The 137137-nt window shown below is 48.8% G+C and overlaps 11 protein-coding genes and 3 long non-coding RNA genes across 19 annotated transcripts in view; 4 read left to right on the top strand and 10 right to left on the bottom strand.

The window, feature by feature from the left end:
* Positions 1-17061, bottom strand: part of CABP1 (calcium binding protein 1) — a 26698-nt gene extending 9637 nt beyond the window's left edge. For 2 of the 4 annotated variants that reach the window (XM_035340333.1, XM_035340334.1), the window contains exons 1-2: positions 16203-16341; positions 4004-4252 (exon numbers count right to left, since the gene is read on the bottom strand). In XM_035340333.1, coding sequence (XP_035196224.1) covers positions 4004-4048 — 45 coding nt within the window. In that variant the 5' untranslated portion in view covers positions 4049-4252; positions 16203-16341. Of the gene's footprint in view, positions 1-4003; positions 4253-16202 lie in introns of all 4 variants that reach the window. The other 2 variants (XM_035340331.1, XM_035340332.1) reach the window with 2 other exon arrangements.
* An 11009-nt stretch (positions 17062-28070) lies between these two features.
* On the bottom strand, positions 28071-43705 carry LOC118174752. Its single transcript, XR_004754766.1, has 3 exons — positions 41902-43705; positions 33585-33671; positions 28071-28626 (listed from the first exon to the last, which is right to left on the bottom strand). It is a non-coding gene; the product is annotated as an uncharacterized LOC118174752 (long non-coding RNA).
* A 671-nt stretch (positions 43706-44376) lies between these two features.
* POP5 (POP5 homolog, ribonuclease P/MRP subunit) lies at positions 44377-46357 on the top strand. Its single transcript, XM_035340341.1, has 5 exons — positions 44377-44524; positions 44594-44736; positions 45253-45402; positions 45819-45902; positions 46079-46357. The coding sequence occupies exons 1-5, from the start codon at positions 44505-44507 to the stop codon at positions 46180-46182; spliced, it is 501 nt and encodes a 166-aa protein (XP_035196232.1). The 5' UTR covers positions 44377-44504; the 3' UTR covers positions 46183-46357.
* A 306-nt stretch (positions 46358-46663) lies between these two features.
* On the bottom strand, positions 46664-66736 carry RNF10 (ring finger protein 10). The gene is made up of 17 exons (XM_035340330.1): positions 66155-66736; positions 60429-60631; positions 59209-59408; positions 58063-58153; positions 56869-57053; positions 56645-56781; positions 54922-55082; positions 54253-54381; positions 53837-54095; positions 53478-53611; positions 52324-52441; positions 51901-52002; positions 51279-51410; positions 50454-50551; positions 50154-50214; positions 49847-50005; positions 46664-48998 (listed from the first exon to the last, which is right to left on the bottom strand). Exons 1-17 carry the CDS (start codon positions 66315-66317, stop codon positions 48922-48924), a joined length of 2409 nt encoding a protein of 802 aa, XP_035196221.1. The 5' UTR covers positions 66318-66736; the 3' UTR covers positions 46664-48921.
* A 742-nt stretch (positions 66737-67478) lies between these two features.
* LOC118174747 (dynein light chain 1, cytoplasmic-like) lies at positions 67479-68275 on the bottom strand. The gene is made up of 2 exons (XM_035340345.1): positions 68099-68275; positions 67479-67852 (listed from the first exon to the last, which is right to left on the bottom strand). Exons 1-2 carry the CDS (start codon positions 68228-68230, stop codon positions 67715-67717), a joined length of 270 nt encoding a protein of 89 aa, XP_035196236.1. The 5' UTR covers positions 68231-68275; the 3' UTR covers positions 67479-67714.
* Positions 68276-68989: 714 nt separating this feature from the next.
* Positions 68990-70374, bottom strand: LOC118174748 (dynein 8 kDa light chain, flagellar outer arm-like). Its single transcript, XM_035340346.1, has 2 exons — positions 70243-70374; positions 68990-69145 (listed from the first exon to the last, which is right to left on the bottom strand). Exons 1-2 carry the CDS (start codon positions 70372-70374, stop codon positions 69008-69010), a joined length of 270 nt encoding a protein of 89 aa, XP_035196237.1. The 3' UTR covers positions 68990-69007.
* Positions 70375-70699: 325 nt separating this feature from the next.
* Positions 70700-74048, bottom strand: LOC118174746 (dynein light chain 1, cytoplasmic-like). Of its 2 annotated transcripts, none has more exons than XM_035340344.1 (3): positions 73933-74048; positions 72591-72728; positions 70700-71309 (listed from the first exon to the last, which is right to left on the bottom strand). In XM_035340344.1, exons 2-3 carry the CDS (start codon positions 72720-72722, stop codon positions 71172-71174), a joined length of 270 nt encoding a protein of 89 aa, XP_035196235.1. In that variant the 5' UTR covers positions 72723-72728; positions 73933-74048; the 3' UTR covers positions 70700-71171. The 2 variants fall into 2 exon arrangements, with proteins under 2 accessions (XP_035196235.1, XP_035196234.1); XM_035340343.1 differs by lacking the exon at positions 73933-74048 and adding an exon at positions 73165-73316.
* Positions 74049-74149: 101 nt separating this feature from the next.
* On the top strand, positions 74150-81591 carry COQ5 (coenzyme Q5, methyltransferase). The gene is made up of 7 exons (XM_035340335.1): positions 74150-74439; positions 74828-74977; positions 75427-75651; positions 78460-78566; positions 80217-80305; positions 80513-80624; positions 80742-81591. The coding sequence occupies exons 1-7, from the start codon at positions 74286-74288 to the stop codon at positions 80841-80843; spliced, it is 939 nt and encodes a 312-aa protein (XP_035196226.1). The 5' UTR covers positions 74150-74285; the 3' UTR covers positions 80844-81591.
* A 442-nt stretch (positions 81592-82033) lies between these two features.
* On the bottom strand, positions 82034-83738 carry LOC118174743 (dynein light chain 1, cytoplasmic). 2 transcript variants are annotated; one of them, XM_035340339.1, is made up of 2 exons: positions 83473-83702; positions 82034-82420 (listed from the first exon to the last, which is right to left on the bottom strand). In XM_035340339.1, the coding sequence occupies exons 1-2, from the start codon at positions 83602-83604 to the stop codon at positions 82283-82285; spliced, it is 270 nt and encodes an 89-aa protein (XP_035196230.1). In that variant the 5' UTR covers positions 83605-83702; the 3' UTR covers positions 82034-82282. The 2 variants fall into 2 exon arrangements, with proteins under 2 accessions (XP_035196230.1, XP_035196229.1); XM_035340338.1 differs by lacking the exon at positions 82034-82420 and adding an exon at positions 82436-83235 and having other exon boundaries at positions 83408-83738.
* Positions 83739-88650: 4912 nt separating this feature from the next.
* Positions 88651-90664, bottom strand: GATC (glutamyl-tRNA amidotransferase subunit C). Its single transcript, XM_035340900.1, has 3 exons — positions 90267-90664; positions 89772-89875; positions 88651-89362 (listed from the first exon to the last, which is right to left on the bottom strand). The coding sequence occupies exons 1-3, from the start codon at positions 90662-90664 to the stop codon at positions 89307-89309; spliced, it is 558 nt and encodes a 185-aa protein (XP_035196791.1). The 3' UTR covers positions 88651-89306.
* A 44-nt stretch (positions 90665-90708) lies between these two features.
* TRIAP1 (TP53 regulated inhibitor of apoptosis 1) lies at positions 90709-91889 on the top strand. The gene is made up of 2 exons (XM_035340347.1): positions 90709-90898; positions 91259-91889. Exons 1-2 carry the CDS (start codon positions 90752-90754, stop codon positions 91340-91342), a joined length of 231 nt encoding a protein of 76 aa, XP_035196238.1. The 5' UTR covers positions 90709-90751; the 3' UTR covers positions 91343-91889.
* A 2511-nt stretch (positions 91890-94400) lies between these two features.
* LOC118174745 (cytochrome c oxidase subunit 6A1, mitochondrial) lies at positions 94401-95677 on the bottom strand. The gene is made up of 3 exons (XM_035340342.1): positions 95537-95677; positions 95272-95411; positions 94401-94657 (listed from the first exon to the last, which is right to left on the bottom strand). Exons 1-3 carry the CDS (start codon positions 95634-95636, stop codon positions 94571-94573), a joined length of 327 nt encoding a protein of 108 aa, XP_035196233.1. The 5' UTR covers positions 95637-95677; the 3' UTR covers positions 94401-94570.
* Positions 95678-100702: 5025 nt separating this feature from the next.
* Positions 100703-134220, top strand: LOC118174750. Its single transcript, XR_004754765.1, has 7 exons — positions 100703-100959; positions 101752-101918; positions 102231-102356; positions 105005-105135; positions 110764-111656; positions 116455-116574; positions 133998-134220. It is a non-coding gene; the product is annotated as an uncharacterized LOC118174750 (long non-coding RNA).
* LOC118174753 lies at positions 118697-119466 on the bottom strand. The gene is made up of 2 exons (XR_004754767.1): positions 119326-119466; positions 118697-119146 (listed from the first exon to the last, which is right to left on the bottom strand). It is a non-coding gene; the product is annotated as an uncharacterized LOC118174753 (long non-coding RNA).
* Positions 134221-137137: the final 2917 nt, after the last annotated feature.

The raw sequence follows: 137137 nt of genomic DNA, 5'->3' as shown, positions 1-137137 counted from the left end.
GCACTGGATTTTATAAGGAGGCACTGCTTTCCTTTTATAGAAATGCATTTCCCTGGCTCTGCAAGAAAAGACTTATCCTGATATTCCCATGCAGCTATAAAAAGCCAGCACAACCCACAGGACCCTTGGTTTTATAGAATAAACATTAATCATGCATCAGATTCCTCTTCAGGAACGATTCTACTTTTACAGCCGGTGTTCCCAGGGGTGATCAGAGAAGCTCTGTCAATTGTCATTGTCTCCTCTATTAACTCTTTCCTTAAAGCCTCAGGTGCTTTTTCAGGCTAAAGCACCAGATACGCAGGCACACCCCAGGCACACTTGTCCAAACCTATCGCGTCTCCTTGCTGTGTCTGCCATGTGCTATTATATTGTGCACACAGTTTGCAGTTTGCATTTTGTACAGCCTTACACCAATCTGCTCGTGTATAATGTCATGTGAATATCAAGCTCCAAAACAAAAACAACTCAAAAGGCAAGCCACGAAGAAAGAAAATGATGAAGCAGAAAAGCGCTTTTGTCGCAGTCATAGATGAGGAGGAAATCTGTCTCTGATTAAGTGTGACACATCGGTCACTTGTCCTTAAAAACCTGAGAGATGAGCATCCGTCCACAAATGGCATATTCCTAGCTCAGCTAAATGTCAGGGCATCTGTGTTGAACTGCATAGCTTCATGACATCAGTGCAAAGTATTTGCAAAAATCACCAGCTTTTTTTTTTTTCTTGGCACATTTTTGAGTTTAATATACCAAATAATGTGACTCACTTAAAATAGCCCACATCAGTTCTGCATTTAATTCCAGCGAAGACACATGAAAGCTTAAAGGTCCCATAGCCTCCACCTAATCCTTGTCTGCTGACCCTTCCAGGCAATTTCTTACCTAGCCACACAGCAGCACCAAAGCACGGCCATCCCGTTATTTTCCTGTGTGGATAAAGATCCCCAGTTTGATTAAACAGTTGCCCACAGCCACTGAAGGTGGCTGCCTTACTGAGAGCCCGACGGGGGCTCCCTGCCCTGCAGCTCCAGGTGGGATTTACGGCAGGCGATGCTCCCTCTGCCCAGCAGCCTCCCAGGTTTCTCCTGCAAGCACCCTCAGAAATGTCCTCCACACATTCCTCCTTTATCCAGACAGAGCTGGGAAGGGAGCTGTGGTAAAGGTACAGGGCAGAGCAACGTCAGGTGCCTGTTACGGGGGAAACAGCGGCATGCACAAGGCAGAAACGCAAGGGAAGGACAGGGGAGCTCAGGCTTTCTCTGTCTCTTGCATGAGCAAAGGAGCACTACCGTGCCTGGCTGGGTCAGGCCAGCAGATCTCGGAGGGCCTCTCTGAGGGAAAAGCACCCAGGCTGGCTGCCAGGGTCGCCGGGGGAAAGCAAAGCTGCCAGCAGCCAGCACTGGGGAAAAAGGACTGAACGTTGTCACCTGGATGGGCAAGGAACCAGCCCCTGGCCGGGTCAGCCAGTGCCTGGAAGTGGTTCCCAACCTCCCTGTTGCAATCACACATTCGAGGGATCACCTCCCATCACCCAGGCTCAGCTTTCACCCACGCGTAGCCTACAGCCCCTCCTCACCACTTCAGCAAAACTGAAGAAAAACATCAGCAGGTACCGTCCGTCCCTCAGGCTTCCCGGGGCATGGGAATCACGTGCAAAAGGCCTTCACGTTCCTAAGCCGTGCCCCTGATCATCTTAACTCTGCTTCCGCTCGCTGCGGCAGGGCCACATGGCGGAGATCGGGGCGGGAGGAAAGCTGTGCCTGCCGGTTCTGGCTCAGCAGCGCTCAGATGCGGGCAGCTCCTCAGTCCCAGGACATTCACACTCAAAGGAGCTTTAGGGAGGCAGGGGTGGGGTGAGGACAGGGACCAGCAGCAGGCAGAGAACGAGTGCTTCCTCCCACTGTAACTTAGTACCACCCAGGGCCCAGCTCCTCGTCCTCCTCACTGAGTTTCCTCTGAGCTTGCCCCAGGTAACGTCTGGGAAAAGAAGAGCAGGGTCACAAAGCAGCCAAGTGAAGCTGTGTGGTGTAAGGCTGACCTGCGAAGTACCCCCCATAACCACATGCTGTGATCCAGAGGTCAGCACAGCCCCACAGGAGCGGTGCCCGAAGCTAGAGCAAAGCCAGAGAAATCCTCTAGTTCAGCTCCGCAGCTTCCTCTCCTTAGCCCTGCCAGCCCAGGCCTTCTAACTAGGCACAAAGAGCATCTTGTGAAGCAGTTTTTAGGAATGAAAGCATAAATTACCTAAAAAGACTGATCACACAGAGTTTATAACTTCTTCAGCCCATTGTGATTCAAGAAGCCTGGCCGCATTTCAGACTTTAATTGCAATCTCCTTGATCATGTCGAGCACAGCTGCAGCCAACTCGTTTTATTGCAAGTTGGAGGCGACCTAGGAACACCCAAATTGCTTTTTTCACCTGTGTGATGTTTGGGTACACCTCAGCTACTCCTGCCTCTTCCTGGGGGTCACCCTGACACAGGGCTGGTCTCAGCACTCTCAAACTGCTCCATGATGAATTCCCTCCTTACCTATCCCAGCACTCCTGCAGCGGCACCGAGCCATTACTGGCCCTGCTTACAGCAGCCAAGATAACAACAAACTGTTTTTACACAAAAGAGGCAAATCTGAGGCCAGAAGAGACTCCCTGCTAGGGAGACCCTCTCCACAGCAGCTTTCCCTGATGGTAAAGCCTCCTGGCGTTTACCGCCAGCAAGGTCTCCCCAGAGCTAGCTCCTCATTGCTCGGGATGCTTAGCGAAACTTTTTCATTCACGAGGAGAGAATCGAACGGCTTTTTGCTGAGTTATTAGATTTTCTGCAATGCCAAGTGAGATCCGCGTGGCTGACAGGTACACGGTGCTGCAACACCTCCCTCAGCAAGGCAGGAAACATTACTGGGGCAAATCGTTCCCACTTCTCTCGTCCCTAACAGAGGAACAGTTCCTGAATCTAATCAGTCCTGGGACTGTTTTATAAACCTCAGCAGCCTGGGGACCGCAGCCTCTAGACACGCAGAGCAGCTTGCACACGGAGCAGGGCTGGGCCCAGGACCCTATGCACATGGGTGGTGCTGCCGGGCACACGCTGGATGCACACGGGATGGATGGCACGCGATGGATGCACACACGCCGGATGGCACACACGATGGATGCACATAGGGATTAGTCCCAGCATGTCCCCTCACAGGGGCACGGCCAAACGTGTCACAGAAAAACATGCTGCTGTGCCCAGTGCACACACCCAAAGGAGATGTGTGCGTACGGAAGGATGGACGTCCACAAAAGCACATGCAGACTGCTGCGGAGACGCACCCCAGCACACGTAGCGTGCGCGTGCAAGCAGGGAGAAGTGTGTGACACACACAGCTCCCCACGGACACGCACAGCGAGCACCGCACGCCTGCTCACACCCCTCTGGGTGGACGTGCAGAGACACAAACAGCTGCGGACATACCACAGATACGCTCCTGAAGGGTGCGTTCCCTCACACCCCGGCAGGAACACACACAAACACACGGCCACTCACGTGCACAGGAATGTGTCCCTGTAGAAATGTCACACGCGACTGGGCTCGTGCAGACAGCCTCGACTGAAGCACATGCACGCACGGACACACAGGGACACACAGGGACACACAGGGACACAAGCTCACGCGTACACACATACCTTAAGCTGCCTGCACAGACGGCGTGTGCCAGTGCCGTGCACATTAACGAGCACAAGCGTGCATGGACGCAGTGGGCACACGCACACGGAGCAGGACACACGCCTGCTGAGGTATACGCACGTTTATTTACACACACGTGGTGGCATCCAGCATCCCGGGCTCTAGTGGCTGCCCTTGCACGAGCAGCTCTTACAAAAAAAGACTTGTGGAGAGCTGAGCCCCTCGCACACACCTCTGCGGCTCTCCCACCTCCCTTCCCCATCTGCCCACGACGTCACCCGTCCCAAGAAGCAGGGCTGGAAAAGCACAATTCACTTTGATTTAGGGAACATACCTTTTTTGAGAGGTTTCTCAGTGGAGACTTCACACAGTTGCCCATAATATGTTGAGTCTGCCTTTCCGGTGAACTCGGTTATAAAGGAACTGAAGCAAATGATCCCATTAAAGGTATTCCTTGGGAGCAAAGCAAGAAAGGCAGCGCCAGGCAAATCCAAACAGCTACTGGCTGCTGGGGCTTCCCTCTTCGGGGAGCTTTTTCTCTCTCTGCCTCTCTCTCTCCGTGTTTTTACTTTATGTTCACTTTCTTGAAGAGATGAAGCAGGAAGGAGAGGGAGGGGAGAGAAACAGACAGAAAGAGGGAGAGAGAGGGAGTGAGAAGGGGAGAGAGAGGGAGGCGGATGTATAATCTACATCAGATTAATGTTCAAATCCCTCCCACCCCCCTCAATCTGCAGGCAAGATTGTTTCACTCATGGGAGAGAGCTGATTCAGGGAGAATTAAAACAGAGAGGCACCGCAAGAAGTGATCTTAGTGATGAGTTCAGTGAATCCAGCTAGTTTGGGTCCATCCAGCCTCTGAACACTGCAACCCTGCCCACCCCCCTCCTACCTCCTCTCAGCTTTTCAATCACCAGAGAGCAAGGCTGGCCAGAAGGCAATCCACTTAGGGGCTTGGGGCAGAGTCCAGAGCTCGTTTTGGAGCAGAGAGGGACCATTTAGCTGGGTGGGACCTGCTTCAGCTTATAAGGACTGGCAGACCTGCAAGTCCCTCATTCTTTTCCTGCCACAGTGGAAGCAAGCCTGGAGGCAGCAGTGCAGGGTCCCTACAATGCTCTCAACCCCGGGACAGAAATTTTTTAACCACAAGGGAGAGACCTTGAGCCAGTCTTAAAGTTTTTTTTTCCAGCTTTCTGCAAGTAGAAACCAACCGGAGGTTTTCCTGTACAAGTCTGCCAAAGACAGGCTGACCTGAATCACACCTGAATCCTAAATCCAAACAGCCCCAGGCTGGGTAATGTGAAACCAGGAATTTGGGCATCAGATCCATCCATTCTGCTTCCAAACGCCTGAGTCCTGGGATAAATAAGGGGCTCCTAAACCCAGACCCAGCTCTGAATTCCGAGCTTCAGGCCTGTTGAATCATTTCTGAAAGAAAGGGGATGAGTCCCCAGCACTTCTCCCTCTGTTCTCGGGCTGCGCGTAAGAGCATTCAGTCTGAAAGGAGATTTAAATCGCACAGAAACTCTCCGTCAGCCCAGGCAACAGGACCTGAGCAGGACACTGAATGCATCCCCAGCCACGAAGCCACCACCGTGGCAGCAGCTCACGGAGGTAAGAAGCCACAGCATGAAGAGCTGCAAAGGCCAAGCTGACCCTGATCCTACACCTGTCCATGCAGCAGGCGGCCTGGACACTCTGATGTTCAGCTCAAAGATCTCACAACTGTTTTTGCAAGCACAGTCCTAAACAGAAGGTTCTGCAAAGACCAGCCCACGGCCTCAGCACTCGAACCCCAGGACTTCTTCATGCAGGAGCCAAACTCACTGTCCTGGCAGCTGAAAGGCAGGGAAGGATGAGCTGCCAACATCACAACAGAGCAGGGCTTTCTTTGCTTCCACCCAGATGGTGCTGTGGCAAACTAAATATGGTTGTAAGGTGAACCAACAGCTGCTTTAGAGCCCAGAGGCTTCTTCCACCTGAGGAGATTGGTTTAGGAGTCCAACCATGACAAGAGTCATCAGCTTCTCCAGTTCCAGACACAGCCAGAAGCGCACAGCGGTGTGGGATAGTGTTTCTTGCTCTTCCTCATAGTAGCCACTTTCCAAGAGTGAAAGCAGTGGAACAGCCTCCTCTCCTCTCAGATCTCCTCGGTGCCTTCCCCACCGCACGGCCTGTGAGGAGCTGCCTGAAGCCCCACAGTTCCTCCAAAGTAGGAAGCTGCAGTAGCAGACGCCCGTTGTACCCAGAGCAAACAGACCAAGGGACAGAGGGGATGGGGAAATGCTCTGGAAGGTCTCTGCATTAGAGCACACTAATGGGGCTGGGAAACAAAACCTTTCTGAAGCTGGCCCTACCACCTCTTGCCATGGTTTGAGGATCCCTGACAGAGGGGAAATACACAGTCACCCCTTGGGGGCTGGCACAGCCCAGGGCTCTGCAGCCGGAGGCATCGCAGGAGGATGCCAAAACCCCCAGCTCCTCTCGAGGCTGCCATCTTTGGCTCTATTTCTCTTTTTCCCTTCTTAAAGCAGCTCATGGGAGGCTGATCTACCCTTGGCCGAAGTGCTGGTCGTTAATAACGTCCTCTGTCAGCTGGAGCCGTTCCCCAGGCTCCTTGTTTATTGACAAAGTGCTTGTCTCCCTTGAGCAGAAGCTGCCATACAGCGAGCGAGGCGCCTGGGCTCCCTCCCGAGACAAACGACTCCAATTCCGGAGCAGAGAGGAGAGAGAGCATCACCTCCCCGCCGAGAATAAATCTCCCCTTGGCAGGCAGCGCGGAGGCCAGGAACGCCCCGCAACTGAGAAGTGCCCGTCTCGAAAATCCATCACAGCCCCCAAACCGCCGGGGGGCTGTAAAAGAGGCAGTGAGCTGCTGTAAAGGAGGCAGTGAGCACGTCTTGCAGAGCTCTCAGTGCCCCTCAGCAAAGGTTGAGGTGCTCACCCCTAAAGAGTAGCTTGCACACGGCATCAGGAGCCAGCTAGCATGGCAGACTGCTGCATTTCCCTGCTCTCCTACTTCTCTTCCCTGCAGTCGCAGCAGTTACCAAAAACGCGCAGGGCAGAGAGAGAGCACTGAAATCGGCTGCCAGGTTGGGAAGGGAGTTCACAACCCAAGAAGAGAAGGAAAGAGGCAATGGGTGGGAGCCCACTCGCACCAGGTTTGCAGCACAGTTAGTCCTCAGACTCTGCAGGAGCGCTGGCAGAGCCGCAGCAGGCCTCAGAGATGTGGTGGTAAACAATTTCTTTATCCCCTTACTTACCCTGAATCCCTTAAGAGCAATTGGGCAGCACATCACGATCTAGCAGACAGCCCCTGCTGACCTCTGAGGAGGAAAATCACTTCGACATTGGGATCCTGTTCATCGCCACCAAGGGCAGCTTAGAGAGATGCAGGGGAGTGGGGTTGGTGGGGAGGTCATCAGAAGATTAGGTTAGAAGGAACATATTTTCTCCCTTCCTCCAAACGAGGCTGCTGTAAGAGAACAGGATGCTGAGAATAAGTGTGTCAAAAGCATTTGTGTGTAGGTGCTGATCTGTGGGTATGCCTATATCTGGGGTAGTCAGGGTGCGTGTGGGAGGGCTGCACATGCATGTATACTGGCTTTCCCACACTGTTCTTTGTGGCAATCACACTGTTCTTTTAAGGCCTGGGGCTCTGTTGTAAACTTTCTAAAAATCAGGAGGAACTTGGCGAAATGCACGCCTTGCCGTAGTGCCTGCACCCCCCCTTTTCCCTGAAACCCACAGAGGAGAGCAGAGACCTTCGGGGATGCAGTTGGGCACAGGGTGAGCTCTCAGCTCCCAGGCAAGGAGCTCGGCGCATTGACTGACCTGGGCAAGGAGCAGGGAGGAGGCTGGATGACTTGGCATCGCCAGGGAGTGATTTAGGTTTAATGCACTTGGATTCTTTAAAAAGCAGCAGTGCTTTACTTCGGGCTGGCACCATTGGTACGAATATTTATTCCATAGGAAAGGGTTGGACCCCACCAGGGCTAATCACTTGGTAGCTGCAAGGGACTTTGTCCAGTGACAGCAAATATCCGACCGCTCCAACAGAAAGAACAAAAGGCAATCCAAAAGGTGGGACTGCAGCTTTGCTTGGCAAAAATTTCCATTGGAAGTACAGAGTTGTACAGGAAGACTGCTCGGATGCCAGGCCCGTTTCAGTACACGGACCTTCACCTGCTGGAACGCCAGATCAGGTCGTTGCTTGTATCACAACGCTGCAAAGGGCACCCTCGGTACCTGGGGGTGGGGGTAATCTCCGAGGAGAGTACATAGTACAGCATTCCTGGCATCTTTTCATTGAAATCCAGAGTTTTATGTAAGAACTCATTGCATGCTTGGAAGATTTAGTATCTTAAAATATGCCACCTTATTTATTTTCTCCTACCAGGCTAAGAATTTTTCATGTTTCCTCTATGCTGGAGCAGAGAGTGCACAGACTGATCATTAGCTTTCAAATCTGCTCCCAGCCACCCTTTAGCTGATGGCCATAGATCTGTATTTTACACAAACCAGCCCAGTCTTGTTTACTGGATGACCTCAGACGAGCCTTAGCATTTGGATTTATTATCATCCTTCCTTTGCCAGTGCTGTCAAGGGCCTTGCTTCAAAGCTCCCAGCCACTGGAACACGCACCGGCACTGCAAACCTCTGTGACTGGCTTCCCCTTCGTCTGCGTCAGGCTCCCCAGTGCTTTTACTGCATACTGAGTTGTGTCGTCTAACCTCGAATGAACCTGGGATGGCTCCCCGTTCCCACCAGGCAAGGTCAGGTCCGTCTCAAGCAGAGGCACCAGCAAGCCCTGGCAGATGCAGCCCATCCCCTCAGCTGGGAGGAGGAATATTTCTGCAGAGAGTTTGGGAACTTTCTTTGCTGTCAGCTGTTCCAGAAAGAAAGTGTTGCTGACTCATGCTGTGCATAATATTCTCCTCCATTAGAGCAATTGGATCATATTCAATCACAAACAACAGAAAGGTTATTAAAAACCAAGGATGCTTTCCGTCCCTCTCAAGGTAACAAACCCTGAAGAGCCAACTTCTGTTTCGCACGGCTTTGTCTGTAATTAGCTAGCTTTATTCCGCGCTAGATGAAAAGAGATGGGGACGTGCCACCTCCTGACACCTTCACGCAGATCTGGTACTCGCATTTTGCACTAACCCAACAGAAGATGTGCTGGCCAGAGCACTACGTGCTGTGGGTATGTTCTGCTTTTAAAGACCAGCGATGGCTACAAGAAGACAAGCAGAAGCTTGTCAGCTAGAGCAGTTTGCCAGGTACATGCAGCATGAAGAGGGTTTAAAACAAACCCCAGAGGGTCCCTTCCTTTTGTTCAGAAGTACGAGAACTGTGAATTGCTCCCTGTCTGGGAATCCTGCAAAAGCAGCCGGTGCTGCCCTGGGTCTCTCACCTCTTTCAAATGAAAAAGGGGCAGGGGCTCAGCATCCGGCCGGCACGCCGCGGTGCTGCAGCAGGTGTGGCTGGTTAGCGGATGAGCAGAGCCCTAGGAACCATCCTAACATGCTCCAATCCAGTCCTGCAGCAATACATGACATACAGCACCACAAAACTGAGGTCTGCCTCCTTTCTGTTCTGAGGGACCTGACAGCACCTTCAGAAGGACCAATCTGCCTGCCCCAGGATGGGCTCTCTGGCTAGATCTCAAAGCAGCTGGTCACGAACTACCTAAACTCTTTTTTTGTTATTTCAGCAGAATACAGGGGGGTCGTTGATGGTTTTCTGCTTCCTTCCCTCAGCTGCTGTGACACGATGCCTCACAAAGGTACACGGTTGCTTGTTTCCTTCCAAGAGCAGAGAGTGTATTTCATCTGAGTGGGATGAAGCAATGCTATGTATTCTTCCCAAAGTTGGTTGCAAGGTGCAAAGTACTCTAAAGGAGGAATGGATAGAAGAGAGATTAGAATATTGCAAATGACTTCATTTATATATAGTACTGAGCTCATGGTCTTATGCCAGTGCTGAGGGCTACTGAAAAACTCCATGTGACCGTATGAGCTATGACAGCTGTTTGTCTTTATTTCGAAGAGGGGCATTTGACTGAAACTGAAGGATTGCTCAAGCTCACGGGCACTGCTGCTGCTCTCTAAGGTCACAGGAATGTCAGAGGATTATTGAAAGGGAGCCCAAAGTTAGCTAAGCGCCTTTTACTGGCTGCACACCATATAGCTGCTTGTTATTGGAAATCAATACCACTCACGGACTCATCAGGAAAAACCATCTCCTGAAGCTGCAATGCTAGAAAGAGCCACAACAAATTCAGCTGCCAAACCTGCAGCCCATCCGCTACATCTCCAGCTAAACTCCTCCCTGACACTTTGTTCAAAGCCAACGTCGCATCAAACAAAAATCAAGGCAGTATAGGTTGGTGGAACACACAGAGGGCTAATTTAAACGATGGTTAATTCATTATTGAAAGATTTTATTCTCTCACAAGATAAGCTGAACCCAACCACAAGGGCTGCGCGTTTCAGTGCATTAGCTCATGTTGCTGTACTTTTCACGAACTGAATATTTAATGAATGTTCCTTTAGCTTGGTTTTATTTTGATGTCTTTCCATATCCTTTTAAAACAGATTTGGTTAAAAGTAAATCACTGACAAAGATTAATGCTTGCTGGCAGAGCCACTGCAGGCAGCAAGCTTATCCACTGCCCCTCAGTGATTCTGTATGTCTGGCTCCCATCCCTCAAGCTTTTTAGAAGCAATAAATGTGATTTTTTTTTTCTCCAAGCTGAGCAACGGGGAAGCTGGGTGGATGTGCTCGAGTGGAACGCTGTTCCTCTGTATCCGTGCCCGTTACATACAGAAAACACAAGAGCTGCACCTCGTATGGTGGTCTCAGCAGGCAGGGACGTCCCTGTCCACCGAGTATTTAAGCACAGGAACGCGTGTATGCACAGAGGTGCTTGCACAGCCACACCAAGGATCTAGCAGAGGCTGCCCAAAACAGGCTGTAGGTCTGCAGGCACGGCGTTTACGTGAAGGCTCTTTACGTCAGGCTGCATGCATGGACGTGGGCTGTGCCAACACACGCAGGCCAGGAAGTGTGGAGGCCGTACGAGATGCACGCATGTACCCGGACCGCTGCGAGTAGGTGCCCGGCCATCAGCAGGACGTGCGGTTCTCTGCTCGGACCACGCTCCTGGCACCAGTACACCCACAGGCTCCCCGGGCACAGCCAGACCCAGGGCCCCAAGGGCGCACAGGGTCCCTGCTGGGCCGGGGAAGGGGCTTTTGGGGACAGGAGCCAGGCCCTCGGACTGGTTACTCCCTGCCCCATGCAGGGCCATGCAGAGGCGAAGGAGGATTTGTGAGCGAAGCCAAAGATCTGCAGCCATGGGGCCGTGTGTCCTGAGCAACCCTGCAGGGCCCGGCAGCAGTTTGCGCCTGCCCTCCCTTGCTGGGCACCTTGAGGATGCTCCTGGGGGTCAGAGCAAGCTCTCAGACGTGTACTGAAAAGAGGAAGCAAAGTAGGAAGAGGGAATGCAGAGTTTCTTTGGATTTTGTCCCGTCTAACCTGTGTGCCTTCAGTAGCAGTAAGCTAGGGCTACGCAGCAGGGTCAGCATCCTTGTGACACTGGTTGTGAGCCACAGGAAAAGTCTGGTTGCTCCAAGTTACTCCGTCCATTTAACACCATAAAAGAATAGCTGAGAAACTGCCCTTGGTTCGCCACGACCCTGACTCATCAGCGCTGCCTCTGCCTTACAGCACGGGGCAGCACGGCACACGAGACCCTGCAAGCGCATTTCACCTTCACCTCCACTCCCCCCAGCGCTGCATCCGAAAGCTTCCACCAGCAGCCGGGCGCACAGCAGCCTCCCTCGCTGGCACACAGGGGCAGCCGAAAGCTTCCAGCACGGGGCCATTAGCGGTGCCCCCTCGGCTGTGCAGGACTGCCGGGCTCTCTGCTGGCAGAGCTCCACGTGTGGTCCTGCCGCAGCATCTGCTCTGAGGCAAAATCCCATTAGAAACAGCCGGAGTCGAAGGCGCTCGAGGGAACAAGGTCGTCCTGCGGGTGAGACCAGCCAGGCTGAGCGGCTGGGCAGGGCACCGTATCCTTACCAAAAGGATGCGTTTTGCACCTGCTCCCCACACAGGCAGCCTGGGGACGCGTTCTGCCCCAGAACAGGGCCACTTCTGACATCCTGGTTTGCTCCAAGGTCCATTAAGACCTGTTAATATTAACTGAAGCCTGTGAGTAAAGGAAGATCAAGCAGTACCAGAAAAGGAAAATGGGAGATGCAGAAGGACTCCTTCCCTATTTTAATGGTAATTTGGATACTGACATGGAAATGGGACTGGGAGATGGTGCACACAGGAGTGCCTTTTAACTGCCTGTACAAATAGAAATACAAAAGCCCCTTTGGCCACGGTGCTAACAGCAGAAGCCCGTAAATATTTAATGATTCCCTGTGGCATTATTTGACCCCCCTGATCCCCACGCTACCAGAGGCAATTGACAGAAAACTGTTGGGGAATCACTTCACTGAAAAATTTAACAGGCAGGCAGGGTGTGAAAGCTAAACAGCTCTGAAAACGGTCAGGTCTCACATGGCAGGATCGCTTGCAAATTAATATTGCATAGCAAAGGCCACAAAAAGCTCTCTTTGAAGTGCCAGCCAGGCTGACCCCGGGGCACGGGAGTGAAGTGCAGAGAACCGGCGGGCTGCGTGCCGCAGTACCTGCGCTGCGAGCCCAGGGCCAAGCTGCTGTGCTGTAGGTGCTGCTGTCCCATCACCGCTGCCCCGGGAATCCTGCTGCCACACAACTTGCATCGCGGTCCCCGCTGCCGCCGCGCTGCTGTCCCAGCCTCTGAGCTGCTCTTGCTGCTGTTGTCACATTAATAACGCTCCTGCTGCCACTGCACTGCTATCCTGGTGGCCGAGGTAGCGCTGCGCCTCTGCTCTTAGGGGTGTGCTCCTGCTTGAGACAGCACTGCTGCTGCCCTGCGTCCTGGAGCCACCCCACAGGACACTCCAAGGGGTGGCAGCATGCTCCTTTTTGCTACACCACACTCCTTCGCTTCTTGGCCCCTCCAGCACTCCCCTGCTACAGGCCAGAACGACACCATCGCCCTCCCCACGCTCCCTCTCTGCGCCACTTTCCCACGTTGCTGCACGATCCCACGTTACCCTTGCCAGCTCCACGGTGAGTCAGTGCCCAGCTCTCGCTGCTGGATGGAGCTGCCCTGCTGCAGCGCCGCCTGCAAACACGGCTGCCCGCTGCCCCACGCGTGGCACAGCCGGCCGTGCTCCCGCGGCACGCCGTCACCGCGCCGCTCAGTGGCACTGCCTTCGTGCCAAGTCCCGGTTGTGCGACCGAAATTGCGGCACGGCGATAACACCTCGCTCGCTGCCTTCTGCGCGGCGGGGTGGTGCTGTCACGCCGGCACAGCCCCTTGCTAATAGCACGCCCAAGTAATCGCCGCTGTGTGGAACAGCTCCCACCTGGAATATTGTATCACCGCACCGTCAGACTGCTCAACTCTTCTGTCTAGCTACAACGCTCCCCTGTTCCCGCACCCGCACGCTGCCAAACTGCCGCCGCATGGCACCGGTGTCACAGCCCTGCTCTGCCACGGGACCGCGTTCCCACGCCGCTGCTCTGTCTGGGCCGTGATCTCCAGCTCGGGGCTGCGTGGCACTGCAGAACTCCCCCGACCAACAGGGTGCTTTCCTGCAGCTGCCTCCGCGACCCGCTGTGCGGACGGGTCATTACCCCGGGATGACGCCCTGGCTCCCACCAAGGCATCGTTACGCTCCCCTGCATTTCATAATTCGCGTAACGCTCAGTTACAAAACGGCCCGATGACCTCAGCAGAGTAGTATGGTGGGTTTTATATCGCGGCATCACTGCACCAATATAGCATGAGGCTAATTAATAAAATATCACTGCATCCTGTATCCCGGCAGTATCTTAGCATTCTCCCGGAGTACACACGCAGAGCGCGCTACATCGCTGTGCCAGTTATATAAACGCGGCACTTCTGCCTTCGCTCTTTTTTCCTGCACAGCTACGAATCTGTCTGCCTCAGACACAATCCTCCAGTCCTGGACTGCTCCTTTTGCTCTGACTGCAGAAACGACAACCTCTGTGAAGTCAGCCCTGCAATGTTTTCGGTGCGTCTGACCGGCCCGCGGTGGTGTCTGCATCTGTGGCCACACGCCGCGAAGGGAGCAGGATGGTGCTCGCCGGGCGCGCAGCCGGGACAGGACGTACCGGTGCTGCCGGATCACGGGGCGCTGCTGCTGCAGACACGCATCGCCGGGCTCCCCTCCTTGCACGCGCTGCAAAATTACTGTTTTAACCGTTTCGCAGTGGGCTGTGTGGGCTGGAAAGAAGTTCTCGGATTAAATAAATTGTCTGCTGAGCTGTTGTTGGCTTCTAATTACGAGGTGCAGACTGGTGTTACAGCACCCGCAGCTTTATGCTGCAGTCCTGGACACTTCTGCGCCTGCGACCACGACTCAGCCCAGGCTGCAACTTGCACTCCCGCAGGTTTAAGTCCTTCTCTGTCTCAAGATATTTTTACACAACGCTTAGCATCTATGTCTTCACTCACAGAAACAGAATTTCCATCATTCCTTTCCATGCCAGAATTTCCTGGTTCTTATCCTAAGACCTGTATCCATCCCAGGATTTTGAGATCGTACAAAAAATCCCCACATCTCCCTTCCTGCATACAGCCCTTTGCATATCCCCTGTTGTAGTTCCCCTTTTATATCCACGAATCCCTGTACTGCCCGGCTCCTAAAACCTCCACTAGATGGGCGTTTTCTCATAGTTACTTCAGAGAAAGCAAGTCAGAGCTGAGTACAGAGAGAAACGGGAATAAATAATATTATGCTTCTAGAGAGAGACGCTGCTGGTTGCTGTTTCTAAGCCCTGGTGCTATGCACTGAGCGAAAAGGAAAAGCAGAATTGTGTCTGTCCCTTTTCTGTAAGCAGCACTGTTCGGCACTGGAATTCAACGTTGACAAGTCTGTGGCATTTGGGAGCGGGTCACGGCACTGGGATGCAGCACACCGGGTGGAACGAAGGTGCTGCTGGGGTAAGGACCGAGCTCAAAACCAGAGAGGTCTCTGTGAGCAGGAGCCCTGGCACAGGTTTGTTTGTACTTCAGCACTGGGGACACAGCTCCACAGACTTAAAATCCATTCTCAGATGTGTCTTCATCTTCCTCATAACCATGGGGACAGCACCGGTCAGAGCTGAGCCCGTGGATTTCAGTCTGCAGGTTTTCCAAGAGCACTGATTTTGTGACCTAGCTGAGCACCCCACCACTTGCTAGGCCCTTCCTTAGTGCTGCTACTAAATTTTAATCTAGGCTCCTGGTCCCTCGTGGGCACGGGGAGGGTGATCTTTGTCCTGAGTTCAACACAACGGTAACGCTCATAAGTAACGGACTGGTAGCGAGGATGCAGAACTGGTGAGGAGAGCAGAGGAGGTTTGATTTTTCTCTTGAGAAGTGAGGATGAGCAGAAGTAGACAACACTTCCTGAGAGCAGACCGAACAGGTACAGGTGTATCACATCCTTCCCCTCAAATCACAGGGATTCTTCTTGTTACCTCCATAATCTCAATTTCAGCGGGCATGCTGCAGAGCCTCCCAAACCCGCTTTAAAACAAGACAAAAAGAAATCACGCGCCAACAAACAACGGAACCCCCAAGTCATAATTCTGGGTTAATCGATCACTGCCGGGGCTGGAACTCAGCCACCCAGGCTGCTGGCTTATACCTATAATTGTGCTTCTGGGAGATTGCAGTTACATTAATCTTCCTGGAGATTACATCTCCCAGTAACATCCCTAAATGGCTCTAAAAGAAAATTTCAAGCCGGTCTTCCCTCTGCCTTTTCATTTCCAAAGGGTAGCCCTGTTGGGTAATTTCACTACCGGAGGCAGCTAAAAATGACAGTTTTGTACCCAAAGCGCTCGCAAACACCAAAAGCATCTGTTCCACCCTAACACAGTGACTGGGAAGGCTTCGGAATTGGGTCAGGATTTTTTTGTCGTCCTCCCCACTACCTTCCCCTGACAGCTTCTGCCATCAGAAATGATTCATATGCTGATGGCACAGAAATGTACCATAAGGAGATGTAAACAAATACAGCAAAGCAAGGCGGGGAGCCAGAGAGATGGAACCTAATAAGTAAATATATATATATATTTAAAATATATAAATAAATAAATCGCCTCCCTGACACTCACCCTCACCAGGCAGAGCCACAACTTTCCCCGGCTCCAGGGTTTTTCCCCGCCGGCGAGCCCTGGAGCGCCCTCCGCAGAGACCCCGGGGGTCGTGGCCGTGCCCGGGGGGGGGCACCGAGCCCTCGGCCCCCGGTTGGAGCCGGCTCCGCAGCGCCCCGGCGGTGCCGCAGCGCTCGGGGAAGTTTGGCCCCGGCGGGCAGGAGGAAGCAGTGCATTTGCAGCCCCGGAGCAGCACAGGAGCGGCCGCCGGCAGCGGGAGGGGATGCAGGGGGCGGCGGGGGATGCACCCGGCTCCTTACCTGGCCGAAGACCGAGCTGAGCATGGGGTGCAGCTGCTGGAACAGGGGGTCCGCTTCCACCGGCCGCTCGCTGCCGCTGGACTTGGCGGAGCACTTGCTGCCGGCTCTGGACGGAGGCGAAGCGTTTTCGGAGAGCTTTAGGGACTCTCTGCCGGCCCTCTGCCTGTGCCCGAAGAAAAAGTCCTCCTCCTCCTCCTCCTCCTCCTCCTCCTCCTCCTGCCCATCCCTGGCCGCGAGCTGCTGCTGCTGCTGCTCCGGGGGGTGCCCGTGGCTGCCGTGCGGCGGGAGGTGGCGGTGCCGGTGCCTGGCTCCCCTGCCTCCTCCTTCCGCGGGCTCCTGCTGGCCGTCCCCCCCGCCGGCCGCCAGCCTCCCCGGTCCCCTGGCCCCGTCCTCCCGGGCGGGGGGCTGGCACAGCGGCCTGCGGGCGCTGGGCTCCCCGGGGAGCGCCTCGGGGCTCGGCTCCCTCCCCGCCCGCCCTCTCCCGGCCCGGGCGCGGTCCCCGCGGGGCTGGGACTGGGGCTGGGGGGGTCCCCCCGGCGCCCTCCTGCCCCCCGCCGCTCTCAGCAGCGAAGTGCGGGACTCGCTTTTCGCCATGGAGGAGCCGCTCATCGCGGGGCCGCTACCGCCGCATCCCCGGCCGGGCGGAGCGCTGCCGCTGCGGGCACGGAGGGCTGCGGCGCGCCGCTCCCGGCATGTCCTGCGGAGCCCCGCTTAAATCCCGCACCCGGCCCATGTGACAGCGCCACAAAGGCCGCGGAAGGGGCTGGCGGGCACCGCTGCCACCCCCCCCCCCCCCCGCGCCCTCGCCCCCGTCCCTGCCCCTCCCCCGGTGAGCCGGGCGGCGCTCCCGCAGCGCTGCGGGGAGGGGGGGGGACCAGCTGCCGCCCCCCGAGCATCGCCCCCAGTGGGTGGCACCCGGGGGTGGGACCCCCCAAAAAAAGCGCTGCCCCCAGGGGGTGGCCCCACAGACCGAGCCCCCCCCTCCCGGGTCGCAGCCCCCAGGGGAGCGCTGCCCCGCGCCCACCCCCGGTGCCCCGGGGAGGGCTGGGACCCCCCGGGCTCTGCCTTGGGACCCACTGTAGGTAAGAACTCTGGGTCCTCATCCGTACCGCCCCGGGGATGCAGAGCCCCCCAGCACACAGCCCGGGCTGCCCCAAGTTCAGGAGCAGAGGCTCGGCGCTCAGCCCCTGCCCACCCCACGGAAGGAGCTCAGGAAGTTCTCATCCAGCCTTGGAAACGGGCACGGAGGTTTCCTTAGGGCACGGAAGGAAAGGATAGAAAACCGAAGGAGTTTGTGCAAAAACGCAGATTTAACGTGTTCAGAGGCAGGTAATTAAGTGGCAACAGGTGGTTCAGTAATGATGCTCTGTTTAAAAACAGTACAGGATGACGGTGTCAGCTCAGACGTGCTCCCACTGAGGAGAGGACCCTGCTCCTTGCTCAGCTGCAGGCAGCGATTGTGCCTCACTGCCAGCCCTGGATACCTCGGCAGTGTGTGCACCCAGCACGACGAAGGTGTGATTGCCGCACCATGAGCTCGCTCATGCTCGCTGCGCTCTCCCCCAGCAGTTACTACGCGATGACGCAGGCTCCGGTGCAACGACCAAAGGGCATCTCCCCTGCCACCCGGGGTCCTGCCACGGCCACGCACACTGCTAAGGCCAAAGCTGCCGCGGAGGGAAAATCAGGCTGTGGTTCTGGCCTCAGGGTGCTCTGCCCCCCCCCTCAGCCGTACAAGCAGCACCGTGTGGGCGGCAGCTGGGTGTAAATCTCTGCACCGGGGGCCCCACGTCCATCCTCAGGATGGCAGGGAGGAGAGGCTGGGGGTCCCTCTGCCCCCTTTCTGCTCCGGACACTTAGCAGCAGCTCTTGTGGTGGCTACAAGGGTTGAGTTGCAACGTCCCATTCATACACAGAGTATCATTTCAGCTCCTAATCACAAGCAAAGTGCATTTACTGATTTATTTTTCAGAACAAGCTGGTCCTGTTTGGTATCGCCAGCCCAGAACCACGGCTCGGGGCAGCCCGGCTGGATGAGCACCGCAGGCTTTCACTGCTGCAGTGCTGGAACCAGGGCTGCTGAAGGGCTCCTTTGGCCAGGAAGCTCAGAGGTAGCACAAAGCTGAAACAAAACTTTCTGACTACCTCCCTGTGCTGGGGAGGCTCATTCTGTTGGGATGCAACATTGCTTCCAGAGAAGCTGCCATTTCTGGAGTCGCAGCCAGCGCTGTAAGGCACAGCTGTAAGGATGTCCATGCAGTACGATTCCTGCCTAGCCCTGACTAACACTGCCCCCAGCCTCCTTGGGGCCTTTTGAGCTGTTCCTGAGGACTGTAGGGATGTTACTGTCCACAGGTGGGTTGTAGTTCCTTGCCTCAATCAACTGAGCCCTGCAGAATTTGGAGCAGATGCCTCATTAGCGAGCAGGGACTCACTAGCGCAGGTGTGATTCATCACTTTGGAGAGCACTTCAGGGATCAGGGCAAGAAACAGCTCGCCTAACAGAGGCAATAACAATGCAGGCAGGGGCCGTGTTACAGAACAGAGCAACTGAGAGACAGCAGCTGAAGCAGCTGGGAAATAGGATGGCAAGAGCACAGACTGGAAGCCTGCTCGTTCAGGACACCCACGTTTGGGTTTCGGCTGGGAAAACCCCCGGCTATTCAGAGAACCCCCGAGTGTACCCTCCTCCCAAAGTCATTTCTGAGGTTTTTCATGAATCTCCTGTTCTGACAAGTTAATCTTGGGATCGCAGTGCCTGTGTACCAACCACTGCAAGCTAAAAAGCCAGCTAGCCTGGAGCCAGATGCCAGAGAACAACAGCACCCGGTTGCGGAGAGAAGCACGTAATTCCAGCCCAGCTGAGCAGCGAGATGCGCGGGGACATCTCTCCAGGGGGAGCGTGGCTTCTCTTCCAGCTGGCGGCACAGAACAGGACAGGCCCGAATCCTCAAGACACCAAGATTATATTATATAAGGTGTGTGCGCACGGCTTCCAGAGATGGTGATAAGTCAAAACTATCAGGGCGGTTCAGCCACGCTTCGTGCCCCAACCACGGGCACTGGGGGTGAGCGGGTGCCCGGGGACTTTGGTTCCAGCCTGGGATTACAAATACAGCACTGCCTGCAAGCGCGATGTCCTGTCTTTCTTTAAAAAATAAAATAAAAATTGTGCATGTGAGCAAATGCATGAGCATTTTGGGGGGAATACCTTGGCCTGTTCTTTTTCAGTCCCACTTATATAGAGAAAATTTTTGAAAAAATATTAAGAACACAAGGGCTTCATTGCCTGCCCTGGACTCAGAAGGGTCGATTTCAATCCCAGAAAAGGAATCTGAGAGTGAAGTGAGTGAGAACTGCTCAAGGAAAAAATGAACTCCAGCAAACTGCTGATGGGAAGGCACAAAGGGCCTGATGTTCTGGAGCAGTTCTCCTTGTAGCAGTTTTTCATTTTTTTATTATTTTTTCAGTTTTTAATCATTTTTTTCTTTTTTTTATTATTTCTCTCACCTGCACTTGCAAGAACATCATCATCAAGGGTAAACATGATATCACATGATGCCAAAGCGCAGTAACATCTGAGCTGGACTGGGCTGAGGATCAGGATACTAACCAGGAAGCTGTCCCCTGAGAGATGATGAAGTCCCCAGCCCTCGTTTATGGCCTGCTTTTCCCTTTACTACCTTTCCATCGCTTTGAAAGGGCTTCAGAGCCGTGGCATGTTTCAATAAAAGATGCCAAGTATTGGTCTTCTGGCATATTGTGTTTGGACAGGCATGTGTCTGCCTCCAGAGGAAGCAAAAGCACTGACAGCTGGAGATTCTGTTTGCTTGAAGACTTGGTATTGCTCTTTAGGTTTTACTCCACGGGAGAGGAATAATCCCAGCAGCATTACAAAGGCATTATTGTTCTGGCTGTAATCCCCGTGTTCAAATCCACCCCGGTTACTTGCTTCCTGATTGCACACGGGGAACTTCTCTGTGTAATTGTCGGGATGAGGCCGGCAGACGCATTGGAGGTCACTTTGCTGCACTCAGATAGCTTTGACGGGGGACAGGCTGCAGGGCGACCCTGTAATAAGCCCGTGGGAATGGGAAAGGAGGATGGCACAAAAATTCCAGAAGAAGAAAAGAAGAGCTATTGGAAGGGAGGTGGAGGAAAGCAAGATGGTAGAGGTGCGGGGGAGAAGAAAATGTGCAGGGACGCAGGTGAAGCTCGGTACACGTTATAATACAAAACCAAAGGGCTCACCAGAGGCAGGACCAGGCTGTGCCTTCCTGAGCTTCACACCGAGGCAATGCCCCAACCCGTTCCTTGCTTCCTAAATGAAATAACGTGAAAGGAGATGCAACAGAAACTGCTGCTCAATAGGACAAAGACGTCTGAGCTCCCTGAGCTACTGCGTCTGGCCAGGCTCCAATGAGACTCAGCCTTTGCCATTCCAGGCTTGTGAAAAAAATATATTATTATTTTTTTCCTGGAATTACATCTCACCTCACTTCCCTCATGTCATTTCTGAGTCTCATGGTCTTCCAGCTCACGCAGCTAGGAACACAGTTAATTAAGCTGGTAAAGCTGGCTCAGTTTCACAGTTTTATGTGCCCACAGCTGGCAAATGTCACCTCTTTCATGTCAGACATCTCTGTGCTGGACTTGGACCAACCCTTCGCAGTCACATCGATGTGGAAGGCACTGCTCTGCAAGTGGAGGAAGACTACAGGGCAGGCAAGAAGCCCACTAAGGTGGAGATTTGGTACAAGACAAAAATATTCGGACAATTACTGAAGCAAGATCCATGTGGTTTTAACAGTGATGGTGGTGCCTCTCGCTGACAGTCCCACGGCATAAAATGCCCATGTGTCGAAGAGAAAACAGCAAAGGAATGCTCAGTCAGTCGGCCTGTCTGTGGCTGAAATTGAGACCAGCAATTAACATTAGAAGGGAAAAATTAAATCATTTCATATTTTTCCACTTTTACGTGACCAGAGCTCTCCCCAGGAAGAGCAAACCTTTTCATGAGCCTACGCACATGTCTTACAGCCACAGCAAGCTAGGTACGCGAGGCGGTGATCTCTTCTTGAAGCAGGATCTGGACCACAGGACTGTGCCTGCTTCTCACAGGGACAGGTGGACTCTTCAGCTGCATTACATGGGTCCCTGTTATCAGGGAAAGAGCCTGTATATTTTCTGACTAGGATCATTTAATCTTTGCCGTTTACAAATTAAAAGGTTCTTTATCAACAGCCTAGATAATTAGTTTGAGGGAACATGAGGGAAAGAGAGTAGCACCGAAAGCCAGATACTTGGCGTCTGTGTTGCAAGGAGAAATTAGTTTGAGGACAAGGCTGAATAAATTGCTGAACACTGATATATGTTTATTGCAATAAATTGCTATTGCTCATTGCCTGGAAGCCTGCTCTTTGACTGGTCTCCTTCTGGCAGGGAAAACCTCTTGCTGCTCCTGTGGGAGAGGGCTACTTGCAAATGCAAAGGTTATTAAAGTATATCAAGACTATGATAGATCAGGCCTCATATTTTATTCTGCCAGTTCTGTGGTACCCGAGGAACCAGAATAAAAGTAGCTGCTGCTTTTCATCTTTTGACCAACTAAAAGACGAGCTACCAGCATGAGACAGCTCACGTTATGCAACAGAAACTCAGTTATACAACAAAGCACGAGTAGAAAAGAAATGCAGGAGTCCCAAGCCACCGGTACTGCCAGGGGGAAGCGGGTCAGGAAGGATGGACGCCTTGTTTCAGTAGCAGAGCTGCCCAAAGCCATGAGAGCGTGCCTACGACCGCACCGCCGAGCGTGAGGGAGCGACGTGCCGCTACCGCTGTCATTGGCACAAGAAACAACGCGCCCGAGGATTCATAATCTCAGGGATCTAATTTTTTTTTGCAAGAATTTAATAAAAGTCCTGACATCCTGAATAAATTACAACGGAGACAGCCATGTTCTGCCTAAATTAGCCTTCAGTTTCCGATTAAATCATTTGTCAGTTCTCCAAGTGAGTTAGTTGCAGGATGCTTTTCTTGTCTCATTTCAGAGGGCTGCTACGTTTTGCTGGTTGCTCTAATATCTCATTAGAACAATTATCAAGTGAATATATACTGCATGGATATACCGAATGATTTAGGTTTTTAATATTTTCCAACAAATCCTGTTAAACATCTACAGAAGCATTTCCACATCATGCTTATTAAGGATGACACTTCCTAAAGGATCACATTAACTCCTATGGAAGGAGTAATTTTCTACAGGACGTTACGAGTGATTTAACTTTTAGGCAAAAATGCAACAAATAGATCATCTTTCTTCTCCAAATTGTACAGGAGGGCCCAACCCAAGGTAGCGCGGTGGTGACTACCAGCTGTCCAGGTTTCGGGGATGCAGTTTGTACACTGGTGTATGGAGGCTAACACCCACTTCCAAAGGTCTTCTGAAGCCTTTGGATTTAAGAATTTCTTATGAAAACTAGGAAGTTTTTCTTATGAAAACACTAGAAAGTACTGTGGGTTTCTAAAAACTATTTAAAACAGCATAAGCAGAAGGTAGAACAAACAGATCTGCTTCTGGATGTGCCTTCTAATTGCAGAGTGCAGACACGTGCTCGTACATTCTTTACCTTTTCATGTGGGATTGAAGGAGAGGTTCGTATTTGCTGTCGGAAGCTCAAGTTCACATCTCTCCTGCACCTGCTTATTAATAACATCTACCTCTATTAACGCAGTTGGTTTCCTACATGAGTTTACAGAAAGGCTCTCTGTTGAGTCTCTGGGCTTCGCTCAGTCTGAGCTGAAGCAATCTCCTGAAGAAAATCCCCTTACGAGAAGTAAACACGAAGGTTCCTCTAAACGTGCCAGGTTGTTAGTTTTACAGCACACTACAACTTGCAATTGCCTGAAAAAAAATGAAGCCGTTAGAGCATGGAAAGGGATGATCATCTCCAATGAATGAAAATCTCAAGACCCGTCCTTCAAAAAGGCTTATTATTGATTAGCAAAAACACCTCTGTCTTATTTCAGTGACTGCCTGGGATATGCACAGTGAGGAAACAAGTAGTTCCCAGTTCCAGGTGTTCTTATCTATTTACCTGGCTCATAAAACCTAACTCAGAGTAGGATCTTACCACTGGCACTTTATGAAATATCTTAATTGTCTCCATATCCTATAGCTTCGTTCACTTTCCAGCTGATTTAGAGCTGCATACCAAGGCCCCTAGAAGATTTTATAGAGACTTTTCTAACTACGTCACTTAAATCTCTGTGACAGCAAGTCACACTCTTTCTAATAATATCAAATATTTAAAAATATACACTGATTGAGCTTAAACATTTGAAATGTATTGTTAACTTCTAATGGGTTTGTGCATTAAAGGCAGAGGACTAATGACAGACCAGGCAGATCAAACAGTTTTTCCCTGACACTCCAGCTCCAAAGGACTCGAGCGTGAATAAGACTGTTACATAAGGCAGGCTTTTGGATATCACTGGAGTGCTTTACAATTAAGATGGAATATTAATAAAAGACTTAAACTGAAAACCTCCAGATATTAGAGGGATTAGGACTTCGCAGTGGGCTAAGGGAACACATACAGTGTCAAAGCCGTCTTCTTGGCTCTGATCAAACACAGTGGAAAAGGATCTGGAAGAAATAGCTTCTTGGAGGGAGGGGAGATCATCACCAATAATAATAATAACAACAGCTGCAGAAATTGCAATCCACAGCAGCAAAAGACAAGAAACTAGGGGTGGAGCCTGGAGCTGCTTCTCTTGCTCAGCAATGTGCACTCTGACAGCAGGTGTCCCTGCAAACAGGGAAAAGGATCTGCTCATTTGCACCCCTGCGGCTGCACTGGCCCTCCTTGGAAAAGCACGGGAGAATTGAATTTGCACTCGGGATGTTTGTCATTCAGCTGCACCCTCAGCTCCTGCTACCTGAGCAATGGCCAGGAGGAATTAGCACCAAAGCTCCAAGGGCTCAGTGCTATTTAAATAAACTGGGTTTTACTAGATCTGTTTTCTGGAGATTGATTGTGCTTCTCCAAACCAGGCTCTTCGACGCAGTGCCCCAGAGTGAATTTCCTTTGCAAGCCCAGGCTATTTCCCTGAGACTCTCGTGGGAACAATTACTTGCTGGCTTTCATTTTGTTCTACAGAAATACCGTTTTGTAATATATGGCAATCAGGCACATAATATTGACTGCGTTTTCAATATTCTTCTTGCTTCCGAGATAACCTCCTTGTGGAGACACCTGGGGACTGGCCCCTCTGCAATGCGCCATTCCCACGCAGTGCCCTTACTGCAAGGGCCGTGCCTGGAGCGTGTTCCTTCCCAAGCCACAGCCCTGGCAGCCGTACCTTTACGTGATTCAGTTGCCCAGTCTCAGAACAGAGCCAAGGCAAAAGCCTTCATTCAGTTAAGCAGAGATGGCTGGAAATGTGTCGTTCATAAGGAATAACTTTTTAAGCAGTTTGGGTGCAGAGGGGTTACCGAACGCCGTATGGGATCTGAAGTAAAAAATGTGAGTGTAACCTGAATGGAAAGGAAGAAGCCACGAAGGTGCCCAGAAGAGCTGAAAGTCTGAAAATACAGAATGCAACTGGGAAAATTTTAAATTGCTTGTGCACATGCTAGAAACCCATGTTTATCTAAAAGCCATCTATGGCAGTAGAAAGGAAGACAAATCAGAAGGAAGCTTTATTTTTTCACAATGCTCAATTTTCATCATTTTGAAACTTTTGAAATGCTTAAGAGGTTCCAGTCAACTCTGGCAGTGGAAACCCCTTAAAAGTCTGTTTACATGATGAGATATTGCACTTCACAGGAAAATGAAGTGTAAAATGTTTTTTAGGCAAATACAATAAAATGATGTGAAACTGAAGAAATGCGTGTGTGAGACTGATTCTTACCTTTTCAAAGATTACTAAGGGGACTGTCCTTGGGGATTTTTGCTGAACATTCAAATTATGGCCTGGCCTCTTATTAGGCAATTGGTTTTCCCTCAAAACATTCAAGGCTGATACGAGGTCAAAGAAGCAATCCATGGCAATCAACCAGTCCAGAATTAAGCACAGGGCAGATCTAAACACAATGAAAACACCAAATACACCAAGAAAGAGATCCGAGGAAAGCATATTAAGCTCAAAGATAAAATCATGTAGAATCAAACACACGCTACGACAACCAGCATGGACCAAGAAGACACTTGGCATATGGGAGAAGATGCAAGAAATGTCGTGGATCAGCCAGTTTCAGAAACATGGCAAGCAGTGGCTGAGCTTGCACAACACTGATGAGATCGTTGCCTTCCACCTCAGGTACCCTGTTCATAGGAAAAAAGCTCGGTGTCGTAGTGATAAATGAATATGCTACCAGCTTGGAAGGAAATGAAACATTTATTAGGTTGGACAATGACACGAGCATGTACGATGCTAGCAGCAGTCCTACGCGCAATATAAATAAATAAATGAAAAACAGAGAGCAAAAGATATCCAGGTAAAATTCTGAGATTACACCCATAAGCCTGTCACCATTAAAGGATTATAGAGACGAGATATCTGAGTAAATGGGAGGCTGAAAACCATCTAAGTGGGTAAGACTATTGTTTACTGTTCCAAAGGCACAACAAATGGCAGACTTGAGCAACTGACAGCACACATGGGAAAGTTAGTACATGAAAAAGGAAAAGCTCGGTAACGATTTTCCAGCTGAAAGACGCCAGCCGTGTCTCTAAGCCTTTGCAATGCAGGCGAGGCTTATTGCTCTCAGAATCACTGACTAAGTAAAGGAGACACAGGAAAGAAAACAACCCAATGCAATGCTCTCCCAGTGGTATTGACACAGCGTCCTGCCATTACAGGTAACTTGTCGCCTCCATTATCCTCACTCCAACAACGTAGTGGAAACCAGTATTAAAATAAAAGCTATGGGTTATTGATAATGCTGATAAAACCGGTGTAGTTGTATGCTGATAGGTATTCAGTATTAGATAACTTGAGCTGCAGCTAGTCAATCCAATGGGAAACCCACTGGATTCACAACTCACACCTTTGTCAAATGGAACGCTGGGGACTCAGGAAAATGTTCAACCAAAATATGAGTAAGTGCTCCTAATGCAAGACAAGAAATCCAGCACAATGCTGAAAGAAGAGAGTATTAAAAAAAAAAAAAAGACAAATATTTGTCTGCTTCCTTTCTGTGGTGACCAGGCACACTGTTAACGAATCAGTTACTTCTGCAGTCAATTCTCCACATTTCCAGCAAAAAGACTAGGCAGAAGTTTTAAAACCCCCTTTTTATTCATATCTAGGTCAATGTCTTTTTAAGCCACCAGCAAATGTCAATTAGGTGTCATTTTTTACAACCTGAAGATATGTAAGAAGGGACTTGCCTGTATCAAAGGTGCAGTAATTAGCTGAGGCTTTCAGGCTAGGCAATATCTACTGGTCCATAAATTAGTGCTCTTTTCTACCTTACAGACTTAACATGATTTTATTAACACTTAAATTTACTGTTCCTGGCTCAAAAGTTTAGGGATTATTGACAAGTTTGAAATAAAAATACTGTTACAAGCAGGAATATGTTAACTAAATAAGTACATAATTTCTGATATGCTGGTAAAGTATTTACAACTAAAAAATCAAAATATGCTTATATATAAGCTTATATAGCTTATATATAAGCTTATATATGCTTATAATTGTATTTATAAGCTAATAGTCTGTTTTGCAAGAAATTTTAAAACCAATAGGGCATCTCACCTGTAGACCATGTATTTAATAAAACAAAAAATGGGAATCAGAGTACCTATGCTGAGAAGAGCTGAAGTCAGAGGAACCGGGATTTTATAAAAAGATAAAGAGAGATGTAAAACAGAATAAACCCGCAAGCTGCATCTTGTACATCCCCGGACCAACCAGCTTTATGAGACTGATGCAGCACACACCTATGATGAAAATCAATAGCTGTTACCAAGTATTCACAGGACTCTGTGGACCCATGAGGTTGTCCTAGAAGTCAGCATACGCTGAAGAGGAACGCACAATACATTTCCAGCTCCAGGAACAAGATTTTTATTGACTGAGGAAGAAACACCTTGGTAGCAGTTATAAGTTGAAACAACTTAATCTAGACGTGGTATCACCAAGTGGGCTTCGCACTCCCTAACACCAGTGGTTTTACAAATTGCGAGACATCGTCAAGTTCACACCACTCTGTACATCCTTCAGAAAACAATGAGGACCTTCCGCACGCTGGTTATGAGTGTTATTAGACCATATACCATAGAACCATTGCTTTGGTCATTTTTACCATGGCGATGATTGGGCTTGGACAGAAAGATGAGATATTGAGCATTTTAAGTTCAGCTTCCCTGCCCCATGGTGGCCAAGCAGCTAAAATTCTGACTACCAAATATTACACAAGCAGAGCCCTTGCTCAGTTTCCTACAGTGATTTCTGCTAGTAGGAGAGGCTTGAAATTGTAATGAGAAGCAATACTTCTCAATCACAACAGCAGCACTGTGAACTGTGCACGTGTTCAAAGCAGATGTCTATGGTAAAGGCTGCTGACCACCTGGACAAGGCTTCAGTCGCTAACCCCACTTCTTAGCCTTGGAGCTGCCTCACTCCCAGCTAGAGCTGGTGACGATGAAAGTTTTCCCACAGAGGTTCCCCCACTCCAGTGCTATTCCTGGGTGCACGGTTTGGTCATATTACTCGCATCCCTGTTTGCAGCAAAAACACTGATCTGGAACATGGCATTAGGACCCTGTGGAACAGCAAATCTTTTACAGGTCGTCCTATGAGCCAGCAGCCAGACGGACAGCATGGGAGGAATCATCAGCAAGAAAGCCCTAAATGAAGAAATGAAATACATTTCCCCTGGAGAGGAGGCTTATTGGAGTGTAACGAAAACAAGCCCCATCCCTCCTCCCCTGCGTGCACACACACACCCTAGAGGCTTTTGCAAAGCCACAGGAACGGAAATAATTTTGTTTGAATCCATCAAGCATTAAAATCCGTTCGCTGAGGGATTGAAGTGAAAAATGAGCCGGAGACAGGAATTAGAAGCTCACCGCCTGGGCTGTCAAAAGGGATTTTCCCCAGATAGAAAACAAGCAATTGGAAATGCAGGGAGGTAAATCCCTTCCAGCCTCTGACATGTGTGCACACTCCTGGTTTCCCTTCCTGGCCCTCTCACTTCTGGGTTTAGTGGAGCCAAACCTGGACACATCTCCTTGTGCACTCTCCAGCTGTAGTGCCCATCCTCGGGATGCCTGCTGGGGTCTGCTCAAGGCAGTCGTAAGCCTCAGGCTGAGGAGAGGTGGTGGTGACATGCAGGGGGGCTGGCTGCGCTTCACACAGCGTACGTGAGCTCGCTGGTGCCTAAGGCGCCCAAGGGAAGACAAGGCAGTCACTGAAAGGATAAGCCAAGAGCTCTAAGAACCATTTTATCTACTGCGTAAAATTTCTGAAGAAAGAGACAAGGAACGTAGTTGGCATTACTCTTATAATCACTACACATCTTAGCTTACCACTCAAAAAAATGAATGACGCTTCGTGCTCCTGAAACATGGCCTCATTCTCTCAGGACTATTGCAAACATCTCAGCACCAGCTACATTTTGTTGAGGTTTCCGAGGCTTATTTGCAACCACAAGATCCATAGGTCTACTTTTTCCAAAAAGAAACTGAGATTCAGAAAAATAAGGTGGCAGCTAAGGAGACTGGGGCTACTCTGCAGAGGCCACCTCCAGCTCAAATTTTTAGACGAAGCATACAAGGAACATCTCACACCCACAGGTCTCTACAGTCTCATAGCTGGGCTTTGAGAAAGAAATGGCTGTCACAGCACTATTGCGTTCAATGCAGAGTAGACTTCCCCTTTAGATAGCTGCCAAAACCGAAGGCAAGAATTATTTATAGTACAGCTTCTGTATGAAGATAATAAATACAACCCACTGCAAAAAAAAGGCCAGCATGCCTCCGGGTCCATAGCTCAGAGATGCAGGACAGCCAAAAGAGAAAATGCCAAAGAAAGCTACAGATCTACCAAATGGCCTTGATGAGACGCTGAGACGTTATACTCATCACGCTGTACCCTGGCTGTGTACTGAGAAGCCGGTTATACACTTAGCAAAAAAAGGAGTAGGAAGAAGGAGGTAGAAAGAAGAAAAAGAGAAGCTGAGGAGCTAAATATGAAGCATTTAAGCTATGGGAAGAAGCCTACAGAATGACAGGAGCCAAGGAGCCCTCTAACCACCACCCAGTTCCAGACACAAACGGGTTTAAGAACGGGGCAGACGTAGACCAAGAACCAGGTAAGTGTGCATGCAACAGGATCCTCTTTGAATTCAAAAACCAATTAAGAGAACAGGCAACATGAAGTTTAGAGTAACACAAAATTCCAGTATTTTTGCTGTATGCTAATATGGTTCAAGAGAAAGGCCACAGTTACCTAGATACAAAGAGGTATGTGTTCGTAGTAAATATTTTCTTTTACGCCTGCTGTCCTCTACTGTTGTGTAGCATGCTTCCCTATTGTTCTGTGACTCTTTGGTAATAATATTACCACTTAGGTGGTGTTTCGTAGCTGCAGATCACACTGTGCTTAACCCAGGGGGTATCATTATCTCTGTTTCACATATGGAGTCATGGAAGCACCTAAAGATGTAATGAGTCCGTGGCAAGATCAGAAAAACAGCTACAGTTTTATAAATTACAGTGTTAGCTTGTATATATAAGAGAAACCTCAGGAGGTTTAAATGGGATTTGCTGGCAGCATGAAGACTGTTTGAAAACACCCATGAAAAGAGCTTGTCTTGATGGTAAGCCAGGGACAAACATGGACTGGGACAGAGAAAATATAAGGTGATAATGTTATGGCCACGGGTCAGACAGAAGCAGTAACAGCTTGTCTAATAGCTACAGCAGAAGGAGTTGGTGCTTCGTTCACGCTGATGATATTCACAGTTGTCTCCCTGCTCTTGGAGGAGCTGCAGGGTTATCAGCAGAATCTTACGCTGTGACCAGAGCACCCAGCCAGCTGAGCAAAAGGCTTGGGGAAAAGGGCTGGCTGAAGCCAGCCAGTGGCTGTGTGGCTCTGGGGACGATACTGGGGCGGAGATTCATTTGGATCAGAGAAGTCTTATGTGCCATCCCCATTTCTGTCCCGTTCCTCCTGCTGAAGATGCTGTTGCACTGAACCTGAAAGGTCTGGTTATAAATAGCTTCTCCCTGCAGCTCCTCAATGAGCCACTGAGGCGGAATGAGTCATCTCTGCCGGCAACGTGCCCCCCCAAACCGCCTGCGTCAGGTTGGGAGCGTGGCTGCCAAAAGCAGTGGTACACACTGTTCTCTCTCAAAGGGCAGTGGCCTTGGGGGACAGGGACACTAAACAGACTAGCCCTACTCATTACTCATCAGCACCCAAAAGCCACGTCGCTCTGTGAATAAGTAAAATCTATAAGAGCACTTAGAAAGCGACACCGGCATTTCGGCCCCCTCTGTCCATCCTGTTAGTCATGCCACCCTGGTTCTCACCCAGAGCTTCCAGCCCGCTAATTGGTTTGTTATGGAAATGGTCGGGCACCTCTGAATCTCTCATTCTACTCGTAATGAACTTCTCCTTACCAAGATCTGTTGACATCTGTTCAGTGAATGGGTGCAGCAGCTAGATGCTAGACCCTTACCTGGCTACTCAGCAAACCCAGGTATTACCTAAGAGGAAAGAAGATGGGAATTTGAACAAGAAGAGTCACTGTAGGAGAAATCCAGGTACTCAGATAAAGAGATTCTAGCAGTTACTTGCTTTGTTCACGGGCTTTCATCAGAGGCGAATGGAGCTCTACTGAAACTTGTCCTCTCTCAAGCCCAAGACAATAAGGATGGATGTTGCATGAACTTTAGTTTAAACGTCTATGTAAGCAAGTAATGCACAAATCCTAGCCAAGACAAACAGATATCTGTAATGTACCAAATTTGCTGCGATTGACAGAGACTGGGGGGGTTGGAAGTGAGTACCTATGGTAGGAGAAAATAATTTAAACCAGTACTGGGTTAAAAGGAAGAAAAAGATTATGAGGGAGGGAAGACTACAACATTGATGCCAAAGAACACAAGTAGGGTCTGGAAGCTTATTACTGTTATAAAAAAAGCAAGATTTGTAGATAGGAAATGAGGAAATCTGGTGCTACACTTCTTTCAAATGGAGAGTTTAAGACAATGTGATCACAGCGATTCGGGTATGTTTTCCATAAACTGCCTTTAATGGCTGTGAGCTGTGGCTCACCCTGACATTGGGTGAGGAAGCAAACTCTGGACAACAGTGAGAGAGGACAAACACATCGGGCAAGCAAGAATATCTTGCGGTTGAGCTGAAGCAAAACCTTTGCAAGTAGTACCTTGAGAAGGAAAACTCACTTATAGCTCTCATTAGAACTGAAAATTGGTAATGTTGATGAGGATCCACACAAACAGCACAAACAGAGCAGTACATTTCAGCTCCCGCAGCTTTTCACTGGCAGTAGTAGTGTCGAGCAATGTTCCCCAGCTACACGGCCACTGGACTCCTGCAAGTGATCCCCGGTGCTGCACTTTGTGACAGCAGAGGGAATGCTATCTGCTTTTGGGTCACGCTGTGATGCAAAATGATGACAAAGGCTGGTGGATTTTTTGCTACCAGCAGAGGTGATACAGTGTTGTCTCAATGGAGGCAGAGGATGACGCAGTTTCACATTAGCTGCTTTTCCATTTTCCTTCCAGTTCTTAATCCACCATCAAATCAACGAAGCACATTCTGTTAATGACTTTGTTCTGATAGAGTTTTAAAACTAACAAGTTCATCATGTGCAGCCTCATCATTCCTATATTTATGTTCTCTTGGAATATTTTATCTTTGAATATATTTCTTCAAAGGCACTTACTCCACAGAAGAACCAAAACCTTGAAAAGTCCTCTATTCTGCTTCCTACCTTTCTCCTCAGTGACTAGAAAGTTATTTATTAGTACCTGGCACCGAGAAAGGACATTTTTCCTTTCTGTTATCACCTCTACCTTCTTCTCCCTTTCCTTCTTATTACCTCTTCTCAGTCTCCTAGCAAGGATACAAAGAAGAACACCTATTTTCTCTTGCCTTGTTCCCAAATAAGTGAATAAAAACCGAAGATCCTCACCTCCTGGCTTCTCACTGTGCAGAAGCAACAGGCTCACCGCCTCTTCTCTCATCTCTACGTTTTCCAGTTAGAAAAGATCTAGCCACATTGCTTTTGGTCACCGTATTCCTGAGCATTGCTGTGGCATCCGAGCCTCACAAAGGTGTACAACTGCAGACTAATCGTGTCTCAAGGGTGTATCTGGGCTATACCCGAGTGCTGTCCCCAGCTCCTGTGTTGTGTGAGGGCCAAGAAATAAAATTACAAAGGTGAGTGCCTTGGTGGCTATCCCAAACTCCTATCTTCCTTTAACGATGGGAGGAAGACAGAATAAATGAACTCGTGGAATTTCATGAGTTTCTTACCACTCTAGGGTTTTTTCATATCGAACTAAGAAATTTATCAGTTGAGATGCTTAACACTTTGCTTTTTTGTTGTATTTGAATCTTAATACAGGTTATTTAGCCATAGTCATAATCCTGTTACCTGCCACCTGAATGCAGACAGAGAGACCAAGATACATGATTATAGAGATAACTCAAGACATAAGAAAGCAAATTCTGTACTCATTTGCAAAGACACAATTCCAATTGCTTCCAGAGCCATGGACAGTGTACCCAGAGGGAGCATTTGACCCAACAGCAGTAAAGGCTACACTCTGACTACTCCACAAGAAAGAGGACAGTGGTTCTCATACCCTAAATAGTACAAAATACATATTTTCTTTTATTATTGAGCAAGGAAGTAGGTTAGTAACAAGATAATGTGGTATATGGGAGGCAGGAGGATCACTGAGGGCAGAGATTTTGACGGGAGCAGGGGAAATGATGAAGAAATACAATCTCTTTCTTTAAATATTTGTAAAGGCCAACACATTCCAAAACACCCTTTCAGGACAAGAAAAAAAAAAAAAAAAAAAGAATTAAAAAACCATCAACAGCTGTCCCAGTTGTCCCAAGCCTGCAAGGCATCCTTTTGTTATCACACACACTGAACTTGGGAATTACAGATACTGAAACCAATGCCAGTAAAACAGCTGCCTCCAGGAAAGGATGAGAACTTCCACAGGGCAGCTGAAACTATGTAGCTGCTACTAACTGGGAAGACTTGGGATTTCCAATCTTCAAACAAGAGATGAGAGATAGAAAGTATCTCTGAAATCAGTTTCTTCTGTTAAACCCGCGTTTGAGGGATTGTATTTAGAATATAGAGTTCCATCTCACCTGAGACCGGGTACCTCTCCAACATCCAGCTCTGTTTAATCCTCTTTCATCTTTTCTGGGCTATTCTGAGCAAGGGAATTCCAGCTCCTAGAGAAACAAACCGAAGGAAGCAATTAGCCCCAACACACCCAGGGCGTTAACTACAATCACAGGTGGGTACTCTGGCTTTTAGGCTGGGATCATACAAAGTATTACACTCATTCTCTACAAAAGCAGGCCTTTTTAAGGCTGTAGAGGCTGCCTGCCAAGCTCTACAGAAATTCCCATAGGTTTTCATGAAACATCCCGAGCAGGGAGGATTTCTGTGGGGCTTACTCTTCTCTCTCAGGTTGTGTGGTTTCACAGGTCAACCCATGAAGAGCACGACATTCAGAAGTGGACAGAGGGAATCAGATCCTTTTCCTGAGCTCCATGCCCTTACAAAGGATGCAAATTCATGCTAGTCAACTTCTAAATTGGACACAACACTTGGAAGCTGATGGAGGCAATATTTTAACTGCAAACTTGAAGAAATGGGGGAAACAATTCAAAAAGAGTCAAATCAACCTAGCGCACGCTGTAACAGACAAAACTACGGAAACCAAGCGTGCTAGGCTCAGGTAAGAATAATGCAGGACTCTTTTCTTTCCCGCACTCTTCCCCCAGTGTATTTTTTCTCCCGTGGCCATGCTGTACAGGAACGGCTGTGGCTGAGGTGCGCTGCCGTCCTACCCGATTCCAAGCAGGATTTTAGATGATGACAGGAACACAAGCATTCATGTCTTCTGTCAGCTTTGCTTAGCAGAAAGAAATATATATATATTCCTTCTAGGCTGTCCCTACATTTTAGTAGGATCCAGTTTAAAAAAAAAATAACAAGTGCAAGAAGCTGATTATTTCACTGGGGAGGGGAATATGGAGGAGGTCACCATATGCGTAGGATAAATATCCTCCTGCTGCAAACTTCCATCAGTCAGTCACCATCATCTGCTCTGCGGGATAAAAATGTCTCAGATACTGCGCACTCAAACATCGCTAGTGCCCAGCTCATTTACAGAGCTTGCTGCAGTCCAGCAGGATCAGCCATGAAGTATGAGGTGACTTCTTGTTCAGGCCATCACCCTTTTTTTTTTTTTTTTCCTCCTGTTGAACCTTCACCTTCCCCAATGTTAAAAGTAAAACAAAATCTGAGGAGCCAACAACAGTCGTGAATTGCAAAAGACCTGATCTTACTCTGTCTTTTCTCAGGGAATTTGTTGGTTGCTCTGCAGAACTTTTGCCAGAACTGCTCCAATACTGCTTTTATACTGTCTTCCACTCATTTTGTCATACAGAATCAAAAAGGCAGTGCAGACCCATGTCTCAACCCAGTGCCAGCGACAGAAAGTCACTCTGGCCGGAGGGGAGGAAAAGGAGTGGCTGGAGAAGAGCAAGACGACAAAGAGAGAGGAGCACAGGGAGAAAAAAATGGCCAAGCAATAGCTGAAAACAAAAATCCCTTTTGTTTTGCTCTGCGTAACTTCTTTCTCACACTCATGTTCCCCTGCCCAGGTAGTGGGATAAAGTGGCCTGGACTGCTGGGGCAGAGCCAGGGCTTTACTCTGCAGCCGAGTCCAAAAATGACTTTTCAATTTCTAAAGCTGTGGAAGGGAAGGGGCAGGAGGTAAGAGCATCCCTGAGGAAGCAAGGCTTCTCCGGCAGAGCTGCTGCAGCAGCAAAGCTATTAATAAATGTTTGCAATCTTTTAATCGTTCTGCTAAATTGCCGTCATGTTCTTGCAAACCCCATAGTGTGTCAGTGCAGCTGCCTCCTCCCGCCTGCCTGCCCGTGTTCGTGCATGTGAGTGAGGGGGAACATCAGGAACATGCTCATATCCAAGGGCTGCTGCAGCATTAGAGGGAAAACGATTGTGACAAGTGACTTTTAAAATCTTCCCTATTCCAGAGCAAGCGGCCCTATTAGTTACATCCATTACCCACACCTTCACTTGGTTTCCCTTTGCGGCAAATCCTGCCTCCTCCACCCAGACATTGAACTTTTCTGCGTGAAATCATCACGTCCGATCTGCCGGGCTTTGGACCCGCTCCCTGGGAGGCCACATCTCTTGCCACACCATTGCCCCGTGGCTGCAGCCCGCAGTCACTCTGCCTTAAGCAAAGAAGCTCCCAGCAACACAACATTTTTGTCCGCTTTATCCAGCCCACCAACGAGCTGAAAAGCATCAGGATACTGCACAAACATACACTGCTTTTCAGGCTCTTACTGCAGGTCAGTTAATCAGAATATAAGTGGACTAGAAAGCTCTGATCCTATTTATGGCAATAGATAACGTTTCAGGACGAAAAGGATTAATACTTTTAAATAAATTGTCTGTTTTCCTCTTCATGGGGCTGAAGTGTACCCATTATTGTCCAAACTAGCATATAACAGACAAAGAAACCTTCCAACGTCATGGTGGAGATCAGCTTAATCCTTTGTCTGTTTCCTCCCCCGGCTCAAACTCTCATCTTTGTCCTAATTATAATAGCATTTGAAATTATCATGGTTTAAAAAAAGACGCCAGCTTATATAATATTCTTATTGCTTATTAATGATGGCAGGAGGGAGAGCCTTGCACTGTGGGAGTTATGCAAAGCAAGGCTGAGCCATACCTTGCCGGGCTCCGCCGACTGCTGATTTGGAGCCCGCTGCCCGAGGATTACCGTGTAATAACAGATGTAAAGGCTTTTAGGGAATGACAGGCCCGCCGCACGCACTTGAACGAGGAGACATGACAGGCGTCACATTTCGCAGCGATTAGCCTTGGGCACTTTTCAGAGGCAGAAGACTCGAGGCGAAGTGACTTTAACCGCTCTGCAAGTGTGATAATCCCCGCGACGGCGCAGCCTGAAGAGTTTGATTGCTGTTTGGAATGGGAGCTTATGAATAATAATAAAGAAAACATCAGACTGGATATTGGTGACACAGTTACACAGCTCTGACAGCCAGAAAGACAGTCGGCTTGGATGTGAAGTCCTTAAGTCCATTACTTAACCTGAAATTACTTATTTCCTGTCCTCTGAACGTCGTCTCCTGTACAAAGCCGTAATGTGTGAAAGGCTTCCTAAAGAACGAAGCTGGAGGCTCCGTGTGTGCTTCACAGCGCGTTTGCTGTGTTTGTCACTATGGTATCTGGCTGTCGGAGAATATAGGGTAGAGGAGGAGGGAATGTGAATGGGAGCAGCACTCCGGATCCGTGTTATAAACCCCTGCAATTTTATTGAAAAATGAGCTTCAACATCAGGTGACACCACCAGTCGCTGCTACTCAGACTAGCAAAAGACTAATTAGATTTCTTGCCCCCACGCTTACAGAGAAACACCTGCACCCAGCAAGTCCCCCAAATAAAAAAAGCTCACTATGTGTAATTTAAGTAAATTAATTAAATGATGTTAACATGCTTTCGTTAACATCTGGGATGTGACTCACGGGTGCCGATCACCTTACAGTGCTGATGATCCAACAGGAAGCCTAGTGGCAGTTCTGAGCAGTGGGTCTGTATTTGTATGTAGATGGTAGCGCATCAAAATGCCGAGAGCTGCAATTGGAAGCGTGCTGTAGAGGAATCTAATCAGCACTTGAAATCATCCCCTCATGGCTTTGGGTTGTTTATTTAAATCCTACATCTTCAAAAACACTTCGCTGTTATTACTTCAGTGTCTGCCCGTTTGCCAGGCCCAAAGCCGAGGGAGCTTTAGTCTGGCCACGCAGTTCGGGTGGGGAAGGGGACAGAGAAGGGACGAGTTAAAAGAATTGAATCCTGAAGATTGTTCACAAGATGTAGAAAATTTCTTGCATGGGTGTATGTAGCAATAAATAGTGAGGCCAGGCAGAGAGTGGTGGGCACGTAGAAGTTTTGCTGGGCGTACCACATCCCCTGCTAGCCTTGCTGTCCCACCCGCAGGGCCCACCCTGTCACCCTGGGAAGTCCCCAGGTGCCCCTTAGGGAATCAAGGGAGAGGAGCCAGGCGGTGCAAAACCACTGGCTCCCGTGACCCTGCAGGATGCAAACTGTGCTGCCTCTACACACCCTGCGTGGGGACACGCACACATTTAACTGGCTGTGGCTTAGTTTCGTGACCTGTAAGCACGTACCGGGTTGAAGCTACCCAGTCCACAACACCACTCCGTGAAGCATCTCACGTTCTGCCCCCAAAATCTTGAACTTTGCTGGCTGGCAGAGCGCTGCTTAGCTCGGCTCTGAGACACCGGCAGTCCTGGGTGATGACATGCAGCAGGCACGTGCTGAAATGGGGGGAAAAGTGAGCTCCCTGAGGAAAGATGGAAAATGAAACCAGATGCCACCAATACTGAGAGAAAGAAGAAACTAGATCTGATCCTTTAGATGACTTGATGGAAGCTGCTCATGTTCAGAGGCGGTAGGACCAAATTCAGCTCTAATTAAGTCACTACTGTTACAGCAGGATAAACATGATCTTTTAAGCATCACAGGTATGAAACGGGGACAGAGAAGGTCACGTAGCAACAACTGCTTGGCTTCCAGCACATGCACTATGGAATTTTACTGAGGTGGCCTGAGGGACGTGCCCTCGGTCAGTTGTCCCCAGCTCATCGCACTGCATCAGGCACTCCAAGAAGGCTGCTACGTGCACCACCGGGAGCTTGGGACCAACCAGCAGCAGGCAGAACTCATCTCAAGCACCAGCTCAAACTCCCGTGCCCTCAGGGCAGCTGGTGGAATCAGCCTAGCAAATGCAGCAAGGTATTTTTTTAGTTTGTTTCTGTCTTCACAGTGTGCATAGTTAGGGAAAGTGACAAATATTTACAGCCTCTAACTCAGGTGCAAACTCATCTTTTAAGAATAAAATAAAATAAAAACAAAAAGCCCAGGCAAGCTTCCCAAAATAGGTCAGATGCTTCTGGCGTTTTTTGTCTTCTGCAGTCTACAGCAGCCATGGCCTCCAGAGATCTGTTTGCGCTCGCTGGTCTCTGTGAGCAGCCCCAGTCAGCACAGCAGAAATAAAAGTCGCTGCTGATTCTCCCCCACCCAAAGCTGCACTCGTAGGCTGCGCCTCGCTCTGCTTCCCAGGGGCTTTCGCTTGCTGTGCCGGGCAGTGGGATGCTGCAGCTAAACGTGGATGGAGGCTGGAACAGACGCGTGGGGAGGGCGCTGTCAGGCTGGGTCAGGCAAAGAGCTGAGACTGCGTGCCCCAAGCAGTCAGTGACTGGCACGCTGTTTGCTCCGAGCTGACACCAGTACACGCCGGGACCCTGAAGCTCCCCAGTCCTATCCTGCTGGGCAGCTCCCCGCAGCTCCTCTCCTCTGACACACGCTGCTGCTGCCCAGCCGGAGCCACGCAGCAGCCATGGGTTATGCAAAGCTGCTCCAGGAGGCCTGTCCTTGTGCCCAGCACCGCTGCTGCTGAGCGACGGGTGTGCAGGGAAGTGTTTTCCTCCGTCTCCCTCATTACGGAGACAAGTGCTCTGCGGCAGACATCTCTGCTCCTGTGGTGCTCGAGGCTGCTGGAGCTGAACATAAAGCCGCGCAGAGAAAAGGGTTGTTCAGCACACAGCAACATAAGCAGATGCATCTCACTGCAAAACAGGGCCACGGCTTAAACCGCCCATGGGAATCGAGGGGAAAGAAAAAGCAAGGCGCAAAGATCTGGTCTGCCCTCGGAAAAATCACCGTTCTTCCTTTTCACCTTAATTCAAATATCTCCGCATAGTCTCCACTTTTGGCAGGCACCTCTGCCTTCTTGCTGACCCACAGATGACGTGCAGGTTCCTACAGAGGTGTAGGCTTTTGTTCACTTTTGTCCTAAAGCTTCCTTCCCAGACAGGTGAGCCGAGGGGTGTTTGTTCCTGGAAGCTTCCTGATGAAAAGTCTCGCGCATCAGCGATGACAACCTGCCTCGCGGACTGCATCTTCTGCTGGAGCACCACTCAGCACAGAACAAAACAATCAGCACAGAACAAAACAACGAGCCCTGCCTCGCCTGCACGCTCCAAGACCTGCTACATCTGAAAACACTGCTCCCGAGGGCAGGCTGGAAACTGAGAAAACCCTCTGAGGCCATTCTCAGGCTTAGCGCAGCCTTTGCTCTAACTTCTGGGATGCCAGACTCCTCCCTAGAGGTGGCAAGAAGCTCAGCTCCCACTAATGCTATTGGGCTCTCTGTGAAGGAGCAATTTTTCAATTACTCCTAATTAAGAGCAATTACCCTTTATCTTCAGAGACCAGAACAAAGAATAATTAATCCATCTTAACATCCCCGTTAAGGAGGCATTAAGTACGGGTTGGGTTTTTTTCCACGCAGCAGATCACACAGCAACTTAGGTGGCTCAGGCGGCGCTGCCTAATGCAGAAAGGGAAGGGAAAAGAGAATCCCAAATATCAGAACAAATATTCTAGGTTTTGCCTTACTGAGTTTGGAAGCAGCTGTTTGCTTCTTGCAGCAACCTGCTGCAGATGAGCGCGCTGCCTATGGGTTTCATAGATAGAAGCAGTTTTACTATGTTTGATAATTAACAACGTTCAAGTAAGCTTTTTACTGATTGTTAACGTATATCTGCAAGCAAAGTATTTGCAATCATTCCCATTGCAGAGCTTGAGAAAACGAAGCTCAGAAGTTTCGGGCCAGCTTCGCAGCGCACGCGGTTGCTGTTAACCTGAACAGGATCTTCCTGCTCTTGGCTATTAAAATAATAATAATAATTTAATATTTTGACCTTCCCAAAGGATGTAGTCTAAGATCATGCTGCAAGCTGCTGAAAGATGCAGACATAGAATTTGCTTCAAGCTGCAGCCTCATGGTTTTGCCACACCAGGGTACCCAGGCCCCAGCAATGCGGAGCTGCCCCCAGCTCTGCCCTGCGCACGGGGAAGCGCTCTCAGGACTGTTCTGGAAGGAAGAAAAAAGAATCACAATAACACATCCTACTTCAGCTAAGGAAGGTTCTAACACTTAACAAATAAGAAAGTTTATGATTAGCGATTATGTGTTAGGATGATAAAAAAGGATGGGTTTTATTCTTAAGTATATTGATCCGAGGGCTCCTGAGCTAAAGAGGGGGGCGTAGAGAGGTACAGAAAATGAGGGAGTGAGAAGGAAGGGACCAAAGCGAGAGGGAGGGCGTCCCCTGCGCTAACTGAAAGCATCTGCGTGAATGGCTCCAGGCCAACGTGCTTGGAGAACGCGCTCTTCTGTCTCAGTGACCTTGTTTAGACAAACTGAACACAAAGCTTCAGGCGACATCGGACAGAAATTAAGAAGCAGTTTTAATTTTAGCCAGATTGTTGTGTATGTGCAGCTGCGGGGTTATCTGGGGACGCAGTGTGCATCCAGTGGAACAAACCATAGCTGTCACTCTGATGCCACACCTGATGGCAAATTTAGTTCAGTGCTTCCAGGGGAAGCAAAATCATGGCTTGGGCTATTCAGGAAGATCAAATTGCGGTATCACGAGGATGGAGAAGCAACGCAGCCTCATTTTAGCCCAGAATGTAATTACTTGGCTGAATCACGTGCAAGCACCATACAGGACTGATGTACCAAACCTCCTGCCTAGGAAGAGTGCAAAGATTCAGTAACTGATCTCTGTCTTTTCACTGAACAAATTTGCTGGCAATTTTAAACGTAGCAAATACTCAGGAATTCTAAGAGCTGGCTGCATGCAGCAGAAGGTGTGCATTAATCACCATGTTTATCGCAGCTTATTAGCACAATTAATTGTACATAATACAAATGTGATCTAACCCGTAATCTGGAGATTACGAATGCTGTGTAAATCCAAGATGAAGGTCTAGATCTTCAATAAAATGTCAAGTCATGAATGAAAATGGTAATAACAACCAGGCCTGCTTGGGAATAACCCCTCCACATGCATGCTAGTGCACATAACAAAGGTGAGCTTGGAAAATGACCTCAGCATCCCTCCTGTATCCCCTGGCATCCAGCCTAGAAGTGTAAGGATTTGTTTGAGTGCCTTCCTTGAGGTGCAGGCTGCTGGGCACCGAGCTGCAGGGCCAGGGCAGGGCTGCACGGGCCAGCACTCAAAGGCCAGCCCCACAGGAGCAGGCAGGCTCAGTGCCTCTGGAGCAGAGCCACCCCAGAGGAGGCCAGAACTGCATTCCTGCAGCAGATGTAACCTCGGCCATTTTCCCGCCCCACTCCGCACCTCAGGTCAGCCAAGGAAGAGCTGGTGGGCTCAAAACCCACTCGACTATTTCTGACGGGTTTTTAGGGCATTTGGCTGCAGCTCTCAGCCCCGGCGAGGCGCTCAGCTTCCTCACGCTACGCCAAGAGAGAATTAGGCTTCTGTTACCGAAACTCACCTTCCCAATACGCATCCGCTGCTCGGGTCCAGCTCTGCGACAGCCCACGAACCTGCTGTGATCTGGGCACTGGGGGTTCAGCAGGGGATTTGCCTCAGCCCCACCGGCTGGTCACTTATCTACAGCAACGTTCGCTGGAGGGGCAGCTGGATACAGAACACCCCAACCTGCTCTTGCTTGACAGTGACTGTAACTGTTCCATTACTTAGTGTAACGGTGTGTGGACAGGAACACAAAGTCAATCCAGAGTCTCTTTCTCAGCTGTTCATCTCTGCCCAGGGCCAGATTCAAGACAAGCAGTCTTAGAACAGCTACGGGATACGGAGGGAAGAAAGTCTCACCGGTGAATCTTTGAGGCCTCTGAAGTAGTTAAGCAGTGGCAGCAACGCAGGACTTCACAGCTCCAAAACATTGTCCTGCTCTTCACAACACATCCATACCAGCCATTTACTGCATTTACTCTATTATTCTTGAAATAAAATCAATATGCAGACCAAGGCCAGAGAAATTCAGCCTGGGAGTTTATCAAATTCCCTACATTGTTGGACAATCATTGATCAAACGATTATTCTTTATGCACTGATAAAGAATCTTCTATACTAAGCTCTCAAATTGCTTTATAAATTGTCTCTAATGCATATAGGGAGTGCAACGTTATTTCTCCCTGTCCTGGTATATTCTGTCCTTCATAGTTCCTACGTCACAAGCTGTTCCAAGGCCATATCGCCTCTCCAGGTCTGCAGGAGAGACATCCATCCTCTCCCTTGGCAGGTGTCTTGACCCACTCTTCAATTCAAATGGCATTTTCTGAATTTTTCTCTGTCAGATCTTTTCGTAGGAGACAGTTCTTTTCCACCTTGACTGTATAACTCACCATCACTTGTGACAGTCTCTTGAATCACTGACACAAATCAATACAGCAAATCTTGCAGAGGATGGGGCGAGGAGGTAAGAAAACAAATGTGAAGGTGTTGCAACCTTTTAATTCCTGCGCTGTCAGCTCAGCACACCACGAAGCCTGACCGGAGCCACACAGCTGGTGCTAACACGAGCGCAGACTGTGCAGGGAGCTGTGGTGGCTCAGCTGCTCTGTGCATCATCCAGACCAACGACAGGGAACTAAAGGCAACGTCCTACATGAAACGAGGCAGGGCAGGGTTCTCGCACAACACTGCTCTCTCTTTGCGCTGTGTCTCTCCTAATCAGCTTTCTGGACCAAAAACCGAGGCTTTTGCTGTCCATAGCGCCGAGCCAGGAGCACGCACAGTGCACATGTCCTATTGGATTACAGGGCAGAGTGCACTCACGTGGGCTGCCTGTCAGGGACCCAGCTGCGCCTCTGCAAAAGGAGGGAAACGAGGGAGGGCACAAATGAACCTGATCAGAGGGCACGAAGGGGAACGCCACCAGAGCACGGAGGTAGCAGCCATGCTGGGAGGCTCGCCCAGGGCCTCACTCCTCAGAGGAAACACGCAGCCACGTTCACACTCATGTTTTTGATATCACGCAGAAGTGTGGGAATAGCTTTTCACCAAGGAGCTCGCTGCACTGAGTGGAACAGCTGATGGGTAAATCCAGTCACGGGTATTAAAGCACAAAGCAATATGGCAAAATCCATCCAGCACGGTCTCTCCCAAGAAAACGCTTCTACACACACCAGCACCAGAAGCTGACAGATTGCCCGGTCCCTTTTTCACAGTCTCACCAGAAAAGGTCTCTTTTTACAGAGCCCGTACTGGCCTATGTGCTTCTTTCTCTTGAGGCAACTCGCATTCCCCAGTCCTCAGAAAAACGTGACAGAAAGCGTGAGCACAGGTGAAGGGGAGAGAGTCGAGAGACACGGAGACGTAGCGCAGCGGGCATCCGTTTCAGAGGGCAGAAGTTTATCACCCAGGACAGGATTTCCACCGGCTTTATCACCGTGTTCTTTGTCTAGAATGAAGGCCCTTAGCGGAGATGTTTCCACTCTGAATTAGCAATGAGGCCGCGCTCGCAGCCCTGCCACGGCTCAGCGGGTGCGGGCAGCACAACACGGGGCGCACCCCCGCCTCACAGGTCTCCACAGCCAGAGCCTGAGGAGCTCAGTACCGTGAGGTGTTAACGCTGGAACTTACGAAAAAATTAATGCTGGAGCTTGCATTAGCGCTGGAGCTTAATTCTGTGAGGCAGCAAGGGACAGGAGCCCTCCAAGGAGGGCTCACTTAATGAGGTACAAAAGCACCAGCCCGGAGGGCAGAACGCACACAGCCCAAGCAGCTGAGCCTGCTTTTAAAAAAAATAACTAATGAGCCCTCAGCAGGCTCAACGGGCCGGCCCGCCCTGTGCCCCCCCCGCCCCCTCACGGACCCCTCACAACCCCGGGCACCGCGCGCCTCGCGCGCCCCCGCGCGGGGGCTGCCGGGAAGGCGGCGGGGTCGCCCCGGGGGGAGCGACACATAACGCGCATGCGCGCAGCCAGCACCTAGAGGAAAGGGCAGGGCCGCCGTGGAGGCGTCAGGACGGGAAGTCCTTCCACTGTCCCCGCCTCCTCGCGGCGACGATTGGTTGCGGTGCGCCGAGGCGCTTCTCCCATTGGCTGGGCGCGACGTCAGTCCGGCGGCGGCATGGTTCGCTTCAAGAACAGGTGAGCGGGCTGCGCGGCGCCGGGCCCGGGCCCGGCCGGGCCCCGGTAACCCCCCGGCCCTCCCCCCAGGTACGTGCTGTGCGAGGTGGTGGCCGAGGAGCCCCGGGGCCGGCCCTGCATCGAGGACCGCGCCGTGGGCAGCGCCGTCAGGGACGCCATCGCGCGGGCCTACGGGGACTACGGGCTGGCCTGCTGCTCCGTGTCCTTCACAGGTGGCCGCGGGGGGAGCGGGACCTCCCGGGAGGGGAGGGGAGGGGAGGGGAGGGGCGGGACCCCCCCGGGGAGGGACAGGGACCCTCAGGAAAAAAGGGGTTGCCCCGAGAGGGGGGGGGAGCCCCGAAAAAAGAAGGGAACGACCCCCCTTGAAGAAAGGGGAACCCCCCGGAGAGAGGGGGACCCCCGGGAAAGGAAGGGACCCCCTCAGGAAGCCCCCCAGGAAGAAGGGGCGACCCCCGGGAGGGAAGAGCACCCCCGGGAAGAAAGGGGAACCACCCCCCAGAGAGGCCCCCCCTGGAGGGAGGGAGACCCCCAGCAAGAAAGACCCCCGGTAAAGGAAGCCCCCCCCGCCGGGAAGGGATTCCCCTCCCCCCAAGAAAAAGGGATCCCCGGGGAAGAAAGGAGCGGGGAAGAAAGGAAGTCCCCCCCGGGAAGGAAGGGGACCCCCCCCGGGCATACCCCCCCCCCCGGAGGGGCCGGGGTCCGGCGCTGAGGGGTGCCGCGCCCCGCAGTGAAGTACCTGAACGCCTACACGGGCACCGTGCTGCTGCGCTGCCGCAAGGACTTCTACCGGCTGCTGTGCTCGGCGCTGCCGCTCGTCAGGCAGCTGGAGAGCCGCGGGCTGCGCTGCCCCTGCTTCCTCAGCACCCTGCACGTCGGAGGTGAGCCTCGGAGCGCGGCGAGCACGTAGAGGTGGCTCTAAATCAGGGGCAGCAGCCCTCCTGTGCTCAGACCCTCAGTAATGCTGCAGGAGTCTTCGTTACAGCGAGCAGACAACCAGGGCAGTACATACTGCATTACATTAATTAAAAAAAAAAAAAAAAAACTAACATTTTTAAAGTATAGCATCGTCCCTGTCCTGAAAATTAACCGCCTGGGACAAAGAAGTGGCACTACTTGTTAGAAATTATCATTTCACTGGGGAAGCACAGCCTAGACGTGCTTCTTATCACTTGCCTTAATAAAGGTGGTACCCAGAGTATTTATTGTGTGATACAAAGATCTTCATGCTTCAGATGATAACGCTTGGTTTCATGGTTTCAAAACTTGTTCCACATCGTTCCTGTGACTCCGATAGGTACCATAAGGTCATGTCAGAAGTTTCTAATCCAGCATAACAGAAGACAGCTGCTGACGTTGTTGCAAAACTGCACAAACGAAGGTGAGTTCCTCCAGCCACCTTCCTGAAGAGCAGCCTGAATTGCTGGAGCTTCTGTAGGATGTGCCAGGCTACTTCCAGCTCCTGGACTGAGAAACGTGCCTTTCTCTGCAAGTTGAGGACACTCAGCACATGTGAAGAGATCACGTAATGACCCCGTGTTGCCCCCTTTCTTGCAGAGGAAAGACAGCGCATCCGGCAGTCAGTGCTGAGCTGTTCCCTTATGGAAGAGCAGCCTCCAAGTGGAGATGAGGAAGAGGATGATGGCACAGAGACAGACTGAGTACTGCTTGTTACTGTTCACCTGCTCTGTACTGCTGTAATCAAGATGATAATGGTTTTCTGTAGTAAGAAAAGCAAGGGCTGGGAAAAGCACCTGTCCATATTTAGACTTCCTTCCCCCGTTCCAGGTGTTCTTGAATAATAAAATGTTTTTTGTTTTTTAAAATTGTGTTACACTTAAGTGGGTTGTCTGTTTTACTCCAGGAATCAAAATTACTAAAGAGCATAGCAGCTCAACGTGATCTCCATGCTGAGGTAGAAGCAAGCTGTAGGCAGTTGGCACAGACAAGGAATGTAGTTCTTCAGTACACAGCGAGCACTCACATCTTTTAGTTTTGGACCTTATCTTCAAGTGCACCTGTTATTCATAGGGATACGCATGGTTTTCAGTCACAAAGCACCCGTTAGTTGCCTATATGGGAGTAGAAACTACGGGGAACGTAAGGTAGAACTTCAAGGCTCACCATTATAAAACTCATAGGTACAAGTACTGCTTAAATATTTATTAAGGTTACACCAATCAGTTACAGGAAAGGAGTATTGCTGGTAGCATCTCTTGAATCCATAGGAAAACGAGATACAACGTGAAGATGCTGTCCTACAGAGACTGCCCCTGCAGCAGGGGACAGTTCTTGCCTGCATTATTTTCCCTTGCTCTAGTGCTGAGAAGTGGAGGCGAGTTGTACCAGCTCCAACTCTCTCTCAATGCCACCGCAAAGAAAAGTTGACTATAAAGGCGTAGGGATAATGAACAACAGATAATGGTTAGACACTTAGGTAGTTACTCTGTTCCATGACTTAAAAATACTGTTACAAGTAGGAAACAAAAGCATTGTGAACACAGTTAACTGCATACTCCAATCTTTCCTGCTTAGTGGCTTTCTATTCCCTCACCAATCATTTTCCAATACGCATCTGAAGCATTAACAAGACGTGCTACCCCTTCTAGGCACTTGTCTTAGTTTCTTTGCACTCTCTTGACAAGCTGTGCTATCTTTCCCTCAAGTGTAGTTAATTGTGACCAAGTGTGAAATTAAGCGGCTTTCAAAGAGTGTTTTGCAAGCATTTCCTCTGTCCTCCTGTGGTAACAAACATTCTTTACCTCCCGTCACCCCCCTTCTTTCTAGTTTGCAGCTGCATACAGTGCCTTGTGAAGCGTGTACTCTGGTACTAGCTTCCCTTGCACACACGCCTTGGGGAAGCACTTGTGTAACAGGGAGCCTATTGTTTTGAAATCAGGCATCAATGTATTGACAAGCTTTTGAGAATAGGGACACAGCCCATGAACACACCAGCAGTGTCAGAGGGAGCACAGTCTGCTCCTTACTAGAAGCACGTGAGCTTTTCAAGACCTCTGAGAGTGCAGGCAGCTCCCTTCCTGGGGCAGGTGGGGCTGAACATAACAGAAGAGACAACTTGCCCTGTAACTTAGCTGGTACTTCACACCAGCTCCCTGAAAGTCAATGTCGGATGCTAAGGTTTAAACGTGCTGCTCAAAGTGGTATTATGCTCCGTGTTGATGCAAGAGTTCCAAGTTACAGCTCAAGAAGTCTGCAGTGCTTTAAGTGTGCGCGTATGATTTATTGCAACTGTTGGCCTTGACTGGTACATTACACCTACAGTTCATTTTATTTAACAAAATCCACACCACTTAACTCATTAGCTTTAAATCAAACCACAAGCAGTGCAGAATGCAACCACCCAAAAAAAGAGGGGGCAGGGGTCCAGAAGAGGCATGTTTATAACCCGAGGTGCTTAGTGCAGATCAACTCACATCCCAGAACCAAGCAGATACAGGCCCTTACCCCAGTGCAAAAAACCCATCTGCGTTCCTTGCTGGGGTATAAAATATCTGAGGACTCCAGCTATCAGTTGGTCTTCCCATTCCAGAGGAGCCAGGGTCGTAGTATCGTTCATGTAGTTATTACCAAGAGCCCTAGGGTGGAGTGTTTATTCTAGATGATCTGGTTACAAAGGATTTGTTGGCCATGGTTGACAAAAAAGGAAAAAGAATTAGCAGCCTCACTCACCCACATTAAAACAGAGTTGAACAGCTGCAAGAAGCCAGGAGTTCCTTCTACCACTAGTGCCAGTACGCATTTTGAAATACACGATTTCAGCAAGAGTCACTTCAAAACCAACTAGCCAAGTTCTGCTTTACGCCCACCTCAGCTTTAGGTCTTTCAGAGCCAGATCAGGAGGAATTCTCGCTCTTTAGAAAAAGAACAGATAGCAGCTAACACTTTAAAGCCAGGAAGCTCTTTTGCCCATTCCCAGCTCAGAGGAAACCAGTTTCTGAAGAGAGCAGTTTAACAGCTTTACTGAAACAGTACTACTGTCACAATCAGACGGACTTCTGTGCATGACTACTTCTGGGGGAGTGAAGGCTCTCTGCCCCTTCACTTAGGCAATACTGCAGCAGACTGGCAGTGCCATGCAGATGTAAAACACTTTCAGACTGCTCATTAGGCCAAGAGAATTGACATGGCACAGACTAGAAGCCTTGGCTGAATGGTCTCTGGGTTGTTTCAAAACCTTGTTTCAGTATAAACCGATTTGGTGAAGTTGGAATAAAGAGATCTTACTTCAACATAATGCTGTCATGGTTTCCTCCTGAACCCCTAGAAGCCCTGGAAACACAAGTTTAGTCTGTCCAAATTTAAATACTTAAACTATTAGCAGCAAAACAAAGCAAAAGGAAAAGAAAACCAGGAGAGGAAACTTCTCTTGAATAGCAGAATCACTTTGTGTGAACAACAGAGGTGCTGAACAGTAGCTTCTGCTTCTGTTTCTTTCTTTTCTTGCCTCCCTTTTCCTCTGTGAAGAATTAAAATGATATTGTCACTTTTCTCATGGAACAGGAACGTCACGCAGGAAACAATAAAGTCTTCCCTTCCTAAATGACCATCAGTTCGTGACACTTCCTGTCAACTCACTGACCACCAGGTAGCTTACAAAAAAATCCTGCAGACACACTAAGAGACTATCACACCTACGTGCACCTATAGATGCCAAACTGATTTTACGGTTGCTGTTGCAATGGCAGACTCTAGGACTGCAAGAATGCAGCAGTTTGCTTTCAGATACTGCTTTCATCCATGTCCAAAAACCATTAGAATTGGAGTTTAAACTCACTGAAACTCCCTGCCTCTCGTCTCCAGTTCTGTCACTGAATGCAGTCTCCAAACAGAACCCAAAGCTAAACAGAACCAAGCATTATAAATGAATTTTATCAGTTTATCTCAATTTGTTTCAGACTCCCTCGTCTGAAATTCCAGCTAGCAGGTATCTTGACATTTTGGTCAAACTTCAGTGGCAGTTCAGCTGCTCAGCAGGCTAGGCAGCTTTGAAGTCTCCTCCTCGAGACAAAGCTCAATTTAAGTTCCAATAGCAATGGTAAACGTGATGACCAGAAGACATCTTTGCCCTAACAGGATTCTTTGCTAGTTGGAGATCACCTCAGCTCCCTCTAAGAAAGCTGCTTTAGGCTAACAGAAGCCCTAATCAGTAAGCTCATAAAACACAACCTGATACACTTCAGACCTGTTCTGCAGCCAAATTTTGGTCCCCCCAAAATTCCTTCTCTCACTTCTATCAGAAGGAGAAATACTATTTTTTTTTCCTACTTCAGAATTTCTCCACTCTCCTCCAACTCCCTCCCTTACCTGACAAATGATCAGCTGCAGACGGTTTGTCCAGCTTCAGGAGGGCTGCCTCAATAGCTTGGCTGAAGGAATTCTGAAAGCTGGGCACAGGCATGCGGTCAGAGCTGTCACTTTCTCCATCACTGTCTGCTGGCACAGGGAGCGCCAGAGTGTTCTCATCTGAAAGAAAGGAAAGGAGAGGGCTTTATAAAACTTTGGCAGTGCGGATGCCTCTCCACACTCCAGATGTTTCTTGTGAAGCTGTAAGATTTCTTAAGATTTAGATGCACAGAAAGGAAGCCAACACAGCAATACCAAGTTTTCTTACCTCTTGTCTTCGGAGCAGGTTTGGGCCACGTTTCTGGTTTTGCCTTTCCAACCCTCAACATCTATCAAAAAAAGTAGTAAGATCCAATTAAAGATCCAATTGAACCCCACGCACCAGAACAATCCTGCATATCCCAAAGTGGCAAGAAAATCTAGGAACCCCTTACAGCACTCAAACTCCATGCTGTCTCTGTGAGTTTCATCCCACATTGCTTTTGTGAGGAAGCAATTGTACTCTTAGACCTAACCCCAGCTAAGACCCCGGTAATTCCAACAAGATTTACTCTGTCACATGGCTTACCTGGGCAAAGGATGGGAACGGAGAGTCTTCTTCTAAGCTCCCACAGAGCAACGGGCTGGCCTGGCTGGCAGCAGGTGACAGTGGAGTTGGAATAGACTCTACAGAGAAAAGCAGTTAATTAATGCCAAATGCAATTGGCAAAGGCACTTACTCTGCAGCTTCCAGATATGAAACAAAAATAAAAGGTTTTCTTATCTTCTGTAATTAACCATATTTATCCTACCAGTTCCATCTATTAATCACACAGTGGAAACTCCTAAATTTCCTCAGTATTTTAATTTAAGGAAGATTTGCAGGGTGATTTTGTTTTTGAATTAGTTTTGGGGTGCCTTCTGTTTGCTTATTTCGAAAAATACATTTAAGAATAGCATCTATTTAATGTTTTTTTATGAACAGCAAGATAAAACATTTGGTAAAGCGTAACTGGACAACAATCTGAGTGCCCACCAGTTATGTTTTATTTTACTACAACATGATGGGAAGATGGAGAAGGTAGAAAGAAAAAAAATGCTAGTGGTGTTTTCCTGGCATACACACACTTCTTCCTTTCCCCGTCCCATCCCCTTTCCTCTCTTCTGCCTCAGCAAAGATTGAAACAGTACGGTAACTGCAGCGTAGACAGCATTGTCACTAAAGTAGGAGCAGTAAAAAGCAGACAGACAACCAGAATCTCTTAGCAGTCTCAGTCTTCTGTGTAGGATCTTGGAAGCAATCTAGGAGAGTCGTCTTTGGTCAGTATTAAGGAAGTTTAGTCTGATGACCTGAGCAGTAGATCCCCAGAGAACAACCAAGAGCTAGATGTAACATGTTTCTGCAGATGCTCACCTGTCTGAAACACAGGGCTTCTGCCAAGAGGAGAAGAACAGAAGCTCTGATGATCAGTGCTGGTTTCTCCATGGCAAGATGTAAAAGCAGGAAACTGCTGCAGATTCTCTAAAGCAATATGGACCTCTGGATCTAGAAAGAGGCTTTGAATTAAAGCACTACACAACGTGGGGGAAGACTGTCAACATGCAACTTGTTTCAGGATTTGAGGAGGTGCCAGCTCAAAAAATTTCTTTCCATCTGCTATTTTAGAGACCAGTACAAGCCCTGCTGCTGGATGGAAGCAGCTCCCAGGCAATTCTTTTTGCCTTCTTCACTTTCCACTCTAAACAATGATTACTATAAAAACAGAAATCAAGAATTCTGAGAGCTGTATATATCAAGGAGATAGTTGTGCCCTCGAATGCCATCTCTCTCCCATAACATCTGACTATGCAGGAAAGGCATAACATCATTTAATGCCCTAAATCCGCATGTTTTACTCACTGCAGAGACTGCTCCTAATACATGGTAATCTCACTCTAAGTACCCACTACAAACTAAAGGCCTTGGAGTTCATTCTATAGCTCAAGAAATCAGCTCAGCAACTAAAGATGAGTGGGAATCCACCAGCAGGACTTACATTTGCCCTGTTTCTTGTTTTCTTCTATCTCAATTCTGCGTTCACGTCGTCGTTCGTCACGAGCTTTCTTCTGCCGTAGGCGTTTCCTCTTTTCAATGTCATCTAGGAGCAACACACAACATTGGATATAAAAGAACCACACCGATACTTTGGCAATGTTTTACTTGTGAGCGTGTTCAGTTATAACTCATTAGCAACAAGACATGCTTACAAAACAACATATGCTCTTCCTTTTTATTCTTTGTGTAATTGTTGTCATTACAGCAGTGAATAGGGGTTGTTCTGCCTAAACAGTCATCACACAGTTGACGAAAGAGGAGTAAAGCTGCTCTTTACGTTCCTTTTTCTGCCATGAAGGGAGAACTACTCCCACTTCTTTCCCACAGATCCACTGACAGAGACGAGTAGAAAAGTAGTACCAACCTGAGAACAACTCTAAAGTCTCCTTAGAGATGATAGGTGGCTTCAGAGCCAGTTCACAAATGCTGAACTCACAGGTGAGGGGCAAATGACAGAGGTAGCGATGACGCTGTCTTATATCCTGATTTTTTTTTAAAAAGAGAAAGAGCAGATGCATCATTGCAACAAGGTCTAGAGGCTGCTGCCATACTGATGTTGAGACACAACGCTCAACCTTCATCAGATCAAATGGAAAAAAAACACAGCATAGTGACACAATAATCACTCTATAAACTACTGAAGTGTGAACGATGCCTCAAGTCAGCACCAAATGCTCCAAAACCTTCACCAACTACTTCATAACTATATCTGGACAAAGTTACTCCAGTTCAGTTATTGATCTTCTTGTTATTCCTCTGTTCTCACATCACTGGAATAAAATTCTACACCACCAGTCACGTGGTGCACTTATGCTTGCACTAGACTACATTTGCCTTTTGCATTTAAATTCTTTTGTCTGTCAACCACCACTTTGCTTGATGGAAACAAGGTGAGTTTTGTATTTTTCCTTGCAGAGAAGAAAAACTTGAAGAGAATTCACTCTCTGCATCCGTTCTTACTCAAACATACACTTTAATAAAGATTAATTAGGAATTACACGTAATTGTTACGGCATATGCCAGTTCTTACAGTAGTTTAACCAAGGCCAAGGAATTCAAGATCCATTCTCTCTTCTAGAACTTCAGTGTCTTAAGCACCTTCACTGCCTCAGAGATGCCTCTATCTCAAACACTGAAGTTACCTTCCACCCTCTTACTTTACCTAACATCCCACCTCTACCCTTGATGCTCAGAAGCAGCTGTTTGCTGAAGACAGATGCTGCAGAACACTCCTTCAGGTTCAGAAAGACGTGCCTAATTCAAGCTACTCTTAAGAACAAACCAATGTTAAGCTTACAATTCTCTTACTCCTAAAACTTCCTACCTTCTAGTAGAAGAAAGCAAGTTAGACTGCAGTCTGCTGATCAAGATCAACTTCAAGTATTGCACCTTACACAGATGTCCTTCACAGATAAGCACGCCTACCCATTCAGTGTTTATTTCTCATTATCAAAGAGAAACATCTCACCTGCCAGCTGCTAAGATCAAATTACCAGAACGTGAAGATGAAATAATTACCTCTGTCATTGAGTAGCCAGCTATCTCCACTACAGCTGCAGTTATCTTCTCTGGACTCTTCTCCAAGCTGCCATACTCACGAACAAGACACCGAACGTTCACAGGGTGAAGATACATACATTGTCCATCCTCCGCTGTAAAACAAGACATTATCAGTTGTTCTTTGCCTGTTAATTGTTAATACTCTTCTCCCCACCTCAGTCCATTCACCAGTAATGAAACTAAAACCTCTCTGAAGGTCTAGAAGTTTTATTTCACAGAGCTTAGCTGAATCTATTGACCTGACAAATGTCTTCCCCAGAAAGGAACGCAAAGGACACACCTCTGCCTCCATGACTGCAGGATTTCATTGTGCTTACCTTGATAGAAATAGTAAAAAGGAGAGTTGTTATGATGTCCACTGCTAACTGTATCTTTACATTCTTGGTAGCTTGTTTCAGCTGGATTTAATTCTTCTGTAGCTTTCACATCAGGTTCCCCTACGGCATCCACCTCAGGTACTTTCTCTTCATCCAGCACTGCCTCTTCTGATTCCACGGGAGGCAAAAAGGAACTTGCCAGATCAGAGCAAGGCTCCACAAGCTCCTCATCAAATGCAGAGAGATACTCCACTCCACACTACCACAGCAGAGAGCATACAGTTAGTACCACAATCACCACTTTCAAAAGATGATAATTTCTGCTAAAATCTTTGGTACCAGTTCATCCTGCACCGCTGTGTAAAGTGGCAGGACTAGTTTTCAACGAGATCCGCCCAAACACAACTCTTACCCACCTTTTTCTCTTGGAAAACTGCAGGCTCCGTAGACTTGGAGCTGTCTAGGACCAATTCTTCCACAGCCGCACTAATTCCAGCAATGCCACTGCTTTTATCCTTGTCAGCAGAGAGCGCTGCTTCTCGCTCCTACAGGTCACCCACAGAGAACAAGTTTCAGTTTCCTATTTTAGCCAGGCGACTATCACCATAATTATCTTTAACCTTGTTCTATACTTCAGGTTTTCATAGATCTATAATACATCTGTGACAAAGACAGACCGTTGAAGAGCAGTCCTCTCCCACTGCAGGACACAAATTCCTTTTAAAAGGAATATTCTCTACGTTTGCTTATGTTTGTTTGATAGAAGTTATCCCAGGAATTACTAGACCTGAAAGGGAAACCTATCTTCCTTTTAAATGAGAACTCTCACATTTCTGGGAGGAATACCATTTAATAAAATGCATTCTGTTCTGTTATCCTGAATGTCACATCAGATACCAGGAGCCCAAGGGCTACCATCTCCTCCAAGGTTCATATTGCTGTTCTAGCAGTAAACATCACCATCTTGCTAGTGTGTACATCACAGAGACCAGAATAATCACACACAACCACTTAAGCAGCAAAAGATAAATGCTCAACATACTGTTAAAAATAACGTTACTAAAAACATCCGAAGAGGTTCTCACCTTCAGTTCCTGGATAGCAGCCTCAATAAAGCATGCCTCCGGGGTATGTTTTTCCTCCTCATACTGTTTTAGTAATGCTGCTTTCTCCTCCAGAATCACCAACTGCAGGACCTGCTCCCTGGATGCCAGAAGCAGTTTGGAATACTGGCTGTGCTGGTCATCTGAACAGAAGGAGCACCAAACCATTAGAATCTTCACGTAGAGGCACCAGTTTGAACTGGCACCAGGAACTGCCATTTCTTCTGAAGTTTCATTACGGCTCAACTTCGAGTTAATCCACTGCCAAGTGGACAGAGTTTGATACAAACTCTGTATGTCACTTTATACCACTGATGACACAAGCTCGTGCCACATACCTTCTCTGCTACACAGATCTCCCTGACACAGCAGTTTACCCGCAACTTCATAATTAAGTGGCTAAGCTTCAAAACTCAAGTCCAAGTTTTTTTGTTTGTTTTTGTTTTGTTTCTGTTTTTTTTTTTTGTGGAAGCATCACCCCTGAGAAGCCCTGGATGGTCAAAGTTTCCTGAAAATCCAGCCTGCAGCTTCTTCCTCTTCTCTCTATACTCAAAAATACTGCAACTGGAAGTTTTGCAGAAGTGACCTACCTCTGTTTTCTCTCGAACTAGTTCCTAAACCCTTATATATTTAAAACCTGTACAAAACATTATTAGTCTTTCACAGGAAGCACAGCAGAAACAAACTAAAGAATTCCAAGGTTCAGCAAAACATAGTTGTCTTGTTACTAGAGCAATTGTCTTAACAATAAGCTTTACAGCAAGTACAGAATCACAGCGCACACATATTCACTGGACCCAAGGGTCCAACCTCTTTTAAGGACTCTGCAGAACATCCCATTAACGGTGAAGCTTCTGGGTTTGGAATGATCTCAAAACCAGTACTGGACTGAAGGATAGAAGGGTTTGTTGCTTTATAACTTAGAGTCCTTTATTTTCAAAGACCGAGGGACATGTAAGCACAAGCTCTGCATGCTGGATACCCATTGTGAGTTAGCAGACCTGACTTTTTACAGAGAGCTGAAACACATACAGCTTTTCACAAATGCGGCTGCAAAATGAAGCGAGCCAAGACAGCCCACAAAACAGCAATGCTAAGTAAAATTATTTCTTTAGTCACCAAATCTTCACGATACCAACAGATAAGATGATGATACATTAGTCACAGTGCTTGACTGGAGAAAACTGCAGAAGTCAGGCAACAGATGTTTGGAATAGGTTTGCAACAATTTTGACTATTTCCCCAAATCGTTCACAGGTCTTAGTCGATAAGCGAAGATGATGAAAACCTTGTTGAAGAATACATCCTTGAAATAGCTTAGACACAGTTATTTTTGCCAAGCTGTAGAATGAGGAGCCAGAAGGCAAAAGTTAAGGACACTGTAGAGCCAACTAAAGCAGCAAGAATGACACCAATGACTGTACAAGACAAAACGCACACCAAGCTATAACAAAAATTGAGAAGGCACAAGTCTGCAGCACAGTAACTTGAAGGGAAACAGAGCACAAGTTAAAGTCTTAGAAAAAACACAGTATGGGTAGATTGCTTATTATTAAGATGTAGTCATTAAGGTTTTCGGCTGCTGGAGCCCATGCTTTGTGGTGTGAACTATTTTAAGATGGCAGCATTGCATTGCCATGGGAAATCTTTAGCCAAGTCCAAGCCACAGTTAGGAGCAGGATGCCAACCACTCAGATACACTCACCTCCAACGTAAACAGACTGCACCACATTCATCCACTGAGATTTGGGCAGTGCTATCAGAACACCTTTCTCTCTTCTCATAAGTTGCATCGTAATGACATCACCAATTGCATATTGGCGTGTTTCCATAGCAATAACACTGCAACGTAAGGAGGAGGTTATTATTTTCACAGGGAAAAAATAGTATTTCCGTGATATATATCATCTAATACATATCAAGCCTCACCTCTTAAGATCCTTCTTGTGAACAGAGCCGTAACAAATAGGGCACTTACTCCAGGTCTTCTCACTCAAGGACAGATAGTGAAGGATACATGCCCAACAAAAGATATGCCCGCAGCGGGTGATCTTTGCTGCTGTAGGCGGGTACAGACAGATTGGGCAAGAGGGTACTTCGTGGCTACAAATTCGCTGAAACAGCACACGAGAGGAATAGTGCAAGTTATAGACTTGGAAATCATTCTGTAGCACAGAAACTAAACCTGTAAGATCTACTCTAACATATTAATCTGCCAGTTCTTCAGGTTCTGCTTATTTACCAGGAAATTAAGTACACCATGAACTAAATAACCATTTTGGTCAATATGCAGAATAGCCTTCAAAGCCAACCCATAGAGTATTTTTACTCTAATGACATTAAAAGAGCAACTCTTCTCATGTTTTCCCCTCTTGTATTTGTCATCTCTTAAGAGATCATCGTCATCATCTGAATTCAAACATGAAGAAGTCAGCAAAAGAACTATCACCTCACACCAGCACAATTGCGCAGTCCTGTTTAACTGAGAGACTGAACTTACCTATTTTCATGAACATTCTAGTTTAGTCAGATGTTTTGTTAGCATCTGTACGTTGCAGAGACAAAACAGCCAACCAAGCACCTGATTTTTCAGTTCTCTCATAGGGTCAGGTAACAGTAAATGTACCTCCCTACCAGCTACACCATCCACCACAATTAGTCTTCTCAGACTAAGCTTTACTTGAGGTAACCCAAAGTTCTGGCCACAATTATCAGGAGATTTTCCACTTTGTTGCTAGGCAAGATGGGCCACCTATGCACAAGATAATTCTTCAAAATTCTACACTCTAGTCCTCTTTCATGGACTCATGCCCAAGTTTTCTGTTAATATCTTGATCACAAGGACTGAGTCTACAGAATGTCAGATACTATTTTTGATGAGCTCCCATCTGCGAAAGCAAGAAGAAGCTGCTAATTTTCCTAATAGATTTTAACACTTCTCTTTTCCTGTCATCAAAGTACTTCATAATATATTCCATGACAGATCATTCCCAGTATTGTGGGAGTGACAGAAAAGGCCTGAAGCTCAGAAACAGCTGAGTTTTACGTAACATCACAAAGAAGCAGTTAAAGACAGATTGAGTTTCTTAATAAGAAAAAAAAATCTAGCCCATCACGACTGACCACTTGCTCCACAAAGTCCCAGTTGACCAAGGTATCTGGATCAGCAAAGTGGACTGTGTAGTCCTGTTCTTCAGAGACAACAAACTGGCAGCTGGGGAAAGGCAAAGAGACAGATGATCCACTCAGTTGTTTCTAAAAATTCTTGGAGAACTATCCCACAGGATTCTCAGAGCTTCTTCTTTGTCCAGCAGAAAACTACTGGACACAGTAGTTTTGGACACACAACAAAACCCAACGGAGTTCAGTTCATGATCAGATTCCCAGAATACAGAAATGTCTAATTTCAGTTAGACATAGCATCGCATACTACCTACAGAGTGAGACGGGCAGAACATTTTTTCAGACAAATTGAAGAAACAGAGCCAGCTCCATCAAGGATCTCTTAAAAATAGGGAATCCACAAGTGGAAAGAGCATGCTTACAAGAAGTAGAACTACTAGAGTTCCTGCAAGCAGATTTCACTACAGTGAGTGAAAATCAAGCCACAAATCAATAGGGAAAAACTAGAAGCATTAACACTGAAAATAGTTTTTATTATATTTAACATGATCAGATATGGGAAGTGATATGGGAAGCACTTCAAATTCCAGTGAAAGTGACCATTACTACCAGTCAAAAGAAATTCTGCTGCTGGATTACCATACTGATCATTGGTTGGGACACGATTACATACTTAGGGACCTGTGATGTGAAGCCAACCTGAAACAGCAGTTTAAGAATTAAGAGAGACACCCATATGAGTAATTGTTTCTGGGACTTAAATTCAGATTAGCTTTAATCCAGCAACCACTGACTCTACCATCTCAACATGCTGGGGTTTTTTTGGAAGAAATGTTAACTTTCCATAAAGGAACTACATACATCTTCCCAGATGGAGTGTCATATTCCACAAATGATGCTGGAAAAGTAAGTCAGAAGACTAATTGGCTTGTGTCCAAAAGATTCAGTCAATCAGATACCTTATTAATAGGTAAAGAAGATAACTGCATATATTTTTTTCCCTTCCAAGTGTAGCCGTGAGCACTAAAAACACTAGAGGTAACTTTACCCTGGAAAAGTTCAAGACCAAACAATTCCCTGGCTGATTGCTCCTTACGGCTTACTGTCTCTGCAGAAATCTGAGAACCCTGCTAGTCTTCCACTCACTTGGCCTGTAGGAAGAGTTCCTTGTTGAAAGGCTTATGTCCCCACTTGTTCCTTTTCCCCCAGTTGCCATGTCCATTCCCGTCAAAATGGCCTGCTTGGCCACGGGGTTCAAAAGTGAAGTTCAGTAAGTGGTTCAGATTAATCTTCTTGGGACCAGAGAACTGGGCAGGGCTGAACTCTGCCCGTTGAGCCTCTGCTACCTAAGAGACAACAGCATTTATTAGAACTTGCTAGATTTTACCACAAAAGCATCAGTTCAAGTTGATACCCAGGCCCCAGCAGCAATTATGTGCAGAATACGCAGCACCCACTGACTCACCTTCTCCTACTCCCATTCCGCAAATCAAGCACTGCAGCGAAAGTGCATGAGAACCTGAAAGTTAGAACTGAGTGGTCTTACCCCACACGGAGGAAATGGAGGAGAGCATAAAAACAACCCAAACAACAAGTAAAAGCCAACAATACCTAGTAGCCAAGGTTAATAACAGCAGAAAGTTGTTGAAATCCTGACAGTATTCTTTTATATGGCCAGTAACACATACTTGACTACTATTGCACAAATGATACTTGTTTGTAGTTAGTTTTCATATAACAAAGCAGAGAATGAGAATTGAACAGAGACAGAAAGAGTTTTGACAGAGTTAGTATTTTAGGTAGGTAGCTTTGCTCATCCACTAAAACTGAAAAAAAATCAATGACTTCTGTATCAATGCAAACCCACCAGTGATCTACAGTATGCATACCCACAGCAGCATAAGAAGCCCCAGTCTGCTTTTACTCCATCTTGATGTCACCAAGGCTAATTTGATTACTTTCCCAATGCCACTACCACGTGCAAATTTGTACACTCAAGTGGTTAGACACAATCATCCCGGACTTTTAAAAGCTAGAAAGTGTATCGCTACGTATTTTCATGAAGGACCTTTTTTTCCTGAGATATGTATGTGGCCTGCCTAGGTACCCATTCCTCAGGTGGCATTTCCACTAGTTTTACTGTTCCTTTTTATTGCAAGTCTCTCAGAGCAGAGAGCACTCCTCTTCTGTTGTTGCAAAGTTGTTCTGCTCACACTCAATGTGGCATCTCAACGATGTTAGCACCTCTTATCGCTCCTTCCCTTCCCAGCCCAGGAGCTGAATACAGAAGACCTATCTAGGCAGGTCAGAGTGATCCTCTCGTCCCAAGCAAGAAGGCCTTGGAGACACGGCATTACGATTCTCACCTCATCTCGTCTTCCACCATTATAAGAGCTAAAAAGTTTGCCACTTCCGCCGCTACCTCCCCTCTGAGGGGGCATCTTGTTAAAAGCTTTGCTTTTCTGTGAATTGGAGCGACGGGACTGACTGGAAAAGTTCTCATTTTTGGAATATGCAGTTTCTCTTTTACGATTATAACGTTGTTTGGATCCATTCGCATTCTTTCCATCTGAAAGAGAAAAGAAGGATCAGACGGACAGACCCCAGCTCGCCGCACGCGCAGCACCCCGGAGGCAGCACAACCCGGCACCTGGTGCCAGCACTGCTTAAAGGGCTTGTGTTTATGCCAAGATCTCCTCCAGCCCACAAACCATTTCACTCCTATTACTGTCCAAAGAGCTGGTCAAGGAGTACAGAAGGATTTATTTGCTGTGCTTTGTATTTCTTAGAGCAGCTCAGTTTTCTTCATCCAGATCTGGAATAGTCATCGCCAGACACCGGCCTGAGGTGTCACCTGTGTGTTAAGTGGTAAACAGCAGCGCTACATCTTCATACCCAGTTGTTGTCAAGTTTTGTAACGGGGCCATTTTTCATTCCATTTTTGAATATCCTATATAAATATTCTGAATATCCTTATATAAACACTGCGGCCTGCGTTTGTCTCGAAGTCTCCCACTTTGCAGGACCCTGTGGCCTATTTTCCCTCAGTTCTGCCCCTACGCTTAGAAGTCCCCAACAGATCCAATTCCTTTCTAAAAACACCCTTTTGCTTTCATAAAACCAACAAATGCTGATCGATCCTGAGGGATGAGCCCAACGCTTTGGCCTTGCGGGGCACAAACCCCGTTCCCAAGTACCAAGCCCACCGACCCAGGCAGCGAGGAGCGTGTTTGGCTGAGCGCGCTGCGCACAGCCCTGGCCACGACACAGGGAACAGAGGGGAAAGCACAAAGCAAAACACCACAGGGTCGAGGCTCACGAGAGCAGGAAAGTCCCTCAGGGTCTTGAGAGGTGTTTCCTGCATGTAAACAGCTGCCTCGTTAGACCGCTGGAACAGTAAATGAGGGCTATGAAGACACTTCTCATAGCCTTAACCCAACATCAGAGGTGTCCCGACTACACAGCAGGCTGCTTGCCCACCCGTTAACCTCGCGCTCCCACCAGCTGCCGTTTCAGCCGTAGGAGTCAGGTCGAGAAACCGGGGAGGTGAACTCCCCAGGCCCAGAGGTCTGTGCACGGCTGCCAGCCCCAGCCCCAGATACTCAGCGTTACGCACAGCAACGCCTCACGCTGGTTATGACATCCTGATCCTGTCCTTAAAGGCCTGTTAGTTTCTCCTTTCCTGTGTCGTGTAGTCCTCCCCACCCCTTAAAATAAGGCCTGTGTGGCAGCAGCCACATCCCCTAACTCCTGGCCACATTACTCACAGGCAGCTTTCATCACCGGTGCCTCCAGCTCGGCCCTTCCCCTGCAGCACCTCCTGAGCAGGCACAGCAGCTGGAACGGGACCCCTCACAGCCTCCCTTTTTTTGGTTAGTTTTAGTTTTCTCTGCCATCGACACCCCCAAAACGAGGGGGGCACTGGAGTGGAAGGTCTGTGCATTACTGTTTGTCACTGAGTACCCAACCACGTAGTAAATCGCTCCACCAGAGCGCCGTGACTGGGCTGAAGGTGCCTGTTGCTTCCTGCTCGTGGCAGACTCCAATCTTTGCCTGCAACTGGAGCTACAGAAGTCACATGAGCCTCCTGCTGCTTTTGCGTGATGTGACAGTCATTGTGCAAGCAGATTTTGTCACCGGAGCCGACCACTTACTCTGCTTTCCAAAGGCCGAGTCCTTAATCCAGAACTAAACCAACCCCCTGAGAACACGGCCGTGCTCAGCCCCGCAGCCTGCAGCACAAACCAGGCTGAAAGCACTTGGGCTCGGTGTTATCAGGAAAAAAACACACCAGAAGCTGCCAAGCACTCAGGGTGTAACCCGGTCTGGCTTGGCGATTATTTAGATAGACCTTTTTTTGAGAGTGTTTGTGGGAAAGAGGCTACAACAACACCCCTGAGGCTCCGGTCACAAATTCAGGCATTTAGAAGGGATGGAGCACTGCTCCTGGTAACTACGAGCAGAGCCTGGCACTTCAGAGCCCAACCACCCTCTGAAACCCGCAGTCGCAGTGCACACCCCAGAGAGGCACAAGCCCACTGTGCCTATAGTGACTTTGCAGTTCCTCTGCAATCACGAACTGTGGGGGAAGGAAACAACTCCCGAGGACACACTCAGCCTGAAGTGGGTTCTGATGATCCTTCATGAGGCCCAAGGGCAGCTTGTACCTGCAGCTAACAGGAGAATTTCCCAACCCTTGTAGTTTTCATCAAGTTAGTCACCATCAAAGGCACCAGCTTGTCACCAGCCGGTTTACACACATTCCTGGCATGCTGCACCACTTCAGACAGGCTCCCGGAGCCTCTGCGAGCCCCTGTAAGGGCTTTTAATTTCACAGGGAAGTCCTCTCCACCTGTGCCTTCCTTAGGAAGGACCTCACGGGACAGTCTAAAAACACTTCAGTTTCCCCTCCCAGAGTAATTATTTAGGATTACTTCAGAGGATTCTGGGCCATCAGCATAGCAATGAAGTAAGTCCACAGACCACCAGAAGTTTGAAACAGGCGTTTGTGAACTGGACCACCTCTTTTCTTCCCCCCTGTTTGGGTTTGGGGGGTTCTTTTCCCACTTTTTGGCAAGTTAGAAACGAGCAGGAGCAGCGTGGGTGAGGTACTTATTCTTGACTCAGGGCCTCAATTTGCCCTTCTGCACTTCTCACAAGGCTGAACCTGCAATATATTTACCCGTTCACACTCCGAGAGAAAACTCATAAAGTAGTGTCTATATAATTTGATAACACCAGCAACAAAGCTGTCCTTGCCTTTCAGAGCGAGCCCTACCACCTGGGGTTCCCCTGATGGACACCACCTTCTGTTAGGGGACCTCCACATCCAGGGGAGTTCAAGTTCCCGGGCCTAAAGGCAGCCAAAGGCAACCGCTTTGGTCCTGGAGCTGCAGTACTGCTTGCTGCTGGGACAAGGACTGAGGTTTCCTTCCATCTTTGCGTCTTCAGCTGAGCAGTGTTCGAGGAAATCGTACTGCACAAGGGGAGCTGGGTGAGGGATCGATCTAAGCCCCCAGGGCGTTTGCATGAAAGCACATCGAAGAGATTTGTGCGGCTAAGGTAAATATCCCGGTGAGCAAGGGGTGAATAAGCAGCCACGCTCCCTGGCAACGCATGTTTGTGCTGTAAGGAAAAGGCCCGGGAATGCCGACAAGAATTCCTGTTGTCCGTCAGGTCCCAAGGACTGCGCAGAAACCCAGCCCGGCTATTTTCCTTTCACTACTTCATTCCGTTCTCATGGGATGGGACTCCTAGTGGCTCACTATCATAACCAGAAAATACTTTTTCTGCTGGAAAGTTCTGAGTTTAGTTTGTAAGACCAAGCTTGAAAAGTAGCTGGAACACAATTTCCCCAGGACAGAGGGCCTACAAGGCTGCAGGAGAGGCCATTTCTTCAATTCCTCAGCTGGACTCGACCACAGCAGGTAGCTCTAAAAAGGACATAAAGGACAAAAGCTTGGCGGGATTAACAGTGACCATTGGTGCAAACGTGAAACTAAAGGTCAGCCTTTTGGGGATGGGCTGCAGTCCCTCACAAATACTTTCCATTTCAAAGGAGACCCAAAGTTTTCAGATTACCTCCTGCACAGTTCCTGAAACAGGGGAGAAACCAGGCGGGCCACACCAGCGACAGGTAGCCACGCCATTTCCAGGTGAACAAGGAACTGCAGACAGAAATCCTGTGCGGTGACATGCCAGCGCCTCGCGCTCAACAGCTACCAAAACACACCCACCCTTTAGCACGGCCGCAGCCTGGATGCTCAGCCCATGGCTGTTGGCCCTCATCTGACCACGAGACCCTTCTCATTTTAGTTTTCAGGACGCTGCAGTGAAGAGACTCCCAGTATACATCTACCCCTACAAAACAGTTCCTGTTTTTTATAAGCCTCTTCAATGCACTGTAAAGGTAGCAACTCATCCCGGATCACTCCTCCCTCCACTTTAGTTAAAAAACAAACATCTCAGAGGCAGAACGGTGTCATACCAAGTAATTCTGTTGCATTTAAAAAGAAGTCTTCAAAATAACTTTTTTTTTTTTTTGATTAAAAGTTAGTCTGTTTTGTTGGAGTAGAACAACAACAGGCGTCAGGACTTATATCCTCACTGCTCCTCCTCAACTTGTGACCTTGCTTCAAGCCTGTAAAATGTGGCAACCCACAAGAATCCTTCCATAACCCTTTCATTTGGGGCTGGAATGACAGAGAGCCTGGACTTCCCTCCTCACCCCAGACACTGTTTCTTCTACACGCAGGCACACCAGCGCAGAACGGGCCGTCTTAGCTCCCCTGCTGAAGAACGTTCATATTCTGTGACCAACCCTCCCTCCACACGTCACACACCTCGGCTGTCGTACCGAGGTACCCTTGGTGAGATGGGGACAGAAACCAGTCCTCCGCAACGGGAAAGCCTTGGGTCTGCCAGGCTTTCACACTACCTGTCACAATGCAAACACAGAGGTTTATACGCTTCGTAAAAACAGCTGAAGCCAAAGATCTGGTTCTAAAAACTCCCGCTGCATACCTAGCATCTGGCATCCCCTGCTTCCACTGCCCATGGAAAATGGAAATAAGAGACTGAAAAACAACAACAGTGGCTACCAGTAATAAAATGCATGAAATCCTGCTACCGCTGCCAAAGAATTGCAAATCCATTCCAGATTGCAACACCTCCCAGATACCGACTTTGTTAACCCTCCGTGGAGCACCGTAAGTGCTACAGGAACTAAGCACTGTGGAAGGAAATGGGTACGGTGATGGTGCTGTAGCGACCTGCAGGCAGCCTCCTCATGCTGCTGGGACTAAACCCACTCCTTTCAAGCACTACTGCCCCGTTTTTAGGTTTTGAAAAAAAAAATAAAAAAAAAGCAGGGATGCCAGGAACTTTCTGCTCCTGGTCAGCTTTAGGGAACTGGGGGCGGTTTAGGTCTTACCTTGAAAAAATGCATGACAGGGACCATAATGGCTCATCACGACCCGCGCTGTCAGCAAAACTGGCTGTTTGCACTGACAGCTGCAACACTTTGATTAAAGTACCAGATAAGCAAGCAACTTGCACTCTGAACTCTTCCAAAATAGGTTACCAAAACACAGCTTGTAATGGGAATGCTAGGTATGCTGCGAGACCTCCTTAAGCAAGACAGAGCACTGCACTTAACCAGAGCCCAGAATGAAGTCAAGGCTCTTCTAATTGGCAGAGGCCATCGTGTTCTCAGTACAAAATCAGAGCTCTGGCTCTCAAACTGATTACTCCAACGCTAGTGGAAACCAAACATGCCCCTTCAGAAAGGAGATGAACCGCAGCTCACCCAACAGGAAACAGGGCTGAAAGAGGAAGGAAAAAGAAAGCAAACCCCAGCGGTGACCTGAAGGGAAGCCTACCAAGGGCCAGCTGAGAAACAAACAACGGGGGGGAGGAAGTTCTGCTCCACCATACACCCAAGCTCGGCACCGGGATGCCTGCGGCCTGCTGCTGCTCCCTTTCCGTGGCTGCCCCCGGACCCTTCCCTTCCCCTCTCTCCCTCCCTCCCGCTCTCTCCCTCCCTCCCCCTCTCTCTCTCTCTCTTCCCCTCCCTCTCCCCCCCGGCGCTCACCGCCTTTGGGCTTAGACTCCCCGGCGGCGGGCCCCGCCGACGCGGACCGCGGCTGCTGCCCTTTGCCGCCGGCCGAGGAGCCGGGCGCACCGGAGCCGCAGGGGCTGCTCTTGTCCATGGCGGGGGCGGAGGAGGGGGCGGCGCCGGGCGGGCTCTGCAGCATCAACGGGCGCCCCGGCGGGCGAGGGGCGGCCCTGGGCGGGGGGGCACGGCGGGCGCTGGCGGAGCCGGCGGGGGCCCAGGCTCATGGCCCGCGGCGGGGAGCGGCGGGGGCGGCGCAGCGCGGCCTCGGCCTCCTTCATGGCGACATCTTCTCGGCGCTCCGCTCGAACCGGGGGAAGGCCGCGGGAGGCCGGGCCGGGCCTGCGGGGCTCCGGGCGAGCCGCGGGGAGAGCTGCGGAGGAGGGGAGGGAGGGAGGGAGCCCCGCGGGGCCCGGAACCGCCTGCCCTGCCCGGCCGCACGGCGCTGCCCGCCGCCCCGCTGCTCCGCGCCGCCCCGGCTCCGGCCCCGGCTCGGCCGCCGCCGCTGCCCCGTAATGGCGACCAGGCGCCCGCAGCTCTGCCGGCACCCGGATGGAGCCGGGCCGCGCGGGGCACGCCGGGAGGTGTAGTGCCGGGCGGCCGCGCGGGGCCTGCTGGGAGGTGGAGGCGCGGGGCATGCTGGGAGATGTAGGCGAGGGACGGCCCGGGCGCCGCGTGAGAAACGGGGAAAGAAAAGGAAGAAAGAGCTGGGTGCAGGAGGAACGAAACGAAACGCTGCCAGCGCTTCGGTAGGCGCGATGGGGCGGTACGGGGAGGTACTGCGTGAGCACCGCTGTCTGAGAGGACGTGAAGGATCACGCTCCTCCACTGAACTGTAACACTCGTGAAAGTTACAGGAAGCCTACGGATAACACTTCCTGACTTCTCCTCCAGGGCACAAAAAAAAAAAAAAAGGAAGTTTAATCCTTAAAAAGGCATCAGAGATTCTAAATGCATTTTAATGACATCCACATACCATCCACACCGCTGATCCCTCTCCCCTTATTTTGGGGGCAAGAGCTTGAGGTTCCCTGGGACAGCAGTTCTCAGGTTTCTTACCAAAAAGAAAAGTGGGCCATGAAACAGAACCACACAACGCTCATGTAGGAGCCACATAGGAGGGCTTTTAACTCCTGCTTGTCCCTAACCGGGATTTATTGTTCTTAGAAACATTGAAGAGGTTATGAGTGTGGCTACACAGCACTTAAGTGTTTTGGATTTGAGAAAAGCTTTGTTAGCAAGTCATTCATGCTCACAGGGAAATAAGTAGCAGAGAAAGCGAGTAAACAGCCAAACTTTCAAAGGCAGAACATTTTTTATTGGCAAAGAAGCTGTCTGTGGAAAGAAAGTTAATACAAGGAATGGTTATTTTTGCTATCCTCCCCTCAGGTACAATAAGAACACCAATCACCCCAGCAAAATCCCTGCAGTCACCCGTGAAGCCCAAGATCTGCTTCCTCGGTAAGGCTGCAGGCACCAGGCTCTGAGTTAGCACACAGCCGAGTCACGAGGGGACAGCGCGAGGAGCAGTCCGCGGCTCTAACCACACTTGAAGAGAAGCACAGCAAGGTGACCCAGGTAGACGAAGATGAAGTGATTGGTCTCGTGAGTGACACAGCTGGAAAAATCCCTGCCCACAACACAGTGCCACGTGGGATTGTATTTCCTGTCAAACTCCTGCAGGAGAGACCGCTGGGGACTTAGTGTTGCTGCTTGGGGGCTGCCGCTGGGGAGCGGAGGGAAGGACTTAAAGGAAGGGAGAACCCTGAGAAGTGCATACAAGGGGTACAGAAAGGACATGAACCCACACAGAGCCTGACTCTTGATTACCTCACATCCCCGGGACTCGATGCCCAGGACTACTTACCCACCGGCACTCCCCCTCGCAGAGCACTCAGCAGGACCCCGGGAGCGGACATTTACCCTCTTGATGCGAGCCGCCACATCAAACTCCAAGCCGTGCTCCTCCAGGGACCGCAGGGCGCACTGCACGGCCTGCTGCTGCATCTCCTCCGTCATGTCCGTGTCCTCGATCACGGCCTTCTGCTCACACATGGCCCCTGTGCCTGACACCAGGCCGGGACCCCTCTCAGGGACGACCCCCTCTCAGGGACGACCCCCTCTCAGGGACGACCCCCTCTCAGGGACGACCCCCTCTCAGGGACGACCCCCTCTCAGGGACGACCCCCTCTCAGGGACGACCCCCTCTCAGGGACGGCCGCAGCCCCCTGCCCCGTCCCGCAACTCACCCCCGCCGCCGCCCGTTTAACGGTCCCGCTCGCGCCGCTCCCTCCTCCTTATAGCCCTGGCCCCGCCCCCTCTCCTCAGCGCCCGCCAGCTATTGGTCACCGCCACCGGCGCTCCGCGCGCTCATTGGCCACGGCGGGCAGCATGTAAGGGGCGGGCCGTGCGTTCAGCCCGGCATGCCCCGCGCGCGTTGCCATGGTGACGGGGCCGGGCCAGGCCGCAGCGCCCCCGGGCGGCCCCCGGCAGCAGGGGCTGGGGCGGTCACGGGCCTGAGGGGGCCAAACTTCGCTAGGAAAGAAGATAAAATAGCCCTAAAGCTCTTAAATAGCCCTAAAGCTCTTAAAATAGCCCCAAAGCCCCTAAAACACGTCACGTTTTTACTGGCTACGAAGCTTACCCTGGAAAGAAAGTAAATACAAAGGACTTTGGGGCTATTTCTCCCCTAAACGCAGCAAGCCCAGCAGGAAGGTCCCCGATGGTACCGTGCCAAGGTCTCCGTCCTCAGCGCGGCCAGGTCCATCGACGTACGTGTCGCTGTTGGCGTGCCGCCCCGCAGCACACGCGGCTCTGCGAGCAGCCCACGGCTCAGCCAGCTTTGAACAGCAGCACGCTGAGGCCACGCACGAGGGAGAAGATGAGGTGCTGGGTCTCGTGGGACACGGAGCTGCCGAACGTCCTTCCTACGACACAGTGCCACGTGGGGCTGTGCTTCTTCTCGAACTCCTGCAGGAAAGACCGCTAGGAGTTTAGTACTGGCGCGGGTCTCACCCAAATGCCAACTAGATTTTCTGTCACGATGTCTCCACCTCACAAATAGCACTTTTGGAAAGGCAAGTAAAAAGCAGCAGGAGCTGTAAAGTGCAAGGATTGTTACTGACCTCTCACAGCTCGCTTGCTGCTTGGACAAAAGAAAAAAGAAAACTCAGCACTTCTTGGCTGAGCAGGCGTAACCTCAGGGATCTCCCCCAGAAATGTCAAACCAGGACCTCACACTACACCTGGTAAGTTTCAGGTCACGCAGCTGTGTTCTCCCATCGTCCCATCACACTCAGGAGCCTGCCACACTTAAAATATATAAATATGTATACAGGTCTATTAAAGGCAGAACTTTCCCATCGGCTATCATGTGCTGTCATATCCAATAGCTCTCAAATGAGGAAACTTTCTGTGGGAGTACACAAGCGTTTCTGATCAGGTATTGCAACCTGGGTTAAACAAATGTTCTCCTCAGGTCCCACCTAAGAGACACCCGGAAAATCCGACAAACTGCAAACCAAGCCCCTGATCTGCACTAACATAGCACGTATTTGTTGCAAGTGGAAAAAATAAACCTGCTGGTAGCTCTATTTGGACAGCAGAAAGGAAGACGTCCCCAATAGACGTGTTTGTACTATTTAGTTGAAAGAGCTTTCCAACAGCTCTTCCATTCAGATCCAGGCTACCCTTAGATTTCTTTTTTCTTCCTAGCACTTTAAGTCAAGTGCTAGGTGAAAAAGGTGGAGAAAGCTCCAGCAGATTTAAACTTACAACCAACCGGTTTCTACCAACCAGCCGTGGGACAGGTCAGCAAGCTCTCTCCTGTCTCCCCTGGACAATGAGCTGGTGAACCAACAATTTAAAATGAAGACATTGCAAAAGAGAACGGGCAGAACCAGGAAGGGGGTGTGTAAGGCTGGGGGAACTGAGAGGAATGAGCCCACAGCCCCGTGTATCTTGCGTCCAGGAAACTGGCTTTTCCAGAGGGTGTGACAACACCCACCCACCAGGCTTCTGCTGCCCACAGAGCACTCCACGGCAGGCCAGCAGGAGCAGACGTTTGCGCTCTTTATAAGGGCGACAATCTCCCTCTCCAGGCTGTACTTCTCCATGGCCAGGACAGTGCACTCCAGGGCCTGCCGCTGCACCTCCTCGGACACGTCTGTGTCCTTGGCCACCGCCTTCTGCTTCCCCATGGACCCGCGCCTAACACCTCGGGGACTAACACCTCGGGGAGCGGTTGGCCACCCAGCCGGGTACCCCGCGCCGGGCCCCGCACCCCCCGACCCCTCAGGGCCCCGCAGCAGGCCGCGGCCCGCCCCCGCGACCCAGCCCCGCCCGTTTAGCGGCGCCGCCCCCCGGTCACCGCCAACGGCAGCGCCCCGTCATGGCGGCGCAGCAGCGGCCGGGACCCGGATGGAGCCGGGCGCGGGGCACGCTGGGAGTTGTAGTCCCCTCCCCCCCCCCCATAGCCCCCAGCCCTCCCGGCGGTGCGGATCTCGGAAATAAGGAGCGGGCAGCTGGGGTGGGGCTGGGCGTTTATTTTCCAAATCAGATCTCCAAGAGGCATCAGCAGAAAAAGAAACAGCTCAGGCTCTGTGACAGCATAGCCGTGGTTTTTAGTATATCCAGCAACACAAGAAAATAAAAATAGGAGATGTTTGGAACAGGGAGAACAAAACACCGTCAGTACTCACACAGCACGAGCAGAAATGAGGCAACACTGCAGATGGCTGAGAGCTCTTAAAGGCCAAACTCCTCCAACAGCTCTACTAGCAAAGATGAAGCCTTTTAGAAAAAAATAAATACAAGGAAGACTTTTTTTTTGGTATTTTTCCTTTTTATGTCCACAATGTAACACCTTCTGCCATAGCACAATCCCTGCCATTGCCCTTGAAGACCAAGGTCTGCTTCCTCGGGAAGGCTGAAGTAACCAGTCGTAGGAGCCAGCGCAGTCCTGTAACCAGACAAGTGTCAGGAGGAGTCCACGGTGCTAACCAGACTTGAAAAGAAGAATAGCAACTTGGCCGAGGTAGAAGTAGATGAAGTGCTTGGTCTCATGAGTCACGTAGCTGCCAAAGTTCCTTCCCACGATGCAGTGCCAAGTGGGATTGTATTTCTTGTCGAATTCCTGCAAAATAGATCACTCGGAATTAAGAACAGGTATTCACTTTGAGCAAGGCAATTAGAGGAAGAGCAGATGCTCTTAAATACTAGGATTATCTTATTTACAACTTATTCACCTGCTGCTTAGTCAGACAAAACGAAACCCCCCGCAATGCTTTCTGTCAAATCAGGAATAAGCTCAAAATATTTCCTTCGTTCACGGAAAGTAGTATTTCTCCCCCCATAATAGATACCATAATCTGGAACTGTAACCCCCGAGTAAAAGCTTCGCCACCAGTTTTATATCTGGGGGGATTAAGCCATTATCTAGACTTCATTGTTCCTCTGCAACGTGGGTGCTAGAGGGACTGAGGGACAGTTAGAGAAAAGCTCTGCTACAAGCTCTGTAACACCAGTGCTGTGAACGGATCTACATTACATGTTCACACACATCAGGCAAACTTCTCCAGAAGCTTCCAGTAGCTGCCACAGAGAGAACCTGGCACACAGTAGGCTAAACTCCCTCTTCTCTGCTTAGATATTTCCTTCATCTGGGAAAGAAATGCCTTCTCGTATGGGAACAGCAAAACAAGTTTTCTCCAGTGGAAATAACCATTCTGCTTAGCTGAATTACTTTTAATGATAGCTCTGCTACTCAAATCAGTTTAGCTTCCCCTGAGACTCCTCCATTAATCTGAATTAATGAAGGAAATATAATCAGAACTAGATCTTCCCCACCTTCTACTTTTGGTGTAGGATTAACAGACTTTGCAAACAGAAAAAAAAAAACCTTGATGGCTGATATACATATTTTTTGCTTTAGTCACTACATAAAGAAAGACTTGAGTACAGTAAACTTGCCAAAAAGAACGTTTCCCTGCAATTTTTGTTTCACAGGTACAGAACTGAACAGATCCTGAAGATTAAGTTCAATGCAACTGAAACCAAGAACTACGTAAAACAGGCTTTCTCTCAGAGAAAATCTGTAGGAGAGCTCAATAGGGCCAGTGTTTTGTCCTGGCAGATCAGTCACAGGGACCAGTCAGCTGCCACTTTTTTGTTAACCTGAATGGGGAGACAATGGAAGAAAATGCTTAAGTGGAAAGTTTTGCAAGGGAAGAGCAGAAGGACCACAAAAATCCATGCAAAGGGTGGGGAAAGGAACATAAGGACACCAGCCTACAGGGAAAGCCCAACTTGATTATCTAGTATCTCTGGAACTTGTTTCTCTAGAGCTACTTGCCTAGCAACGTTCGCCTGCCCAACTTTTCATGCACACGAGCACTCCCCGCAACCAGACCCTCACCTTCTTGATGTGCGCAGCGATGTCCTTCTCGATGTTGTACTTCTCCAGGGCCTGAGTGGCACACTCCACAGCATCTTGCTGCATCTCCTCCGACATGTCCGCATTCTTGATCACTGCCTTTCGGTCACTCATGGCTGCCTGAATTGAGGCGAAGACCAAAATTCAAAGTTACAGGCGCAGTCACCTGCCGAGCAGGCGTACCACCACCGCTCCCCAGGGGTTCCGGCAGCGCCCAGCGCAGCTCCCCGCCGTGCCACGCCGCTTGCGGTGCAGCAGCCCCGCAGGGCGGCTCAGGAGCAAGGCACAGCCCCGCTCTCAGCCGCCTCAGCTCAGCCCCTGCTTCGGGGCGCCTCAGCCGCGAGGAAGGGGAGCACAGCCGGGCCCTTCCCGGCCCCTCCAACCCCGCCTCAGGCCGGGAGCCACCGGGAGGGGGCGCAGCCCCCCCAGCCGCTCCCCGCATCCCCCCAGGGACTACGGGAGAGGGGGGGCGTGCCCCGACCGCCTCCCCTCGGTCTTCCCGGTACCGGTCGAGCCCCAGCCCCTCAGTGCTCGGCTCCCCACGCCCTCTCCTCACCGTTCACGGTCGCGGAGCAGAGGCAGCCCCGGTAGAGCGGCGCGCAGCGGGCGAGAGGGGACGTGGGGAGCGGACGCGCGCCTCAGAGGCTCCGCTCGTGCCGCCGCCGCGCCGGTTTAACCGACCCGCGCGCGCCGCACCCGCCTCCCTCAGCCGCCAGCCCCGCCCTCTCCGCGCCGGCCGCCGGCTATTGGTTATCGCCGCCGCCGCTCCGCGCGCTCATTGGCCAGGAACGTGCAGTCTTGCAGCGTTTTCTCTCTGCGCTTTCTTTCAGCCCAGCGTGCTTTGCGGCCGTTGCCATAGCGATGAGCGGCGCCGTGCGGACGCCGGGTGCGGCTGGGCCGGGGCCTCCCGTGGGGCCAGCCCGGGCATGGCGTGTCCGTGGGGCCCCGCTCACGGGCACGCCGGGGCTGGGGGCGCTCAGGTGCCGCGCAGTCTCCCCTCGGCCTCCCCTTTCTCCCCCGTCATGGCTGAGCCGCCCCAACCGGCGCTTCCGTGCGGCCGGTCCGTGAAGGCAGAGTGCGAGGCTCTCCCGGTAACTCCTCCGGTAGGCACCGCTCGTGTCTCCCCCTCACTGGGGCACCTAAAGGATAACGTGTGGTGCTGTACGGGGTATCGTGCTGTGAAGAACACGGGGTGAAAACGGGGGTGTTGGGCCCAATTCCGCCCGCAGGACGCGAGGGTGTGAGGGCGGAGGGCGGCGGCTGGAGCCCAGCCCGAGCCGGGGGAGCGCAGCTCCGGGCCCGCTCCTCTGCGCCGTGACCTCACCTCCCGGCGTGACGCATGGCTCAGTAACTCCGTATCTATTCAGTAACTCCATATCTACAAAGGTTCAAAGGCTCCCGGGTGACTCAAGCGATGTGTAAGCAGGGCGTTCGCTGCACAACAAAGCTCACCAGAGGATTCCCCAAATCGTGTTAAAATTCCCCACAGGGAACCGAGACCCCTCCCGCCTCCCCTCAGCACCGGGGACCGACAAACACCCGGCGTGCCGCGGCCCCGGGGGAGGTCCACCGGTGAAATTAAAAACCCCCAGAGCTCGGCAGGGCCGCGGGACGCCGGAGGGACCGGGACCGGTGGGGCCGGGCCGGGCCGGGCCGTGCTGGGTCGCGCCCTTCAAAATGGCGGCGGCGGGGCTGGGCCCGGCCCGGCCGCTCCTCACCCAGCGCCCCGGGGCTCTGCGGGCGCTCCTCGGTCTCGCCCGCGGCCTCGCCGCCGGGCCCCAGACACATTTCGGCTTCCAGAACGTGTCGGAGGAGGAGAGGAGGGAGAAAAGTGAGGGGACCGGGAGCTCGCTGTGACGGGGCCCGGGGGGAGCCAGACGGGGCTCCCGGCGCTCATCGGTTGTGGGGGTGAAGGGGCTGCCGGAGGGGTGGTGGGGCTGGGTGGACACTATTTGCGTTATCCCAGCTCGATCCTTCTCCTCAGAGCTCCGGAAGGGTTACGGGAAGAGGCCGTGTTTCTCCAAAGACACCTTTGTCAGTCAGCAAGGTCAATGAGATTCTGTCAGTTTTCTGATGTAGGGAGTTTTCAGGTGATCTTTCTCAGTTCCGCATGGTGGCAGGCATCCACCAGGAAAAAACAAAACAAAAACAAACAAAAAGTTTATTTCCACAGGAGCATTTTTAATTAAACTGCATCTCCTCATGTTCTTTCTTTACAGTTTACCAGGTCTTTGAAAACGTGGCCGAGAAATATGATGTAATGAATGATTCAATGACTCTGGGGATTCATCGGGTGTGGAAGGATATCCTCGTGCATAAAATGAATCCTTCCCCAGGAACGCTTCTTGTTGATGTTGCTGGAGGAACAGGTAAATAATCTGGGTGAGTTCCACATGACCACACCATGCTATCTTTGAACTATTTGAGATTGCACAGACTTGAGTTGCCTAACCTTTTTTTTTTTCCCTTAGTTTCCCTGTTTTTAAAACTAGTAAAACATCTATCTGATTTACTACAATACATACTATAGTAGCTTTACAGTGAAGAGAGTTTGAGAGCTAACTTGTGTTTTAAAATATATTACTCCAAGGCTCTGAAATTACTACAGTAATGCCATAACATGCTATTAAAAACTATTTCATTTTGCAGAAAGTTTTGAACTGCTTGCTTTTAATATGTCTCCTTTACTTACATACCTACTGTACAATATGTAAGTCTGATGTTCAGAACTTTATGTTCCAATTTCCTGGAGTTTTAGTACTTCCATGTTCAGGAAACATTCTAAAACATGTATCTTTTTCTTTTAAAACAAATGCAGGTGACATTGCCTTTCGATTTATTAATTATGTTCGCTCTGTACGAGAACGCCAACTCCAGCAGAAGCTTAAGCGCCATCAGAATTTGTCGTGGCAGGAAATTTCTAAGAGTTATGAGGAAGAAAAAGTTAAGCCACTAGGGGATTCCCAAGTTGTGGTCTGTGACATTAACAAAGAAATGTTAAAAGTTGGGAAGCAAAGAGCACAGCATCTTGGCTACTCTGAAGGTAAGTCGTGCATTGTACCATTTCAGTAATGTGCTTGACAGCAAGAATTTGATGCGTAATAGCCACGAGGTAATCACCACTTCATAATTCCAGTATGAACTGTATAGCCCTGGTATATACCAAAGCTGTGCTTTCATATTTGTCAAGGTAAAATTACTTTTCCAGTGAGACGCACGTAGTACGAAATTCAGATATGCAGCGATCCTCTTGAGCTTTTAGAAATGCAGATACGGAAGTGTTTATGAGGTCTGATATCCAGCAACTGGATCAAAACTGGCCAAATAAGCTAAGCCTGCTCTTTATATTTGTGCAAACTAATCGGATTTTATTAAGGCAGATAACACAGCAGAGCTCAGCCCTAGGATAATTGCACTAAAGTTCAGAGAATTAAGGCAGCAAATAAAAATGCAAGAGTGGTAGTATATTGTAAACCTACAAAAGTTTCCACAGTTAGAGAATGTGCTAATAATATTCAGAGAAACTGAATTATATTAAAAGTTAGTTTGCAGGTCAATGGATTAACTTACTATCATCTAGAATTTATTTTGGACCACACCAATTCTGACTAAGAGCCTGATTTTAAGATGTAAGATATAGAAAAAGAAGTCCTGCTTTTGTGGTTCAGCATTTGTATGATGATAGTTTATCCTCTTGTCACTTACAGCTATTTACCAAATATTTTACCTTGCTAAAATATACAGGACATTCTCAAACTTGTTTTCTTGGGTACCCACCATTAGGAATGCCCTGGGCAGCCTCTGCGTATGTGCTGTGAGATGTCCTGCGTGTCCTTTCACTGCGCTCTGCTCCCACACCTCCACAACAACTCCGCTTGCAGCTGCGGCCAGTGACCCATCTAGCATTCACCTCTTGGTGCAAGGTGTGTGTGCGTGGAGCAGACAGGGTCTTGCAAGAAAGGTCTTCCAGGCAGATACAAATTAAGTTCTTTCCTGGAAATTACGTAGGCTGAAGGACATAAGGCTCAGCAGCGAAAGGGGCTGACAGAAAAGCTGCTGACACAGGTTCTCTCAGCTGCTCTCGTTCTCAGCTGGTGGGTTACTCCAGGCCATTGCCTGCCTGCCTCCCCCTCTTCTTTTGGCATCGTAAGCTAATTGTAAAAGCATTGGTTCTTCCAGCTCTGGCAGGCTGCATGCATCACGCTTACCTGAGCAGCTTGCGAGCCTGTCCAGAGCTCTCTATGCATTGTAGTTGGGGAATACCTGAACTGCACCAGCACTGTAAGTATAAGTGTTGTAGGGCTGTAGCTTAGGATCTGAAATAAAGCTTGATACTGCCTCCCAGCTATTAAAATAAAGCATTTTGTTCAGATGGCTTCAATTTTTAGGTGTTTTTGTGACATATCAAGTTCTCAAAATACATATATTTAGTTTCTAATTTTCTTTCTCTGTACAACGTAGTTGTTAAAGCTCAATTGCCATCCTGTTGCCTGGGTTGCCTTATTCCCTTCTGCGCCACAATTCTGACTTCTCACCTCTGTCTTTCCCTCGTTCAGCACATTCCCATTGAGTATGTCCTGCCGTCTGTCCTTCATGTGATTCCTCCCTGTTTTAGCAAAGTCATTTCAGAGTTTGTTTACATGCTGATCGTCTGAGGTCTGAGATTTGTTTTCCTTAAAATTGCAAGGGGCTTGGTTTTCTTTTTCCCCAGTGCATACGTTTCTATGTATGTGTTTGCCAGCAACAGGGGCTGTGCATGCTGAAAAGAAGCACGCATGCTGCACAACTGCTGATCGTGCATTTTGGCCAGCGGGAGTGGTAGGGTGCGCTGCGTGTGCCCCGGTTCTTTGCTTAACACTGACAGCCCTTTCATCTCTCCCCTTACAAACTTCTGGCCTGTGATTTTACTACAGTGTATTCTGAGGGGTAGTTTTCCTGTTGCTCAGAACCTCTTCTTGGTACTCACTTCTTAGAGGTCTATTTAAACTGCCTAGGTTTAAATAAGGCTAATAATTACTGCTTTAATAATGTTGTGTGCATCTTCTTACACTACGCTTCCTACAACTATATCTGCTTCGTAAAAATGAAATTTGAATGCCTCCTGGTAAGAGCTGAGGTTTTCGGTTGTGTTTTGTTCTCCATGCCTTTTCCTAGCATAACGTTGTTTGAACTGTTGCTTGCCATTGCAGAAAACTCCTGTTTTTTTTTTCTGTTAGGATATTTTCTTCTGCATCAGAGTCACCAAAAAGTGACCTTAAGAACTATTTATTCTAAATTCAGCGGTTTTACTTTGGTACAAATAACCTGGACAAGCCTCACACTCCACAGATAGATGTGGCCTTGATCCGTTGGTGTTTGGGAAACAGCACAGCTGCAACAGGATCACATACTGATAGTGCTGATGGAGGAGTGTGGCTTTGCAAGTTCTTCAGTCAATGGAAACTTTCTACCTAAATTTCTTCAGTGTTTTAGCTATTTTTGCATGGCAAGATATTAGTCACTGTCCATAATCACTGTTTGAGTAGAGAGTCTCCTCTTCCAGCTTTGCAACAGCCAGCAGCTGGTTTGTGTGGCTTTCAATGAAAATGAAAGATTTGGGTGAAATCTTGGTGGCAGACCAAGGCACTGTGCACATGCGCAGAGACATGTTTTGGCAGATCTGTTACAATACAGGACACTGAAAGATTCGTGAGTATAGACCAAGGTGTTTTTTCCTCCATCAAAAATGAAGCACTGCTTTTAAATATCTATTTATCAATAAATATTTCTTTCTGGAATAGAGTTCTAGTCTTTTTTGGACCAGCATTTATATAAGGCCTGCTCAATACTGTGTCCTTGGCTTTTATTACAGGCTTGTCCTGGGTGCTTGGGAATGCTGAAGAGTTGCCCTTTGATGACGATAAATTTGATGTTTACACAATTGCCTTTGGAATACGAAATGTAACTCGTATTGATTTGGTAAGTTGCTATAGTGTGTGCTGGCACAGGGTCGTTACAATCCATCTGATGCTTTTTCTTCTAGCAGAGGAAGCCAAGGAGGAATCCCTTTGGATAAAGAAACCTCTTTGTCTACTCCCAAGACATTTAAAATAAGTGGCACATATTGTGCAGCATGTTTGAATGAAGAATGCGATTAAATGCTCCACCTTTGCCATAAAAGTAAGATTTATACTGGTTGCACCCAATCTTTCCAGCTTGGCAAGCCACACAATCTCTTCCTAAGGCAAAAAGGGCTGAATGCTGCATTCCCTATCTTTTAACCTATGATATTACAGGACCTACACACGTACAGTGCAGTCTGCGTGTCCCAAGTCTTCCCGAAGCACCTGCCCTATATCCCACCTGCAGCAGGTCGATGCTTCCTGCCTCATTCCATTTACCTGCAGAGCTTCCAGAGACAGTGGGGAGCAGCTGGCTGCTGCCACCACTGCTGTCAAATTAATCTGTTCAGCGCCATTTAGTGTCTACGCTGGCTGGTAGTACAGTTCCCCATGAAGAATGAGTATGATTTTAATTAGGGAGAGTTCTCTGTGGTCTAAACAGTATCTGTCCTTCGGGAATGACTAGCTGTCTTGTGGGTGAAGATAGGGTAGATCACCTGTGTCTAGTTGGTTACTCTGTGTTTTGGAGGAGTGCGTTATATCCTTGGCAATGCTCCTTCCACAGGAGGTGTAGCATTTGGGTCCAAACCAGCTTGAACTGTATGTCTTTGAACTTCTTTAATGCAGATGGTCTTTCACGGTGCTTCATCTGCACCCTTCTGAAGCACTTCTGCTTTACCCTTCTGCTTGCCTTTTACCTCTTCAAGGAAACTGGATACAGACGTCTGGTAGCATGGCTCCCTGGAGACTTGATACAAAACACATTCAAGCGTCTAATTCTTTTTCAGAGCTCTTGTCATGCATGTGTACTGTTTATATTTGATCCCTTAGGAACGTGACGCTTGAAGCCAAGCAGATGTAAAACCTGCAGAGGCTGTTGCATACAACTCAGTTCTTGTACGGAAAAACATAGTTGTCAACAGAATGTTTCTAGTTGTTCTTGGCTGGTTTGTTTTGGTTCTAGGATGGAATTTTCTAAGGAGCTCTAAGTTTCTTTTCTTCCCTTTCCTTCCTCCCTGTTCTCACAAACTGCTCCTCCAAAACCCAGAATAATTTCTTCTTTGATCATTTGATGTGCCTCACAGTTGAATAACGTCTTGTCTTTTGATTAAAAATATATTTATATCCTGCCCTCTTTTCAGTTTCAGTTTCTTCTAGCTGAGTCACCTTTTCCTTTCTGCGTTTGGTCTGTAATTACAAGAACTGTGCTGGCAAACATTCATCAACTGAGAGTAGGGAAAAAGAGAAGGAAAATAATGCATCCCTAATATCATTGTTTTAACATAAAGCGTGTTATAAATTTATTTACGTAAGACCAGGAGTGTTGTGGGTTTCGGTTTTGTTTTGGTTTTGATGGTCTTGGGATGCTTCTCTACAAGTAAATATTGGAGCTTGCCAGTCAGGATTCTCTTTACACCCCTCAGCTCATCACTGAGTTGTCATCCAGCATGACAGTAGACAGGTGCTGTTCTACAGAAACAAACTCATCACATCTGCTTTGTCTCAGGCACTTCAGGAGGCCTACCGCGTGCTGAAACCAGGAGGGAGATTTCTCTGCCTTGAATTTAGTCGTGTCAGCAACCCTCTTCTTTCCAGGTAGGAACATGGTGACGCCTTGCGCCACGTCACAAGACTCTTACTTGCACTCGGCTGGGGTAAGAGACAGACACTTGAGGACCTTCTCATTGTGCACTTTAAAATCAAATTTGGACATAGCAGAGTGGTAAAGAGATCAACTTACATTGAAGAGCCTTGGTTTTAAACCTGTTTGTATTAATCTGTACTTGCTTTCTGTCTCTGCAGGCTCTACGATCTCTACAGTTTCCAGGTTATCCCTGTACTGGGTGAAGTTATCGCTGGTGACTGGAAGTCTTACCAGTATCTTGTGGAGAGCATCCGACGCTTCCCCCCTCAGGTAAGGCAGTATTTCTCTGGATGCGCTGATACACAAGACACAGTCCCACCAGAATCGTGGAGGCAGCTGGCTTATAGACTGTCAGGTGGCTGTAATTACGGAACTATTATTTTTCAGGAGGAGCTGAAGGAAATGATAGAAGATGCTGGTTTTTTTAAAGTGGATTATCAGAATTTATCCTCAGGCATAGTTGCCATTCACTCAGGTTTCAAACTGTGAGCCTACTATGTAGCAAAACACAGGAAGTATAATTTTCCTGAGTAATCTGAAAGCTTGGAATTTTAACTCTATGAAGATAGAAGAGGAAAGCTTTAAGAGCTTGTGCAGCAGATACTTGCTCAGCAGACAGGCCCAGAAGAATGTCAGCAACCTTTTTGCCCTTGAGACCTGAGGATGAAGTGATTTCTGTGGCTGCTTTTGTACACTTGCATTTCTTCAAGTGCACCACAAATGACATGGCCAAGACTGAGCATTACTAATTAATGGAGAAACTTCAGTTACACCTGATGTGGATACAGGAATGGACTAACTAGTCTCCAGATGAGATACCTCCTTTCTTTTACTCAGCCTCAAGGGGGCTGTCACAGCAGTGAGGAGTATCTTGGATTTATTAAACCTGTATTAAGCTGTCATTGTCTTTCAGTCATGTGGACTTTAAGGGGCTTTTCCATGATCCTTTTACTTCCTTCAAACAAATGGAAGGCTTACAAAATAAAACAGCTATGCATCAATTACTTTTCATTTAAGACAGTATTTTAATATTTCTACAAGAAAGGAAACTCCTTTGAGGGATAATAACTTCATAACTATTCTGGAATGTGATGTAGATGTTTGTCTACATATCAAATCAGGCGAACATACGTTTCTTCTGTCAATGCTGGATGTAGAACACCTCCATAAGAATATCACGCGTTTGCTTCTGATCTTTAAACTACTGAAGACTTGATCCTTCTGTTGCAGGATACATTAAAAAATAGGAAGAGTAAAAAAAAATAAACTACTCAAAACAAAGCTAGAGAACATAATATTCTAAAGCAACAGCTGTTTAATAAAAGGATTAAAACCCCTCTGTTCTGAAGAGCGGGAAATAAAAGTCCTGTTGCTTTTGCCCACCAATTTTCCCAAAATCAGAAAACCAACTTCTTTCCACCACAACACAGCTGAACTCCAGAATTTGCGCTGGAGGTTATACATACTGAAATGCTTAGCGAGACTCAAAGAGCAGTCTTCTTTTCCTTTTCTCAGGAAAAATCCTGTTACTCTTCCTTACTGACTGACGATGGATTCATAGATTAGCTCAGGATTCAGATGCTGTGGATTTAGGAGAAAAATGGGGGTGGGGATGTTCCTTCACAGGGGAATAAAGAGATAAGGCAAACACTAAGACAGCAGAAGGGTAGATAAGACTCTTAAAGGACAAACCGTTCCAGTAGTTTTATTAGCAAAGAAGCTGTGTTTTGAGAGAAAATAAATACAAGGAAGACATTTTCAGAGCCACAATGAAAATAACAGCTACTACAGTAAAATCCCTGACCATTAACAATACAACAAAAGACCTGAAGACTGAGGTCTTTCCTCAGGAAGGCTGAAGGTAGCAGGCTGTTTGGGTTTAGTGTGCAGTCCTGTAACCAGACAAGTGTCAGGAGAAGTCCATGGTGCTAACCAGACTTGAAAAGAAGAATAGCAACTTGGCCGAGGTAGAAGTAGATGAAGTGCTTGGTCTCATGAGTCACGTAGCTGCCAAAGTTCCTTCCCACGATGCAGTGCCAAGTGGGATTGTATTTCTTGTCGAATTCCTGCAGAAGAGAAAACCCGGAATTTAGCACTGCTTGTACTAACAGTTATTTTGGCACTGATACGTAACTTGTTAGCAAGTATCCCTCTCTGAAGAAAGCAATTAAGGAGCAGCATATGCTCTTAAGTGCAGGGATCATCTGTTGTCTTAGTACTTTCTGCTGCTTACCAAAAAAAAAAAAAAAAAGCTTCCTAACACAGCAGAAATAAGTTTAAAATGTGTATGTTCAGGGAAAATAACTTTTCTGCAAAACTCATACCACAATTTCAAAGGGTAACTTTAAAGAACTTTGTTCTAAGTCTATAGAAATTAAGCCATTAATTTATCTTCACTAGTTAGCCTTAAAAAGGATGCTGAAAGGACTCTTAATGGAAAATTCTCTGCTGCATCCTTAATATCATGTCATGAGAATATTCCTTCTACCCATCGTACCTGGGAGACCGCTCTGAGTTTCAGATAAACCCATACCTACAAGGCTAGTACAAACAGAAGCTTACAGCCAGTGCCTAGGTATTGTAGTGTCCCACAGCCCCGAGATGAAGAGACTTTTTTGTGAGACCATGCACGTTTGCATTCTGCTCATCTCGATCTTGCAGCTTGAACTTACAGCTCAATCTGGCTCCAAGTAGGAGCCAGAGAAGAGCTGACAAGCAGTAAGTGACGAACCATCTGTTCTGCATTAGTGCGAACAGTTTGTCTGAAATGTGGTGGGATGGGGAAAAAAAAAGTGACGAGGTCAGCAAGCCAGCGCTGCTCAATAGGCTCAATGGAGCCAGTGTTCTGTCCAGGCACATCAGTCCCAGGGACAGGTCAGCTGCCGCTTGTGTTCGCTTGGGCAAGGAGATAAAGGAGGAAAACGCTTGAGCAGAAAGTTTTGCACGAGAAGAGCAGCGGGACCTCAACACTCCACAGGTAGGAGGAAAAGGAGCGTAAGGCCACCAGCCTGCAGCTGCCGATCGAGCGTCTCTGGACTCGTTTCTGCAGAGCCCCTTGCCCAGCTGCATTCACCCTGCCCGGCTCCTCGTGCCCGCGGAGCCCAGAAGCGGAGCTCACCTTCTTGATGTGCGCGGCGATGTCCTTCTCGATGTTGTACTTCTCCAGCGCCTGCGTGGCGCACTCCACCGAGTCCTGCTGCATCTCCTCCGACATGTCCGCGTTCTTGATCACCGCCTTTCGGTCGCTCATGGCTGCCTGCGGGGAGCCAAGCCCAGCACTGCGTTGCGGGAGCAGCCGCCTGCCGAGCGACCCCACGAGCTGCGGCGGCCCGGCCCGCGCGGAGCTCTGCGGGTGCTCGCCGCGGGCTGCCGGCAGCGCCTGGGCCCGCCCCGGCCCCGCCCCTTCCACACCCCCCTCGCCGGTCATTGGGCGTCGCCACCGCTCCCCCGAGCGCTCATTGGCCGCCCCGCGCGGCCCCAGCGGGGTTTTGCTCTGGCGTTTTCTTTCGGCCCGGCATGCTCCGTGCCTGCGTCCGTTGCCATGGCGACGGGGGGCGAGCGGGCCCGGGTCGGCCCTGAGGGGTGGCAGGGGGGTCCTGGCCGTGCGCGGCAGAACTGCCGATCCGAGGCAAAAAATACCTGATCTGTAAAACGAGCTCAGCCTCCGGCACGTCTAAATATCTCCCGGTTTCTGTAAAAAGTTTAAATACGTCCCAGTTTCTGTAAAAAGCCTTTCTGTAGCTGATGCATAGCTCCCCAAGGCCATTTTGTTTCTCGCCCCAGCCCAGGTCGCAGCAACACAGAACTTCACAGAGCTTCCCCTCACAGTCTGCAGCAGGCCTGCTGCCTCCCCGTGAGCCGGCATCCCTGCCCCGAGATGCCTCTTACTGAGGAAAGCCTGCCCACATCACAGGAACGCGTTCCATAGCTTATAAGTCACACTTGATCAGTTTTCCCATCGATATATCTCTTTTCAATTTGTCGCTGTCTTTCAGACTTAGTGATCTCTGATAAAAATCTTTACCCCTATTTACTGTGATCAAGTGAGCTCTGAACTTTGTGCCTTTAATGACCTGAATCCATCAGACTTAAGTGTCATTTGAGGCACCTTTTGCAAACATCAGAATTTCTGCAACTCTTGCCTTTTTTTTTTTTTTTTTCCTTCCTAATGAAGCAAGATGTTTGGCGAGATCCACAGTGCTCTGTTTTGTTAGTTTCACTCTCCCTGGGGCACTTTCTGCTTATACTCTCATCAGCAGCTACAAAATTGCTGTTGAGTGTTCCACAGCTGGTGATCTGTTAATAACAGGACTCTGAGCTTTGTCTATAGCAAACGGCACAGCAAGACTTAAAAGAGGTTTTAAAAGGTTGGTTGGTGATACTGCCATTTCCTTGTAGAAATAAACTCCAGGAAAGTCATCCACCTCACTGAAAATGAGAATATGTTTAATGTTAATGCAGTATAGTTACCTGCTCAGTGTCACTCAGCAAAAATAGTTTTACTGCAAGAAACCTTCCGCATTTTCAAGCTCTGAGGCAACCTCAGAAGAATATCCTCTCCCCAAAAATATTAAAACTGGATAATGTAGTACTTTTGCCATTCTATAGTATCTCAGAAATAACTTACGGCTTTAGCAACCAGGTTTTAGCATTACAATTAGAAGAGAGATAATTCACAGCTTTGTTTTCTATATCACCATCACCAGAGTTTGTTAGGAACAACTTTGAAAGTTATGAAATTAAGGGAACTTATCTGATTTAATGCAGCAGGTGAAAGGGTGTAAGAAACCTTGTGTTCTAACAACTTGAAGAAGCTTTGGGATAGACTTGGGGCCACCATAAACAATTTTCAGACCTGTCTGTAGTCTCTGCAGCACTAGCAATGGTTCTTTAAGTACTAGACAGTTTTGTGCTGACAGAAACGAACCACTTAACAATCTTCCCAGTGCTTACAATGAACTTTAGAAACACCCATGAATCTCTGAGGAGGTGGTTGTTTGGTAGCTGCAGGCACATTTCTGTGCATTTATTAAGGAATGGTTAGCTGAAGGAACAGATGTGATGACGACTGCAAGAAATGTCAGTGTGGGTGAGATACATGGCTTTAAAGAGAAACATAAAAGCCTGAGATACATGGCTTTAAAGAGAAACATTAGAGCTTTACTTGTTGATCAAGAATGTAAAAGTGTAATTTCCCTGAGGACAGAGCTGCAGGGGAAGGCAGAACAAATATATACAGGACATGATAGTTGGAGTAGAAGAGGTGCCAAAGAAAATTGGGTAATGGACAGTGTATACCATGTTGCAGATGGACCTTAGATTGCAAGTACTTTTCAATTGAAGCTTCTCTTTTTTTTTGCTGTGTTGAATACAGTATCACTACAGCTAATATAGATTTTTTTCTTGGGGCTCCCAGTTACTACCAAAACATAAAATAATCATTATTATTAATAAACTAACTTCAGTTCTTGTATTTCCATATAGCTAAAGAAACCTCCACCTTGAATTTTTATTTCTAAACCTGGCATCTATATGCTAGGGCATCTAATACATTATTATATGTTACAGATCTGTATAGTAATGGAAAAAACCCTAGCAGATTATAAGTTGAGCTATCTCCATAGTCTCCAGGGGAACTAGAGACATTTACAGCAGCTCAGTATCTGCCCCGACCCCCCCCCCTTTTTTTTTTTTTTTTAACTGAACGGACTATTTTTCTTTTTGCTCTACTAACCACTGAGAAAACACGAGTTATTTTACAAATGCATGTTATGCTGTTAGGCAGAATTTACAGGTCACGGTTTTGTGATTCAGGTCCTTAACTTTAGCTACTTGCTTGCCTGGGTTTATAAATTGCAACGTGGCAGAACACTGTAAGGACATGAGCCAGCCCCAGAGCTGCTCGTGCTTCGAACCAGCGCCACGAGGGGCATCTCGCCCCTGCCTCAGGGTGTCACCTGTGCCCAGAGGGGGTTCACGCCATCCCGTGGGGCACAGCACCCTCCACAGTACACAGGCCAAGGTACTAACCATATGACGCCAAGGAACTAACATATGCTGCCCCGTAGGTAGCTCGTCTGGCCTTTGCAAGGGTTCCTCATTTGGTGGTTGTGGCTGTCTGAGTCAGGGCTGTAATTCCCTTATTAGTGGTGACGTTGTAACAAACCCCTTCATTAAGGAAATGTGTGTTTGCAACTTCTAACGCAGTTCAGGCTGCAGGGAACAAGCATCAGGCAGTCTGTCCTCTCACTGGAGTGTGTGGGTAGGGGAGCAGCAATGAACTGGCAGTTTTAAGGCTAGCCTCTGCTGCATGGGGAACGTGGGATCATCTTTGTCCAAATTGTTGGTTTGATTGTTGTTTTTAAATAGTTACTTGATGATACCCTGGGCTGGTAGCTCCTGCGGCCATGCAGTTCACTCTCAAATTCCTCTCCCTTTTCCTTTGTAAATCATGTTGTCCCCATTCTCTCTGATAGTCAAAGGAGGAGGCCAAAAATGGATAGAACGTGTGGATATTTCTCAAACTGGGAGTTATTTGCTAACATGCTTGTTGTGAGGTATCCATTGAAGTCTTTCCTCATGATTTATGTATGCATCATCAACTACTTTTAGGCTGAGCTTGTATATTTGTGAAGGTTTATGATTTGCAGGGTCTGAATCTTGAAAAGCCTGACACTTAAGCACAGCGTTACAGCTTTTCAGTGAACTGGATTAGTGGGATTAAATAGAAGCTTTAATTCAACACCCTTTAAAGAATTCAAGTATCAAAACAATTGTTTTATGTGAAGCTCAAACAAATAATGAAGTAACTGCAAAAAGGCACGATAAGAGTGGAACAAGTGTTTGCTCTCACTTCCTGCCAGACAAATATGAAAAAAATAAAAATAATAATAATAAAAAAATAAGCTCCAGACAGTTCAAATCTTACTAAGCATGCAACCTTTCAGGGCAGCAAATGAAAACAGAACCTACTCAATGGCAGTGATTTCTTTTATCAGCAAAAGCAGCTGTGGTCCTTTTCACTCAGCCTAGGGTTTCCATGAAATACATGACAGACACACAATGGCCTGAGAGGAGCTTGCCAAAGCAGTTTGTGTACGCAGCATTATGCACAAGCCACTAATGGCTGAACCCAATACCACCACTATTCAAACTCTCAAGCATTTTTCTCAGTGTTTTTCAAATGATGATACTCCTCATATGCTCAGTGGCCTTTTGAGATGTTGAGAAACAATGCACGTGTGTCGTGAATCACTAATTTATCTTACCTGTTGTTTGCAGGGATGTAGAATATGCAGTTCATAGGAGAAATGGTTATGATAATGGTCATGCTCAGGACTTCGTCTGTCAGGAAGATGGCAGGACCTGAAGGAGCACATGCATGGAGCTGGTGGTGTTTATTACACAGAAGTACAGGGAGACTGAATGGGAATAATGGCTTTTCTCTGCAAACGGATTCAGAACGTGCACTCTCATGAGGTGAGTTCAGCCCCTGGGGAAGTGTGTGCCAGCATAGCCATGGAAGACCCTTCTTTCCTTCTGGTATGCTCTCAGGAGCCCTAAGAGCAGACTCAAACTGGTGATTAGCAGTATCTTATTACAGTAATTACAAGGGTCTTTTCTAGCACTTTGTGGCTCAGCATGTCATGATCTCTTCTAGTGCATGGCATTACAAATGGAGTAAATAAATCTGGATTCTGAGATCTGTATTTAAAAGGAGCACCACCCAGGAAGAAAAGATTGTTTTCCAGGCTTTTACAGTGCTTTTTATGCCTGGTAGTGAATGGTCTGGACTATTTGGTTCTAGTTTGATGCAGTATTCCTCTTTCAGTGGGTCTCTAGTTTCCCTCAATGAGCTTTGTCTTATCTTGCCTCTGACAGGTGGACGTTCAGCAAGGAAGCTCTCTCTGCCAGGATAAGACAGCGGTAATGTATTTTGTTTGCTATAGCGGTCCTCCCCATTTGCCCAGCACAGCACTTCTTCCTGTGATGGTCTCCTGCCCCCTGAGCCACTGAGGCAGGGTGTGGGGGGATCGTGTTGACCTTGGAGCTGTGCAGCTTCTTCATAACAATCCCCTTCCCATGGCTGACCTTCCTATGACAAACATCCTGTCTGGGAACAAGATGTCTGCTCCAGAGACTTCCTTACAGAACTTCAGGTACTGGCACATGACTGTTACTTGAGGGTAATAGGCTAAGCCCTATAGTTAAATCCATTACTCTTCAGCACCATCTTACAAAGTACTTTCCATACACAGACATAGCGTATGCTCCAAAATTAAAAATCTTTCTCAAATTTTGTACAAACCTAGGTATTTAATTTGTGAGAATAAAAATACAAGGTGGGAACTAGAAGGTAATCCATACAGACATGGCATACAGAGATACAAAAAGGAAATATTCAGTGCAAGCCAAACATCTGAGTCAATCATCTTCTCAAAGTCCTTCTGTAATGAAAATCTGAGTTCTGTCTGTACTTGACAGAGATGCTCAGCAATGTTACGGACTCCCCTGCCATACCAGGCTTTGTTACTTCTGACTCTATCAGAGCCAGAGTTAAGCTAAAGGTGATACATAGTCAGATACAATATTCCAACCTCTTTTGTTTTACTGACAAACCAGTTCAATGAAAAATTATTATTTTTTATTTTTTTTTAATCATCAGTTTTTAATGTTCTCTCTGAAGCCTTTACATCATTCAGTATCTTAAAGAATAGCATCAGATATGCTTTGCTAAATGCAAGCACTAAGGTCATCCATCTCTCATGCTGCCTTCCAGCTTCGCAGTGAGTATTTCAGAAGCAAGACAATTTACAGCAGGATGTTGTAAAAGGTGCAGTTGCAGTGCAGTTGCTCTTCTTTTGATCAAACTAAGTGTGAAGGTATTTCAGTTGTGACGGCACAAACCTTAAGTCTCCCAATAAAATCAGAAGTGACATTTGAGTTCTTTCACTAAGAGCCCTGTAGAAAAGTCTCTTGTTCTTCTAGCTTTGGTAAAGGGATGTTACCTGATAGAAAACAAAGAGTTGTGTGAGACCAGCTGTAAGTCACCTTCCAGGCAGCACAACTTATCATAAAAGTGCTTCTCCAGTTTATTTTGAGTACATACAGGCAGCTTAAATTTCCCAAGCGAGTACAGAATGTAAGAAAGTTGTCTAACTTCCTGTAAATAACAACTCAACATGTGCACTAGCTTTAAAGGAAGATTGGCCTCTCTTCTGCTTTTGAACCACTAGACTGCAGTCTGTTTCTGGTTTGGTGGTGGTGTTGACGTGTTTTAAACAAGTGACTACAGTTACTTATTTTAGTATTCACTATTACTTGCTAGTATTTCCAACAGTAAAGTCAGCCATAGCAGGTTACATTCCTCAAGTTAATTAAAGCAAGATTAAGAGGTATTTATAAACAAGACAGTACCTGGTGGGGCTACAAAATATTCCTCTACTTTCTCCCTGGCATTATTCAGCAGCTCTTTTGTGCAGTTGCCTTCTGTAACATCATCTTCTCTGAGGTACAGACACCTGAAGAACAAAGGTTACTAGCTTATCTTTAAGTTGTTCTATGAGTATGATGCGGGTATCTCTAAAGCTGGTTTTTGGTCTTGAGTAAGCAGGAAGGCAAGTGTTAGGATGATCTGAAGCAACAAAGAATGCCACTGCGTGATGTCTGGGGAGCAGTGCGTGCAGGATTATTCATGATAAGTAAGATACAGTCAGGAATGGGGGTCCATCATTGCTATGCTTACACATTTGGATCATGGGTGCCAATGCCAACTTTCTTCCACACAAAAGCACAATAAAACATTTAAGAGGGGCGAAATGCACACGTAGGGTGACTCCCAGAAAGCAAGTCGTACAAACAAATAAAGGGTGGACAGGTTACCAGTCGGAAGCAGGCTCCGTGCCTCATTACCTGTCCTCTAGCACCGAATCCATCGGCTCCACGCCATCAGTGTTTACCTCGCGGAGCTGATCGGCGAACCGGATGGCTTTCTGCAGCCTCTCCACGCCCTCCCTGTCGCGGAAATCCACCAGCGCCAGGTGCTCCAGGCGCTGCAGGACCTCCGCGCTCACCGTGCTCCGCGAGAGAGCAGCCTGCGCCTGCCCACCTCCTCCGGCAAGCCGACGGGCGCAAGGGCAGAGCGACAACCCCCTTTTACGCCCCAGGCCGGCCGCAAAGCCGCCGCCGCCTACCCGGCCCCGGCGCTGCCCCGCCGGGGGAGGCGGGAGGCCCCGCGGCCGCCCCCCGCAGGCCGGCGGCGAGGAGCGGAACGCGGCCCGGGCGGCGGGGAGCCACCGGCACAGCCGCATCGGGACCGGCGGGGCTCCGCGCGTCAGCTCCCTGCGACGGAAGCGCCGGGGGAGGCCCGGCGGAGGAGGAGCGGGGAGGCCGCCGCCATGAACAGCGTGGGCGAGGCGTGCACCGAGCTGAAGCGCGAGTACGACCAGTGCTTCAACCGCTGGTTCGCCGAGAAGTTCCTCAAGGGCGAGAGCGGCGGGGACCCCTGCGGGCAGCTCTTCAAGCGCTACCAGCTCTGCGTGCAGGTGCGGGCACGGCAGGGCACGGCGTCCCCCCTCCCTTCCCTTCCCTCCTTCTTGTCCTCCGTTCCCCCCCCGGGGCCCGGCAGCCCCGCTCCCTCCTCCGGTGTGGCAGCAGCCCTCGCTGTCCCCCGCTGGTTTCCTGCCTGCCGCCGCTTGCCAGGCACAGAAGCTGCCGGCTGCGTGCTAGGGTCGGCAGCCCCCAGCGCGTGTTGGGGCATTTCTGGTGTTAGGAGGGCGTCCCAGCCAGTCTTAAGGCTGCTTCATCTAGGTTATGTTAAATGTCACATCACTTAGCACTATGAAGTGCTATATAAAGCACTAAAAACATTTCAAATTTAACTTGTTTGCTTCTCTTCTTCCCAGAAAGCAATCAAGGAGAAGGACATACCCATAGAAGGCTTGGAGTTCATGGGCGCAAGCAAAGCGAAAACTGAAAACTCCTCTTAACTGCAGCGGTATGGATGGAGTCACTTACGTGAGCCTTTGGACTGAAACGTGACCAGGAAGAAGACAGGACACCACCTGCATAAGACCTGTGTTCTTAGGAAGCAAGGAATGCTCTCACTTATGAAAGCAAACTACCACAGGAAAAGACTGGATTACGTGGTAACTTCTGCCTCCTTTCGAGTGAATTTTGGTGGTGGTTCAGCATCTAACAGTGTGAACAGACGGTTTAACTAACTTCCCATTGAATGTACCCTGTGATGGGAGGATGCTTATTGGGATGTTGGACTTCCTAGTGGTTGGTTTATGACTTGTTTCTCTTGCTTATTTATATAACACTTGACAGTGTCTAAAAAGAATACAAAGATTAATTTCCTTTACCTCATCTCTGTGGTGCTGGATTTTGGTGGAAGAAGTTTGATTTTTATGATGCTGAATGCTTAGGGGCTAAAGCATTGTTTTGTGTCAGCAACAGAGATGGTAGAAAGCGCTGACGCTGGACCTGCAATAACTTAGCTACAATAAATATAACCCGGTTGTGCTTTGTTCAGGGGGGTAACTGTCTAACAGAATCTGATTATGACGTCCAAGGGGGACAGAGGTGGCCTGCAACAGAAGCTGAAGAGAACATAGCCTAGAGGCTGCTTTCTTTGGCCTTTTCTGAGGTACAGAAACAATCCTGAACTTGAATTCTCTCCCCTTTAGTGTTACATATCCCTGCAGGACAACTGGGCGGACCTGGCCATCTTCCTGCACACTACTGCAAAGCACCAGGTTGGCCACAGTCCCTGATAGGTTTTTGCTTGATGCAGTTAAAACATGTATTGAAAGAGAGCAACACTGATTGAAGCTTGACAAAAAGCTCCAGCTGCCTGTAGTGCCTCTTGGGGAACCTCACGTGCTCAAGAAACTGCCCCTTGACCATGTAACTAGGTGTGTACACTACACCTAGTAAAGAGCTGGCTTGTAAACTACAAAAACTCTGAGCAAGTTCCTTGTTATGCAGCAGGAGTGATTTTTGAGTGAAATGCTCAGCTGATGTGCCAGATAGCCCATCTGAATGTGGTGTGTGTCACTCCTCTGTGTAACCTGGCAGTGAGCAGTGGGCACTTGTTTTTCCTAAAACAGCAATCTGAAATCCTCTTCCTTGTAACGGCAGTGGAGGAGTCAAGGAAGGTTCCTGATGGTGGGTGCTTGTGTAGTTGTGAAGGAGTTACTAGGACTTACCCTCTTCTCTCCAAATCCGTTCCATACTTTGTCCATCCTGAGATATTTCAGCAGCAGAGCTCCACTCCTGCGGATCTCGCAGCAGCTAGAGGAGGGGTGTTCGAAAGAGAAGCGAGGGGTCAGGACCCACCGCTCCTCATCCAGCGGCCCACTGAGCACTGTGGCAGAAATCAGCCAAACTGTCCCCTCTACACCGACACAGCCAAAAGAGCGGGGACAAAAGAGAACTTCCTGATTGTCCTAGAATAACAGTGAGGAAAAAAGTGAGTATTGTGCTCTTAAGCATTATTAGAAGGGTCATTCAGAGGCTTTTTTAATTAAAATATTGGAGTTCTCAAGCCATTGCTGGGTTCTGTTAAAACATTGGAGTTCTCAAGCCATTGCTGGGTTCTCTGCACCACAGCTTCTGAGTAACTACTGCACACAGCCTGGTACTTACGTAGGTCAGGAACTACTGATGGCCTAACCATGAGCACAGCCACACAGCCTGGGTTAACCACGCTCGTTCACGGGTGCATCAGGCAGCTGGCAGAGCAATCTGTACGGGGCTGCATGGAGCATTAACCAAATCAGCTGTTACTGCTTCCTGCTGGGTCACTCAGCTGTAACCAAACTAACTTTAGCTTGGTGAGTTCAGGGATGTGTCCAGGAAAAGCACAAATAGCACCTTAGGGTCTGTCAAGCAGCTGGTGTTGTGTTGGTGGTTTTTTAAGGAATAATACATACAACCCCTCGCTTTTCTATAAGCTTTGTGTAGGAATAAATGTGGTGGCATTTTGCGAGCTGACTCTAAAATAACTGTGCCCATCAGTGCCTTGTTCTTTGTATTTGAACACATAAAAGCTCGTCTGAAGTCATCTCAACTACAGTGTTCTGCTGAGCTAAGTGGATGAAATTTGCACTGGAGCACGGGGCAGGGCGTCCTGCAGCGCCTGCTGCTGGATGTCACCCCCCTGGCTCACGCGACACCCATCCCTTGTCAGCAGGGTGCCGGGTGAGCTGCTGCCCTCTGCCTTGGGGAAAAATGGAAGCAAACTAGCAGCAGAAACAGAATTTCTATTTTTCCTACTGTGTAAAAGAACGTAGAAGCTGCAGGGGCAAGTGGAAAACAGTTGACTTGGAGAAGAAAAACTTCAAAATTAACGTTGTATTGGAACAGACGTGGGGCCTTAGAATTGGTATCTATGGGGGTAATTAAGATCTCCTAGGTCCCCCTCGAGAACTGGAACTAGCAAAACTGGCAAAGCTACGAAGCTTCTGAGTGACAGGGGTATTACACAGACATGCAGCGGGGCAAAACCAGCTTTGGTCTGTAGCATCTGTATGAGAACATCGTACAACGAGCCTGCAGCTTGTGAAGAGCAGGGGTGAGAACAGCTGTGCTGATAGCCCAGAACACCGCAGAGCTGAAGATTAACGCTGTGAAGGCACACTGAGCTTAGGTTAAACATCTTTGCTGGAATTCCATCTCGGGAAGGGCTGCGTAAGACAGAATTGCCTTCCTGACTCCTAAATAGCCCAACAGCTGACTATGCAGGACATGCCTCAGAACAGACTGAATTTTTACCTACAGCTGACCAGTTGTTAGGCTAATACTGAACGTGGGATGACAGTGGTCATTTAAACCAAACATACTCAGTTTCATGTTTGATTATTCCATTTCATGCTCTTCATGACGAACGCATGAGTCTTGCCAGCATTACAGATACAGGAGCAGGCGTTAACATGCGGCCGGTCCAACCCTTTGCTCCTGCACTGTCCTGTGGGGAAGCCTCAACACTAAACTGAGTAAGTTCTAAGGAGTCACAGGATAACAAAAGAGTCAGATCCTGAATTCAAGTTTGGAATCGTTTATTTAAAGGACCTCTACACAAGTACAGGTGGAGCACGCACCACCGGTCCATTTGAGCGTAGAAGGAATGTGGTTTTTCTTAAGCGATGGTTCCCACAGAGCAGCCTGGTCCGAACACAGGGAGAGCCAGAGTCCTGGCTGTGGTCAGCACCTCAGTTTTCATCTTCATAACCGGTGGGGAGAGCATTAAGGTGAGAATTGTGGAATAGAGTTTTGTTCCCATCGCCCCAGGGGAAGGGCTGTTGGAAGAAGAAAGAAAACAAAGCCCTGACAGATAACCAAAGGATGTGCTTACAGCACAGGAACTGCGGGCTCAACAGCAAACGTGGACTCAAGCAAGTTGGCACTGCTACCAGGCTGGAGAAAGCAAGAACTAGTAAATAACCTCCATTAGCTGGAAGCCTTTAGCTAGCAAGGTTATAGCTGTCACTTAAACATATAAATCCATTGTACCATACCACGAGGACCCCCTGCTTTGAGAATTTAGGATCACCTCTGTTAGCCTGCAGGCCTGCATCAGTAAGCAGAGCAGCTCCAACTTGACATTTTGCAGCAGGATTACTTGGGGATGCAGCTCTGCATTAGCCTGAGGTAAGCAGAGCAACTCCACGACTTGACATGTATCAGCAGGGCGTTAGTGGGATTATTTGGGGCTGGGGAGAGGCCTGTGGGTACAGCGGGTCCCTCAGCTGAGCTGAGAGAAGTGTGCTGTGCCAGAGAGAGCCGCGAGCTAAGACTGCGGCTATGCACACAGCGCCTCAGGATGATGAGGGACAAAGAGCTGTGCTCAGCTCGGGCGGCACCGCAGTCACGGCGAGGAGCAGGAGGAGGGTGGTGAAACGGGCACCCGTACCTTGGTCCTGATGCGGAGGTGCGTGTAGGGGACGAACTCGGGCCGCTCGCCCTCGTGCTGCGCCTTCAGGTAGCAGTTCAGCATGCACACGGCCACACCGGGCAGGGCCACGACGAAGGTCAGCGTCCTCCAGAGCCGGGCTGCGGGCACCGCACGGCTCAGACTCGGCCCCGCTCCCCCGGGGACACCGCGACCCCCTCCCAAGGGCAGCTCCCCCCCGCCCGCGGGCCTCTCCCCGCCGCCCCCGACCCCCCCCCCCCGTTACCTCCCCCGGCCTCGTGGGACGCCGCCGCCGCCAGGCCGCGCCCCGGCACCGAGCTGAGGGCGGCGCGCAGCAGCCGCGAGCCCTTCCCCAGCGCCGCCATCTTCCTCCGCCGCCGGAACCGGAAGCGGGCGCCGGGCCGGGCGCTGCGCTTCCGCCGCCTGCCTGACCTTGAGCTGCGGCGGGCTGCGGGCGGGCTGCTGCGCATGCGTGGCCCGGGAATTGGGAGGGGGTCACGTGATCGCGCGCTGTGGCTGAGGGAAGGAGGGGGCGGCGCCATCTTGGCCCGGGTTGGGGGGGGGGAGGAGTGAGGCGCGGGGGCAGCGCTGCGGCGGGGGGCGGGGAGCGCGTAACGGAACCGGGAGGGCTGTGGGCCTTAGCCGGGGGAATAAGGAGCCCTGGAGGAAAAGAGACCGCTAGCGTTGTGCTGGCAGGAGCAAGGGAGATACGGGATGTGAGGGGCAAAAAGCAAGGAGAAGAACGGCTGCGGGAAGGCTCCAGCCTGACCTGCTGAAAGCAGGACGGAGGCCGGTATCCCCAGAGCATTGTTTTGTAACGGTGGAACTGTGTAAACAAAAATACACCTGTCTATGGCAAAAACAACTGTAAGCAAGCAACAGACGTTAATGCTTCCAAAGCTGTCGGCGTGGTCATTTGAGAGCAAAGGAGAGGAAAAAAAATGAGTAAAACAAGCAGCAAAGCGCTGCCTGTGGTGAGGAAACGGGCATGACGTGGGACTCAATAAAGATTTTGAGCCGTGCTGCTGCAATAGCCTCCAAAGACAGCATGAGGTGAGAGCAGCCAAGGTGTGCTTCTCCCTGATTCCCCCCAACACCTTCACTCCTCTGACAGTCCTGAAAGCACTCTTCAGGGAAGAGAATGCCCACGAGAGCTTTGTTAGTGCTGACAACTAACTCAGCACAGCTGCCCCAGGTTAGAAGCAGTTCCCTGTGCGTTTTGCTTCCACTCAGGAAACTCCAGGGGGCTCGTGGAGAGCACTGCAAAGGGGCTCAGGCCTGCTCTCAGCCTGAGCATGCTGGCAGTTTCGTTACGGGCTCATTTTAAATGGGATTTTCTCAGTCTTTATCGTCCCAACAGCTGCAATTGATCTCTGTATTAGGTATGTCAGGAGACCAATGGGGCTGATTCACTCTTTAAGAGTAGCGTAAGCTGGGAGTGGCTGCTTAAATACACAAGAGTCCACGTGAAAATTTTCTTCTAGCTGACAGAAGCCAGACAATATTTGAAGCTATTCTACGAATAGAATTGTGAGGAATGTTTTGATACCATTTTATAAAATATGCTTAACTGTACAACGTGCGATGGTTATCATCACTGTGATGACTGCGTTCATCACGACAGCACACGTTTTTACAAAGGTACGGGGAAAATACTGGTGAGTGAACACTCCACGCTGCCGCAGTTGCTGCCTTTGATTACTGACCTCTGGTGTGAAACCCACCCTTTGCACTCACTGGTGGGCACTACTGCCTTACAGAAGAGTCTGAGTTTTTTTCCAAAACAGAGCTGAATCTCTCAGTTTAGCAACTGGCTGGTCACCTTTAAAAACGTGATCCTAAATCCAATACTGGGAGCCTTCTGAGTGCAGAAATGCTACATAATTTACTTAAAGAGATAAACAAAGTGGTGGGAGCCAGTCACTTTCAGAAAAGTGTTTTCGGTGTGGTGGTGGGGTAGGTGGTGATCAGGCCAGGACTTCTGCGGCCTGACTTGGCTAACCGCCTGGTGGGTATGCTGCATCTGTCTGATTTGAGCACTTTGCATTGTATCGCCGTCCAGCTCAGCAAAAATCTGAATGTTTGCAGTGAGCTGGTGTTCAGCAGAGGTGGAGTTGACTGGCCAAGCTGAAAGCAAACAGAAGTTTGTTACACAAGAAAGTTTAGGCTTGTTCTAAGAATGGAAATGCTTATGGAGGCAGGAAGCGTTAGCTTTCAGGTAACAGTCCTAAAAGTGAGTTCTGCAATAGGTTTCACTTTAATTCACAATCAAAGCCCATTCTCTTTTTTTCCTAGTTGCCAAGCTGGATAGCAGGCAGAAGAGAACATGGATAATGCATGAGCCGGTGATGAGCTGTGATTTATAAAAGCCTTCCATACCGTCAGCAGGGGCTGGAGCCTCCTGGAGCAATGCCGGCCTGGCCCGCCTGGTGGCAAACTGCTTTCACTGGAAGCAGCAATCTGCTTAGCAGGTTTGGGAACAACAAATGTGCTCGCTGGGACTGCAGGCTGTAATCTCATCTCTCTGTGTTTGGAGGTTTCCAGGAGCCTGCTCATCCCTCCGGAATAGCAATGTGCCCTCCATCAGGTACTGACCAGGGCACCCTCGTAACAAATGCAGAGTTGGTGCTGCAGAGATCGTGCCCGTGTCTCAAACTTCACGGAGTTTCTGGGGGGTTCTTCATCTTCCCCCTGTAGTCCTGGAGCTGCGGAAATCAATATTCTGCCATCTGTAAATCCTTTGTTCCCCCTTTCACCAGGGCTTTATCAGCTTTGTAAGTGAAGGAGGGAGAGGGGGGGAAGAGGGCGTTGAGAGAGCCATTGTCCCTTCTCTCGGGAATGATCTGGAAGTGCTATGCAAATCTTCATTTGAAGACCCTGGGAACTGGGGGAGGGCTTTAGCTGCGAGCTCAGTAGGAGGGGAGCTCTGCATCCCTGCTCACACACTTCTGCCTAGTGCAAGTAGCGGGGAAGAGTTTTTTTGAACTGCCAGAAGAGACGTTTTGCGCTTTGTGCGCTTCTGGGAGGTTTTGCACTCCTGTCTCCTGCTTTGTGCTTTTTTTTCTGCCTGCTTCTGCTAAATTTTTGCATAAGAATTGGGTAGGGGAGAGATCCAAGGGCTGCAAGTGGTAATTACGAGATCAGCGCGGTGCAGGGTGCACAGACACGGGCTCCCTCCTCGCGCACTGATCTGGGTCTCACCAGGCAGTGGGTGAAGCTCCAGCGGTGCTAGCCTAGGTGCCCTGTAAGCACAGCCCAGCTGCTGGCCTTAGCACAGGACACAGACACATTGTCAGTAAGCAAATGATTTGGCTGTTAAGAAGTAACAGAGTAAAATAGTTTGCATTTCTCAAATTATCACGTTGCAGCCACGTCTTAAAAAGCCCCCTCTTACTGGGGCAAAGACTCAGAGTGCAATACCTGCTTTATGAAGCCCTGCAGTCTGCTCTGGCTTGGCTCGGAGATGTGTCACCTGGTTTGTGTTAGGAGGGGTCACACTAACCGCCAGTTTCCTGGAAACTGTGTAGGGTCCTTCTTAGGCCTCATGGAAGGGGAAATATCCTGGCTATGTGGACACATGGGTGAACAGGACAGCGGGGAGAGAGAGAGTATGGATTCAAATCTAGGCATTTTGGTATTTATACTCTTTCTGCATGTAAAGGCAGTCAGTCTCCGATTTCGTGACCTTTTTCCTGGCAGCAGTCCCATTGTTTATTTTTCAACCTTACAGTTGTGTACCAACAAACTGTAAAAACAAACAAACAAACAAAAACTGTTTAACTTTCTAGTACTGAGAGCTCTGGAGAATATAACGCTGTTCTCTGTATTCCGGGCTGCTGAGAAGATGCAGCCTTTCAAAAATCTCATGTTTCGTTAAAGAAACGTAGAAGCACATGCCACAAGGCTCAAGCCTCTGCTACTTTCAACGTTATGTCCAAAGCAATGTAGAAATACCATTTCTGCAAGTACTCTGCTGCTCTATAGAGGGAAAGTGCATCACAGGCATACCCTCAAGAACAACTGGGTCTAAATCTGCCCTCGTTTTTTTCATGTGTAACTCTAGAGTGACTCAGCTGGCTCAGATGAAATCCTCTGGAGCTGTGCTAGCTGGAAACCTGTACGTCCCCCCCCCCCCTCCCGTAAGTGCTCCAGCTACCTGTGCACGCTCACACAGCCGTGCAGATGCTCTTCCAAGTGCACTTGTCTGCATGTGGGCTGGGTGCGAGTGCGCCCTTTTCTCGCCCACTCCTCACATACGCATGCAAACACACGCATTCTGGAGTGCACACATCCAGTCCCTTTCTCTTATATACGTTTACGCACATATACAGAGCTTTCTGAAAGCTCCTGTTTTCAGCAAGGTTTTATTTATAGGTCCTGGTTGTGAATGTGAAAGGGAGAAGGCCCCTCAGAGGGTGCCTTTCATGTGTAAATCAGCCTCGGCTGAGAGCATTGGGGTCACTGAGAGGAGGATTTCTCTCTTAATTACTCAGAGAGAAAGCAGGCAGGGGACTTTCTCAAACTAATAGGGTTGTTCTCTGCTGGGGAAAGCAGCTTGAGACACCCAATTTCTCTTGCATCAGACTTCGGGCCCTGATTCACAGGCCTCTCCTGCCAGTAGCAGAGCCGCTGTGTGTATGGCAATAGGAACAAGCAGATCAGCTTCCAAACCAGCTTACTTACTGAAGATGGCTCTGTTCATTCTGATAACTGGGTGTTCTTTGGAGGCCGATGGAAGAGCTGAGCTAGTTTGCTTCATTACTGTACCACTATTACTGAAAAAGTAAGTTCCTCTGTGCTGTGTACGTCTGGGACTCCACCCGAGTACCTCAGCATTCTTCCAGACATACCCGAAAGCTTCACGCTCAAAGTAGAAAAAATGTTGTTGTATAAAGATGAATGTAGTGAACAGGGCTCTGCAGTTGGACTCAAAACCAGCTCTTGAGTTCCCGGTTCAGCCACAGAATGCCTTTGTGGCCTTTGACAAGCCCATGTATGTGCCCGCTTACCCTGTTCCCAGCTGTGAAGTGGCATCATCTTCTCTCCAGAATGGGAGAACAGAAGTCAGTATGGATTGTGATGCTCGTGGTTTTAAAGCCGGGAGTGGAAACATTCATGTGGGTGATGAGCAGTCAGAAGAAATGGGTCTTTTTCTTGAAATGCAATACAAGCATGCGGATTCCCCTGCTGAGGTATCACTGTCACCGTTCAGCCTTCAACACAACACAAAACTGAGCCTGGAAATCTGCTGCAGAGGCAAGAATACCCCCGTCACGAGCCACGCAGTCCTCTGCAGGAGCCACAGGAGCTGCCTGTAGAACCACACACCAGTACGAGGTGCAGCTGCAAGGTGCAGCTGCCAGCAGCTGCAGAGATGAGATTCGCTGCGTTGTCCAGTGCACGGCTGCCCACAAGCAGGTGTATGTTTTTTTAACTTCAGTTTACTCAGATAGAATTGCATCCTCTCATCTGTGTCTCCTTTCCATGGGGCTGTTGCTTTTCTGGATAGGAAATAAATGCTTTGAGGGCTCTTGGTTCCCAGCCTATGCACGAACAGCCCCTCTGCCGCCCTGGTGCAGGATTCTTGAAGCTGCATGAGTTCAGCCTGCCCAGGAAGGCTGAGGTTTTATTCCGGGAGCACCTGTTTGAGGAAGCTCGCAGCAGCGGTGGGGGCCATCAGCAGATGAGGTCAGCAGTCTGAAGTGTCTGCAGAGGTCAGAGAGAAAATGAATGGGTCATTTCTTTTGCAAATGAAGAGCTGCAGCCTGGAGCAGCCTTAGCAGAGCCCAGCATGTGGGTCCGGGCTGTTCCTTTTATGAGCTGATGGAAATGGGGCCCAAAAGGACTTCCCTGATGGAGTTCTGTCATAGCCTTTGTTAGCTCTGCCTCCCACAGCATGCACTAAGCATACAATATGGATTGGGGGTTATCCTGGCTACCAGCACAGTCAAGAGGATGCCGGCTTTATGGCTGCAGAGAAAACCCAAGGCTGCAGGGTATCCTTATTGCTGTTCCACTAGGAAGATCTTGTTTTAAGATGTAGAACACATATTTCTCCCTGCCTTAGTGCTCCTTCTTATCCAACCTGCAGTAAAATGACTAAAACCAAGAGCTGCCTGAAAATAATGCACGTCAGTGAGTAATAGGGACTAAAAAGCCCGCATTCTATTCTTCTTTCTGATGGTCAGTTTTCACTTTGCCAAGTCCTATGAATGCCTCATGCATCACTATTCCTGTAAAACACTGAAGAACACTACTATGTTCTTTTTTTTTTCTAAGGCATTTTGAGGATTCAGGGTGCAGGGTGCTTTATATATGCAAAGTGTTGCTATGAAGTGGCACGGTCTGTCAAGTAACTGCTTTTGTCTACTTTCTTACGCAACAATGCTATTTGCTCCAAATTGTTGATTTAGAGTTAACTTTATGCAGCATAACAGTGTCAGTTCTGTCTTGCCGTTTGCTCCTTTTGCTGCTTTGCAGACCACCGTGGGACTTGTTTTGCTGTGACATTGTGACGGGAGGTGGAGACACCTCGAGGAGAAGGTCGAAACAGACAACAGCAATTACAGCAGTGCCACCTTGGGCCTGAGAAAATCCTGCCTCAGTTATGGTGCATGTACAATCTCTGCCATCTTTTCTACATACAGGTATTTAAAACAAGGCAGGACACGGCAATGGCTGCTTCCCCTGCAGGAGCTCGAGGCGCAGCTCTCTGTGGCTGTGGGGTTGGGCAGGGTGGGGGTGTTAGGGGAAGGTGGCTAAAGTTGCAATTGCTGTGCTCTGGGTTTTTCCTCACTGCTCTAAAGCTACAGCCAGGACCATGGCAAGCAGCTAAGAGTTAGAAGAGTCATGAGACTTGCACTACAGAGAAAAATGAACTTAAGTGTAGATTTTATTTTTCAACCTCTGCTATGTGTGAAGGATTGTTTCTTATGGCTTTTATCTCTGTTTTCCTTTAGAAACCTCAAGAGGACCGTCCACCCTTCAAATCTGTTTTGATGTGTTTTAGCTTCATGGTATGGAGCACAGCCACTCTCAGTAGGCTGCAGAAAGAGGACATAAAACCGTAATAAGTCTTCGGAGGGGTAAGCATGCTCTTTATTTCCTAGAAACATCAGCCAGCCTTACACTGCTTCGTAAGAAGAGCTGAAAGAGAAGATGAATGTTTCTGAGGGCTTGGGGACAGTTTTGTGTTTGGGGTAAGGCTGAGGTTAGCCATGGAGCCTGTGTCCAGGCAGTAATTTGACAGCAGACATGGGCACACAGTAATGCAGCCTCAGAAAATCACAGAAACCTGCTGAGTTATTGTGAGCTGGAGGAGCTCTTCTGTTTGTGGGCACATGGGTCTGCCTGCCTTGCATTGTGAGGGCCTAACTGAGACATAAAGGAGGCTGGCAAATTGCAGAGCTCTGGTGGAAGGGGGGAGAGGGGGCAGAAGAAGGAAAGTTCAGAGTTTGTAGCTCAGGGCTAGTTGTGAATTCCTGTCATGTAGCTGGTCTTGGAATGAAACTGTTTGTTAAGTAAGGTACTGATTTAATGTGGGATAAATATCTGCAAAGGTTTTTGCATCCTATTTGCAGTGCGATTACGGTAAATGTTTGTCGTGACAGCAGTTTGACTTGGTACGAAGGTCTGTGTCTGCTTCTGTACCTGAACAAGGCAGTCTGTATGTGTGCCATCACAGAACGTAGCACACAGGTAGTGCTGTGGGGTACGGGCATATGATGTCCCCACAGATTATAACTGACCCTGAAGAAGGCACATCGCTTTCCTTTGGCTAACACCCCACCATGCTGCGAGCACCCCTGGGCCTCGCATCAGCAGCACTTTGCTGTGCCTGCCTGAGGGTCTCAGTTCCCTGCTCCGCAGCCCACTCCTGTCCCGCCTCGGGCAGCAGTTACGAGTATTGGCCTTCTTGGAGCCTACATTATCTGCTCGCCTTGCTCTGGGGCCTCAGTAACGTGATGTAGTTGTAGGCAGCAGTGGCTGTAATCAGGAGGCACATCCACACCGTGCCCACGGCTGAACCGACGCATTCCGCAGCGCGCAGCCAGCAGCTCCTCTTGTCAGTGCAGATCCCCTTTTTGTTCTGTCAGGGCTCTGCCAGGGAACGGAACAGGCTCTGTGTGGCGGGCTTTAGGCGACTTCACACACACACACACCCTTTCCCCCAGTATCCTACCACAGCTCTGGCTGCTCCACAGGACTATAGTGTTTTGGGATTGGTGTTGCAGATTGTTTTAAACTTTCAAAAGCCTGTTCATCAGCCTTAAACCATTCCCATGCTGCAACCTTGTGAACTAATTGCCAAAAACTCACAAGCTGCTGTTAGATGTGTGCAGAAACTAGCTGCATAGTTGGCTGTTCCTGTAAATCATTGTACTCTTCATAAATTTCATTCTGGGCTTTTCCTTAAAAGCACTCTCCCAAACTGGACACAAGACAATGGACACCAGCAGGCACAGCTCCCAGTGACTAGGATATTGTCACATATCCAAAAGCCTGGTGGGAGGAGCAGACATTAGGTCTGAATTCAGCCTAGCAGGGAGATTTGGCGGAGAGAGGAGGAAAAGAAGGTCAGAGGCAGCTCCAAGGAAACGGCTTTGGTTTAAAATGTTTCATTAGACTTTTCACACTGGAAATATAAAGTACAGAAACACAATTGCTTGGCAGAAGAATCACGTTTATTAACAGTCCTGTATACATTCAGTACTCTATACAGAAGGAGACAAAATACATCCCTGGCCAGCTTAGCAGAATTACAGATCCTTGTTGTGTATGTGACTTTTTTCCAAAATAGCTCTCATATTCTATAGATGCCTTTTATCAATATTGATAAAAAATGCTCCTTTTCCAGTAGACCATTGCTCTCTGCTTTAGCCACACAGTTTTTGCAGGGCTGACTAGCTTTATCTAAGCAGTGTATCAGTGTCAGTCCAGCTGGGAACACTACTGGGATACTCACCTCACATTGTTTCCCTTCCCCTCTGTGTCTGCCTTTGATTTTTCCCGTTGTAACTCAATAAGATAATCACAGTCAACCTTTTCCAAAGGGTTATTCTTCCCCCTGTTGACTTGACAAGCTCATTTTTTGAAGATAGTTCTCACCTGCCACTTGAGCTTTGTAGCCTGAGGATGTTTTGCCTCCTCATGCAGGCAGGGTTGGGAGTTTGGACCGGCGCACGTACCTGTGAGATGTGGCCAATGCAGGGTTATGGCACATGTCACCAGTGAGGAGGCAGGAAAAGGGATGCCAGTGTGTCTCGTCTGCTTTCTCATTTTGGGACATAGTTTGGCCAAAAAAATGAACATCCAAAATGTCACAGAGTATTTGGTGTGAGTGGGTTTTTCATGGGAAGCCAGGATTAGTTTACATTTGTTTTTTTTTTTTTTTTTCAGTTATGGTTGAAAAACTTGGAGGGACTTTGTCGTTACACCCCAGTGGCAATTTTAAAATTATTCTGGCTCTGAAATAAGTGTTTCCCAGCAGACTAGCAAAACAAAACCACACATACAGTGCCATACAAATGCCAGTCCTGACCAGACCCTGACACATCTGAAGTGTAGATTGTCAGCCTCTCATGCTGCCAATACTTATGGCATGTTTGTACCCAGGTTCTTTTGTCAGCACTTCAAATAATTTCTGTGTTCTTCACTGACTGTGCTGGGCAGCATGCTGTCAGGGCTCTGCGTGTGCCGGCTAACTCTGCAACCTCTTCCCCCTGTCCTACAGGTCTGGCTGCCCGTGTTGGAGGTCTGCCCTGGTACGGTGGAGTGTAGCCTGGGACCCGAGTGCTGTGAGAAGCTTGCTGGGGCCTCCCTGCTTCCCCTGGGAGCTGCAGCACAGAGCTGTCCTTGTCTGGGGTAGGCTGTAGGTGTGTCTGTGTGTGGCCCTTGCTGCCCCTGACTTGACTTTCTGGCTTGGCCTTGGACCTCCAGGAGTGTTTGATGGGCACTGGGCTCCCAGCTAAGCTTGGTTACCGTGACCAGGCCTGCTCCGTCCTTCCTGCTCAGGCACTGTGGCACTGCGCCTGTGCTCACTGAGGTCCCTGTCCCTGCCTACCCTGCTGTCACAGGCAGCCAGGCTCATCTTTGCTCCTCGTGCCTCCCAAGCTCTCTGCAGCTGCCACTCTGCCCTGCTCCCCCCACTGATATCAGGCACAGCTTCTCTGAAAAGTCAGGGCAAGTGGGCAGCAGTACGAGAGGCACGGTGCGATCACGCTGGTTTATTGCTACGACAAATAAGAGAGGCGTTGCGTTGGGTTTGCCTCCCTTGATTTCCAGCTTCTTAAAGACAACCCGAAAATCAGGTCTATCGCCAAGGGCTTGGACTACCAAGAAAACAGCCGGCAGGAGGAGCCCTCTAGACGTTTCGCTTGATCCTGTTTCAGTCACGGCTGCATGTTTTAAGGGCATCACTTTAGAGCTACTTTCTTGCAGAAGACCCAGACAACTTCGTGGTGTTGTGGCTGAGCAGCTTCACTGATTTGTTTTTCTCCAGAACTTCTCAGGTTCCTTCTTCCATCATGATTCCCTCTTCTATTGTTTCTAAAACTTAGTGCTGATGAAAATGTTAGGGATTCATTTTGGTCCCTGGAAGGGGACAAATGTTTTGTATTCCAAGAAAAGAATTGTAAGATTTTATGGACAGCATCCTAAGCAGAGAGAAAATAATTATTCCAGAGCAATCATTGTCTCGGAGTAGGAAAATCTCCATCTGATTCCTTACAACCTACAAGGGGACCTCTAAGCAAAGGAGCTCTGAAATGTGTCAGTACCACTCTATTTGTCTGGCATTTAGTTACCCAAATAGTTCTGTCTCCCTGTACACAGTTCATCTTTTTCTTCTGTTGGAAACAGAACTGGAGGGCAGTAGCCATACTTCCCTGCACAGCACGGAGTTCTCATTGATCAGGGGCAAAGTGTCACCCTGCTTCTTCAGGCCAGGCCTGCAGCCCGAGCATGGCTGGGCACCACGGCCATGCCTCTGCACTGCCTTTAAAAGAGAATTCTTTATTATTATTATTATTATTATTAAAATGTGGTAGGCTCAATGCTTTTTTAAGTCTGTCCTTCATTTAGTTATTAAATGGGAACTAGGTGCCTTCTGGTCTTGAATGTTGCTGTAACAATTATTTTGATTCTGAATGCACTAGAAACTATTCTAATGCATATCAGGGTAAATTAAGTCAATGGAGATTCTTCAAATTTATCCTGGTGTTTAGAGAATGGAATTCATGCACTTCAATTTACAGCTTATTAAGTGATCAGAATTAATGAACTCACAGTGACCTTTTCTGTTCCTGTTTACACATTTTCTTCCTATTCACTCATAATGTACATGATTTAGAAAATGCAGGGAGTTGAAAAGGCAGCGTGTGGGTCAGATATGTCCCATGGAGCACAGCATTGTGCTTCAGGCTTCAATCACATTTGCAAAGCTGCTCTGAAGAAGTGGCACCTTCTGATTCAGCTGATGCATAGAAATCCAGCTCGATTTTCAGAATCCTCTTTGCCTGCTGGAAGCTAGAAAAATATTTGTACTGAGGGACAGAGGTGATGGTCTTCACAGTCACTGGAACATAATAAATACAGAACAATTATTTTATTTTTTTAAGGTAATTTTTCAGTGTAGCACCTAGAATCCTGTCAGAATCGGAGGACAACAAAGATCCAAACCTAGGAGGAAAAGGAAAGATGGACATACAACAATCCTAGTGTGAGGGAGTTGCAGGTACCCTGCTGCAGCAGCAGTGTAGGTCTGCACAGACACTCTGACTGATGTTCAGAGGACCCTTTTACTCAGCTAAAGGAGGTAGATGGGACATTGAGTTGCTGTTGTAGGAGAGAATGAGGAATTCCCAAAGAGGAGAGTTGGAAGAGGATTCCTGAGGGAAAATGTTGGCATCACAGCAACCCGTGCACAGCCTGCCTGTGGGCACACACACGCCCAGGGCATTAGAGAAGGAGGCTGAGAGAGGGATTTGGAAAGTGGCACATGAGGCATTTGTGAGCTGGGGGAGCGTGGCTTATGCCTCATACCAGTGGTAGGAGACGAGGGAGGCCCTTGGAGGAAAGAGTAGTGAAGTGGTACTGGACTAATTCTGAGGATTTGTAAAAATGGGGAAGAGGATAACCCAAGGCTGCACTTGAGGAAGGTAGAGTGTGCTGGGTTCACAGGACACAGCTTTATGTACTGACTTAAAATGCTGATTGAAAAAGAAACGAGCCTTAATATGTTTCAAGTTCTCCTCTGTTTTGTGCAGTTCTTAGCTGTCCTTCTGCTTCCCTTTAGTTCTGGGTGTTCAAGCTCACAAAGCAATAACTTAACAAAGCTGCTGGTATTTCCAAGTTCTTTTTCTTTAAGAAGTTCATAAAACTCGTCACAATATCCCAGTAAAGCTCTTTCTGCTGCACTATCTAATCCAAAGTACTTTATATCAGATTTATATTCTGGCAGCTCTGCGATAAACTTGGACTCTAACATATTACAAACACAAAAGATTACTTAAAGTTCTTGTTGTTGTTATTGAATGTGAAGGGCTCCTTTGTTTCATGCAGTCCAGCACCCTCATACCAGGGGCATGGTCTCCATGGCTCTGCACCTCATACATTTACAAACTTGGGCAACCTGGGTTGAAGACATTTCTCCGGTGACAATGTAATATTTTGGTAGATTTAACGTGTGCCGTGTTAAAACTGTGAATGTCTAATCCACAGTAGAGGACAGAAAGCAATCTAGAATTTAGTGATGTCTGGTATTTTGACCAAAGGATCCTTGATAATGTAATTGCTAGGTTTCTCTTCTCTCACATAAGCCCCCTTAAACCTAATATCTCCATTTATAAGGCTTCCCTGAAACTCCTGATCAAGCTTAAGAGGTTCCTAGAGAAAGATAATTATACACAAAACTATCAGACTCTACGTTCTCCCAGTGTGAGGCCTTGCAAACTTCAGCCTGAAAACAAAGAGGAATGAAACCGGGATGTCAGTCACACCCTCAACACAAAGATTATAGGTGTAACCAGCAGAGGAATTCATCACAAAATCTCCGATCTGAAATCAAGCAGCACTCTGGAAACAGCTGCCAAATACCCACAGCTGGAGACCGCTCATCCTGGGGTCCATTCTCGTGTTACCTAGTGGTCTAAAGCTTGTTCTATCCCCTGTTTATGGAAAGAGGAGAGATTGGTAAGAGCAATCCTTAGAGCAATTGGAATATTTTCTCAGTCTGTTGTTGTTACTAAAATTAATTTATAATTAGCTAATGAATGATAGTTTTTCTTACTAAGACTACGGGACAAAAAGACGTCGCCATCTCCCCACTTCCAAGGGAGAAATTCACCTTACATCAGGTGTACCCTTGGGACTGCAACAAACAGTGACTACCATCATTACTAGTACAATAGTCTGTACTGCCTAAGCCCTGGGGCAAAAGATCAGTGTAGTCATTCATAGATTCATCTTCAGATTACTTGTCTTGAAAATGTTGTATACATTTCTCGTGTATGACCATGCAGTCTGGTCTCTGTATTGTTTTTCTACTCGTGACCATCTCCACCTTTTGTGTGTTTATTGTCTGCTTCTGCTGACACTAACAAAGCATTCACTGTATTTGGGAGTTTTATTCTGATGTTATATCCCCCAAACCTGACTGTAATTCAGTGGCACTCTGGTGGATGGTCACTCTGTGTTACTCCGGGACCTGTCAGACGTCTGGGGGTGCAAAGGCAGCAGCTGAACAGGGACAGAAAGAGGACACCGCGAACTTCTCAGCTGGCTTCTTATTTCCAGCCCCATGCCCTGTAATGTTGTGTTCTGCAGTGAGAATCCTTCCATTCTTCTTCCATTTGGTCTTTAATGCTAGCAGATGGAAATCCAGCTCAACTTTCAAAAATTCTGAATAATTTATTAAGTACAAAATTGTTGGGTCTGAGAGCTGGTTCCTTCTCCTTTTCTCCTTTTTTTTCCTCTGCAAACTGCCTTTCAGAGGCAAAGTTTCTAATTACAGGTCAGAGAAGCAGGTTTAATCACACAGCAGAGCCCTTGATGCAGCATTACAGTGTTATTTATACACCTGAATTAATAGGGATGCAGCGTTTCAGTCGAGAAGAATAAGGTGGTTTTCAATTTCACTCTTTTTATGTGAAACAAGCCACATCAGATTCATCAGGCTTTTTGACCTAAATTATTGGGATTTTAAGTAACTAACAAGTAACTGCTGTGCAGAGCTGGAGCAGAAAGGAGCAAGAATAGACAGAGAACTGCACACATAGCAAGGGAACAACAGAAGCAGGATGTATCAGAAAAAGCCAGGAGGGGACAGAAGGAGGAAGCCCCAGGGAAAACTGAACAGGATAAAAATACAAAAGTGCTGCTGTCTGTCCCAGGGAAAACTTTGGGGGAGCAGTAGTATCCTCAGAAACTGAAGGGCAGTCTGTGGTGTGTTGGCACGCACCCAGATATTTCCAAATATTGTTGTTCTCTTAAGGCCAGGAATAGGAGAGGTGAAGATGAAACCTGAAGCGTACGAGGAGTCCCTTGTACTCCATCCTGCAGGGAATGGGATCCCTGCACCATCAGCACTTAGAGTCGCTGTCAGCTTTTACTGGAGGGATTGGCTCCGTAGTACTGAAAAGAAGTGGGAAATCCTGGATGGGATTCTTCCTGCAGTGTCCTGAGCTCCAATGTGACTTATTTTTAGCAGTACAGAGATGGATTTTCTCTGCTGTTTTGGATATGAAACTCACAATCCCTGTTGACTTTTCTCCAGTTTTATCTCTAAGCTGTGTAGTTTGGCTTCATGACTGTTTTTTTGCTTGGCTGCCTGGAAAGTCTATAAGCATTTCTAGGACCTTCCTGGACTATATCAGGGTTAAGTAATGGGAGGCTTGTGCTTATGCATCTGATTCTCTGAGTTCTGGAATACGCTGAGTTGGCTGAGATCCTGATGCCCAGACTCTTCATCTGGGCTCTGCAATAGGTTGTGTGTGCTTCCCACCAGGTGGGTGTGTTGATCAGTGTGATGGGAAAAGGCCCCCAGCACTGGGCTGGTACCCTCTAGCAGCACTTCTCCTGGGGGTGGTTCACTGATAAGGCACCCACAGCGTGCCCAGGATCCTGGCAGAGCTATGGAGCTCACCGTGACCTGCCAACCCATCATACCTGCCATGTGAAAATCCCAAAGAAAGGGAGAAAGAGAGGGAGGCCGTGCTTCTAAATGGCTACAATGCAAGTTCTGTGGGTATGGAGCAGTGCAGCAGCCAGAATACTGAGACTTATGCTTTACATGTGAGACTTGATGGGGATTTGGGCTCCTGGAAGCTGTATTTTGCTGTGAGGGGTAGATTTCCAGACACCATACACAGCAGTCTCTAAGCTAAGAGACAGATGAATGCAGTGCAGTCAGAACCTGTATGATGTATTTCTTAAGGCAAAAAAAGTTATCTACTTTTGTAAATTTACTTTCAATCACGTTGTTTGTTTGTTTAGATTACATAGACTGTGGCCCCTGCTTTCCTGTTTGTCTGCAAATCATTACCATGGTACTGGAGCGGTGTGTGCAGGGAATAGAAGCTGATGCCCCAGGTACAGAGCCTCACGGCGCTCCGCCACTGGACGCTGCCCTTCCCTCCATCTGGCTGGGTCTCAAGCTGGGATCCAAGCTGGGTTGCAAGCTGGATGGAAACTCAGTTGTGGAAATAGGGTCATGGGCATGAGAGAGCAAGCAGAAGAGAAGTCTTCAGCTGAGAAAGATGGAAAATATTGCTCCCCAGGACACAACAGGAGCCGCTCAGCTGTGCTTCGTAGGCCTTGCGTTGCCGACAGGAGGCTTCCTGCCAGGCTGCAAAGGAGGATGCGAGGTCTGTGCATGCTCTCCCTGTGACACCCCTGTTATTACTGTCACATGCAGATGGCTGATGCCTGCCCTGTCAGAGGCAGCCCAGGGTCAGGTGCAGCGCTGCGCAGACAACCTGTCGGGTGTGTGATAGCCAGGCTGCCCTTCCCGTGGGAGGAGGTTTAGAGCTGTTGCTTTTTGGTATGCATGTGGTTTTCTCCTCCAAAAATAGCCAGCTATCAAAGTGGGAGGATTTCAGAGGAGGAGGAGGCTTGTTAGGGAGAGGATTAACAGTGATAACATGGATGGTCATATTTCAGGGCAAACACCTGTAAATCAGCCTAAGCCTGTAAGTAGCAACCTATTAAACTGGGTTCACCTCAGCAGCGCTCGCCCTGTGCCTGTACAGGAGGGCTGGAGCCAGCTACCCAGCCCTGGGAGTACGGCTGGTGATACAGACTCAGCCTCCTCCCATCGTATGCACCTGTGGGGAAACTACAGATGTTTGCAGCTGACAAGGCAAAACACTTGGTGACATGCAAAGGAGGTGATGCCATCTTTTTAATACATTTTTCCATGTTTCTGCTTTGCTCTTTCCCATTTCTGACCCTTCGTACAGCTCTGATATGCTTTCCCTCTTGTTTGCTTTTGAGTTTGTTTTTTATTAGAGAAATTATTTTTAATACAGATTAGATCAAGTCTCCCTGTGCTGCCCCTTCTGTTCAGCAGAAGAGCTGCCGGCAGGGGTGTGTTGCCATGTTTTCTGGAGGTGTTGCATACAGCTGTTCTACATCATCTCGTGCCCTTTCATTCTAGACATGGAATGAGAAATCAGGATATTATCTTGACCTCTCTGTCATTGCCACTGGCTTCTCATCTTTCAAAAAGGACTCTGCCATGGGCACTTGTTGAATGAATGCTGCAAACTCTCCTTTACTGAACTTTATATAAAGAAGTGTATGGAAAGCGTTTACTATTGATCCATGACTTAACTACACTATAAACGATAAGGTACTTTGGAAGAAACAGTCTGTACCTGTGGCCCAGCAGTGAAAATGCTACAGGGACACAGCACAACCAGCTTTCAGGCTGTTTCCCAACAATCCAGTATTTTGGTGACAGGTTCTGCTACTCTGTTATCCTGGGTTTCCAGAAAAATGTTATTGACCTCACCCAAGATAGTTCATACAATGGAGATTCAAAGCATCCTTATATTTACTGATATTTAATTCTGTTACCTGTTCTCCCTCGTATATAACTTTTATATAATATATACATCATTTTATAGAATTCAGGTAACAACTTATAACTTTTGGTGAATATTGTTGTGCAGAAAAGATCCAGTCATTTCACGTTAGGTTTTCATAGCAGTTTTCAAGTTTTCTTCCCTTTTTAAAGGAAATTGGTAAAGTTCCATCATTCTTATTAGCTTGTTAGCTGCATTGAAGTGCAGGTTTACATAATGTTTTCTTTGTTACAGGAGCTAGTGGTAGATACTTCAGAGAAAGTGTCTGGTATAAGAGAGCGTGTAAAGGGGAGTCATTTGGATTTCTCACCTGTGAGGGAATTTTCTCCTGTAGGCGAGGCAGGTGAATATCCAGCATGAAGCAAGGCTCCAGCTCTGACCTCAGCACGCGAGCTGGTGCCACAGAGGCCAGTAAATCACTGATTTCAGTAGGACTACATTCTTGCTTCAAGTGAAATATGTTTAAGCGATCTTAAAATCTAGGACTGTGTCTCCTGTTTAACATAACCAGCTGTTAAAAATAATTGTTAAAAATTCCTCTTTCTGTTATATACATACTAATATGAAGGTGCCTAACTGGCCCGTATCTGAAATCGTTCAGAGCACAGTGGTAGCTTTAGATCTGCTGGAGAGTAGCAAACTGTGTTTAATATCTATGTGATACGGGGCACACAGTGCAGCTCTGGATAATGCAGGACTAGATACATTTCTGAGTGCTCACGACCCTCCCTCGTGCTTCTTTTTCTTGAGAAACAAGCCTGGCAGTTGTGAAGTACACGAAATTACGGAGCTATTTTCTTTTGTCAAATGTTCTCATGATCCTGCAGACGTTGCAGGTGATCTCTTTGCTCCAGGCTGACTGCTGTCTCTGCCAGGTAAACACCAGGAGACCAGAACAGCCTGTTGTGAAGGATGCAGAGCTGGTGTCTTCCTTCTGCCACTTTCTGTATTCTCAAATAGGAAGATGTAAAGGACTGAGAAATACACACAAATAGGTTCAGGAAATGATTCGAGTTCTAGATAGACAACACAGCTCTGTTTGCACATCTTCACACCCATGCTATATCTGCCCTACCCGTGAGTGTAGCAATTTTAGTGGCACCGAAGCTGAATTTTCCAGAAAGGACTGTGAATGAAGAAACGGGACAGGTTCAACAAGGTGTGTGAGCCCTCTGCATTTCTACTGCTTCCATATGAGCGCATGAAGGTAACTGCTGCAGTTCTGAAAGGTTCTTAAGCATCAGCACTTCTTCAGGTCAGTTAAATACACCATTCTCCAGGAATAATTGGGCATTCACAACAATTTGTATCCAAGGAAATCAAACTGAATGCCATCATTCCTGTTTTACAGATCAGAAACTAAGATTTCAGCAAGTGATTTACTAAGAGAAAAATAGGAATCAAATCTTGAATAAGGATGCCCTCGCAAATACTTGTCCTATGTCTTCACTAATAGGTGTTTAGAGTTCCTTCTGGCTTTGGAGTTTGGGAGTTGCTGTGAACAATTGTTGTGCCTCAGATGCTGCATTCATCACTTCAGGTTTGTGCTGAGAGGCACTTTTCTTGCTGAAATGTGTTGCCTTAGTTTCATTCCAGGAACTGTGGCTGATAATTTCTAAATAAACTTTCATTAAGTGTAATGTAAGCAGCTTGGGAGGAGGAGAAGAATCAGCTGCAGCAGGGAAAAAAAAAGAAAAAGAAAAAGAAAAAAAAAGACCAAGTTCTGCACATACAGAACAACAACAACAAAATCTGTTTGTTGTAAAACCATGCTCCCAATTCTGTTGGGTGTTTTGGGGAAAGACTGCACCTCTGTGGGAAGCATGGTTGGCCTGGGTGAGTTGCTGACATACAGCTGTCAGATAAAACATGCAGTCTATGCCATCGTCTGGGTAAAGAACATTTCATTTTCTGGTAGGCATAAAGAGTTGCCAGTGTCATTGAAATTTTGTAGCTCTGAATAGTTGCAGTAAATTTCATCTGGGCAATATCCCCAATTGTGTTAGATATAATTACATTCAAAGTTCTTTTTAATCATTTATTTGGAACATGTCCCAAGATTCAGCAGTTTTGGATTGGGGTAGAAATTGAATTATTTATTATCAATTAGAGGTTGTCAGAGCCTTTGACACCACGTTGAGCTGGCATTGTTTGGTATCTGTATTAATGATCGTATAGATAAAAGCATGAAATTATTGGTTAGGAAGCTTTTATTCTAGGCTAAGAAGGCTAGTTTGCATACTTGGCTGGATGCTTCCCTACACTCACTGTCATTACGGCTCTGTTTAATCAAGTCAGCCTTGCCCGTGGAATTGCTTGCCCATACATTGATGAATTGAGTGTAAGAATAATTCCCCCTAGATGGAACCCAGTTGTGACTTCCCTTGCCATCCCAGCCCAGCGCATTTAGACTCTTCTGCTTTGGCTGTGGTCTGCTATAGACCCTGGAACAATCTTTGTCACATCTGTTCTTTTCTTACGAGAGCCGTTTATTTGTGGCTATTGGTGCTATGGTAATGCGGGATGCTGAGCTTTTGTTCCCCCAGGTGAGGGGATGGAGAGGACAACCTCACAGGTGTTCCTGGGCTCTCTTCCCTGCACCCTTCCCTCATCAGTGTGGGTCTTTAAAATAATTTTTCTTATTGCATTTTGGCACTTTGCAAGAAATCTCGGCTGAAAAGAGCGATCATGTGGCAGGAGACTGCAAAGGCGGATCCCAGATGCATTGCTGTGGATAAGGAAAATTTGGGGAAATTGGAAAAGGAGCACGGAGAAGATGCCACTTCTCACCTTGAGACAGAAAAGAGCAGCAGAGGAGAAAGGCTGCTCACACGATGTTATCTCACCTCTGTGTCTTCTGGACTTGGCTGTTACCAGGGTTAGTATAGCCTTGGTGGCAGAAAAAAGAGAAAAAAAAACCTTCTGAGGACATAGCTGCAGTGTTTTGTGGCAAGTATGTATTTTCTCTGCCTCTACTCTGAGCTGCTGGAAGCAATGTGCCTTGGCCCAGTGCAGACACTGATCTCAGACACGTGTTTCAAGATACTATTTGAGCAAGGCCATGAGGAGTTACACACTACTTCCAGAGTGAGCAGGAACTTCTCGTGTGATGGATACAATTCACGCAGTAACTCCCTCACCACTTCTACTCCCCACTGCTCTTGTTTCCCTCATCGTAATCATCTATGAATTCCAGTACAAATTCTTGAAGTTTATGTCATTTTCTCAATGAGATCACTGATTTGTCAGGGTTTTTCTTCTAATATTTTTTATGCCTCGCATTCGTTTATCAAAAGCAGGGCTGTCTTGCTGTCACAAGAAAATTAGCACACACTCCTCTTTCTAAAATATTTCATTAGAGCAAAGCAAACTGGAACTAGGGGACAGAGTTCTGATTTTACTAGGAAATACTGAGGTTTCAAAGTCTTTTCCATTCCAGAATGAATCACATTTAAAATTAAGCTTTCTTACAAAATGAAACTCTGAATACATTGTTTTGTTTTGATCAGAGTAGTTCCCCTGATTTCGGTGTCTTTAAGTTTATACAACTTCATATGACTTGTTACATAATCGTGTATTTTTTTTGTTTGTTTCAAAAGCTTTTCCAGACGACCCCGAATACACAGAAAGTGCCAAAATAGGTCTTTGACATGACTGAAATACCTCATTTATTTCGTTGAGCAAAAGTCATGTTTTCCAAAACAGTTGCATTTCAGCAACCATATTTTTTAATTTCACATTCCTCCACACACAAACATTAATTATCTAGACAAATATTTTAATACTCCCATTTAATACATAACTCCCATTCTTTTAAAATTGGTGCCTGTATGGTAAGGAGTCCCTCTTCCAGTGAACCCATCTGGAAAAGCCGGAGCCGCGTACACCCAAACGCTCGGGCTCAGTACTGACTTCCACACAGGCATGTACGCAACTGGAATTCCTGGAACAGATTTCCCTCGAAGTATGTGTTGTTCTGTACCAATGCTGATATTTCTTAAGAAAACAAACAAAGCCAAGCAAAGCCCAGTCCGTAACAACAAACCAACAAAAGTAAAACCTGCTTTTGTTATAAATCAGCTTTTGTCTTGACTTGCAGGAGGTGCAATGGCCCCTTCATCCTCTCAACACCTCCTTATGGGAAAAAAAAAAAGAAAAAAAAAAGTGGAAATGGAGAATGTGGAATGTCAGCCCACAGCACAAACAAGCCTCAAACCCTGTGAGTAACTTTTCTTTCTCAATCTGGTAGCGATGTTTCTGATTCCCAACCTCCCTCTTTAGAAGCTGACAAGCAGCAGCAACTCTCAACTGAGGCAGACTTGGGAAATGACTAATTAAACAGTGATTGCAGGATTGCTTCCTGACCTGGGTATCAGACCACAAGGGTGAAGCTTCATAAAGATAGAGTGAATGCAGGAAGCAGTCCTGCATATTTCCACAATGGGGGCATTATGGAGACATGCCCCGGAGGCTGCTTGAGACCTCGCTGAATGGATTCTGATACCATCAGGGAATGGAGTACCTGCTAGTTCAAAGCAAGCCTGAATGCAGGTTTTAATCCCTTCTGACAATTGTTGAGAGGAAATGGCCTTTCCTCTGACCTTATCGTTGTAAACAACAACTAGTCATCAGGTTTGTCCTGCTAAGGGAATAGTCAAGGTCTATGCAAGGATTTTACTTCAGATTTTTTTTTTTTCTCTGATTACAATGGTTTAATTCTCTGGACCTGAAATGCCTTCTCACCCCTTAATATACTGGCTTCAGGTACATTCTTTGTTAATTATTGAGTCCATACAGCTCGGTCTGGTTCAAATTAGCTTCTTGGAGCTGTGGGCAGATATCCCGTGGCCAGTTTCAGTGCTGAGCCTTGTGGCTGTTTTTGTGATGGGTGTTGTGAGATGTCTGTGGGTACACCAGTATTGCCAGAACTGGGTGTGAGACAAGCTGACAAACACTCCTAGCATGACAGAGAGTAACTTACAGCTATTTTCAGATGGCCAGCAGGCAGGATGGAGGACTTGCTGCTGGGCACCATTAGCGTGGCAGTTTGAATGCAATCGAGTGATGCATATACTTGTGGAATTACAGCAGTGGGTGGATATAACTTTGTGGATTGGCACGGCTTTCAGTGCTGAGAGAATACAGATGGCAGAGGAAATGGGACAGTGGCTTTTGGTGCTCCTGGAGTTAGAACTAACTCTCTGTAACCAGTAGGACAGTGACAGCGCAGAAGAGGGCTTACCTACTGCACTAGGAGAATTTCAGGATGATGAAATCCCCTTTCCCCCAGGAAAGAGGCCACACTGATGTGTGGCCACCTGTAAGCATCCCCAGGCCCTGTTCTCCCTTTCCAGCTGCCTTCCTTGGGTGCTAAGTGGTATATCAAAGATCAGCTGTTACAGCCCCACCAGAAGGAAATTGGCAGAGCTATTAAGAAGGCTTGTCTGTGCCTAGTCATAGGTTTTGGCAGAGTATAGGAGGTTGTGGATGGCTTTGTGTGAGTGACTTTTTGATTCCAGTGGAGGTTATGGGTAGCACTCATGTATCTGCTGTTTAGTCTGCTACTGTAAGCCAGATAGGGAGCCAGGAGAGAGATTCCTCCCTTGTGCTGTATGGGCTGGTTAATCACTACAAAAAGAGGGAAGGGCTGCATGAGTCGGTGTTCCTGAGTTCTCCAGAAGTTGCAGCTTTCCCTGGAGCGGAGGCAAAGACAACTTCTGCAGGTAGAGGGAAAGATTTCTTCCCCAGGTAAAGACAAATAGCTGTATTTTTCCATGTTTCCTTGGTGACCCTACTTAATTTCTGCTTTTCTAGCTTGTAAGTATTCTTATTATGTGCTGTAACAAGAGAAATGTGCAACTGTTTCCCAAGTGCATAGCTTCCAGTCCGTGCCCTAGGATCTTTTGGAGATCCACAGGCTCTTTTAGGGATAAAGGTTAACAACCAAAGCAAATCTGTTTTTGACAGGCTGAAGTTCATTATATGTAGCTCTGTATCTCTCGTGAGAAGCCTATAGGGATCTGCAGATTGGAAAAGTTAAACGCTTTTCATGGTTTTGGGATGTGGCGGGCTAAGGAGGGACTGGCAGGCTTCTGTAGAAAAGATGACGGGTTTTATCTGTGTGTCACCCGCGGTAAGCTTGGGCTGCTCAGTGTAACGTGTTTGTGAGCGAAGGGAAAGGCCTGAACGCTGGGGGGAGCAGCTTCTGAACGCCGCACGCCCTCTGCCAAATGGATGGTCAAGGTCAGGTCTCAAGTGCTGAAGGAAATGGGGTTGGATGTGCCCAGAGCTTTGTCTCTGGGACCCAGGTGTGTGAGCGTGCCGTACCCAAGGGCAGGGATTTCTCTGATTTTTATTAGGGAGCTATGGCTGTGGGTGGAAGAGGGTGGTATAATGTATCTGTGGTCCGTGCTGCAACCACATTACACTGTTTTGTTTGATCCGTGCCCAAATGTGCTAGGATCACTTTGCTTTTAGTTTGGCTTGGAACACAATTACATAAGGCCCACATGTCAGACCAGTGGGGCTGAGGCATGAGTAAAGGGGAAAGATCTCAAGAAGCTCTGACGCGCTATGTCTGAAAGGATTTCCTTTCCTCCCGCCCAGGGGGTTGAACCTTGTGGTAAGGTCACATAATTAGGCTGCTCTGGGATCTGGTGGCTGGGTGCAGTGTGCTGGCTGTGCCTTGCAGGACACCAGCAGGCCGAGGGGAGCAGTCACATCACCCTGGCCGCCTTGTGCCCTCCGCATCATCTGTGCTTCATCTGCATCAGGGTCGTGCTTTCAAAAGGCTGAAAGAAAGCATATTAGAGGAAGTATTCCTGTGTAAGATTAATGGGATTAATGCAATTGGGATTAATGCAGTCATTCCCCAAAGAAATGCTCTCTTTCCAGCCCATCCCTTCTCCCCTCCGAGGCTTATTTATTTATTTACTGGCGGCTGCGAACTCTGCCTGGCTGTTGTTATTACCTGTGCTAAGGAGAATCATAAAAAGCTCAAGCACTTATTGATTCAGTGGTGGGAACCATTTCAACAGTGATAAAATGTTTCTTCTTCCTCAGTTATGGAATAGCTGTCACAATTTTTCCTTCTAACCCGCGGCTTCCCTTTAAGACTTTTTGAATTATTTCCTCCACTTTATAGAGCTGTAACAAAGGATGGGTGGCTCGATCGCTCTGCCAGCTTCACCTGAGTAAAAGGGGCCACAGAGAGGCTGAAAGGGCGCCTGTCAGCAGGCTACTAATTGCATGTGTCCATCAGCGGGTTGTCCTTATGCCGAAGAATGTTATCTCGAGATGAATCCATGGGCAGCACAGAAGGGGCTTGTTGAGAGAGGCGGACTGAGGAGCTACAGAGTGCTGGTACTTAGCACGCCGCTCTGCCTCGCGGTGATTGTGGTAAAAGGGAGTACACTCGGCTTTTCTTTGTCGTAAGGGACCGCTTGCGTTGCGTTTTGCGCTCATCTGCAAGGCTTCTGGAAGTCTGCAGTAACTGGTTAGCATTCTGTGGTGCTTGATTGTGGTGAGTGAGTGCTGGTCTCCTGCCTGTTTTGTCCTGGGAATGCTGTGCTGTGACACTTCAAATGCACTGTTTGTAAAGAGGAGCAACATTTTTGTTCAGGAGCTTAGTGAATATCATCATGCACTGCCCTGACAGCTCTTCATACCTGAGGACTTCCCCGCCCCCCTCCCCATTTAGGAGCACGTTGTATTCTTACGCACAACCTAAGCTCTGGAAACGTCTAAATATTCTTGTACAGTTCAGATGTTCTCTGTGGCCTGTCGGGAACCTTCTCACTGAGGGCAGTTATTTAAAAATATTCACACGTGGTTAGACTTTTTTTTCTGATCTACTGAGAAATAATCACAATCACTTCCAGATTGTTTCTTTGACTCAAAGAAAGCGTTGCCAGAGCTGACAAGGTCTCATTCTCAATATGGTATATATGGTAATTAGGATGTATATTGCCATCAGCACCATGGGACCCCAGGAGAACACGAGCTGAGGATTTTGCTTGTCTGCCTTTACTGAATGCATGTGAGAGTCTCATGAATATTTTTGAAGCAGGTTAAATACTTGCTATTGCAAATCTGTGGAGGCCCTAATGAAAGCAATCCTTTGAGCAGGAGTGAAGGTGGATTTCTCCTTCCTTACAAGAAGACTCGAGGAGTTCTGGAATAATTTTTAAGCAGTAGGTAATGCCTGTGCAGTGAGTTTTCACTCTATAGTTGGCGAGGTGAGGTTCCTGACTTCCATCCAGATGCAGGCTGGTGCTTGGTGCATGTCTGGGGGCAGTGGGAGAGCGAGGCAGGACTGGGATGGCACTGATAAACTCCCATGAGGAAACTGAGATGCTTCCCAAGAGCAAGGTTGTTGATTACATAGCAGCAAACAGCTTGGTGATGTGGAGACCTGGGGAAGGTAGAATCCCCCTTTTTAATCATCTATGCTTCCTGTTATTACTGCTCTTCTTTAGAAGTGCTTACAACATTGAAGGAGCAGCTGACACGTATCACTGCCCAGCACATCAGATGTAACCCTGCTGGGGTGGGGGAAACAGTGGAAGTGGGGCAGGGTGTCACCTCCTTGGTTCTTCCAGACTGAGGCAGAGGAAGCCCCTGCTGCTTCCATGCAGAATGGGAGCCTCTTTAGCCTGGCCAGGCAGCAGGGGTGTGCCTGAACCCTCCCGGGAGTGGCTGGGTGGAGATGCTGGGTGTGCAGTGCTGGTCAGGTGGCCTGGCCTTGGAGCTGGTATGGCTCCTGATCACTTCACAGCCTGACTGCCAGAACATCTGGACCAGTATTAGCTCTGCTGATTGAGAAACGGGAGTAATGCGGAGCCAAGAGATTTATCCCAGCGCTCAGCAATCCAAGAGTAGAAACAGGCATCAGCAGAGGAACTTGCTATCTGCCCAGAGAGCCTGGCAGTGAACAAGCCTGTGCTTCTGTGGAGCCTGTATTCAGCCATTTGTGCCCTTGGTCCTTTGGAAATGGTGGCCAGGGATTTTCTGGTGTTGAGCCAGTGCTCCACCAGCGGTCAGGACCAAGTTTTGGTTCATCTGAAGCTCACGCTGCCATTCCCAGCACTCATGTTGCTGAGTCTCCCTTTGACAATTTGGTCACTCCTTGAATCAGATTGAGTAGCAGATGCGCAGGTGGGATCACTCATCCTCCTGCACGCGTGGTGCCCAGGGGCTGGAGCTTGGCTTCTGCAGCCCTGGCTGTGTGGGGATGGAGATGTTGCTGGAGAGGAAGCCTGCATTTTGGTGGTGGCTCAGAACAGGCAGGTGTATTCAACCTTTTTTTTTTTTTTCCCTGTTCTTCAGCATTATATCCCTCTAAGTAGACTTTTTTTAGACTTATTTTTAAGTGAATAATCTCTGGTCTGACCTCAGTGCAGGAAAGCTCACCCCCAAACTCCCTCTCCTGTTGGTTTGCTTGGCAGTGGCTTACGGCCAGGGAGGGCCCTTTCTGTAAACTCCTGCACAGAGGAGGCCTGTTGCTGTGAACTCTTGCATAGTAATTAGAGGAAACAACTTTGGGCTCCCACCACTGGTTACGCAACGGGGCTGGATCTGGCTGCTGTTTGTCACTGTGCAGCCCAGCACCAGTGAGCTGGTGCCTCTCTCCAGAAACCCCTCCTTCGCCTCCCGGGGAGCCGCTTTGCAGCCCTCGAGAGGCGGCGGGCGGGAGCTTCTGTCCCACAGTCAGCTCCCAGGTAAATCCCGTCTGGGACCTAGCGGGGAAAATCGTAACCCCTCGGCAGAAACGGTCCAAGTTTCCAAGGCAACTACCCTCTAACCCTATTTTGAACGCTGCCTCGTTCCCATAGAAAGTTGCCCGATAGTCTCGTCAGCAGCTGCTGCGGAGAGCACGCCACCTCCAGAGGAGCCGTCCTCGGCCGGGCTCTTTATTCCCGTAACGAGCAGCCGGGGGGGTGCGGGTGGCATGTGCTGCTCGGCGCTGCATCCCCCCCGGGTCCTGCCGAGCTCGGGCAGGGCACCGCAGACAGCCCAGGAGATGCTTTGGGGTAAGCGATGGGGTGGTTCTGCCCCTCTGCCTTCTCGGACAGGGAGAGGTGTTCGGGGCTCCCCGGAGGTGCCCGGAGTTGGAGGCTCGAGCACAGATGGGGCTGCTCGTCCATTTTTTGGTGAGCTGGAAGGTGACAAGTGAAGAAAAAGGACGCAGCGTTTTATTTAATTAGAAAAACCAAACTCCCTGAAACTAGCCTCCAAAGGGCCTCCGTTGTCATCAGCTTCACAAAGAGCTGTGACAAATGAAAGGAACTGAGCAGAGAAAAGGCTGCTTTCTCTTTGTGTCTCTTTCCCAGCTTCTGTTTGCTTTGCTGTCTCCCTTGCTCCCATTGATCAGGCATGTGGAAACATTCCTCCTCCTGCGCTCCCATTGTGGCCGCCCGGTTGCCAGGCTGCCGTTGGCTTGAATAACTTCACTAAGCCAGGCCTCTCCAAAACCATGCCATCCGGCGCGCTGGACGCGGGGCCAGACGCTGCCCTCCCATCCTCCTCCTTCCCTCCCCCTCCCAGGCAGCGCAGGGGCGCAGTGAAAAAATGCGTGGAAGAACAAGGGAGGCAACGCGGAGCCCCAGCTGGCCCGGCCAGGGGGAGAGGCGAGAGCTCACCCTACAAAAATAGGGCCTGCAAGGAGGGGACAATGGCCGGCCTGGGCTGCTGGGTGGGGAAGGAGGTGGGTGGTGGCGGCAGCAGCGAGGGTTGCTAGCCCGAAGTTTGTGAACAGAGGGGACAAAAGGGCATCCTTCCAGGCCGGTACGCCTGTGGGGGCACAAACTAGCAAAACACAGTGAGGTAAACTTGTTCTTCTCCAAGGGAGAGGTGGCGAGGACAAAACAGGAGGCGGCAGGCGGCCAGCTGTGACTGGGAGCGTTCGTCACCAGCTCCCGCTGGCTCGCCACAGACGCACCCCTTCAGCAACCCGGGCACCTTGGGCCAAGCCGCCGCTGGCTCACACAGCATTGCTTGTTTCAGCAGAGCTGCACCGGCTCGTGCTGGAGGTGACGCTGGTGCCAGGGGCAGCACGGTGCAGGTGACAGCTCTGGTGCAGGGCTGTACCCCAGGACTTACCCCGGGGTTGTCTTGGGTGAGCCCTGGCACTGAAGGAGCTGGACTCGGGCACGACAGCTTGAGCTTGTGCCCTGCACTGAGCCCGAGCTGCATCTCACACGGCTCTGCTGCCTACGGTTGTTATGCTGGGTACAAATCGGGCCTCCTGTTCTTAACGCTATTTCTCCATGGGTGAGATAGCAGGAAGCGCTCTGTGCTTCCAGACGTGCTCATTGACTCAGCACGGCCGGGGCTGGATCCTCAGCTGGCGTGGAGCAGCCCTGGCCCCTCAGCTCATCGCCCATGACCCCTGTCGAGTTGTGGTGCGGTGTGACCATGGGCTGCTGGCAGGGCAGGGGCACCCCTGGTGGTGCTGGGTGGCCCCGGTCTGCCCGCAGGGCTGTCCCCAGTGTCCCCAAGGCCAGCAGTGGAGGAGGTGTGGTAGGGCAGCTGGAGCCAGGTCGGGTTGGCTCTGCAGAGGGGTCCTGGGCTTGTGCTGGTTTGAAGGGCAGGGAGTGCTGAGCTCAGGTGATTAACATAACAATCCTGGGGCTCTGCCTTCATCCCGAGGCTAAAGCCTGGTTTGCTCAATCCAATTTCCAGCCTCTGCCCTTTCTTTAGCAGGCTAATTACACCGGCAGGACAGTGGAAGTGACCTTCTTAAAGCCACAGTGCCCCTCGTCTCCTTACCTGTCAAAACACGGGGGACAGAGCAGCGATATCATTGAGAGCAAGAGCATGTTTAGGTACAAGGGGCAGACGTCCTGAAGTAGCAAAGCACCCCCCAGAAGTTCACAGTGGTAACCTGTTTGTCAGTGTTCGTGGTGCGCCTTTCTAAAGATCTACCCGAGCACGGTGCACGGGCTGGTGGGGCCACAGAGATGTGGTTTAAGGAACAATCAGTGTGTGATGTGACACCGATAAATGCACAGTGTTACCATCCTGCACAGAAACCTGTGAGGGCACTGGACTGGAAAGCTGCAGCAGCGCTGGTTTCCCTCATTAGTCATCCTAGCCTCATTCTGTCGCGGTAAGATGTAGCGCCCTGCCCCAGCGCAGCTCTCCCTGTCCTCCTCCTGGGCTCACTTGGACGTGGCCTTTGGGCCCAGAGCAATTGTGCGTGCCGATGTCCTGTCCTGCAGCAGCTACAGCCTTGGGTGGGCTGGGGCAGCAGCCCGGGTTTGGAGCCTGCTGGAGGCAGCAGCCACAACTGAAGAAGCTCAGGAAGTTGCAATCTGTATCCCTGCAGGCAAGTTGCAGCAAACCCTTGCGCTATGCCCAAGGTGCTGGGGTGGCCATCTGCAGAACAAAGCCCTTGCAAGGCTTGGTTGTGCTGGAGCAGGAATAGGGGATTGCCAGGGGAGGCAGAGCACGTTCCTGTACCAGCGTTCTGACCAGCCCTGTAAAGACTGGTGCTGGAGGTGGTCTTGTAACTTGAAACTGTCAGCAGCCACGTACCTCTGCCTCTTCACAAGGGATAAGGGGAAGTTAAACTTGGACCTGACCGGTGGCTTGGCACATCTTGTGGTCCTGTTGGAGCTGGCTGGGATGTCTTGGTAAGGCTGAGTTTTGCCCAGGGTGGCCTTCATTTGGGTGCAAATAAAGAGGCAATCTTCTGCTTCCAGGATCGCCTGTGAGGTGAAGCCAGTCTCATTGGCGGAGCAGCCATAGCTGAGCATCTTCTGGGGCTGAAAGGAGGGTTTTGCTATCCTTCCTGCTTGGGAAGAAGGAAATGTGGCGAGCATCTGGGGGTTTAATGTAACAAAACAAGCTGGGAGTAAAATTAGCTGATACAGATGTGTCAGTCACACTTTGCCCCAAAGCCACTGCTGATTGCTGAGATACCTGTTCCATCAGGAATCGAGAAGAGGTAGGAAAACAATTTTCAATTCATGGCAGCCTTAAAGGGACCTGCTGCATACGGCAAATTTGATGCTGTGATAAGTGACACTGTTTGTGACAGACAAATCTGGGGCTTGTGTAGTGGAGCAGCTCAGAAGTGCCTGCTGTCGCATACCAAGAGGCTGCGGCAGTGGTACCTGCTAGGATAGATGTTGTAAGAGGATGTCAACTATCGAAGGCATCTGCAAAGAGCCGTAAGACAGCAGCAAGACTTCTGAGCATAATGGAAGATTTAAATATGTATACATATATCTCTCCAAAGGAAAATTTGGCATTTGATGGTCTGGAAGCTACAAAATGGGGGGCTTAGAAACGAGGAGTTGTTGGGAAAAGCAATACTCCTGCAATGAAGTATAAAGACAAACTGAATGTGTCTGAAAGGGAAGGAAGCAATTACAGGAAAGGCTGTTACTAGAAAGCTGCTGGGAGGAGGGCAAATGCATCCAGTGCAACAAGTCTAGGATAAATACTGGGAGCAGCCTTGGAGGCGTGCCCTTGCCCATCCTTACCCTGACAGCCTTCTCCTTGGTTTTGTAACTAGGAAGATAATCACAGGAGCTGTTCTGTCTCTGGCACTGGATGCAGGACTGTAGGACACAGCCCAATGACTTAGTCTTCCACGGAGCAATGTGGCTCTTTGAGGAGGCAGGGATCGTGTTCAGGATTGTGCACAAGAAGATGGACTTGCACATATTACTGTTGATGATGAAGAGCAGCTGGGCGCTCCAGGCGAGTCAGATATTGTTTGAAATGATGCCTGTGGATTAACAAAAGCTCATAAAATGGAAAAAAAAAAAGAAATAAATCTGTCTGTAACATGTATGCTACCTGGAATGCAGGTGCACCTGTGAGAAGAGGCAAACTGAAGCACACAAGAAACATTGCTTAGAGAAAAATTCTACCTCTAATGTGACTTTTTTTTTTTTTTAAAAAAATCATCTTTCCTACGCAAGCATCCCAGGGGAGACTCCCTTGCTGGGCTGTTCCTGTAGGGCAGGGCTTTCATGGTTTGTCCCTGGTCAAGCAGTGACAATAGGCAGCTTGGTGGAGTCAGAGTGTAGACTTTGCACTGTTAAAAATCAAGGCAGAGTAGTGTTAGCTCTTCTCCGTGTGTGGTTAAGCACTTTCTGTGTGGCTGGTGCCAGGCACTGTCACATCCCACTGCTCACGAATGCCTTTGCCAGGTGGAGACCACGTCTGCTTTAAGCTGGAGTGAAGGACCAAATGAGACTTCAGCCTCCGTGTCACTTCTAAGCGATACTTAGGCTCATGTTTCAGGAAGGGAGCTTAGAAAATTGGATTCTCTGACTCGTTCAGTAGCTGAATTCACTGATCTTGTTTCCCCGTGCCCTGAAATGCGTGAATAACCCATGTGTATGTGAGAAGCACCCCGTCCCCAGCTGGGTCAGCAGACAATCTCGCCTTTCCTTCACATTCACACTGCACAAAGTGATTCTGATCAGGGAGTCTCCTAAAGAGACACCACCACGGGAATGCTGCTTTCAGCATCCGGCACTGTCCTCGAGCAGAAGTCTGAGACCTCCTGGTTAAGTCCGTACAGTAATTAGTTGCAGTGCCCTTGCCTTGGAGGAGATTAGTGCCAAGGCTCAGCCTACAGCTGGAGACTGCAGTTTAATTTTGTGATCGAGAATTAGCCGGTAGGCAGTGCTTCCTGTATGGAACATCTGCTGCAGAAGCTGTCCGATTTAAATATAGATGCGGCATTCTTCTGTCAGGAACTCTAAAAGAAGGTGTGTTAGGGTTAGTGTTTGCTGGCAGTATTCTTGGTACGTCACTCGTATCTATAAATCCCACATGTAATAGGTAAAACGGCGTTAACTAATTCTCCCGTGATGTACTGGACTGATGGAAATCGTTACACGTTTGAGATGTGTCCCCCACCAGCCCGTGGCAGCCGGCTGGCTCGCAGGTACCCGGGGTCTCTTTCATGAAGCAGGCAGCCGTGCCTCCTGCAACGTTGCCTGTGAAATCTCTTCAGCTCCCGATTACTCCCTTTTTCTTTCACTCACAAGGACTTTGATTGAGCTATGGCTGCAGCAGGCTCCTAGTAACAAAACTTGTGTCTGAAACGTGCTGTCTGGCAAAACAAGCGGCCGCTCTCGCGAGGTCCTTCCAAACAGGTTTCTCCTGCTGCCGTCCTTCCCCGCGCGCAGCCCCGTGCCCAGCCCGGGATTTTCTTCCTTCCTCGTGGGGAGTGGCGGTGTTATTTTGGAGCATGGGCTGACAGAGCCAGGATAGAGGATCTCCAAGGGAAGTTGTAAGTGTTCAATAAAAGAAGGAATGCGGCAAGAAAAGAAAGCCCTGACTCGAATGGCATCATTCTCTTTCCCTCGTCCCTTTGAGGTTCTCCTGCCTTCCCTGCCTGTGGGTGACCTCCCTCCTCTCCCAACCAGCCTCTTTCTTTTTGCAGCCTCTGTCCTGCCCCTCACCCTCCTCGTTCATTGATCTCCCGTTAGGCTTTATTAGTGACTCCCCCTCCCACCCTTTCTCTCCCTGGGTTTTTCTGATTCTCTAACGTAAGACAATTGAATGAGGCCAGACTCCTAAGCCAAGGCTGGGGGTGTGGGGTGAGAGGGAAGAGGCGTTAAGATTTAATGATATTGCCTCTTTAAGGAATCCCTAATTCCTAACACCCATCTCCTCCCCCACCTGAGAACCAATTAAAACTCAATGAATTCAAGTGGAGGCTTTTGTGCATCACATGTGCTTGACTAACAAAGCCTTCTCCATGCTGGAATAAAAGCTTCTATTCAGCAGCCAGTTTGTTCTAATTCAAATCACTTCCACTCCAGCATCCTCTCCCTCCTTGCTGCTCCCCAGTTCCCAGGCGGGAGCTCCCTGCTCCACCTCGCAAAGCCCGGCCGTGGTGGCGGAGGAGCAGAGGGCAGGAGATGACCTCCCCGTGGCCAGCGGGGTGGGACGTGGCGATTGCGGCCCCATCCCCGGGATCCCGCTGGGTGAGCCGGAGGTGTGCCCTGGTGCACAGGAGCTCCAGCCCTGGGACTCCTCTGTGCCCTTGGGGAACAGCTCGTGTGTGCTCAGTCCTCTGCGTGGGGACGGAAACTGCCTCATCTGTAGGCAGGGCTCAGCCTTCTCGGCACGGGTGGAAACGCTCGCCTGCCTCCTCTGCTGTAGGGGTTCTGGGGGTGTGACGGGGTGACCCCCGAAGCGATAGGGCACTCTGAAAGCTCACAGAGGCTGAGCAAGGCTGAGGAGTTTCTGCTTCCACTTCCAGCAGCCTCGCTCTATGAATTGCGCTACCTGGGAACCTGAGTGTAGTCTCCATCTTCCACCATGCCTTAAAATAATAATAATAATGAAAAAAAAAAAAAAGGTGGGGGGAGGCTTGAACGAGGTTGCCTGAGAAATAAAACTTATTTCTTGCTATTCATCAGTTTAAGAAAAACAAAACCACTTAAACTTTGCAATCACAGGCCTGGGTTTTGGGTGATTTCATGGAGGGAGACATTCCTCTGTCCTGCTGTTAGTGATGTTTCCAGTGTAAAACACCGCTCGGAGCCTCTGCCTGTCCTGTGCTGCTGACGGTTCCCCGAGCTGCTCACGAAGGCGCACAGACGACAGTAACTGGGCTATCTCTTTTCTCTGTTCCTGCAGTCTACTATTTGTAGAGACGCTTGGATTTTTTTTTTCCTCTCGCAAGAAATCTCTGGTAGAAGCAGGTTGAGTGCTTCGCTCTGAAGGCAATGAGGTTTTTACTCCCTCTAATCTCTCCTGAGAGCGAGCTCCAGCACGGTGGGCCAGCTGCCAAGAAAGCTATCTGCTCTGCTCCAGAGCCCTGTTCTGGTACGTGGCAGTTGCATCGCTCCTGAAAATCGTGGCTTTGTCAGGGAGTCACGAAGAAGAGGTCTCTTGGGGAGCTGGGACCTGTCCCACAAAGAGCTCTGGCAATTTAGACGAGCCCTCGGAAGCTGTGTTGCTATTTACAGAGGAACCAATGGTGAGAGCAGAGCTGGGGTTTATGTGTAGTTAGGGACCTGTGGTGGTTAACGACTGGGGCACTGCCTTTTGAGCTCATCTCCAAGTCTGTAGGACTGGTAATTCTTTCTGCTACAACGCTCTGCGGCTGTCGAGCATGGCAGTGAACAAGCGCTAACACATCAGGGTGTGTTGCAGGCTTGTAGTCAGCTTTATCAAAGAAAGGCTTGAGCATCGCTGTCCGAACGCCCCCCAGCAGTCCTGTTCTTTGTGGCTGCGGCCTCACGTCTCGGCACCGACCCCAGCTACAGCCAGCATCTAGAACTGGAGATGCTGTGGTGTTCCCAAAGGGCGTTCTGTTCTGTGCTTGTGTCTCCTTCATGTTTTCATGATGTGGATGCTGAGCATTCATGTATTATTAAAAAATAAATAAATTACTTTTTAGTAACTTGGCACTTTTGTCATGCAGCCTCTCTTGTCCTAGCGATGTGCACGGGTTTGTGCTCTGGGAGGGTTTTCTTGGGCAAACCCCGTCCTATGTCCGCATAAACGCGAAAGAGGGGGGACTGAAACAGGTGAGGGGCACTGGGCTCTCAGACTCACCCACAGACTGTACAGAACAGCTCCTGAAGCGACAAAGTCACTTTCAGGCAGCGTTCTGCGGTGTTCTGACAGCATGATCCCTGTCCGGGAATATGGTGAGGGGGAAGAAGATCAGATCCAAATCTGTTGATTTGAAAAAAGAACTTCTTTCCCTGGGAGTTAGAGCTGATTATTCAGAGGAAGTCAAAAAGTATCTTCAGGTTATTTTCTGCAGCATGTTCTCTCTGAAAAGCTTGAAGCAGATCATGAGGTAGGGACGAAAAATCCCAGTTTTCAAGCAGAGAAATGGAATTTCTTGCCCCAAATTGCCTAGGTAATCTGTGAGAAGAGGTAGGAGCAGCACCAGCACCTCCCGAGCTGTACCGAGAGCAGTTTTCTTCCTCGATCCTCCCGCTACGTGCAGCAACTGTGTCGTAAACTCTCGGAGGTGGGGGGCTGACAACGCCGCGGTGCCTGCTCGGGGACTGGCGCAGCCTAGTTGGTCCCTCGATGGTTTTGTAATAAACACGCTTAATTGAAGGGAACGGAAGAGCTCAGCTCAGGCTCGTGTGGCTCTGCGGGCGGAACAGCCCCTTCCCCAGCGATGCAGCTGAGCTCTCCTTGTGCTCGGCGCTGACCCTCGTCTCGGGGGCTCTGCTGGGTTGCTGTTTCTCGTTAGTGAAATGAGTTTGATGGTCTCAGACCCTTCCTTGCTAGTAAATGGTTTCAACTTCAAAACAAAGTGCAGTTAGTTTGGCAGGAGAGTCCCTGGGCTGACCTAAAACTAAATTACAGCTGACCCTGAGACAGTGAGGCCCCTCCAGGTCAGGGACAAGGGCATTGTCAGGACACTGGGAGCTTGCACTGTAATTAGCAGCAAAGGTATCAAATACCTCTGTTTCCAGCATTCCTGCCCTTAAAGCAACACAAGCAAAAAATCCCCAAATTTCTCCTATTGCAGCCTCGCTTAAAAAAGGGAGGTTAGGCTGAACAAACTTCCATCGATTTGCCTTTTCTCTGTTCTGCAGTAAATCTCTCCCCATCTTGATTCTCCTCCCACAACCCCTCGTTCCCCCAGCATCTGGGAATGAATTTACCAGACATTACATTGCTTGCAGGGCTCCAGAATGACCAACAAACTTGAGCACATTCTGTCTGACTAGCAGGAGTGTGTAAGAGGAGCTTTCCCACTTCAAAAATTTGCTTGGCTCTGGAGCTGCTTTCCCAGCAAATGTCTCTTCTGTCCCCAGCTTTCTTCAAACACCAGAGAGGCTTTTTTTAGATTCACCCTCCAAAATGTGTTTTGTTTCAAGTGCGTTTTGTAAGTTGTACCAGGAATGCGACAATAGGAAAATATTTGGACGAGCTTTCCTGGTGTCTAGCTGAGTGCCGCAGAGCAGAGGACAGGGTGCAGCTGCGGGTAAGGACGCAGAAGGTAAGGGTTATCTGAACGTCCCGCTCGCAGCCTAGTCCCACTTGCCAAGAATGTTTACTGCATCTCCGGCTTTTTGACTCAAATGCTCAAAAATGACGAGGACTTTAGAAAAACTGAGCCTTTATTGCCTCACTGTTTCCATCCATCACAAGCGGGCAGCTTCCAGATCCCCAGGGTGTCTGAAGCAGCAAACTTGGTGATCTCCAGAGGGGAAGTGCTGGAGCAGGACAGGGCACACTGAACAGGGCTTCCAAACCCACCCGTGTAATCAGATTACAAGTCCGGAGAGTCAGGATTTCATAAGCCTGACTATGAGCCTACCATTTCCAGTGAACTCGTGAGATTCCCCTCGTGAGATTCCCCTCGTGAGATTCCCCTGGAGTCCCCAGAGCTGCCCCAGTCGTTCGGTCAAACGTGAGAGCAGGATGTTGGCTGATCAGCCTGCGACGTGGCAGGTAGATGGAACTAAAATCTTAAACTTAAAACATGGAATTAGATTTATACTTTTTTTTCTAGGGGCCGTAGGATTTGATACTGGTGTTCCCCATTTTGATACGTGTGCCTGACAGACTTGGAACGGCAGAGGTCACGGTTTCGTTCCTATTTCTGGTAAAGGAATGGTTCCGATACCCACTGCGCACCTCCACCGCGGGAGAGGTTTCCCACTGCTCCCCTCATCCCCCCGCTTGTGGCAGTGTCTCCGCGTTGCCCACGTCCCGGCTTTGTGCTGAGGAACGCCCTGGGCAGCTGCTTTGGAGGGAGCTGGTCCCGAGCGGCCGTGGGGTCGGCCACCCGCCGGCTGGGAGCTCTGAGGGGTGCAGTGGTGGAACCTGCTCCGGGTGGAAAAGGGGTCGGTGCCTCGGGTTGCTGCAGCTCGCGGATGGCCGGGCTGTGAGGTGGGTGGCAGAGGGCTGTCTGCAGCAAAAAAAAAGAAAATGGCATAAGGACCCGAATGTAGCAAAATCAGCCTTGAGGGAAATCCAGAGCAGGCAAAGGCGTGAAAAGATAAATGCTTAAAGGCTGTGAAAATTGAGCAGAAGATACAAGGGCAAGAACAGACAAGTAGCGGCAGGAGCAACATATTTCCCACTAGGTTACGAGCGGTGCGGAACCGGGGCTTGTCTTCGGTTAGAGGTCAGCTCGCTGGTCTGCGGGCAGGGGGAATCGCTGTGTCCCGAGACCAAGGGGCAGATTTTGAGCCTCTTTCGGCTCTAAACATACTTAAAAGCTGGTGTAGGTTGCTGTGACTGGAATCTCTAGCAACAGTCCCCTCGCTTCACGTTCCCTTGCCTGAAAGGATCAGCAGCTCATAAGCCTGAGTGAAGACGGTGTGCCCTGGGGGGCAGATAAAACCCGAGGATACCGCTCCTGGCCCCGGAGCATCTGTTCTGGGTGCGCTGCTACGGAAAGACAGCAGCTCCCCTCCGTACAGCACCCGCTGGGTGAGCTTGTGCCTCGCTCGGTGAGGTGCTCGTTGAACGTTCTTCTATGGCAAGTAGGAGGATGACCAGAGAGGACAAGTGCACCCGGACCCTCGTCGTCTCCCTTGTGCCTCCCTGCCCGGTTCAGCAGGAAGGCGGCTCGGGCAGGAATTACGCGCACAAAGCAGCTAAGCTGCTCCTGCAGTCTGAAGATGGGAGCTTTGCCCGGGAAGACACTGGTGTCCGTCTTGATTAGGCTGCGATGCCTGATGCGAGTCATGTGGCAAGTGCAAACAAAATACCTTGGCAAAACCTTGAGGAACCAGGACAGGCTGAGCTGCTTAAGGAGATTTACTGTGTGTATTTCTGTCCCGTACACTTGCCTTGGTCTGAACCTTTCCTGCCTCGGGAGCTCCAGCACATACCTGGGATTTTAAAGAAGCTCTTTTCTGTTTGTTCCCCAAATAACCTGTAAACCTTCTAAATTTTGCGCCGTTAAGTTTTAACAGCATAGTTCCAGTTGCTTTACGCCACCATAGTACCAGAATGCTATAAAGATGTCTTCTGGGAAGTGCTGTTGGGATTTGTGGAGCAAAGGTCCCGTCAGCTTAGATTAGAAAATAAGTCTTGAAGAAATGGGAGAGTTAAAAGCCAGTGCGAGTGTTAGAGCAGAAGCAGGAAATTGATTATGTCCTGAAAGAGCGGGGATGGAGAAACAGCTTCTGCTTGCTCAGCTCCTGCTCGTGTGGTGAGCCAGAAGTTCTCTGCTTGCTCCTGTAAATGCCTTTTTCTTCTGGTGCTGCTCTGGGGCAGTGCCAGCAGCCAGGTTTTCTGCCTCCTGCGAGCAGCTCGGCGGAGGATCGGGCCGTCCTGCCCCTCAGTGCTCCCCTGTTCCCTTGGACTCTGCTGTCTTTAAGGCAGATCTTAGAGGTCCTTGCCATGGTGCTGACTTCAGCCCCGGATAAATAATTCACACGTGGAAGAGCTGCGGAGGATGCAGACGGACTGATCGTGCTGGGCCCTGCCCGAGGAGCTGCTTTGCAGGCCGGGCTGCAGGGTGCCAGCGCTGCTGCTGGGGAGGCACTGGAAAAGCTCTCCGGGGTGGTTTTTCACTGGGACACGGGATTTAGCTTTAGTACAGGACTTCAGCACTTTCTTTCTGTTAGTGCAGAAGCCCGTTTTGTCTAAGATACCTGGCAGCCCTTGCACTGGCTGGTGCTCTTAAAGCTGACCCAGACCTTTTTCTGTTAATGCCGTTTTATCCAGCCTGATCCCAGACCTTCCCTGCAGCCCCGGCGGTGTTTGATGCAGCCCGGCCCCATGCTGTCCTGTGCCTTGCCCGACACGTGCCTGTAGACCACATCCTTTGAACTTCTCCTTGTTCTTCCTCTGAAACCGAGGATTAAAAGCAATGCCAAGATGTCACCTCTCCACAGTAAGCAAATTATTATAACAAAATAATAAAATACATACATAGCAAAATGTAACCTCATCACCAAACTGATGTTTGCTTGATTTGTCCTTCAAAATGTCCATGGATGGGGATTCTTCAGCCTTCCCGGTTGACCTCTTCCATCTTCAGCCACCCCTATAGTTGTAGGTTTGTCAGAATACCTGAGGCCTTTGTCTCCTGTGCTGTGAGCTGATCGTCCTTTCCCCAGCGAGCACAAGGAACCGATCAGCAGCTCTTCATAACAGTCCAACAGAGCTGGTGGATTTCTTTGGCATGCATCCTCATCTCTGAGCCCAGAGGTGGGTCCCTCCCTGTCACCACCCCATGGGAAGCTCTGAAATTCCTGACGAGGGAGGGAAGGGCAGAGGCAGAGCTCTGCTCCTGGGTGGGGAAGAGCCTGGTAGGAGCGGGCTGGTGCTCTGGGAACATCGACTTTGCTCGGGTTGCTGGAGGAAGGGCCGGGCAGGGGTTAGGTAGGAGCAAGGACGTGGCATAAAGCAGAGACCGATGAAAGTCAGCGACAACTGGAAACTGAGAGATGGGAGGGAGGGATGGTGATGCTCAGGGCACGTTTGAGGAGAAAAGCCCCATTTTACAAACTTGCCGTTGTTTTCTCTCACTTTCCCTGTAACTTTTGGAGTGCCACATTGGGAGAAGATTGATGGGAAGTGGAGATGTCTGCAGCCCACCTCTGGGGAGGGGAGCCCTCCGTGCAGCACAGAGCTGGCACCCGCGCCTGGTCAGCGGGGCAGCTCCGCGGTTGGTGGCCGAACAGCCGGAGCTTCCTCCCTCGCTCGCTGCCTCGCTGCAGACAGGGTCGTGTAGAGCAGTCGCCACGGAGGAGTTGCTGGGGCTTGTGGAGAGGGAAGCAGCAGGAAGGGCTCTGATTTTTCCTGTGCCCATCGTTTCCAGGACAGCAAGTGGAAGCCTGCGGTCTCCTGCTGTCCTTCAGAGACCTCTCCTCTTTTGCTGTTTTATGCTGCATCCCTATTCACTGTGCTACAAGCTCTCTCGTTTTCTTTCTTCTTCTCTCTCTGAGAGAGCCAAATCATGTCTTACTTTTATTTTCCCTTCTGTGCAGATGAAGTTCAGGTGTCTGAAGTTCCGGTCCTTCTTGCTGTTCCGTGGTAACTGGGGTCGTCTCCCCCTCTCTGCTCCTCTTCTCCCTCACTCCTTTCTTCCAGTTATCCCTGTTGCCTTTATTTGCTGCTCACACTCCCCTTTATTCTGCTCCACGTTCTCCATGAAGTTGTTCTCCATGAAGGTGCCTGACTCTTGCCCCAAGCCGCTTCCCTTGGAGGCAGACGCGGTGGCTGCCCGTGCATGGGGCAGTTTTGCCATCAGCCTTTCCAGAGGGCCAGCATCACTTCGCAGCATCATTCGCAGCACAGGAGCACAACCAGAAGGCGCTGCCAGACTGGCATTGCCCCCAGGCCGCCGGCGGGGCTGTGGTTAATGTCTTCCAGGTTTGCTTGTTCAGCATCGTAACACAAATATTACAAAAATGGTTTGGATTCCAATTCAAGTTTGTTTATTAACTGTCCAAACGAAATGAAAAACAAAACTTCTCAAAGTACCTGACTGCCAAAAGCTCCTGGCTCCTGGACAGAAACAGGTCTCCAGGACTTGATCTCTCCTCAAGCCGTGTGTGATGGAGTAAAAGAGGCCGCCGCTGCCCTGCCCCTCCCCTAACCTCCACGTTTTGGAGCCTCCCTCTCTCCATGAATAACTCCAGTGTCTGCTGCTGGTGCTGGGCAGAGCTTTGCCAATCATCGTCCTCAGCAGGAAGTGGACATGATTTTGATAGTGTCACTCTACCACACACGAGACACTGAATAGCAGCAAGAAAACTGAGCAGTTTTGTTAATCTCGCTGGTGTTTGGCAACCTCTCAGCAGCAGCCACAGAGGCACTACAGCTGTCTGTCTGCAGCCCCAGGAGCACAATGCTGCATTATTTTATATTTGGAGATCATCTTTCCAATCATAAGGTCTGGAATGTTTTATATATTTACTTCTCTGGGAGGAAAGCTTCCTACTGTCACTGATCAACAGATTTTTTCAGGACTTGCTGTCTTGCGTGTTAGAGGGAGAAATGCACTGATGCTACCAAAGGGCTCTGGGGTCCTAAGGTGGAAATACGAAGTATTACACGTGTGTTTTGGAAAGGGCCTTGGGATAAGTTACGTGGTACAGCGTACCATCTTTACTAGTGATGCAAGTCCAACCACAGCCTCCATCCAAACCCTCCTGAAGACTCATGCTTTTTCCTCTTGTGTTCACAGATGTTAACTCGCATGGATCCCGTTCTCCCTTCTCCAATATTATTTCAGTGGGGAAGAGACTAAAGGCAGAAGCATAATGCAACAAATATATATGATGAAGTGTTTTAATGCCGTGTCTCTCAGACTGCTTTACTTCAGCTGTCTTGTAGATAATAAACATTTAAAATAAAAAAAAACAATGCACTGGTGGTAAACAAAGGGGTGTTGTCCTTTTGCATGCCCAACACTGATCTCCTGTTTCTTAGCATGCCTAACACTGATCTCTTGTTTTTCTTCTTTTTTTTTTTTTTTTTTTTTTTCCCTTTCTTGTGTTTAATTAGCATTACTTCTCTGCCTAAGTTGGGCGATCAATGGAGCTTGAAAGCTGTGCTAGGTGACTTGCAAAACATCAGCTCCCCATTTGGAGCATTTGCCATCCAAATCAGAGCAGGTGCCAGGAGGCAGCGCAGCAGCGGTGGGTTTGGGCAGCACGGCAGGCAGCGGCAGTGGCTCTCTGGTGGCCCAGGTATAGCCCATTTTTTTGGGGACGTACAAGGGGAGATGGCTGAGATGCTGCCTCAGCACCGCTGCTGCCAGCCGTGGTGCCACCTCGGGATGTTGTTTCTGTTTCTCTTCCGCAGCAGCCCAGCTGCCTCTTGAGGCACCTCCACCCAGCGCGGTGATTTCAGCC

This window comes from Oxyura jamaicensis, chromosome 15 (assembly GCF_011077185.1).
Source record: "Oxyura jamaicensis isolate SHBP4307 breed ruddy duck chromosome 15, BPBGC_Ojam_1.0, whole genome shotgun sequence".
NCBI lineage: Eukaryota > Metazoa > Chordata > Aves > Anseriformes > Anatidae > Oxyura > Oxyura jamaicensis.
The sequence above is the reverse complement of the archived record's forward strand: the minus strand, read 5'-3'. Positions and strand labels throughout refer to the sequence as shown.

Bases quoted from the DNA above. Each gene is read 5' to 3' on its own strand.
- POP5 (XM_035340341.1), top strand. From the start codon at position 44,505: ATGGTTCGCTTCAAGAACAG. The intron at 44,737-45,252 runs GTGGCCGCGGGG...CGCGCCCCGCAG, and splicing joins CTGCTCCGTGTCCTTCACAG to TGAAGTACCTGAACGCCTAC. The intron at 45,403-45,818 runs GTGAGCCTCGGA...TGACTCCGATAG, and splicing joins CAGCACCCTGCACGTCGGAG to GTACCATAAGGTCATGTCAG.
- RNF10 (XM_035340330.1), bottom strand. From the start codon at position 66,317: ATGCTGCAGAGCCCGCCCGGCGCCGCCCCCTCCTCCGCCCCCGCCATG. The intron at 53,612-53,836 runs GTAAGCACAATG...CTTGTTTTACAG, and splicing joins TTTTTACTATTTCTATCAAG to CGGAGGATGGACAATGTATG. The intron at 51,411-51,900 runs GTAAGTCCTGCT...GCCTCTTTCTAG, and splicing joins AAACAAGAAACAGGGCAAAT to ATCCAGAGGTCCATATTGCT.
- LOC118174747 (XM_035340345.1), bottom strand. From the start codon at position 68,230: ATGTGTGAGCAGAAGGCCGTGATCGAGGACACGGACATGACGGAGGAG. The intron at 67,853-68,098 runs GTAAATGTCCGC...TCTCTCCTGCAG, and splicing joins TGGCGGCTCGCATCAAGAGG to GAGTTTGACAGGAAATACAA.
- LOC118174748 (XM_035340346.1), bottom strand. From the start codon at position 70,374: ATGGGGAAGCAGAAGGCGGTGGCCAAGGACACAGACGTGTCCGAGGAG. The intron at 69,146-70,242 runs GCAAACGTCTGC...TCTTTCCTGCAG, and splicing joins TTGTCGCCCTTATAAAGAGC to GAGTTCGAGAAGAAGCACAG.
- LOC118174746 (XM_035340344.1), bottom strand. From the start codon at position 72,722: ATGAGTGACCGAAAGGCAGTGATCAAGAATGCGGACATGTCGGAGGAG. The intron at 71,310-72,590 runs GTGAGGGTCTGG...TCTATTTTGCAG, and splicing joins TCGCTGCGCACATCAAGAAG to GAATTCGACAAGAAATACAA.
- COQ5 (XM_035340335.1), top strand. From the start codon at position 74,286: ATGGCGGCGGCGGGGCTGGGCCCGGCCCGGCCGCTCCTCACCCAGCGC. The intron at 75,652-78,459 runs GTAAGTCGTGCA...CTTTTATTACAG, and splicing joins GCATCTTGGCTACTCTGAAG to GCTTGTCCTGGGTGCTTGGG. The intron at 78,567-80,216 runs GTAAGTTGCTAT...GCTTTGTCTCAG, and splicing joins ATGTAACTCGTATTGATTTG to GCACTTCAGGAGGCCTACCG.
- LOC118174743 (XM_035340338.1), bottom strand. From the start codon at position 83,604: ATGAGCGACCGAAAGGCGGTGATCAAGAACGCGGACATGTCGGAGGAG. The intron at 83,236-83,407 runs GGCTCTGCAGAA...AACACAAGCGGC, and splicing joins GTGAATGCAGCTGGGCAAGG to AGCTGACCTGTCCCTGGGAC.
- GATC (XM_035340900.1), bottom strand. From the start codon at position 90,664: ATGCGGCTGTGCCGGTGGCTCCCCGCCGCCCGGGCCGCGTTCCGCTCC. The intron at 89,876-90,266 runs GTAATGAGGCAC...TTTGTTCTTCAG, and splicing joins GATTCGGTGCTAGAGGACAG to GTGTCTGTACCTCAGAGAAG. The intron at 89,363-89,771 runs GTACTGTCTTGT...GTTTTCTATCAG, and splicing joins ATATTTTGTAGCCCCACCAG to GTAACATCCCTTTACCAAAG.
- TRIAP1 (XM_035340347.1), top strand. From the start codon at position 90,752: ATGAACAGCGTGGGCGAGGCGTGCACCGAGCTGAAGCGCGAGTACGAC. The intron at 90,899-91,258 runs GTGCGGGCACGG...TCTTCTTCCCAG, and splicing joins GCTACCAGCTCTGCGTGCAG to AAAGCAATCAAGGAGAAGGA.
- LOC118174745 (XM_035340342.1), bottom strand. From the start codon at position 95,636: ATGGCGGCGCTGGGGAAGGGCTCGCGGCTGCTGCGCGCCGCCCTCAGC. The intron at 95,412-95,536 runs GTAACGGGGGGG...CGGTGCCCGCAG, and splicing joins GTCCCACGAGGCCGGGGGAG to CCCGGCTCTGGAGGACGCTG. The intron at 94,658-95,271 runs GTACGGGTGCCC...TTCTTCCAACAG, and splicing joins ACCTCCGCATCAGGACCAAG to CCCTTCCCCTGGGGCGATGG.